Source organism: Equus quagga, chromosome 4, assembly GCF_021613505.1.
Source record: "Equus quagga isolate Etosha38 chromosome 4, UCLA_HA_Equagga_1.0, whole genome shotgun sequence".
Classification (NCBI taxonomy): domain Eukaryota; kingdom Metazoa; phylum Chordata; class Mammalia; order Perissodactyla; family Equidae; genus Equus; species Equus quagga.
In genome coordinates, this window is record NC_060270.1 from 34,877,582 (window position 1) to 35,021,760 (window position 144,179).

A 144,179-nucleotide genomic window follows, 5' to 3' on the forward strand; every position below is an offset into this window, starting at 1 on the left:
AGTTATAATTTACATACCATAAAATTCACCCATTATAAGTGTACAGTTGGATTATTTTTAGAAAATTTATACAGCTTTGCAACCATGACCACAGTTTTAGAACACTGCCGTCACCTGACAAAATTCCCTCACGCCTGTTAGCAGCTTTACAGCCCAAGGGACCCTCTGATTTGCTTTTGGTCTCTAGTGTTTTGCCTTTTCTAGAAATTTCATGCAAATTGGAACACAAAATATTTAGTCTTTCATATCTGACTTCTTTCACTTAGCATAACGTTTGTGAGGATTATCCCTGTTGCTACATATACGAGTAGTTCACACCTTAGTTTTGCTCTTAGATTTCAGTCTATGATCCACTTTTTAATTTATTTTTGTGTATGCTGTGAAGTAAGGGTCTAAGTTTATGTATTTTTGTATGTGTGTATTTTTGCATATGGATATCCAGTTGTGCCACCACCACTTTAAAGGCTGTCTTTCTCCATTGAATTGTCTGGGCATCTTTGTTGGAAATCAATTGACCATAAATGTGTAGGTTTATTTCTAAACTCTGTCTTCTGTTCCATTGATGAACATGTTTCTCCTCGTAGGAAGGGTGAGTAATGATTTGCGAAAATTTTGTTTCAATTATATTTACTAGGTTGCTGTATAAAATGTGTTTATTGTGGCAAGAACATTCTCTTGAAAAATATTTATCTAGGCAGTGCCAGATAATATTCACAATAAGACACAAAAAGAAGGATCCTAAAATAGGCTATCGGGATCCACAAGGATTGTGGAACAGAGTATAGACTCATTCTTCGCAGAAGGGGAAACTGAGGCTCAAGGGGAGGAAGTAACTTATCCAAGATTATGCCCAGATCCAAACCCAGGTGCCCTTCCTGGAAGCCCCCATATTCTTGCTGCACCACCTGTCCCTCCCTGCTCTTTAGCACCTCCTTAAACTTTCTCCACCTCTCGCCGCATTAGCGCTGTCCTGCTGACAGCAGCTGGCAGAGCCCACGAAGACACACAGCTGGGCAGGAGTCCCAGGCGCACAGCCCACTGGTGCTCTTATCTTATCCCAAATCCTCAACCTCCCCTTTAAGACTCACCATAAACAATCTCCCCCAAACACTGCATTGTCCCCCCACCCTACCCCCAGCCGGGTCTGGCCCCAGATGACTGTTCCCTGGCCTCCTGCCCCTCCCTCTTCAGGGACAGTGGAGTTGGCTTCTCTTCAGGGACTCTTCTCAGAATGGAAAACAGAAAGCAGCATCATCAACTTCAAAAGGCTCTTACACAACGGCGGCATCTTACTGAGAATCATGTAAATAACCCGGAACATACGGATTGAATTTCGGTCAACTTACCCAGGAATGTAGTAAGTCAGGGGGTGGATAAAGGCTGCCCCTGGGCCCAGGCACTCAGATCACTCCAAAGAGTCATCTGCCCACCGTAGGGAGCTCTCCTGTCCCTCTCCACTTCCAGGGACTCCTACCCTCAGCAAGGCACAGGTACACTTGACTCCGTCCCTGACAGGCTGCGCTCCGTCATGATGGCAGTGTCCCAGGCAGCTCCCCGTCCCCTTCCTTCAGAAGAAGACGATGCTTTCAACCCAGCAAACGGGGCAGAATGTGTGCTCATTACTTCATTCATTCATCCACTCATTCAACTGGTATTTATTGAACACTGTGTGGGGTATGAGGGGGATAGGAAAATAACAGTCAACAAGACAGCACAGTCCTGCTTTCATGTCTAGTGAGAGAACTCCAAGTTATCTGAGTTTTCGAATAGAAGTAAGGTCCCAGCACTGGCAGTGTTCAAGCAGAAGCTTATAGAGACTCAAGCATCCAGTGGAGAATTGGGTGGCTGACCTCCAGGACCCCTCCCAAGTACAAGGTTCCATGAAGTTCAAAGTTCCTGGAACTGTGTCGCTGCTCCCCTCCTGCCTCCTGCCTGCACAGTGCTCTGGGAAGCTTTGGTTGGAAGGCATGAGCGCTCCCCAGAGAAGCAACAGTGGGTCCAGAAAGAGGGATGCCCATCTTTCCCGCTGAGAAAACCGTTATCATTCTTATTTCTTTCTATTTTCTCTCTTCTCTTTACCCTCAGAAGACAGCTGAGAACTTCCTCTCGAGTGAGGATGAACCTGAAGAATAAAACAAAAACAGCTAAACAAACATAAAAGTTCTAATAAAATATTCCCATTTGGAAAGCTGCAGAAAAGATACATGAGAACTCTCTGTATTATTTCTTATAACTGAATGCAAATCTACAATTACCTCAAAATAAAAAGTTTAATTAAACCCCCTAAAAGTTGTTGATAATTCGATGGTGAATACGTAAATGTTACCTTTAGGGGAAGAGAGTGAGAGATGTAAGGAAAATCTATACTATTTTTCCAACTTTTCTGTAGATCTGTAATTGCTCCAAAATAAAAAGTTTAAAAACAATTTTTAAAAACACAAGAAACTGCTCACTGATAGAGAGGGAGCCAGAGCACTGGATTAGGAATTAGTAGACACTGACTTTCTATGTGACTTTGGGCAAATCCTTTCTCCTCTCTGACCCTCAGTTTCCCCATCTTTAAGATGAAGGCGTTTGACAAGACGATCTTCATCTAGTGTCCTATCCCACCTGTGGCCTGATCTGTGGTCCTATATCTCTATCACTCTCACCTTCTCCTCTTCACCCTTTTCCCAGCCCAACTTCTCAGATTCCCCGTCTGCAATGTAATGACAAACAACATTCACTTCAAAAAATTGTTAAATTAAAAATGAAACAGTGGATGCCAAGCGCCTAGGGCATAGTAGATACTCAGTAAGCAGTAAGCGTGGGGTCGCTGCCCCTTTGCCCCTTTGACCCTTCTTTCCCACAGAGCAGAGCTCCTCTCTTAGTTCCTCCACCCCTCCCCCACCCCACCTCTTCTACTGGGAGCAAGCCGCAGCCTTTAACAAAAACTTGGGAGGTTGTCACTGTGCTAGGCAAGAGGCAAAGTGGAATGCTCACGTCCTCACCTTTCTTTTCCGTTGTTTCACCAGAACAGTGGGTTTCACACTTTGAGTGCATCTGAATTGCCTGGGGAAGCACAGATGGCTGGGCCCCACGCACCGCGTTCTCATTCAGTAGGTCTAGCGCAGACTTCAGAGAATGTGCGACTCCAGCAAGCTCTCGGGTGATAATGCTGCTAACCTGGCTTCTCTGCAAGCCAAGAGGACACCCACACACCCCATGTTCCAGAGGAAAAGCAGACGTTCCAGGGAGCTTGGCCCCAAGGGCTGGAGCCAAGGAGGAGAAGGAGATGCAGGCCTGTGGGGACTGTGACATTTGGGAGGGGGTCTGGGAGATCAGAGCAGGGACCCCTCCCACAGAGGAGTAGAGGGAGGAATTGCCCCAGCTTTTCCTCTTTTTTCTCCCTTCCCACCCAAAATGAAGCACTGCCCCACCCTCCCCACCCCTCAACCGCCATCCATCAACCCCCCCAAAACCCCGCACTCCTCACCCCCACCCCTAGGAAGGCTCCAGGGCCAGATGAGGTTGGGCTCAGGCTGAAGTACTGACTGCGAGGGCAGAGAAAGGGAAGGAAAACAGTGGAGGAAAAGTTCCAAGGCCCAGGACACACAAGCTGGGCGGGAAGTGGAAATTGCATCAATTCCAGACTGGTTTGTTGGGGAAATGTTCCTGGGTGGTTTGGGAGAAGTGCGTAAATAGGAGCTTGCATGTGGGTGTGTCTGTCAACACCATGTGCTCCAGTGGAAAGTGAGGCAGAAGATGAAGAAGAAGAGCTAACTTACTAAGTTTCTTAAGTAAGTGCTCTGCCATGGACTAAGCACTGAACACACTTCATCTTCATGGTGTAGGCATCGTCCCTCTTCACACGTAGGAACCCACACAGGCTAACACCCGATGTCGGACCCTGGACTCTCTGCTGGTCAGTACTGCCTCATGACCTTCCAGATCTGTCACCCCCTACAAGCTGTGTGGCTTTGACCAAATCAGTTTTTCTGAACCCGAGTTTCTCTGCTGGTAAAAAAGTTGATGTTAAGTACTCCCAGAAAGGTTTTGAGTACAAATAAAACAGCGAGGTGAAATGCAGGCTGTGGTGTGCACTCAACCACCCACCTAAAGGTTAACAGCAATGACCATGGCCTCTGACTTTCATGAGGGTAGCCACTTAGAAGTCTTATGTTTGGTTCTGGGCACCACTGGGTTGACATTTTCATACTGTTTTAAATAAAACCATTACTCACTGGTGCAACCAATGTTTTATTATTACTAATTCCAAAACCATTGCACCATGGAGCCAGAGTTTAAAGAGAATTTAATTGTAGACCAAAACATGCCCAGAAGCTATGCCTGTTTTTATAAATAATTCCTGTTCTAAATTCTCACTTGGTGCAAAAAGCTTTTTTGGTGTATTTCATTTTTCAGTGTGTGGTATACAACGTTTTCATTGTATCCGTGTGCAGAATCCTGAAATATTCAGAAAAATAACAACAGCAATAATATTCCTCATTTTTATAGCACCAAATGGTAAGCTGAAGAGCAAATTATGTGAAGAGCAAACAGGCCCAGGCACGGGATGCTCAAGTTCTTAGAGCTGTGTCCATCCATCCAGGTGGTGCGGGTGCAGACGCAGTGCCCTTTGTTGTATACCATGCTACTTGCACAGAACATGTGAAAAAAAGAGTGTGCCACTCTACCCAATATCATCCATCCAGCCCCATCTTCACTCAACCAGCTCTCTTTTCATTAGTGTGTATCAGCCATACACTGGGAAATGCCCCCTTAGAACTAAGACTATGCTTGGAAGGGTCTTGGAGATTGTCTAAGGATTAGCATGAAGTATAAAAGTTCTGCAAAGTCAAGAGCATGGCTTAAGATCACACTGCCAGAAGGGGCTGGGAGCCTCCCCAACCATTCTCAATGCACAGAGCTCTGAAGAAGCGGTCTTTATCCAGTCAGCCCCGGAACTGCTGATGGGAGAGGCTGCTGAGCCAAGATGGACACATTCCTCCCCACCAAACCCTGATTTCTCAGTGTGCAGCTGTTAAGCACTAGAGCGATTTCTGGAACATCAGAAGTCAAAAAACTATACAGTTTTCCTGAGAACCCTAAATCTAAATTTTAATACACATCATTAAATTAGTAATCCATTCATAGAATTATCAACTGTTGGAGCTAAACGGGATCCTAAATAATGTATTTATTTTTCAAATGGGGATATTGAAGTTCAAGGACCAAATGTGACTTGTCCAAAGCCACATACATTTCATTTTGACAACGATAAGAATTAGTAACCACCATTTCAATTTAAGAATTAAACCATACACCAGGCACAGTGCTAAGAGATTTTCATGTAATGTCTCATATAATGCTCACAACAGAGGAGGAATGGAGGGGAGGAGACAAAAGTTCTTCCCCAAGGTCAAATATCCAGAGAGTAACAGTCTGGATTCACAGCCAAGTCTGTCTGACTTCTTGTCTCCAACTCTATGTACTACGGCCTCTTGTGACATTGTGATGTATTATAAGAAATATGTATTTGGTCTTTATCCTTGTTTCTGGTACAGAACTCCTAAAACGCTTGGAATTTCCTAAGCAACCAGAAAGATAAAGATGCTTTTTTGTTATGTTAATGAGGTGACTTTTGGATCCTCCCTAAGATGGGAGCTAGTTGCCAGGGGAACCAACTAGGTGATTAGAGGGTTGGAACTTTCTGTTCCACCTCCTGACTTCCAGGGAGGGAAAAGGGGCTAGAGGTTGAATCAATCACCAGTGGCCAATGATTTAATTAATGGTGCCTATTCAATGAGGCCTCCATAAAAATCCGAAGGATGGGGTTGAGAGAACTTCCCAGTTGGTGAACATGTGAAGATTTGGGGAGAGTGCTGTGCTCAGAGAAAGCATGCAAGCTTGGAGCCCCTTCCCTATACCCTGCTCTATGCATCTCTTCCAACTAGCTGTTCCTGAGTTATATCCCTTTATAATAAACCAGTGATCTAGTAGGTAAAATGTTTCTCTGACGTCTGTGAGCTGTTCTATCAAATTAATCAAACCCAAGGAGGAAGTGGCAGGAACCTCTGATTTATAACCAGTCAGCCATAAGTACAAGTAACAACCTGGAATTGTGATTGGCATCCTGAGTTGGAGGGGGTTGTTGGAACCTCCAATCTATTGCCAGTTGGTCAGAAGCACAGGGGACAACCTGGGCTTGCCATCGGCTTCTGAAGTGGGAGTGTAGGATTGAGCCCTCAGCCTGTAGAAGCTGACTATCTCCAGGTAGATAGTGTCAGATTTGAGTGGAATTGAGTTGCTTGGTGGTGTAGGGGAAAACTCCTCCTCTTTCACACTTTAGAATTGGGTAAGGAACCCAAATTACCTCTCAATCTGCTTTGAGCAGGATCACTGGGAGGCATGGTGGAGGGTAGATTGAAAGTTGCAGGCCTGGAGAAAGGAAAGCCAGTTCAAAGGTGCTCATGAAGTTCCCAATGACACAGTGAGGGCTTGAACTAGAACAGTGGCAGAGGGATGAAGAGATGGAGCTATTTCAGCATTTGCCTGATGCACTGCTGAGACTTGGCATAGATGTTAACATGAAGATAAATGCTACCATCCACAGGGAAGCCCGGATGGCCCACAGTATTTGTTCTATGGAAAGAGATATCAGCTATGAAGAGGTTGGTCAAGGGTGTTCTTGATCTTTCTCTGGGCATCATAGAATGGACTAGAGTATATTTCAGATACAGCTTTGAGCCAGGGCACAGTGGCTCAAAGCACACCAATAAAAGTGGCTCAATTTTTTTAAATGCCTCAAAACAACAAGGATGATAATAACATAAACCCATCAAGGGCAATCTCGTGAACATCGCCAGCTGGGTCCAAGGGGGTCTTTCTGAAATGTCCAGTCCAATGTTATTTCTAATAATATTCATTCCAACAACTTTTTATTGATTAAACACATGTTTGTGTGTGAACTGCTCCTAAATATGAGAAGCACTGTGTAAGACACCTTGGGGAGATATAGCAATGAGGTAGTTATAGATGTATTCTCAAGGAGCTAACAGTAGAGTAGAAAGTATAAGATAATTTAAATGACTATAACACGAGATGGGCCGAGATAGATGACTTAAAGAGGGGACGTAGAACGGCTCTCAAAGTTGAAAGAAGATGCTTCTAGATGGAGAAGCATGAGGGAGGTGGCAGTCAGGGAGCCTTCCTGGAACAGATGACAAGAGAGTGATTTAGAAGGTTTTTAGATGTGTTCACTCCATATCTCCTCAGTTCTCCAGGAAAACCCAAAGGGGTTCAATGGAAAGGTATTATTATTATCATATTATAGAGAGGGGGACTGAGGCTTAGGGAGGCAAACTTATTTTTCAAGATTCATACCACCAGAAAGAGCGATAAAGCCAGGATGAAAACTCAGATCTTCTGTTCCCCATCCCACTACTGGTTTGGCCATGTCTCTTGGGATATGTGGGAAGGGCTCCTTTATATGTCATAAGTCCCTATCCCAACCGTGAGCAGCTGACTTTATAGACCATTTCTCAGGCTCTGGGAATGACTTTGGGCTGGCCTTGGCCAACTTGCTGTGTTGTGGAGCTTTGTTGACTGTATTCTCTGTAAGCATGTCTCTAGGGAGTTGTATGGATTCACAGGGCTCTGGAAGTTTCCTCTTGAGACCGTTGTCCTGGAAAGAGTCTGGAATGACTCTCAAATGACTTGATTTTTTCTCAGTAACACAAACACGAGGCATTTCCCAGAGTATGTATTCACATGTCCTCTGGCTTTTTAGGTAGTGGAATGTTGTGGTTAAGATTAGAGACTCTAGAGTTATGTGAATGTCACTTTGCCACTTACTAGTTGTACTGCATTGGACAACTTACTTAATTTCTCTGGGCCTCAGTCTCCAAATCTGTACAATGCAAATAATAATAATGCTTAGCTCAGATAGTTGTTGGCATATGGTAAGTTCTAGACACATGTGAACAGTCATTTTAATTATGCCTTTTTTATTCTCAAAATAATATAGACTTTTCTGCTTCCAGTGACAATACCTTTTAAAAACAAGGGCAAAATAAAGGTTTTTTCAGCTATACAAAATTTGAAAGAATTCATCACCAGCAGATCCACACTAAAAGAAATATTAAAGAAACTCTTTCAGGCAGAAGGAAGATCATAACGAATGGAAATATGGACCTGCACAAAGGAATGAAGACCACCAGAAATACTAACTACATGGATAAATATATAAGACATTTTCTTACTATTTGAATCTATTTAAAAGATAGCTGTCTTTTTTAAAGAAAATAAAATCAATGTACTGAGATGTTCACAGTATATGTATAAGGAAAATTAATGACAACAATAGCATAGTGACAGGAAAGGGAAAGTGGAAGTATATTATTGCAAGGTTCCTATAGTACACATGAAGCTGTATAATATCACTTGAAGGTAGTCTGTGATAAGTTAAACCCTAAAGCAACCAGTAAAATAACAAAATAAAGAATTATAGCTAATGAGCCAACAAAGGACATATAATTAAATCATGACAAATACACTAATTCTAATCTAAATTAATCTAAAAGAAGAAAAACAAAGAGAATAAAGAACAGATGGGACAAATAGAATACACAAAGAGCTAAATGATAGACTCAAATTCACCATATTAACAATCACAATAAATGTAAATATCCTAAACACAAAATTGAAAGGTAGAGACTATAAGATAAATTTAAAAAAGCAAGACTCAATTATATGCTGGTTTTAAGAAACATATTTTAAATACAAGGATACAAATAGGTTAAAAGTAAAAATAAAAAGATATACCACACTAACACTAATTAAAGGAAAGCTGAATGGCTATATTAATATCAGACAAAGTAGATTTCAGAACAAAGAATATTGCCAGGAATAAAGGTCATAGTTGTAAATAAAATAGTTAATTGATAAACAGGATATAACAATCCTAATTTTATAGACCTAGTAACAGAGTTTCAAAATATGTGAACCAAAAACTAATAGAACTGCAAGGAAAATAGAAAAATTGGCATTTATAGTTAGAGATTTCAGTACTCCTCCCAAAATCGTTGATAGAACAAGCAGACAGATGCCAGCAAGGGTATAGAACACTTAAATAACGTGATCAAGCAACTTGACAGGTAAAGACAACTCCACTCAACTATAGCAGAATGCACATTCCTTTCGAGTGCACATGGAATATTTAGCAAGATAAACTCTATTTCAGGCCTATCACTAATCTCAACAAATTTTAAATGATTCGAGTCATCCAAAGTAGGTTATTTGATCAAAACGGAATTAAATTTGAAATCAATAACAGAAATATTTCTGGAAAATCATCAAATATTTGAAGCTAAATAACACATATCTAAATAACCAGGAGTCAAAAAAGAAACCAAAAAGAAAATGCTAAGTGAATGAAAATGAAAACACAGCATATAGATATCGTGGGATGCTGCTAAAGCTTGCTTCTGGGGAAATTTATAGCACTAAAGATTAAACCAAAATTAAACTCAAAGTAAACAGACTAAAGAAAATACTAAAGATCAGAGGAAAAACTTAATGAAATATAAAACAGAAATAGGATGGAGGAAAGCTAATAAAACCAAGAGCAGTTTCTTTGAGGAGGTAATAAGATTACCGAATTTCTGTGTCGACTGATCAAGACAAAAAGAGAGAAGACACAAATGACCAGATTCAGGCATCAGAGAGATGACATTACCAAAGATTTGGCAAATGTTAAAAGCATAATAAGTTAATATTGTGAACAATGTTATGCCAATAAATTTGACCCCTTAGATAAAATGGACAAATTCTTTGAAAGACACAAACTACCAAAGTTCACTCAAAATGAAGTAGACAACCTGAATAGCCCTACATCTATCAAAGAAATAGAATCTGTAGTGAAAAATCTTCTCACAGAGGAGAAGGGGGAGGGACACTGAGGCCTAGACAACCTCACTAGTAAATTCTACCAACACTCACGGAAGAAATAATATCAATTCTACGCAAACTCTGCCAGAAAGTTGAAGAGAAGGGAACCCTTCTCAACTCACTCTGTGAGGCCAGTGTTCTCCTGATACAAAAACCAGACAAAATGTTACAGGAAAATGTCAGAGCAATCACCCTCATAACCATAGATACAAAGTTCTTTAACAAAATTTTAACAAATGAATTCAACAGTATGCAAAAAAACTAATGTATTACAACCAAGTGGGGTTTATCCCCGGAATGCAAGGTCAACTTTCTGGAGAAGTTAAGAAAATAAATCAATGTAATTTATCACATTAACAAATTAAAAATGAAAATTCATACGACCATCTCAATAAATGTAAAAAAAGCAATTGATAAAGTCCAACAGCCATTCCTGATACAAACTCTCAGCAAACTAGGAATAGAAAGTAACTTCCTCAGCCTGATCAACGGCAGCTACAAAAAAAAAAAAAACAGTTAACGTCTTTCTTTTTGTTTTCTGATTTTTTTATTGATGTCATAATAGTTTAGATCATTGTGAAATTTCAGTTGTATATTATTTCTTGACTGTCACCATGTAAGTGCTCCCCTTCACCCCCTATGCCCAGACCCCAGCTCCCTTCCCCTGGTAACCACTGAATTGTTTGTCCATGTGTTTGTTTATATTCCACATAAGAGTGAAATCATCTGGTGTTTGTCTTTCTCAGTCTGTCTTATTTTGCTTAGCATAATACCCTCCAAATCCATCCATGTCTCTTTTTATGGCTGAGTAGTATTCCATTGTACATATATACCACATCTTTATCCAATCATCAGTTGGTGGGCACTTGGATTGCTTCCATGTCTTGGCTACAGTTAACCTACAGTAAGTCTTTCTTAATGGTGAAAGAATGTATGCTTTCTCCATAAAAGCAATAACAAGGCATTTATGTTCACACTCACCACTTCTATTCAATATTATAATTTTGGTTCTAGCCAGAGCAACAAAGCAAGGAAAAGAAATAAAAAGCATCCAGATTAGAAAAGAAGTAAAACTGTCATCATCCCTTTGATGATGTGATCATTTGTTTAGAAACTCTGATGGCATCCTAAAAACAAGCTACTAGAATTAAAATGTGAATTCAGCAAGGTTGCAGGATAAGAGATCAATGTATAGAATCAAGTGTATTTCTATGTATTAGCAATAAGCAATCAGAAATTATAATAAAAATATCATTTACAATGAAATCAAAATGTATGAAATACTTAGAGATAAATATGACAATAAGTAGACAAAAACCATTCATTGAAAACAACAAATTATTACTGACAGAGAAATTGAAGAGGAACTATATAAATGAAAAGATATAATGTGGTCACGGGACAGAGCGCTTAATATTCTTAAGATGTCAGCTCTCCCCAGATTGACCTATAGATTCAACACAATCCCAAACAGAACGCCAGCAGGTTCTCTGGCCGAAATTGACAAACTCTTTCTAAAACAACTTGAAAAAGAACAGAATTAGAGAGCTAACGCTGCATGGTTTTAAGTCAGTGTTCTTACTCATTCTGCATAATCCTACATCACTGATTTTCTCACTTCACTTTGTGCCATGACTGTATCTCTTGCTGCTGCTTCAGCTGCTGAAACCCTGCTCATCTTTTTAGTACCATCTTGAAGGCCACTATCTACACACACTTTTCATGATCCTCCTACTCCTTCCAATTATATGAATAATGATTATTACTGGTCGAGTCCCCATAAGGGCCAGTTGCTTTGCGTGGTTTGCAGACAATACCAAGGAGTTTTTAATCACCGATCCTGTACACACCCAGATACATGAAAATTTTTATTTGAACACACACTTTTCTCTGGAGGTCAAGAGACTTTGTTAGATCTTCAGAGGTGTTAGAATTTAAAAGACTTTAAGAAAACTATGTCCTTGAAACAATATGTAAGAAAATTCTTATCCTTACTCCCATCTTATGGGGGTAAAAAACAGAACTCAGGCCCAGAGTTGTCATGGCTTACCCAAATAACCGTACCACCTTAATGAAGAGAGTGCTGAGCCTCACGTACTAGGTGCTTAACTATTGGGGTCTACTGGCACGTCTTCAGAAGAGTTACCATTTTTTCTCAGTCAGATATGGGTAAAGACAGAAGACCCATAGCGCTTTGTGCCTCTTCCACATGGTTTTGGGGCTGAAAATATTTTGAGGCCCAACCTTTTAAAACAATTGCCTGAGGAGTAGCCAGCTTTCCTGAGATGTTTTTTGTGAAGATGTATTTTTGATTTTAAAATCCTGCTTTAAAAAAGTCATTGTCATTCCAGTTTGCTGTGTTGTGACAACTGAAGTGTTTAAATTCCGCCCTGTGGTTTGGCCAGAGAATGCTGCCGGCCACAGGCCCATGTGCTCCTCATGGCCCTGAGCTTCAGCCAAGCTGTCCTCTGGGCCGGGTCCAGCCAAGAGGTCTTCTCAGCTCTTTTCCAAAGAGCTTTAGTTTCCTTATGTTTTTCCTGAGCCTGGGAGTGGCAGGAGAATCAAGAGGCCTAGGTATGCGGTTCGCTCCCCAGGTTATCCTCCAGTCTCTCACCAACTCATTTCCATCTCCCACACCCTTCTCAAACATGGATCTTTAAAAACACTATCTAATCATATCAATCTTCATTTAAACATCTTTTCTGTCTCCCTGTTGCCTAAAACTCAGCAGCGTCCTCAACCCTCTCAAGGTTCTGGATCAGCGGTAAATTTTCCACACCTAGCGTAGCAGGCGAGACTCCTTACGCTCTGACCGCCGCTTACCTTTCATCTCTTTTAGCATCTCGGTAAACGGCGCCAACATCACCTTAACTCAGAATTCTGGGAGTTATCTTTGCTTTTTCCTTCTCGCTCATTCTTCACTCTCAATTTATGGTCAGGTTTGTTCAGGCCTTCTTACAAATATATTCTTACAAAATATATTATGCATTTGTTCACTTGGCTCCATGTCCACTGCCACAACTCTGATCCCTCCAAGCATTCTCTCTCCTCATCAGGGCTGCTCTATGACTCTCAAGGGCTCTAGGCACTTCTGCCTTGACGGGTCCCTTCATCCATAAAAAGATTAAATAAAAAATATATTTTAGTGCTGCATTGGCATAAAGGTAAATATAATCTAGGCTGGATTCCTTACTATATATTCACTATTATTTTATTTTTTTCTTCTGCTTTTAAAAGAAATTAAAGTTAAGACATTTTCACGGGCCCCAGGCTCTGTGCCCACCGTGTCTAGCAGATGAATGGGCCCTGGTCCTAACTACTGCAACAGCCTCTAACTGACCTCTCTGCCTCCCCTCCACTAAATCCATTTTCCCCAACACACCTGGAGGAATATCTTTTGTCATTGTAAATTGGATTGTGCCACTCCCTTCTTAAACACCCTGACCAGGCACTAAGGGCTTTGCATTACAGGGGATAGGAATAAAGCCTCTGGATCATGCCCTCCACACAAGTAACTGGCTGTGTTGATTTATCTCCTTCCACACCTTCTTCTATGATATGTCCAAAATTAAAAAATGTCTATGATGTGTACAAAACATGGATTGTTTGGTGAGCCTATTGTTTTTTCATTAAATAAATGGTATCCTAACATATGTATCATTCTTCAACTCGCCCTTTTCACTCAACAGTAAGTCTTGGAAATAAATCCATGTCGATGCTTATATATCTTTCTCATCCCCTCTAACTGGTGCTCCATATTCCATACTATGAATATAGGATATTTAGCCAATACTATACTGAGGCCTATTTTTCAACTTGACAAATAATTCTGTGATGAACATGCTTGCACATGTGAGTGTTTCTCTAAGAAATATTTTGAAGTAAGATTCTTGATTTGTAGGATACATACATTTTTCTTGTACTAATAACCCTAGTTTGCCAAGTGGCTGTGTCCTTTTATATTCCTACACGCATTGTAAGAGTGGGCCCATTTCTCCACGTTTCCACCACACTAACCATGTCCAACATTCTCCAGTAATTCTTTCTGAAAGGGCCTGCAAATGGTAAGCTTTTAGAGTCTGAATATGTTTATATTTCAGCTTCACTTACATGATCCTTCAGCCAGTATTGAATGATAGGTTTACAGGTATTATCCTTTTGGACATTAAGATATTCTCTATTTCCCTCTTGTTTCCAGGTAGCTGGTGAGAAATCTGAATGTTAGTCTTATTTTTATTCTTTCTCTTTGGTAATCTTTAAGGTTTTAACTTTGTCCTTGATATCCTCACTGAAATTTTACCAGAAGAAATCTAGGGGTAATTTTGTGTATCTATCCCACTGTGGCTTCATAAATCTTTTCAGTCTGGGAATTCATGCCTTTTCTCAATTCTGGGAAAACTGACACCAATGTTTCTTCAAAGATTGCTTCTCTTCCCTTCTCTTTATTTAGTTTTTAGTGAAAATTCTGTCAGACACCCATAGCACCTTCTGCATCTATACTCCCTTTATTTTTTTTTGTACTTCTGATTTCTTTACCAGGGAGAATTCCTCAGCTTGATTTTCCAAATCATTAGTTAATTTTTCAGTTGTGGCCATCCAGCTATTCATATCTATGATTGCACTTTATTTTTAATTTTAATAATTATACTTAACCTAGTTACATTTAATAAATGCAAAATTGTTGTTTTATTTTCATTAATTATCCAGTTGCTGCTTTTTTACATTTCAACCTGCTTATGTTTCAAATCTTCCTTCTATTCTTGTTTCATAGACAATATTCCCTCCTTTCGCTGGAGAGAGCTTACTTTAAAATCCTTTTCTTATGGTTCTATTAACTCTATTTCCTTCCATGAAATTCTGCTCATGTTGAGTTTCTTATCCCTTCCCCATAGACAGGCTTTAAAAAAATATTTGCTGATTTTTGTTGGGCAGTCTTTCTGTGGTGGTGGTTCCTACTCCTTCCCAAGTGACTTTGTGCTGCAGCCTTGTCCGTTTCCAGCTTCCCAATGGGACCTTAACGGCTTCCCACATGGTCAGAATGGGTTCCCACCATGGCCTCAGCTCACGGCTGTAGCTTCTCATCTGCTGTACTCCTTTTACAGACCTTCTCATTTTCTCATCCACAGATAATTCCTTTTCCTGATTCTGAGTGCAGTTAGTCATTTATTAATCTCATTTTTATGTCTTTCTTATTATTTCTATAAATTGGGTATAGAAGCGGGGAATTTCCATGTGTTGAAATCCAGGTAGCAGAGCCCATCATTTTAAACCTACCACCTCTTCACTAGCTAACTTGTGCTCATTCTATTCAGCTTAAACCACCATGACTTTGCTGACCACTTTGTATAACTGGGCCCTTCTATTAGTCTCTGGCATAGAACACTATTCTCTTCCTGCATGGTTCTCATCACGATTTGTAATTACAGATTCAGTTGTGTGTTTATCTGTCTTGATGCTTTCTAAAAGTTTAATTCTTTAAACATCTATGCATTTGAAAGTATGTATATGTATCTATGTATTCAGGCCCTTGAATTATTGTAGTGAAACTGTGACACAAGTAGACAATTATTTGTTCTATAATTTGACACATGCAATAATTTAAAGTACGTATAAGGAACAAAGGTAATGTTTACTTCTGTGTTGAGTGATCAGAGAAGATTTCCCAGAGAAACTGACATTTGAACAAGATTTCAAAGGATAAATGAGAAGACATTTTACAGACAAATGAGAAAGAGAAAATATCATTAAAGACCAAGAGAATCAAGTCTATAAGTGCGTACAGGCATGAGAGAGCATGAAAGAATCTGGAATATGCAACTGGTCTTGTACAAATTCTAGACGTTAAAGTGTGTATGTGTTGCGGGGGTGGGGGGGGCCCGGTGGCACAGTGGTTAAGTGCACACGTTGCGCTTTGGCAGCCTGGAGTTCGCTGGTTCCAATCCCGGGTGTGGACATGGCACCGCTCGGCATGCCTTGCTGTGGTAGGTGTCCCACATATAAAGTGGAGGAAGATGGACACCAATGTTAGCTCAGGGCCAATCTTCCTCAGCAAAAAGAGGAGGATTGGCAGCAGATGTTAACTCAGGGCTAATCTTCCTCAAAAAAAAGAAAAGTGTTTGTGCCTAAGTGTGCTGGTGGCAGGGAAGAATATGGAAGTGAAAGAGTAACTGCATTTAAGATTCCAAAAGCTCAGTAGCTTCACACAAGTTTTTTTTTACTCACGCAAAGTCTGCTGCGGGCCCCAGCGACTCTCCAGGACAGCTGTCCTCCACATGTTGGCTGAATACTGCAGGCTACTTCAATCTCTTGGCACCTCAGGTCAACAGGAACCTCCAGGGTTCAGATGCTACTCTAAGATATTTTAACTATATTCTGTAAGCCAAAGAGGGCTATGAAAGTTTTGACAGAGGGAGAGAATTAATGAGACTTGTATTTTTATAAGAGTGGTACTAAAGGCGGAGAAACCAATTAGGAGGTTGTCAAAATAATCCAGTGAGAACTAATGAAGCCCTCCACTAATGTGGGGGCAGTGAGGAATGGTGGATCTGCATGATAATGGGTTTGCAAGATACTTGTATATAGCCAATAAGACTTATTAATTGATGGCATATGAGGGGAAAGGAAAAAAATAAATCAGGGGTGACACTCCAATATCCGGCTTGGGTTTCTGAGTTGACAATGGTTCATGCACATAGTTGGTGCAGGAGAATGAGCAAATTCGGAATGGAAAGATAACGACCTCTGTCCAATGGAACCTTCAGAGGGAGGTGGGAATAGACACTTGATTTGCGGGTGAGGAACTGTGGGAAGATGTTTAGGCTAAATAAATAGATTTGTAAGTGATCACTATGTAACAGTATTTAAAACTATAGTGGTGGAGTGTATGAGAAATATTCAGGAATAATGGTTAAAACCGAGATTCACAGCTTCAGGAGGGCCAGCAGGTCCCAGAAATTATATGCCAAGTTTTAAGAGTATGTGTATATTTAGATTTTTCTTCGGAGAAGGCCCATTCCACTAATGTTTATTAAGGTCCTACTATGTTCAAGTCAAAGGCACTATTCTTGGTAGTGTGAATAGAGCAGTAAACAAAAAATACAAAAATACTTGCCTATTTGGAGATTATGTTATTCAAATGGAGTGGGAAGCAAGCAACAAGTAAATAATTAAAGTAAATAGCATCTTAGCTGGTGGTTAGTGCCATGAAAAAAATGAAACAGGATATGGGGATAGCAAGTGTGGGTGGAACTAGAAGTAGTAAACAGAGTGGTCAGGAAGGACCTCACTGAAAAGGTGACAGCTTTAGAAAGAATTGAAGGAGTTGAGGAAGTGAACTATGTGGCTCTATTGGGGATATTCCAGACAGAGGAAATCTAGCTTTCATTAGATTCTCAGTGATTCATCAGAAAGATGAAGAGCCATTCCTCTGAAGTAAAAAGAAAGCCAAGAAACAGGTAGAGAAAGAATAATCTGCAAAGGAGTGCTGGTGATTGGTTCTGGGATTCAGAAAATGTGTAAAGCCCAGAGGATCTGACAGACTGAAAATGGAATGGTGTCAAAGGACTGGACGTCTTGGTGAGGTTGAAGTCTAGATATAGGAGCAAAAGTCCTAGAAAGAGAAGAGAGGGTGGTCAGAGAATGGGGTGTTACAAGTTTAAGATTTCAGAGGTGGATAGGGCTAAGTAAGTAGTAAATGGCTAAGATGAAGTGTAAGAAGTCATCACTGAAGACGAGAAAATCAAGATACGAGAGCCCAGGCTCACCCAGGACGTCAGGAGGAATTGGCAAACAATGGTGCCACATGCCTAAGTTCTTAATGAAAGGAACAAACAGGCAGAGAAACAAAGATGAATGATAGAAGAGCAGGGGAATTCAGAAGGAGAGTGGAAAATTAATGGTCATGAAATAGCAGTAGGGAGTTAGGGAAGTGAGGACCCCGACTCCTCTGTAATCTGAGTCCTTCTCCCTACACGGTCTGACCCCAGCTCTCCTTTGCCTCTTACAGCCTAATCAGTTCTGTCCTGTGGTTGAATCTGCTGCTCCATGTGAACTTAGCTTCTGGGCAACCCCTAGGAAGAGGAGACCTAATATGAGTGGATTGCAACTATAGTTGGTATAAAATAGATTTAGGTACAAATGTAAGGGAAGGCTGGAGGATATATTGGTTTCCTAGGGCTGTCATAACAAAATACCACAGACTGGGTCACCTACACAGCAGAAATTTATTTTCTCACAGTTCTGAAGTCTAAGATCAAGGTGTTGGCAGGTTTGGTTTCTTTTGAGACCTCTCTCCTTGGCTCGCAGGTGGCTGCCTTCTCGCTGTGTCTTCACATGGTCATCCTTCTGTCTATGCCCTAATCTCCTCTTCTTAGAAGGACACCAGTCATATTGGATTAGCACCCACCCTAATAGCCCCATTTTAACTTAATCACCCTTTTAAAGGCCCTCTCTCCAAATAGAGTCATATTCTGAGACACTGGGGGTCAGGCTTTAACATATGAATTTTGAGGGGACACGATTCAGCCTTTAACAGAAAGTACATGTCTCCAGTACTTAAGAACCCCAGGATTCTTCCTTACACATATCCTCGCCTTCTGTGAGATTACCATGAGGAGAAACAACCAAACAGGAAGCCAGGTACCCTGTGTTACCAGCTAGATTGCTACCTACTTCCGCAGAATTGGGCTTTCCAGTAAAACTGGGTTAGATAACAAGGCTTCCTTTGGTCAGAAGTTTAACTGGTGTGTCTCCACCCCCTGCCAGAGTTTAAATCCTAATCTCCTTCTCCTACCACTCTTTAGCCAGGTGTATGGAGAAAGAAGGTCAAAGAGAGAGCCAGAATGACCTACAGGAGGCTGGTTCTGAGTTGTTTTTCCCCTGAATGAAATAAGGCAGAAAGCAGGGGAAGTCGTTGAGTGTGGCCAGCTGATGCACTTCACTACCCACTAGTAAACTTAGACTCTGGCCTGGAGAAGAGTGAGGAAGAGGGTGGGAATGAGCTTAGGCTAAGAGATGGGAAAAGGGGAGAGTTGTCCTCTCTTATATAGAGACCAAAGTAGGTTCTGGAACCCTCAGGCCTAATGGCAGCTGAGAAAGAATGAAGATTTTGCTCTTTGAGAGAGGTCAAAACACCTCAGCTTACCTCTTTATTTGACAATACTGTGTGGTAGAGAGTCAGGCTGTGTTGGCCAGGCAAGGACCACTTTGAACCTTTAAAAACACAACTTTCTTTTTAAAGCACTCATCTCAGTTAGAGTGGCCTACAACCTAATATAAAAGAGCATGGGTGTAGGGAAATCTGAGTTCATGGTCTCAGCTGCACCACCTAATTTCTATGTGACCTTGGGGCAATGCATTTCCCTCCTCCGGGACTTCATCACCTCATCTCAGTATTATTAAACATATATGTAAAGCGAAGATGGTAATGTATGGCCTTTATTGGTTCTTTTGAGGATGAAATGAGTAAAAAAAGAGAAGCGTTGCTCTCGGGAATACCTTCTTCTGTGTCATCCCAGAATGCACCCTCTTTTTAAAACTACTTTGAGATCTTCTAAAACTTTAATCCAGTGTTAATAGTAGTGTAAGAGTATGTAGTTCCATACACTGAAACAGAGATATCATAAAATGTTTAAGTAGGAATGTGCTTTAAGAAAACGAAACACGTAATCCAACATCATCATTGTGAATCAGAAATCCAAAGCCTAGATGGACAGACAAAGAACTCAAGGCTTCCCACCGGATGGGGCAGAATGTGGCCTCCATCCCCGGCATCTTGACCCACAGCCCAGTCCTCTTCCAGTATGCTGGGCTGCTTTTACTGAGCCCACGCTCTAGACTGATGTTTCCAACATTTAGTCCTTTACCTCTACAATTTTTTCATATACATGAATACCATCTATACTATTATTTATTTTATATTTTTATTTCAATCCTCTCAGGATTTTTTAAACTAAAATCCACATATTTCAAAGTGTGTTACTACCATAAATGTGGAAATAAAGACAATGACTAAAAAAAATTGTGAAATTCTAGTAGATTACACACTATTGCCTCCATAAGACTCTGATCCTGGGACCTGCCTTTCCTTGTTGAAAGGAAGATTCGTTTTAATAGCATAATGGCACTACTTTCAGACTTTCTTCTTAAAATTATCAGAAGTGAGAAAGAAATGAAAAAGGCAGGACTTCCTTGGTATATGAGGTGACTCACGCAACCCCCCTTCCAACCTCTGTCTTCCTTGCTGCCTGCCTCTGCTACGTAAGCTGTAAAAGTAAGAACTGGGCTTCCCAGCCTCCCTTGCACTCAGTGGTGACCGTGTGACACAGCTCTGGTTTGTGATACATAAGAAGTTCCCCAGTGCTACCTTTTCCTCTTTTCCTGCTTAGAATATGGACATAACATCTGGAGTTACAGCAACCTTTTTGTGACCACGAGGTGATAAGGACGAATGTAAAAGCCCATATCCTAAGGCTGACAGAGCAAAAAGAAAAAAAACAATGTTGAGCAGCTGCCCCAGACCTCCCTCCCTCCCTCTCACTTCCTGCTGTGTGAGGAAAACAAATTCTATCTATTTCAGCATTAGTCAAGCTTTGTCTTATTACCTACCAAACAGAATCTTAACTGATCTAGTGTCTGTTAATTCCATGCATGTGGCACCTGAAATCAGCTTGACACCACTGGTGGCACGTGTTCCATGCTTTAGGGGAACCTCACCCAAGAGAGCCTATATTAGTTTAATTGGGGTGCCATAATAAAGTACTGCAGACTGGCTAGCTTAAACAGCAGAAATTTATTTTCTTACAGTTTTGGAGACTGGAAGTTCAAGATCAGGATATTGGCAGGTGTTTCAAAATTCAAGGTCATCGTATTCTTTTAAGGCATCTCTGCTTGGCTTGCAGATGGCTGCTTTCTTGCTGTGTCCTCACATGGTCTTTTCCTCTGTGTTGTCTGTGTCCCAACCTCCTCTTACTATAAAGACACCAGTTATATTGAACTAGGGCCCCTCTAAGAGCCCGTTTTCATTAATCACCTCTTCAAAGACCTTACCACCAAATAATCACATTCTGAGATACTGGGGGTTAGGGCTCCAACATATGAATTCTGGAGGGATATAACTCAGTCCGTTACAGAGCCTAGTAGTTTATGTTTCGAACAGACGTCATTTCCCTTCCCCGAAATCTTAGAGTCACGTGATAGCATGGCTCATGGATGTTCACAGTCCACAGGCAGGATCAGGAGTCTGCAGAGGAGGGGGAAAGAGTCCTGGATTTGAGGACAGGAGGCATGGGCTCTAGAGATCGATTGTCTTGATTGTCCTCTTACTGGCACACTTAGTCTCTCTGAACCTCAGTGTCTTCATCTGTAAGAAGATGTGAATATTAAATGCAATAATGTATATGGAAGTATCTGATAACACTAAGGATATTTCATCAAATCTAAAATGCCATCAATTATCAGATACACCATTCCGTTATATGTACTCAAAATGGCAAAATCGTGCCATTTAAAATTACAGATTCTGGAGCCCCACATCAGATTCACTGATTTTGAATCTCCTGGGATGGAGCTCAGGGATCGGTCTTTTTTAAATTTCCCCTATTTTTCTGATGATCTGATAGGTTCCAAAGCAATGACTTTGAGCATACTGTCAGTCCGTGTGTTGTACAACCCAAAATTGACTTCTAAGGTGCGAGCTTCAGGGCTGTTTATCAGGTTCTTAGATATTCTATAGGAAGCCTGGATTTCGGACTTTGCCAACAAAAATCCATTGCCCAAATAGTTTACATTTTCTAACACATTCATGGAATTCCAGAAAGTCTCGGCTCGGGAGTTGCATATAATAAATACTTGAGTGGAAGATGTAAACCAAGCCTGGTTCCAGTGGTCGGAATGCTGCAGCATTCACTCTCCTAGCAGGAGCCTCTGATCCCTTTCCCTGACTACAACCTGGGGGTGCTGAGCCCACATCTGTCATTCCACACTTCTGTGATTCTAAATGACATACTGTGAGTTCCTGATATGCATATTTTAAGCTTTTTTTTGTCAAATTTTTTAAAAAGCTAGTTGAATCTTCTTAACGATTGTTGTTCTGAATCGCTGTGATTGAAACCTGAGTAATGTAATGCTGTGATCACCACAGATAAAGCAAGAGCCAAGAGGAGAAGGCCACTCTGGACTCCTCGATGCTCTTTACAGGTCATTAGCAATCCACCTGACCACCTCCACTGCAGCGTCATCCCGTGGTCCTCACACCCGCATTGACGTGTGCTTCTTGACCTCAACAGAGTCCAATCCTCTGATTTTACAGTGGAGCAAACTGATGCCCCACTTCCTCTCCCCCCATCCAGCCAAGAAAGCAAGTGACTTGCCCAAGGTCCTGTACAAGTTAGCCGACCATATTGAGCCCACTCCCAGACCAACGTTCCTTCCATTGCTCCTACTCCCCATGATCTATCAATGGTGCCTCAGGGAGTTTTTATCAGAAGGACAGGACAATATCACCAATGCAATCCAACCCCTTGGGAAACTGAGTGAATGCCACTCAGATCATTCACTGAGCCACACAGCTCCTGTTTTCATGCAGATTCCATCTGAGCCTTGGCTAACTCCCAGGGAAGCACATATCAGATCTGCTGTGTATTGGCAGAACTTTGGCTCAGAACATATTTCAAATGCCTCCCATTGAACATTGGCAGCCTTGAAAAAACATGGCCGGGAAATTACCGCGAGAGGCTCTATTGCTCTCTGACACTTTACAAGAAGCTGGTGGCTTTCCCTCTGAAGCTCTTTCCTCCATGCCCAGAACAAAGGACTGCATTTCCCTGTCTGTGCCCTACATTAGGAGAAGGGAGGGAATGTCTTTAGTGGGCAGGGCCCTCTGCACAGCAGTGTGCTTCACGCCAAGCTCTTTCTCTTTTGGTTTTAAAACCCTTGTGTACCCCAAGAGAAATGTACTCCATGTGTTTCTGATTCGTTTACACTTAAATCATCAAAATGTTGTTTGTGAGAGTTATTTGATGTCTGAGGAGCCTTTAAGTCTTCTTCATGGGACTTTTAAAGGTTTTTTTCCTACTCTTCCTGAAACAGAAAGCGACACTTTGCTGAAACACTGCCTGAGTGCAACCGTCTCCTCTCATCTCAAATACCTGCACCCACATTATCGACCGCGGCCTCTTAATAACGCCAGGCTTGGCAAGGCTGACATTCAGAAGTGTTAAAATAGAGAAACTGGAGAGAAAAGGAAGCAAGGAGAATTTCAGCAGGATTCACGCTACAGCTCCCCAGAATACACCAAAGCAAGGTTATCAGAGGGCACAAAGCACGTGTGTTTGCTGCCTCCGTCAGAGCTGGTGGTAGCCCTCTCTCAGGTACACCACTGGACAGCCACAAAAGCATTTTCACAAGAGAAGCTCACCCAAGCCTCACAGCAACTTCCATTTTCCAGATGAGGAAACAGGATCAGAGATGTTAAGTATTGGGCCCAAAGTGCACCGTTGGCTTGGATAGAAAGGAAAGATTACAGTTAAATTCTGACTCTGAGACTAACATTCTTTTCAAACTTCTTCAGATTAAGTTTCTCTGTGAATGTTGTGTGTATTCGAAATGCCATATGAATTATAATATATTAGTGAGAAGCAGTACAGTACAGTGGGTAAGAGTTCAGATTCTTCCCTATCACTTTCTAGCTGTGTGACCTTGGGTAAGTTACTTAACCTCTCTTGGCAGTTTCCTCATCTGTAAAATGGGGATAACGTTACTACCCACCTAATCAAGATGGAAAGATGATTGAAGAGAATTAACACAATACTAGAACAGTGCCTGACACACAATGATCAATATATGTTAACTATTCATGGTATAACAGTAAGGAGTCATAAATATCTGGGTAATCCTGGCAAGTCAGAGAACCTGTCTGAGACTCAGTTTTCTCATTTGCAAAATGCATGCAGGATAATAGCATGACCCTCACAAGTTTGTGGGAATAATTGAGATGGTGTTTGTGCCCAGCACTGTGCCTAGCACAGAAAAGGCTCTCAGTACAATCTATTTTTTACTCCCAGACATCTCTCTCCCTGTTCAGTATTGGTTGTCATTTGTGGAGGGAGTAATTTTCTTTTTATTCAGCTCAGTTTAGATCTGGTGCTGCATTGCTCCACAAACCCTGGGTCTCTACGTGTCTACAGACCTGGGGAGTGGGGCATGCTGGCCGTGACAGTCCCTCTCTGTGCTGGATTAGACCTCAGCACACTCCGAGCTGGTAAATAGCACAAGCACCGCTTTTAAGTGGGGAGGAACAGCTGTCAGCTGCAGGACCTGGTGCTCCCTCCCATCCCGGGCCAGCAGCTCTGTTCACGGGAAACCCGTGGTTGTTTGCTGACAGACTGAGGCTCTGGGGTTTGGATCTCTTTTCTTTCCTAGTGTAGATGTCAGAACCGCCTTCTTAGTTGGTAGTTTCTGTTTAATTGGTGTCCTTTTGCCAGTGTCCTGAAGAAGAGCAGAAAACTATAGCAATCTGGCAACAGAGACTAAAGAGAAACTGGACTTTGTCCCTCTACCCTCCACACACATGCACGCGTGCACACACACACCCGCACGCACACACATAGTGATACAAATACCTATTTGTGCCGCTCAGTTATTTTCTCTCAAGGGCTGGAGCCAGGAGAATAAAGGAGGAAACTGGAGGAGCAGATCTTTTGAGAAAGAAGACAGATTCTGTTCTGTCAGGTTCCTGCGAGTGTGTGTAAGAGCGAGTCAGAGGAGAGAGAGAGAGGAGAGAGGAAGAAGCAGAGGGAGAGAGGGGGAGAAGGGCTCTGTTGCAGGCAGGGGAAGGCGTGACCTGAATGGAGAATGCCAGCCAATTCCAGAGACACACAGGGACCTCAGAACAAAGATAAGGCATCGCTGACACCACACCAGGGACGAGCTCACAGACAAGTCAGGCCAGGGCGACCCAGGCCAGGCAGCCAGGAGCACCCAAGGCAGGAAAATGAGGTGAGTGCCAGGGCAGGAGTGGGCATGGGTGCCCTTTCAGGGACCAGGTGTCAAGCAGCCTGGAGGGTCTGACCTTGTGTCTGGACAGACTCACCTGTGCGTCCTGTGGGTGGTACAGGGGGTTTCTCACCAATCCTTGGGGCTCTGAGAAGGGAGAGGTGGGCTGGGCGCCTTCCCCGGGACACCAGAGACATGCAACCCGAAGTGGGAGACTTTGGGCAAATACTGCCCCACGCTGCGGAAGCTCAGATTTCTCCCTCTGCCAGCATAGGGTGCTGCCGGCTGACAAATGTCACTTTCCTCCTGTTGCCCACAAGGCTGTTTTGTTTTCTTCCTCTGCAAAGAGCATTGGTTTATCTCTTCCAATACTTTGTGAGTCAGATATGTGTTTGTGTGTTTACTTCTTCAGACCGGAAAAGAAACCAGCTTCCGACAGCTCAGCTCTGTGGTTTTTTAAACCTTCAGAAGTTTGCCAGTCAAAACCTCAATTTAGAAAACTATAATCCTGTCCCCATTTTACAGTTCCTTATAAATTTCTGCATTTCTCGCTGAAATCAGAGGCAGCTGGTGGCATGAATCAGGCTATGAATTGCACCAAATGGCTCTTAAAGGGATACCACAAATTTAAAAAAAAAAAAAAAAAAAAGAGCCTTCTGAGTTCTGAAACTCTGACTTTAAATTCTAATTTTTTTTAAGTTCCTCAAATTTCCTATTCCTCAGCCTATACTTGGAGTTACTGCATCCTTCTTACCAGACATTCCTTATAAGTTTTCCTCTGCGAGTCTCAAAACCCAACCACCATAATTATTTTTACTGCTTACAAGTGTTAATGCTGTTAAAAGTCCAAAGAATAAAGAACATTCTGCAGACGCGTTAAATCCCCAAACACCTCTTTTCCCACTAATTTTCCTCTCAATTGGAAAAGCATTTCTATCTGTTTCTCTTTGCAAAGTCACCTAGCAACTTTTCTGGTTCTGGGACCAATGAGGGGTTTCAGACTGTGTTCAGTCTTTGGACTCAGATTACCTGTGGTTCAGAGAGGTAATCGGGTCTTTAAGGTTAACTCAATCATTCTGTTCTTTTTAAATCCATTGTAATTTCAAACCTGCCATATAACTTCATTTTTCTTTCTCCCAAAATAGATGAGATTTAGTCTCATCTACATGGAATGACAATTTGATTGATCTGTCACTATTTCAGTCCCACCCTGCCACCCAGGGCCCCAGCCATTGCTAACTACAGGGCTGGTTAACACTTCTGTGTCTTTGCGTTCACTCATCCTGTAACCCCGAAAGGCTTTCCCTCTTATTTTCCATCTCAAGGACCAGACTGCTCAAGCTGGCTCAAACACCACCTCCTCTGGCCAGCATCCCCAGAGTGAGCATCGCCTCCTTTGTGCTGTCTCTGTCCTTGGGAGCTACATCTCTTCTTGCCTTTGTAATATCTTCTTGTTTAAATGTCTACCCCTGCTTCCAAGACTGAATGTGCCTTAAGGTACAGGGTCTATGTCTTGTTCATCTTTGTATGCTCAGCACCCAGCATAATGTCGGTTTCCTATCAGGCATTCAATAAATATTGGCTGAATTGAATTCAGTTGTTGAATAGCAAAGCAGCCACTGGGAAAGTGCTCCACGAGAAGTCTCCAAGGGGTCTTGCCTCACATGGACACAGCACTTCAGAGTGTGCAAAGCACTTTGATAGGCACTGTCTCATCTGATCTTCAGATTTGGGATGAGGTAAGGATTTATGGAGAAGGGAGGATAAAAGCAGTTAAGCAACTTGCCCAAAGCCACACTGATCATCTCGAAAAGGCCTAGACTCACACTTGGGTCTTTGGGCTCCAAGTCCAGGATTTTCCCTACTATATTCCACCAAACTCTCAACCAAGTGTATCCTTCAATGCTGGCAGCCATCAACCCTAGCTGCACATTAGGATCATCTGCACCGCTTTAAAAAACGCCAACGACAGAACTCGCTCCAGACAATTAAACATAATCTTTTGGGAAGGGGCTTTGGTATTAGTATCTTTTTTTAAATTTCCACATAAAGCCATGGATTTTTGAATCATTTTTCACAGCATTAATTGCTTTGGCCAGATGCCTGGGCATGATATGGGCATGGACCCAGCAGGTTCCTCTGTGAGCTTTTGTAATTCCCTTTGTCTGTTGAAGCTAATTCACCATATGGTACTGGGCATGACATACCACCTCTTGAGGTATCCTTTTCATCCTCTGTCAAATAAGGATGTTGTCAAAGGGATCTATATAGTCCTTTCAACTCTTCTACTCAAAAACAGTCTTGGCTAGTATAGATTGAAGTGGGGAGAGTAAATGAAGGGGATAGAAAGTGCTACTCATTCCACAATCCTTGATATATGCAGGCATTTTCATGCATTCTGATAGCCTGCTCCTACAGTGGAGCCTATGAAATCCCAGCTTTATGTATTACTTTTGACATTTCAAGCAAACGTAGCTAAACTTTAATTAGCTGGAGAATAGATAGCAGGTGTCGGGAATTGTACAGCCTGTGCCTGGTGTACAAGAAGCCAAAAACATTCAGAGAGTGTGATGGGGAATGAAAGCCACCACTTACATTCGTCAGTTTGCAGCCGCTAAAGCAAGCAGGCAAGCATATGTTCGAGCCCATTATGTGCAAGGAGATATTTGTTTCATATGTTTGAAACTGTTTTGAGATGCAAACAAAATAGAACAGAAAGCTTCACAGGCTTTCCTCCCATGTTGACCTGTTGGCTACCACCCGGGGGCCGCTGAGGCTAGACAGGGCTGTCCGCTGCCAACCCTTGACAGAACTAGTGTTAAGGAGGCTCACAGTCTCCTCCATGTGGTCTGAGAAAAGCAGACATGGAGAAAGCTGACCTTTCAGCCTTGCATAATCTGAGCATTGCTATTGCAAGGAAGTCCGGTTTGGGAGCCAAAGCTCATTCCTAACTCCTGCTTTTCGGGAAGCAGCAAGATGAAGCAATCATAACTAATGTTTGCCTAAGGAAGAAGAGTTAACAAAGTACTTTCCAATCAGTCCTTTACTCCTTTAGCGACCCTGTGGGAAGTCATTGTTATCACCACTTAATGGATGAAGAAACTGAGACCTCACATGACTTCCCCAAGATGCGTCAGATAATTAAAGTCAAAGCCTGGACTTGAATATAGCTCTTATAAGCCAAGATCAGTGCTGTCCCCTCCGCAGGAGGAACTGAGCCAGAACTCCCAGCCCTAGTAACATTGGGACATTTCCTCACTTGAAAGTGGGGCTACCCGGGGCCCTGCAAGTTAGAGTTTCTGGAATCAGCTTTCCTACGAATTCACTGGAGAGCTTGGACCTAAGCTTTCCCTTCTCTCTGCCTTGGAGGCCCTCCCTCCACAGGCTGGTTTAAAAAAATATTGACCCTGGCAATTGAATTAAAACATTTTGTTTCTTTAGTTGCATCTCATTGTTGCTATTGTAGGGGCCTTGGAAAAAACATAAACACTTTTATTTTCTTTTTATTAAAAAACTAGTACAAAACCCTTCTAGACAAACTTGAACATTTCATATATTGTACACAAAAATAAAATTAAGAACATTCATGTTCCCAATTCAGAGATAACCACTGCTAATGTCCCAGTGTATATCCTTCTAGGCCTTTTTGCACTTACCTATTTACCATGTATGTAAATATTATGTGAGACAGCTAGATAATCTATATATACAGTTATCTTGTTGTGTTTACAGACTTAAAAATTCATGTGTATGCGGGGCTGGCCCCGTGGCCGAGTGGTTAAGTTCGCGCGCTCCGCTGCAGGCGGCCCAGTGTTTCGTTGGTTCGAATCCTGGGCGCGGACATGGCACTGCTCATCAAACCACGCTGAGGCAGCATCCCACATGCCACAACTAGAAGGACCCACAACGAAGAATATACAACTATGTACTGGGGGGCTTTGGGGAGAAAAAGGAAAAATAAAATCTTTAAAAAAAAAAAAAAAAATTCATGTGTATGCATAGATACACATATATGCATCTGTATACTGGGGAGAGAGCGTTAGGGAGAAACGATTTCCTGATTAGCAAAGATGTAATTATTAATCCAAAAATGCTGGTATAATTTCCCAGCATTGACTTTTTAGGATATTTAAGACACTGTCCCCACTTTCATTCATTCATTCTTTCATCCACCATCTATTATATACCAGCTTATGTACTAGGTCCTTTGCATATGTCATCTCCAATGCTCATGTGAGTCCTATAATTAGAGATTATAATCCCCATTTTACATATAAGGAAACTGGGGCTCAGAGAGACTACTTACCCAAGACTTCACAGCCAGTAAGTAGAAGAATTGGGATTTGAACCCAAATACATCTAACTTCAGGGGCTGTGCCTGGAGTGTGATACGTGCTCTACCGGAAGCATGGACAGGGAGCTGTGGATATGGAGGAGGGAAGGTTACCCCATAGCCTGGGAGGCTCTGAGCTGGATGGTGGAGGATAAAGAAGACAAGCAGGTGAGGAACGAGCAGGGCATGTGCAATGGGGCCAAGGCATGGATGGGCATGGCACGCTCCCAGAACGGCATTACAGAGCGTTGCTGGCACTGAGATGAGGCTGGACAGGCAGATCAGCACTAGATGAAGAAGGGCTCATCAGCTGTCCGGGAGCAGATGCTTTATCCCACAGGCTAGTGGAATAGCATGGTCACATAGGTGTTTCAGCAAACCAACTTTGGTGGAAGATTGCCGAACAGTATTAAAGAGGGGAGAGGGAGATCACTCAGGAGGCAAGAGCAGTAGGCCGGGTAAGAACGTTTAAACTAACTCACTGGAGAGAAGCAGATGGAGCTCCACACCACAGGAAGCAGGATAAATAGGACTTTGGAGAGAAGTTGATGAGCCAGGTTTGGGACGTTTGAGTTCAAGGTCCTTGGGTCTTGCAGGGAGATCAATCTATTAGGTGCCTGGTGTGGTATATATTGACCGTTAGGGTTTTGACTGGCCTTGGACATTCTGCCTCATTGCATTAGCCACTTTGGGCATGCTCTGTAAGTTGTGTTGAGTTTTCCCTGCCCTTTATGCAACTCTTTGAATCTTCCATTATCTCTCATTGCTACACCTGAAAATAAATTGTAGGATTTTGCTCCTTTTATATGAACATTTACCAAGAGGAAAAAACACTTGTTTTGCTCATTTTTCTTAACTCAAAATCTTGCATTCCTTGATTGATTTTGTTAAATCTGTGTAAGGTACTGCAGATCGCATCATTGTGTATGTCTCATCCCAATATTACCGTGTTGCTATTACTGACTTTTTAGAAAACCGAATCAAGAGTTTAGGATTCTTAAAATAAAGCTGAGCTGAAGAAATAATATCAACTTTCACCTAATTATGAAATTTACATTTTCAACAGTCAAATGATATATGTCAGAGTCCCAAATGTGATACTTTCTGGGAAAGTTTAATAGTATTATCAAATCTTCAAAAGAACACCCAACTGGAAGAAACTTTAGAAATCCTCGAGTTACCATCTTCCTGTGTTATAGGCTGGGTAAGCAGGGCCCAGAGGGAAAAAGTCGTTACAGCAAGTCCGCGGCAGAGATACTGAGAACTTGGTCTCCCGGCTGCTGATTTAGTTAAATGGTGAGCACCTGTGTCCGCGAATGTACGTCGATCCATTCCTGTCTTTCAGGCGGCTCCTTCTCTGCCATGCTCTGTGCTGCTTCTTGCTGAAGGCTGAAGCCCACACTGTGGAGCTCAATGATATGTTTGGCCAGATCCAGTCACCCGGCTATCCAGACTCCTATCCGAGTGATTCGGAAGTGACGTGGAATATCACAGTCCCAGAGGGATTTCGGATCAAGCTTTACTTCATGCACTTCAACTTGGAATCCTCCTACCTTTGCGAATATGATTATGTGAAGGTGAGACCCCTCATGTTCCCTGACTGGGCCGGTGTTCTACTGGAGAGTCTGCTGGGGGTTAGAGAAGCCCAGATGAATTAGTTGTTGTGCCTCTCTTCCCAGGGTGGAGGTCCAGTGAGGGAGAGACACACAGTTACAACGTGATCAATGAGGTTGGAGGTGATATGCCAGGTGCAGGCAGAGTGGGTAGACCTAGAGAGGATCATGAGGGAAACTGAGGCTGGCGAGATGTGACTCAACGAAACACAACCTCCTCTTTTTCTTTCTGTTCTCAAAGTCTTTTTAATATTTTCACTAACCTCTGCTCCAAGGTCACCTTTAATTCAACAAATAGAAAAGGGCAGAGACCCTGGAGTAAGCATTAATCAGACTGAAACATGGCCATCATTATGTCCAAAGATGAGGCATTAGAAAGCATTGCCCACTCTCCTAAATAATGATCAAGTGTTAGGGAAGCGTAGGGTACACGTTAGTAGACAGGACGAGGTGAGGTTGGAAGGTTGGATTGGGGTGCGATTCTGAAGGGCATTGAAAGTCACATGCTAAAAAGTTCAGATTTTATGAGCCAAGAGTATGGACAAGAGTAGGGGGTCGGGGGCCAGCCCCATGGTCAAGTGGTTAAGTTTGCGCACTCCACTTTGCGGCCCAGGGTTTCCCTGGTTCAGATCCTGGGTGGGGACGTGGCACCGTTCATCAGGACATGCTGAGGTGGCATCCCACATAGTATAACCAGAAGGACCTACAACTGAAATATACAACTATGTGCTGGGGGGATTTGGGGAGAAGAAGGAACAAAAAAGAAGATTGGCAACAGATGTTAGCTCAGGTGCCAATCTTTAAAAAAAAAAGAGTAGGGTTCACTATCAGAGGTAGATGTAAAAAAGTATTAAAGAAGAGCAGGAAATGATTACAACGTCAAAACAATGTGCCCTAGAATTTAGAGAGAACCCACAAACGATGCCAGGGGTGGGAAGCTGTTCTCTTTTAAAAGTGGGGCTGAAGGGGTTGGTTTTGCATGCTCTGCTTCCGTGGCCAGGGGTTTGTGGGTTTGGATCCCAGGCATGAATCTACACACCATTCATCAAGCAACACTATGGCGGCATCCCATACACAAAAAAATAGGATTGGCACAGATGTTGGCTTAGGGACAATCTTCCTCGAGCAAAAAGAGGAGGGTTGACAACAGATGTTAGCTCAGGGCCAATCTTCCTCACACACACACACAAAACAAACAGTGGGGCTGAGAAAGATTGGAGTACTTCTGAGAGATCATGTTTATTAAGATTGTATCTGACTCACGAAGGTGGAGAGACCTAAGAACCTGCTTTCTAAGCTCTCTCTGGCTTCCTGAAAGAGGTTCTCATCAATCCACTCTAGAGTAGACTTTGTATATTTTTAGTATTAATGTAGCCTCATTTTGCCACAGTCAGTAATTCAACTAGTTAGCCTGTACTAACCATAGTGTTTGATCAACAGCAGAGCAGTGAGTTTACAAGGTGCTTTTACACTTATGATACTCATTCAACCTTTAAAGCCATCCTAAGAGATAGGTACAACTATCCCATTTTGCAGGCAAAGAAACAAGCCTAACAAGGTGAAGAAATTCACCCCAGGTTGTCCAGCTAGTGAGTGGTAGATCAAGGTTCCAAACCCATATCTCATGACGTTCAGTCCCATGCTCTTTCGGCTACATCAGCTGTGCTCCACTGAGCCCCAGGAATACTGCAGGGGCTTACAAGACCACTAGAGGGGGGCAGGGAGGCCTGGTAAGTGGAGCTATGAACCCCTACCCTGCTGAAATTCATTTTAAATGTTGGGTATTGCTTACCATATATGTTGGGTCTGCGTCAAATATTCCATTTACAACAAGTTTTCCATGACTAAAAATTTTCCAAAATTGGTGCTGCATGGCAGGGTTTCTCAATTTCAGGACTATTGACATTTGGGCCCAATAATTCTTTGCTAAGGAAAGCAGTTTTGAGAATTATAGGATTTTTAGGGGCATCCCTGGCTTCTACTCCCTAGATGCCAACAGCACTCCCCCTCCAGTTGTGACAACCCAAAATATCTCCAAAAGTTGCCAATATCCGCAGAGGAGCAAAATCTCCCCATTTGAGAAGCACTGCTCTGTGGGATGCTGCCCCTCTTTGAATGTCCTCCACTAAGGACTATGAGAATTTAAGAATACAAAAGACCTGGTCCCTTACAAAGAGAGATGAGCCTAGAAAAATAGCCATTGTACAAGGTGGAAAAGAATAATGACAATAAAGGACTGAGAGGTAAAGAATGAGAAGAGGTGGAACTGGTTGCTCTAAGAGATGAAGTGGGTTGGTAATATAGATTGACATGCAGTTTCTATAAATTAATTAAAGATGGAGCCCACTTCTCAGAGTCACAAAGATCGAGCAGGGGATATTCACCGAGACCGTAAGTGTTCATCATCCTAAAGTGAAATTTCTGAGAAAGGTCAGTTACGTCTCCCAGGATGTAGCCTAGCCTCTGATAGAGCAAAGCTCCAGGAGGAGATGCATTATGGGTAGGGGGCAGAATCCCCCAGCCCGTTCTCCCAACTAATGCTGGTCATAAAACCATGGCATTCTCAAATATTTGGATTCAAGCATGGACTTAACCAGGAGGAAAATGACCAAAGATTGGCTTAACATGGCAGTAAGTTCCATGGATTTAGACAAGCCTAGATGTGAATGTCCCAACTTCTTTATTCTCTACTTTCAAACATGTCTACCATCTAGAAATTTTGTCAGTGAAAACACTTGCTTTTATTGGTAGCTAAGGCTTCAAAACCACAGAAATTACAGAATTTTTTTCTCTAGTTGTAACCATGGCTTATTTTTATGATTCCCCCCTCCCTCCACCCCAAGAATTGACTCTCAGTTCATAGGTACTGAGCAATCGTTTCTCACAGGTTTTCCTCTTGTTCAGACAGATGCCAACTTTGACCTTGTTAGGACTCCTTTATCAAGATGATAAACACACAATAGAGGATTTAACTCATTCCTTTGCCCCCAAATAAATCGAGTCTCCTGGCAAGACAGATTAAGGAGCTGACATCAGCTGTATTTTGTAGTGGAAAAAAATGACAAGGTACTTTTCGAGGACAACAATAGAATCTGAAGACCTGATGTGACACAGAATTAAAGGCACTGGAATACATTTCTACCCAGAGTTTGGCCTTTCTGGCTGGAGAATATTTTGGAAATTGATTGATGGTTTCAATCCTAGGTGGTGAGGCACCTTCCTGAAAGCTCAAGGAGATGGAACTAGGCCTTCTGGAAGGGCAGCATGGTCCCGGGTTCTTGCCTGGGATTCAGGAAATGGCTGTTCTAGTCCCAGATCTGCCACTAACTCCCAAAGGATCTGGAGTGGATGAGAAAATCTTATAGCACACTCTCTGCTCCAAAATTAGACTTGTGACCTCTGGGCATAGCAAAGAAGCAGTCTTGCGGCAACACTGGGACTGAGCTGCCCACCTGAAGTGCCCCATAGTCCTTGCAACTCTGATTTGGACACATTTTTCCAGTTTCTTTGGAAGAAGGAATTAACATATTGGGCAGGGGGAGCAGGATGTGTTTCTCTGCTTGTGCCCTTGCCCACATGTGCCCAGCAGAGTTCCCCTCCTGGAGTTGAGAGCTCACAGAATGTCAGGCTATGGGGAACCCTGGAGACTCATCTAGTCTCATGTTGTTGTGGTTATTGTTTTTCAAATATTTTCTCCCCAGTGCACATTTTCTTCTAACAAATCTTCTAGTAGGCCTGATACAGAAAACAGAAGTGGGCTGCTCAGGTTGAAGGTGTCTCTGAAGCTCACTCTGCTCACCCGTCCTCCTTGGTCACACCTTGCAGGAATTACAGCTTGAATGTTGCTTAAGTTCCCGTGGGACAAAAGAGGAGATTGAAGCTCAGAATTCAGGGACAAGACTAGTACTGTGGCCTCTGAACTCCCCAACCCAGGATCCTTCCACATATGGTTGACACTCATTCACTTTTTCTAATTGTCTCCCACCCTGCACCTCTAGAATGTGAGCCTTTCTTGGCTATGAATGAGAGGAAAGCTCCTCCCTTTCCATCCGAATACGTGGGCATGCCATGTCACCCCTGGATAAGTCAACGTCATGCTACAAAATCCTGTTTCTTCATCTATTCCATGAGGGGGCGAGATGAGATGATCCCTAAGGTCCTTTAAATTCCAGAGTTCTAATCCTAATCCTCCTTGCCAGAACTTTCCAGATGCCCCCACCAAACCCTCATTGTCCTAGTTAGGGTAATGCACTTCAGGTAATAATATGTTACAATGGCCACTTCTCAAAGTTCCATGGCCACAAGCGCTCCAGTAGGAGCCTATAGTCTGCTGGGGATGCCTTAGTGACATGTCATTTAAAGAGGACTTGTAAACATATCATGCCATCACTCTCCTTTACCAAGCAACTTTATTTCCATTTGATGGGATAATATCCCCTGTTTTGAGGTTTTTTCGCTCTGCAACTGAATTCCCCTGGCAGGCCTAGGAGTGCATTTAAAGGAGCCTCCAGCTCACAGGAATGCTTTCCAGCCCAACCCAAGCCCACAGACCACCTTTCCCACCCTGGCCCATAAGAGTGATGATGAGAGAATGGCTGATGCTGCACGTCAGTAGCTTGAAGAAGAGCAGGACCCCAGGGCTGTGGGCCGCATGCTCTCATTTTATGAAAATTCTTCTCCAGCCTGATTTTCCGCAGTCCTTGGTCTTCAAGGCATGTGCACATCTGTGCGACAGCATTTGCTCCCTTGGAATGTGGCTGCAATATGTGGATTCCTGCAGTGCACAGATGGGGTGTATGAATCACAGCTGGTTAACGCTGCAGGGGAGGTGCAGGGCACAGACGCTGGCCAGGAGTCGGGAGGCCTGGATTCTTGTGGTCATTCTCTACTATCTACGTAACTTTAGGCAAGTGACTACTTCTAGAGGAAACTCTGTTTTCTCTTCTCTCAAATACAGGGTGTTGAAACAAATGGTCTCTAAGGCCCACGTAGACCTAATATTCTATGGATCTAAGACCTCAGAAATCATGGTTCAGCTCCAGGATCCTCATGACCAAGGCCCAGGGAAGGGCAATTCATTGGCCAAGGTCACACTGGGACCAGAATGTATATCTCAGGACTCTCAGTCATTTCTCATTTTAAAAAAATTAAATAACAGTGGAGTCTCATCTTGTGGATGCTTAGGTTTTTAAGTGTAATGTGATATAAGTAAGTATAAAGTTAGGCAAATATTGTCTGTAGTCAAACTTAATCTCTTAAGTATAGCTGAGCACTATCTTTTAGTATGTCCAGAAGAGACTTTTTTTTCAAGAAATGCAACAAATTACAGTTCCTTTGGTTGAACATCAGATGAAGTGGTTGGCTTGTATTTAGAAAGGAGCCCTGGAGCTATAGGTACTGAAGGATGTTCTTAGAAACCAGAGCCACCAAGGAACAGAAGGTTTGTACATCCTACTTTCAAGTTCTCTTCATCACATCTGTTCATTGGAAAAGCAGACAGTCAAAACCTGTGTTCAGTTTTTATTCTCTCTCTCTTTTTTTCACTGAGTGTATACAGCTCAACTGTCATCTGTTAAGCACTCAAATGATGTCACATCACTGTTCTCCTGTTAACCCTATATCCATGATGTAGTCAATGTTTCTTTCATTCTTTCCGCTGTTAGCTCCTTAGCTCACCTCGTCTACGGCAATATCCTTCTAAGTGTCTACTAGCTGTCAGTCTCTGCCTGTCCAGTCCACCCTCTACCTGTGTCCAGAGAGATCTTCCTAAAACATCGCTTTGATTGTTCCACTCTCAAAATGTTTCAGTGGCTCTCCACCACCTACAGAATGAAGTCTAAGAATCCTACTGAAAATCTACCGTAAGCTGGACACTGCACCAAAGACAGGGCCCATGAAGATGAATAAGACAGTACCTGCCCTCGAAGAATTCACAGTTTTGTAGTGTGTCATGAGACGAGTATAGAATTAATAAGTTAAAGGTGGGCAAAGTAGCACAAGGGGTAAGAGGCAGAACATAATTTGGAGAGTGGTCATTTCTGGATATTCAGGAAAGGCTTTAGATGTTTGAGATAAGTCGTGAGGGGTAAATAGGAATTCAACCGTGCAATTCCCTAATTGTCCTCCCTGTGCATCAGTTTCATCATCAGTACAAAAGAAAAGGTGTTCATGTGACACAGTACCTTTCTCACAAGTTGTGGGGGAGTTTAAATGAAACGATGGCTCTAAGTGGACTCAGTATTGCAGAAGGAAATCATGCTCAAGGGTTCGGAGACCAGGTTTTAGAACCAGTCAGGCTTGAGCTCAGGTCCTGCCTCCATCTCCGACTGCAAAATGGGGATAATATGAATGCCTATGTCATCGGCTTGTCGTGAATGCCAAATGAGATAAATGCTTTAACGACATATGTCCAACACATAATGTAATTAGCTCAATAAAACATTGTTATAGTGGTAATGGTGGCAACGGTGTGAGTGATAAAGTACCTGCTGGTATCACCAGACGCTCAGTGAATGTCCATTTTCTCATCTACTCTGACTCCACCACTAACTTGCTCCCTATGACCTGGCTCATGTCACTCAGTCTTTTCAGGCAGTTTATGGAAAAGTCCTTTGAAAGGATGGATCAAATGCAGGAGGTCGTTTATTTCTCCCGTATGTTTACCTTGTAGTGACACAATTTGTGGCAATTTCTAATCTATTGGTTCATTTGATTCTTATGGAATAGGAAGAGCAGAGATTATTATACTTAATTTACATAAAAGGAAGTTGAGGCACAAGGAACTTAAGTGGATTTGCCAAGTCTCTCTAGAAAGCCAGGTCTTAATCCCTGGTCTTCCTACTCCCAAGTCATGATTTTGTCTCTCTGTTTGGCCCTTCTCGGAACAGGTTTTACTCTGAAAGCGACCTTCATATGCCTCCTGCCTATGCATTATTCCTAAGGCGACACTTCCTATCAGAATAATTAAGTAAAATTTAATAAAACGGGAGGAACTTGAGGGTCCCTGTGTTGTCCAGATTTTGTTAAAGAACTTTCTCTTTTATCCTGACTTTGAGAGGAAAAGTATTTTACAAAAGTAATAGGAAATGGAGTCTGAGCTGTGAAGCGTGGGAAAGTGCTCAGTTTCTCTGTTTGGGGTACCCAAGTTCTGTTGGTGAACTCAAGGTCATTCCCCTAGGCTGTCAGACCCGGAGTTTAGGGCCCATGTCTGTGGTTTTTTCCAGCAGTGAGCACAGCCCTGGGGCAAGACAGGAAAAGGCATGTGTCTCCTGGCAGTGAGCAAAAAGGAAAGGGCTCTGGTTAGAAATCAGCCACTGACTCCTGCTGAGATGCCGGGCAAGTCTCCTCTCTGCTCTGGGCCTCAGTTTCGCCATCTGCCCAGTGAGGAAATTGGACTAACAGGCCTCTCCAAGCCCTTCCAGTCTTGATGGTCTACAACTCCGAGTCTGGAGTCTGGGGCTCCCTTCCCCAAGCCTCACGGGGTCAGTCGCTTCCTGCTGTGCAGTTGAGAGATAAGTCGTCCCCCGCCCCTCGTGGCCCTGCTCCAAGCCTGGCTCCTCTGACCCCTGGGCTCCTAAATTCTGTGAGTGCTCTGTGTTTACTCAGAACATGCCCTCGACCTTCGGGCTGTGGCTGACCCCAGCTGTGGCTGCAGCTCTGCCAATTCTCTGGGAGTGGACAGGAGGCCTTGGCCCCTGAAGGAAAAGAGAAACAGATGAACACGTCTCACGAATTTCAATTGTAGTCCCCAGCGGGATCCTTCCACTCCAGAGACACCAGGTCCCAACCACCAATTCTAGCTGATTGAGAAGGATCAGGAGGTGAAAATGAGCTTCAGAAAAGTGTGACAAAAGCTCATTTTATGCAGGAAGTGCAAAATCACGGGCTCTGAGTGATGGAAAACAGAAAGAAGGTGCCAGGGCTGGGGCAGCAAATGTGAGTGAGTGTGAGGTGGGAGTGCCCCCAGGGTGTGGGTGCACCTGGTGTGCAAATCTGTGTGCCATGTGTGCACGGAATGCTCTTGGATGCACCCTGGTGAAAAACAGCTTGAATTTACTTTGGTGTGCTCATAGAGGAAAAACCTAGGGAAGAGGAGTTACTTATTTATTCAACAAATATTCATTAAATGCCTACTATTTACTAGAACTTGGGGTATAGAAGTAATTAAAACAGACAGAATTGCCTGCCAGCCAGGTGTTTACGTTGTGCTGCGGGAAAGAGACAATAAACCCTAAACATAATCCAACAAGTGAATTAGGTAGTGAGTAGCCGATGACAGGTGAAGAAATGAAACAGAGCAAGGTGAAGAGGGTCCGCCAGAGTCGGGGTGGGGTCATGCTGAAATATGTTGGTCAGGGTTGTCCTCATTGAGAGGGCGGCATCTGAGCAAAGCCTTGAAGAAGTTGAGGAAGTTAACCCTGTGACTTTCTGGGGTAAAGCATTCCAACCAGAGGGAACAGCCAGCGCAAAGGCCCCAATGTGGGAAAGTGCCTTGTGTGTTTGAAGAACAGCAAGGATGGCACTGTGGCTAGAGCAGGAGAGACAGGGATGGGAGATGAAGACAGAGAGCTTTGGGTAGGGGACAAGGAAGGAGGGCCAGATTTCCATGGGGAAATAGGATCCCTGCTAAATGCTGACAGGCAATGGCAGACTTTACAGGCTGCCTTCATGCCCATGTTTCATTTGACCTCCTGACTCTTAAGAGGCCAGAATGAATGTCCACCCAGTATGTTTGTGAAGACTGAGGCCTGAACACAGAGGTGTGCTTGTAAATGATTAAGCCCTGGCCCTGAGGGGTAGGTTGCATAGAGGGGGTGTGGGGAGAAGTGTGCAGTAGCACAGCATTCACCACTCGGATATCCCAGACATTATTAATAACCTTGACAGCACAGGTAATAGTAAAATGCTAAAAAAGGAGATGATGAGTTTTTATGTAATTTTTTTATTTGCAATATAATTTATTTGATTGTAAGTTTATAAAACACAATATGGCTGTGTTTAACAACAGGATCACAAAAATCCCTGAAAAGTTGACAGTTGGTTCCTATAAGCTGGTTTGAACCAGCTCCAGCACACTGCTGCCTGGGGAGGTTAAAGTGACACATGACATAAGTGGCAAAGCGGTGACCAGAACTCAGGTCGTTTGGTTCCTATTCGAGTTCTCTCGAAGGATACCCATGGGCAGATTTGAAGATGCATAATGGGCTGGGGCAGGGCAGGGTCGCAGGCAGTGGCAGAGGAACACGCCAACTTGCACATTCCGGGAAACTCTGCCAGGCAACCCTGGCCCATGGTGATGCCCTTCTCTCCACTTGGTACTTACTTAATCACTGCTTTCACCCTGGTCCTGACTGTGACATACCTTGAGCCAGGCTGCCTCTGCTGCAGAAGAATACAACAACACTTTGTTCTTTCCTGTCCTCAGGCTATTTTCGTGTCCTGAACTATTGGGGCTCAGCCTCCCTGTCCCCGAGGGAATTTGCATGTAAATTGGCCTGGCTCTGAAGTCACAGAAGGAGTGGGGTGGGGAGTCTGAGCCATTCACAGGCCAACAAGAGCATAAATCCTTCCTGATCCTCCTTCCCAGCCACCATCCCAGACTCTCCCCGCCCCCCACAGGACTGCTCCCACTGAGACGTGGGCACTGCCAGTTTCCCACCTGCGGGATGCCTGCTTCCCAGGCTCACGGTGACCCCTCCCCAGCCAGCTCTTTCTTCTCCCTGTGCTTCTGCTGCCTGGAGACGATCCCCTCTGCTATCCAGAGCCCTCCCCGTGAATGGGCAATCCTGCCTGTAGCAGTGGGATTCTTGGACTCCAAGGACCTGCCAGCTGTCTCTCAGGCCCCTACATTGTTGATGTGTCTGACATTTGCATGTATACAATACCTTCTTAGCAGGCCACCCAGCGCAATTAGGTTTTTACTCTGATTAACAAGTAAATAAGAACACTGTACTGGAACTATCATATACCTGGCTCCTCACCCTGACTCTGCCATTATCTGGTCATGTGACTTTGAGCCAGTTACTTCTCTGAGCCTCAGTTTCCCCTTCTAAGAAAGGAAAAAGATAGACTGGGTCACCTTTGGTGTCTTTTCCATCTCTGACTGTCTATGGTTCTCTGATTCCAATTACTGAACCAGGCCTGGAAGTCAGGACATCTGGATTTTGTCTCAGGTCTGCTATTCTTATGCTGTGTGGCCTTTGGGACTCATGCCACCTCTCTGGGCCCAGAATCACAATGTCTGCCTGAAGGGCATTCATTACAAGACTGCCATCAGAAGCAAATAGAAGAAGGTGAACATACTCTGTCAACTGGAAAGTTTTACAGTTTCAACTACTATTACTCCTCCACCTCCTCCTCCTCCTGTTGTTACTATTATTATTATTTTATGGCCAAATGACTTGGGCCAAGACTGAAGCATCAACCTTTAGCCTATTTCAAATGAGGCCAACTTGAGTCTTAGACCCACCAGCTGTGCTATTTTTATTTACATAGCTTTCAAGAACTTCTGAAATGTAACACGCGCGCGCGCACACACACACACACACACACACACACACACACACACACGTGTCTCCTATTTTTCGTAGTCCCTGGTTTTTGTCTGGCATCTGGTGCCTTTAATTTGCTCCTTCTCATGATCTTTAACTGTAATTTGAGTAACTGGGTAAAGTAGCAAGGTTGGGCTCTTAAACCCTGGGGCAGTCCCCAGAGGTGACAGACTTGCAGTAAGGGTGACCTCAGGAGCACAGAGCACTCACTTGTGAGTCAGGAGTCCTGGGCCCAGGGCTGTCACTGAATCATTGGCCTAAATTCACACATCTGGAGAAATCCTTTGAAGCACAGGCAAGTAGAGAGATTCCTGGACTTAATGCTATTCTCTTGTGGATGGAAGCTTTCAGAGATCCCGTACATTACTCTGGTTCTCTCTCATAAAATAAGGGTAATAACCTTTCCATGTCACCCACCTCCCAGCACTGTTAGAACGCTTGTAAAATGCAGAACTTGTAAAATGCACAGGGACCTATGATGCCACCTGCCACCTGAGGAGACCAGGCTGCAAGGACTCTCTGGGTTCCCTTCCTGCTCCATCATCCTGAGATCCTGGGTCCTTATAAAAAGGGAAGTCTGTGCTGATGGCTTCAGCGAGATTAGGGAGGAAGGAGTGGAACCTGGAAACAAGAGGGTATCCAGAGTCAGTTTCAGTCTCTTAATTCTTCAAACGTGTGAAATTACCCATGCCTGACCTAGCTGGGAGTCCAGCAAGGCGTCATCTCAGTTGGTTGAACGTCAGTGGTCCTGTTCTTCTCGCTGATTGTCTGAGCGCTGACTGTATTTCGGTCATCTTTGTAGATGTTTTACACATGTTAACTCATGTCATGTTCACAACAGTCCTATGAAATAAGTACTATTATTTTCACTATTTTACAAATGAGAAAAGCTATATACAGAGGGTATTAATTTCCTAGGGCTTCCATCACAAATTACCCTAAGCCAGGCAGTTTATAACAGAAGTTGATTCTCTCACAGTTCTGGAGGCCAGAAGTCTGGAATCAAGGTGTCAGCAGGGCATGGTCCCTCTGGAGGTGATAGGAAAGAATCCTTCTTGCCCCTTCTAGCTTTCTGGTGGTTGTTGGCAATCCTCGGCATTTCCTGGGTGTGGCAGCATATCTCCAATCTCTGACTCTGTCTTCACACTTCCTTCTGTGTGTATCTCTTTGTCCAAGTTTCCCACTTCTTATAAGGATATCATTCATTGGGTTAGGGTGCACCCTAATCCAGTATGATGTCATCTTAACTTAATTACATGAGCAAAGACCTATTTCCATATAAGGTCAAGTAAAGTCTAAGGGTTAGACTTAGACTTGTCTAAGTCTTTTTGGGGAATACAATTCAACCTACAACACAGAGAATTTAAGCACTAATTTTCCCAACATCTAATAATTGGTAAAGCCTCGTGTGCAACTCATATAAAGATGAAGTCCCACATGATTCAGTCTCGGTAAGGGGTTCCACCAAAAAAACAGAAAACAAAAAATTGAAAACAATTGACAGTTCAACTCACTCTCTTGAGAAACCAGAAGGACAGAGATGTTCCTATCACAAACATTCTTAAATGTTCAATTCCTCCCCCACTGATCTCTCGCTCACTCTTCCTTTACCCAAAGTCTTTGTGAACTCCACAAGGCACTCTTCCGCCTCCCTCATCCGTCCTCCACACCCCATACACTGACTCCCTCTTGGAGCTGACAATCGCAAAAACTGTCCCCTGACATGAGACCCTCCCTGCCATGGACTACCATATGTGAATTTCAGTTATTCTGAGTTTCTTGATGGTTTTATCAGAATTTTATTTTTCAACATATTGTTTGTGTGGAATTAAAGATTTTCAGCTCTGTTGGGACCCAAGGGCTAGAGAAAATGAGAGGAGGTGAGAGGGTGATGAGAAGCTCCCATAGCATGACGATAAGGATGGGAAGACTCAGGTGCTTATGAGCGATGAAGGGGCTAGAAACCACCACTGAACTTCCAGCTGCTTTAGTTGCCCCTCCTGTGTGTTCCCTTTGTTTGTTGACTTGAACTAACTCATTTTATGCCATTGGGTAGAAGCTGGAGAGAAGTAACTGTGGGCCTGAGTTTCTTTTTTAAATACTTTTAAAGTATAAAAACAGAGGACAAAAGAAAAATTACCTATAGTTCTGCCAGCCACTGTTAACTATTGGCTCTAACTCCTACCACTTTTATGTTCAATGCAAACTTTCAACATAGTTGTAATTACCCTATACATTCAATTTTCCCTGCTTTTTCACTTAATATAACCTACTAAGAATATTTCTAGATCATTGCAATTTCTCCATTAATGTGATAATTAACAGCTGCTTAACTAGCTTAATGCCATTTTAACTGTTCCCCTAGAATTGGAAATTTACATTCTTTCTAGTTTTTTTATTAGTATGTATAGCTGCTACACACATCGATCTTGGAAGGTAGTGAGTTTCTCATCTCTGTAACTGATTGTGAAAAAGTGGGATGAGTTTTTTTGTTTGTTTGTTTGTTTTGAAGAAGATTAGCCCTGAGCCATCATCTGCTGCCAATCCTCCTCTTTTTTGCTGAGGAAGACTGGCCCTGTGCTAACATCCATGCCCATCTTCTTCCACTTTACATGTGGGACGCCTACCACAACATGGCTTGCCAAGCGGTGCCATGTTTGCACCCAGGATCCAAATCGGCGAACCCCGGGCCGCCAAAGCAGAACGTGCGAACTTAACCGCTGCACCACCAGGCTGGCCCCAAAGGGATGAGTTTTTGATAAGGGTGTGTTACAAAGATGTGAGGTTAGACTAGGTACCTTTAAAGCCCCAAAGGAGCCATGAGATTGCAATTCTCCAAATTTCAGTTCACAAATGTCAGTGTTATTCTTTGTCCAAAATTGTTTCCTTACTCCCCATATCAGTTACCTATTGCTGTGTAACAAAACGCTCTAAAACTTAGTAGCTAAAACAATGTCCATTTGATTTACCCATTATTCTGTGGTCAGGAGTTTTGGCTAGGCTCAACAAGATGGTCCTTATGCTGGACTTACCTGAGGTCATTCACATGGATACAGTCATTTAGAAGCTTCACTGAAGCTGGAAGGTTCAAGATGGCCTCCCTCGCCCATCTGGTAGTTGGGGGTACTGTCAGCTAATTGGTCCAGAGACCTCAACTAGGCCTACTCATCTCTGCTCTGTATCACCTTTGTTTCTCCAGTAGGCCTGACACACCTTCTTTACATCATGGCCTCAGGGCAGTACTCCACCTAGGAAAGAGCTACAAGTCCCATTGAGGCCTGAAGGAGTTACAAGGCCCCTTGGACGTGGCACACCATTTCGTCACATCATGTGCTTTTTGTCAAAGCAAGTCACAAGGCCAATGCATGAGCAGCAAAGCTGCTTTGCAAAAAGGGTCTGTGTACAGGAATGGAAGGGATTATTATACGTATTTTTGCAAACAATATATCACAGCCTATCCTCTGGCCAAAATAATTCATGTGCCTCCCATGTGTAAAATACACTTTTTCTCCATCCCCCCGAAGTGTCATCCCATTAGCACGTCAGGCTTGCAGTCCTGGACCTCATGATTTAAATGGGCTCCAGAGGCAGATGAGACACCCAGGATATAAATCCTTGAGTACAGTTTCTCTTGATCCAGAGACCTCTGAACCCCAAAGAAAAGTTATCTGCCCTCCACAGACCCAATATCTTCCTGTCTCGGTGATACAAGCACAAGACAACCACAATAGAACTCCCATGGATAAATGGGAGGAATAGAGGCATATGACAGTTACTGCTCCATAGCAATTCTGAAATCCATCCAGGCTCATGTTGCCTACTCCAGAGACCAGGAATGCTCCTTGATTAGAGCCCAGTTCTGCTCCCTGGGGGATTCCTCAGTCCCTTGCTCTCTGTAGCTCTTGACTCTGCCCTCTGGCTTCTCAGCTTCACCTTCTAAGACATTCTTCTTTTTCCTCCAAAATGTCCCATGTTTACAGCTGAGTAGTCCTTTCCACCTACTTCCTGTGCATTGAAACTTGGGGCCTAGAGACCTGTTTTCATTTTAAATTGTCTCAGTCATTTCTAGTTCATGCTGGTCAGTACATCTCCCTTGAAATTTTTTGTGTGTATCTCTTATATGTCAGAATGTAGTACACGCCACTGAACAAAAACAAGACCCACAGTTCTTTTCAAAGTAGGCTGTCTCTACTTTGGAAGGCGTGTCAAGGTACTGTGGGACCATACCCTTCAAGTTCTTCATTGCCCTTTTGTCTAGCTGACGGGAGTCCTAGGCACTGCCTGAAATCTTCTACATCCTCACGTAGTGTCTTACAGCCACATCTTTGACTTGATTTTTATCCTGCAGCCATTTTGCTTTTAAAATAATTTGCTAGTGGAGAGACTAGGCATGAAAGATAGTCTTAGTTTCCAACCCAGGTAGTCCTAGGCCCTCTGTATTTCCTCTAATTTCTGCTTGCACACTGAAAATGTACCTCTTCCTGGAGTACCTTGCCATGTACAGCTAGAATCACGTATCTACACTTTCAACATTCTCTCTGGTGATCTCCTTAGCCAGATCCACAAGTTCGTTAAGTACATTTTTCTACCTTCTAAATCGCCATAGACAAGTTGGGCCAATGGTTTTACCACTACGTGACTCAGGTTACCTTTTGTCAAACCTCTTATAGCAGTTTTCTCTCTGCTTTTCTAACCTCTACTTGCTAGACGATCCCAAAAGTGAAACCACGTGTTCTAGTTTTTTGTTACTACAGCATCCTACTTCTGATACCAATAACTGTATTAGTCAGAGTTCAGTCAGGAAAGCATAGCTTCTGTGCGTGTTGTGAGGTAATGGATATTTATGGGCATTAGAACTCATAATTATCGGAGGAGCAGAGGAAGTGAAGCTTGGGGACAGGGAGTTGGAGGACCACAGAAAGCTCACTAATCAGTTCTCCTGAAGTCCTGCAGGAATGGAAATGTTGGCATCTGCAGAGGAATCTGAGAATTCAAAGCCCATCTAAGGAGCCAAAGTGGTGCCATAAGGGGGAGCCCACAGGAAGAGGTCTGTGAGAAGCTGTTGGCTCTGAGCAGCTACCACCTCTGTGGGTCTACCTGCAAGTGTCTGGTGGTAGGTCTGGGCCACTGTTGGCCATCAGAGCTGGTGGTTGAAAAGAAGAGCTGAATGCAGAGCGGAAGAGAGTTAGGACAAGTTAGAACCTACTACGCACATCCACATCTGTCCATCTCTGTAACTGATCACAAAACAACCTTCAGAGCATAAAGACTGTTGACTTCTAAACTCACACAACTCCTTTTTTTGGCCAACTCTACCCTGGAAGTACACAGCAAAGGAGAATCTAGGGAATTGACAATGGGACAACCCCACACACTCCTTGAATGTCTGCCTAAATTAACTCTGAAAGACCCTTCAAGGGCCCAGAGAAGATGTCACAGGGCCTCCAGGATGTAGCTTGGGAGCAGTGACAAGCAAAGCCATGAGGCATTTGGATCTATAGGACAGACAGCCTTTGTTTATTCGCCTAATGCCTTAAAGGAGCATGAGCATTATCAGCCAGGGAATTGGGATGCTGTAGTTGTGGACGTGGAGCAACCACTTACTAGATAATGACCTTGCCCGATTCATTTAAATCAGAGCTACCTTCTCCATCCGTTGGTCCAAGGAGCTGATGGGGAGCTGTCCATGCCTTTGTTGAACTCTGATGAGATGACTTTATGGACATGTGAAGAGCAGCCATAGCTGTCCTCCAACTGAAATTTGGCCAACTTTTCTGCTTCCCTGCCTTAGTTTTGCCTAGGAGGCTTGTGCTGTTTCTACTAAGGTAGAAAATTCGTGGAAGACAGACTTTGGCTTCTCCTCCTTGGAGCTCTCTTCCCAGCTCCCTGTTCTCAATAACACCCCTTCTCTACATCAGGCGGTGGTGGGAAGGGAGGAGCATTGAGACTGTGAATACCCTCAAGCCTCCTCTATTCCTTCTGCCTCCATGATCTCCCTACTCCCCACAACCCTCCACCTACTAATTCTACCTGCCTAAATGTCACTCACTTTTCCATCCCAGCTCAAAAGATATTCTCTTCTCCTAAATGTCTTCTGACTCCCCTCAGCTGGATGCAATTTTTTTTACCTTCTTTAAACCCCTGGGGCTACACATCTTTCATTGCAATAACTATACCCCAACAATACCCAACACATACACATTTCAGTACTTATCTTATTCTCCTAAATTTCACATTCCCAGAGGCAGAGGACTTGCTTATTAAGCTCATGCAACAAATAAATAACTTTTGGCAACTTCCACATTGCACTCCAGACAGGACTTGGTATATAAATATTTGTTGAACTGAGTTGAAAGAAAACAAATTAGGGATATGCATCCACTTGTTGGTGTCCTAAATAACAATAGTCTGAAAGGACATGGCTGCCCATCATAAATAGAAAAATGAAGAGTCTGTGATCCTCAGCCCTATGGTTCTCTATTATTATGAATTTTGTGTCTTCGTTTTCGTTTGATAGGGTATTTCTCTCCATCATGTTAATATGATGGCTCTAGAAATGGGACAATCCACATGGAAGCCAGAGCTCAATCCTGTGCCTGTACTCAGACGCAAATGACTTTTGTAGAATTTTACAATTCATAGCAGGGGCTGAAAATATTAACCAGGGCCAGTGACCCCTCTGTTTAAGTTACCCCTGGAGCTGTCGCTGAGCCACATCCTCCCTGGGAGATAGTCCATGCACCCAAGATAAGGTTTCAAGAGACCCTTGAGCCAGAAAAATTGTCTGGCAAAGTGTCTATGTCTTTTGTCATGTATTCTCTGAGTTGGTGTTTCCTTTCCAGGGTCAGAACAGTTTCCGAAAGCAAAACTGATATCAGGAAATGCTTGTAGTTATCTCTCTACCCTTGGGCAAGTCACTGCCCCTCTCTGGACCTCAGTTTCCTCTAGAAGGAGGGGGATTGAAATAGCCCTTAAAGGTTCCTTCCAGCTCTGACATTCCAGGACTCTATTCTGGGCTCCAGGCTAAATTCCCAGGGTCCCAAGCTACTGGATTCCTCTTCCCTGCTTCCAAAGGTGTGTATGGCTCAGATTTTCCCATGAGTCGTCTGGGGCATGCTTACCTGTCCTCTGGAATAGTGTGACTCTGCGAGTGATGACTGCTTATCTGCCATCATGAAAAGATCCTTAAGCCTGGAGGTCATTTATCACAGAACTCTTCATTAGATCTCTCCCTAATCCAAATTATCTCTAGTTGGCTTCACTTGAAAGTGTCCATGCTATAGGCATTATAGAAGCCAAGAGACCTTGGGGATGTCAAATTACAGGAAGGAGGCTGCTGTGTCTGGAACTGCTAATGCTCAAGGCGTGACTATTCATTGGTAATTGATTTTATATTACACAGTTATAGACCACAAACAAGTTCAAGTCCACCAAGTTCTTCAGCAGGAAGCAATCTGTGTGTTGAAACTCCTGTTCACCATCTTCTAGTTGGTTTATTTGATGTATGGATGTGATGACTAGTTAGAATACCTGTATGTCAGAATTGGAAGAGAATTTAGATGTCAGCTAGTTCAAACCCCTGGTTTACCAGGTGGATAACTGAGATCTAGAGAGAACGTGACCATGTAACAGTTTATAGCAGAGTCAGGAACAGGGCCCAGGACCTCTAAGGTCTATACACCTTACATGACTTCAAAGCAGAAATCACCAACATAGTGCACTCTAGATCATGTAGTTACTCAAAACAGAATCCCTTTCCCAGGCCTTTAGTCTAAATCTGTTCAGTCTCATTTTTATTAAGTTCTAAAAGACCAGCTTAACTGGTTTCTATTTTATAACATATTTCACCTAATAAGCTGATAAAAAGATAGGAAATAAAACACTACATGAAGAAGACACGAGAACAGCAAAGGTATTACAGTCTGGGGATGTTCAATACAGGGCAAGCAACATTGCACAACTCATATCCCCAAGACGGTTGACCTTCATAACAATGTCCCTGGATCACCAATGAAGGGATAGCATGATTCACTAAGAAAGCAGGGATTTCTATGAAGCATTTTAATAACCACTACACCTAAAAAAATATTTTTTAATTCTATTTAGGTAAGATTTCAGCTATCTGGAAAATTCAGTTAACCAAAATAACAAACCAGCTGTGATGTTCAAGGAAGTGACATTTCAGCTGTGTTCAGAGAAGCACATTCTACAGTTATAAGGCTAGAGTGAGCTCGGCTAGTATCTGCAGAAAAGGAGAATAAATAGCAAAGCTGTGATCTCATCTTCTGTTTACAATTCAATTCCCAAAGTTAGTGATTAATTGTCCCTGTGTTTTGTTGGCAGGGAAAATTGTTTTTCTTCAAAACTCCCACTCATTTTAAATAAATAAATCATTAATTTCAAAACAGAAGTGTCAAATGTCAAGATACCTCTGACATTTGAAGCTAATGAACAAAACAATGAATTCATTAGAAGCTACTAGAGATAGGCAGCCTTTGAGAACTTTCCTTTAGTGACTTTGAAAGGCAGAGGAAATCATTCTTGGTAAGAGATTTTTCTCATGCATCTTGGCTAAAACATTAATCTAGAGGTTACCAACACAAATATGAGGTTAAAAGAATCAGGTTAGGTGTAAGATGATGGAATGGTGGGCAGGCCAAGTATTGATAGTCAACCACATATACCAACCAGCTACCATGCTGTGCTTCCCAAATCAAACGCACATAAAATCAGCTTTAGGCAAGCAGTTTAGGATCTCTGCTTGGATCTCAGAATTTACGCAGGGCCTCTGGCTCTTCCAAAGTAGAGAATTCTTTTAGCAAATAGACAATTTTTGCATCTGGGTCTTGACACAAACATCATGTCTGGATGATTTCAGTAGTTTTTGTATTATTAAGACTACCTATAAATATAGTTCTGATTCCATGACTTCCCTGCTCAAAAGTTTTCAATGTCTTCCCTTTACTCATAGACTTAAGAGTCACTTCTTGTTACGGCACTCAAGGTCAACTGTAATCCAGTTTCAAACTGTCCTTCCAAGTACATCTTCTCCTCCAATCCCTACAGAATCCCTGGCTTCTCGTTGTTCTCAGAATGGGTCTTGCACTTTTAGTTCTTGATAATAAATATTTATTGGGTAACTGCTATGTTCTAGGTCCTGTTCCCAACACTGAAGACACATCTGTAAAGATAATAGTCTTGTGCTTCTGTAGCTAACATTCCAGTGGGGACCATTCACCCCTGAGTGTACTCCCAGTGCTATGTTCCCATTAAAGCACATGTCACACTGTGTAATAGCTCTATCTGTGTTTGTTTTCCTCTCTCTGAACACTGCCTCCCCTGCACAATTCTATGTCTTCCTCATTTCTCATCACCCCCTATCCCATGCTTTGTTCAGTGGCGGGTACGCACTGAACGCTCAATGAATGATTTATATTGTATATAAAGGTTCTTTTCTTTGGAACAGTGGTAAGTTTCTGTTACGTATAGAATCCATCCATGAGCTTATCTAACTATTTCTGAATTTTAACATTGAGTTGTTTTCAACAAATAAGCCATTTGGTTATTAACAGGAATGACAAATGTCAAGTTACTTTTGATGGAACTAAACAAAATGAATGAAACAATGATTGGATGGTCACATTGCCTTATCCTGTAATGCATCTTTCTTCAAATCCCAGAATCCCTAATCTCTTTCTTTATATTTCCGAGGTCTACTCATGGGCAGCCCCTTCCTCTTTTCTCCTGGAGACCAGCAGAGAATCTAACTTGCAAAGCTGCTCATCTTGTTCCCTTTCTCTTTAACCTCAAAGGTAGAAACTGAATACCAGGTGCTGGCAACATTCTGTGGCCAGGAGACCACAGACACAGAACAGACCCCTGGCCAAGAAGTGGTCCTCTCCCCTGGCTCCTTCATGTCCATCACTTTCCGGTCAGATTTCTCCAATGAGGAGCGATTCACTGGCTTTGATGCTCACTACATGGCTGTGGGTAAGTTGGAGAACTGGGTGACTCATCCACAGATCTCCCTTTCTCCCCAAAGACTAAAAGTGCCTGGTGCTGTCTTCTTTACAAGGAACACCTGTATACTCACCACATAGATTCTACTGTTAATATCTTTCCTCATTTGTTCTATCACATACTTATCCATCTGTCCTCTATCTATCCATCAATTCATCTTTTCTGATAGATTTCAAAGTAAATTGCAGACATCAGTATACTTCTCCCCAAATACTTCAGCATGCTTACCATTTTGCTAGAGTTCAATATCTATTCACAGGTTTTTTTCTTTTAATATAAAATTTACATACAATGAAACATCAAAATCTTAAGCACATTTGTTGAGTTGAAAAAATTTATATTCATGTGTAACCTGTGACCCCAAGAAGACGTTGAATTTTACCATCAACCCAGAAAGTTCCCTCATGTTCGTTCCCAATCACACTCCACTCTCACCTCCCTTAGAGGCAACAACTGTTCTTATTTTGTTCCACTTAGACTAGTTTTGCCTCTTCTAAAACTTCATATAAATGAATGCGCACAGACTATATCCTGGGGGCGTGAGAATTCTTTTACTCAACATAAAGTTTTTGCGTTTCATTGACGTTGTTGCAGTGCGTCAGTAATTTGCTCCTTCTCCTGGCAGAAGAATTTTCCATTGTATGAATATGCTATGATTGTTTTATCCATTCTCCCTTTGATGGACACCTGAGTTCTATCCATATTTTGGCTCTCACTAACAAAGTTTCTACAAACTTTCTTGTACAAGTCTTTTTGTAAACACATGTTTTCATTTCTATTGCATAAATATCTAGGAGCAGAACTGCTGGATCATAGGGTAGGTGTATGTTTAGTTTTATAAGAAATTGCCATACCTTTTCCAATGCGTTTGGACCATTTTATATCTCTCCAGCAATGTATGAGAGTTCCGGCTGTTCCTTATCCTCACTAACACTTGATGTTATCAATTTTTAAATTTTTAACCATTCTCCTGAGTATGTAGTGGTGCCTCATTATGGTTTTAATTTGCATTTCCCTGGTGACTAGTGATGTTGAGCATCTTGTTATGTGCTTGTTGGACATTCGTGTATCCTTTTTAGGGAAATGTATATTCAAATTTTTAAACCGAATTGAGAACATACATCTTTTTATCTTTATACTTGTAATGTTTAGGACAAGGCTTGACCCACAGTAGGGACTCAGAAAAGAAAGAGGAGCATGGAGTAAAGTTCAAAAGCCCAGACTGTGGAGCCAGACCCCTGGATTTGAATGCTGGCTCCACCATTTACTCTTTGTGTGACTTGGAGTCAGTTTTTTAATGCCTCTAAGTCTCAGTCTCATCGTCTGTAGAATGGGGATAGTAACAATCCTGCTTGCTATTGTTACAACTGTTAGAGGATAGCGGCACCACCAGGAATCAGGTTGCCTGGGTTTGATCCTGGCTGTCTGTGATCTTAGGTAAGTTACCTCACCTCTCTCAGTTTCAATTTCCTCATTTGTAAATGGAGGTAACAGCTAATTCTGGATTTTATGTGAAAATTAAATGAGGGAATGCATGTACCTCCCAACAAAGTGAGTGGCCCATACTAAGTGTTCTGGAAACGTTAGCTGTTGTCTTCTTCATCATGGCTGGGTTGATTGACGGAGAGACTCTACCTGCCCCGCAGATGTGGATGAGTGTACGGAGCGCGAGGACGAGGAGCTGTCCTGTGACCACTACTGCCACAACTACATCGGTGGCTACTACTGCTCCTGCCGCTTTGGCTACATCCTCCACACAGACAACAGGACCTGCAGAGGTGGGGCCCAGGGGTGACTCTATACATCACCCTTCTGTGCCACATTTTCCAGTAAGATTGGGGGAGCCTCAGAGGAAGGACTGATATGTAGCAGGAACAGTTAAAAATGAAGTCAGAGAGCTGTGCCTCAGATACCACATGGATGAAGATGCTAAAATGCCCACTAGTCTGGAAGTCCAGGTGCAGGTTCCCAAAGGTCTGCATTTGAGAAGCCCTGGCCTCTAGGCCATTTTTCTTCCTGGGCAGCAGGAATTTCTAGTCTGTGGTCCCTATCTCCTCTCCTACTGAGGGAATCAGCCTGGCCGGGTTAAGGGAAAACCTGGGTTTCCCAATCCTCTCCCTCTGAGCCATGAACTAGACCTCACATGGCAGTTCTATTTTCTCTTCTCTTCCATGGCCCCTTAAGTTCCTCTGTGATAGGGAGAAAGGAAAGAAGAGAGGAGAAAGAGGCAAAGAGAGAGACAGGAAGAAAATGTCCCATTCCTTCTATCTCTCTCTGTGTTCATCTCTCATCAACGTGCCTACTTTGCTATAGTCTCAGGCTGGGGCAGGGGTGGGGAATTGGAAGGGTTCAGCCACTTTCTGTGAGGACCTCCCCGGATGCTGGGGTAACAGCCACATAAGCAAGTGGTGAACTGTAATAACTGCTGTACAAGGAGTGTGGACACATTCCAGTCAGGCCTGAGTCTGCCTGGAGAGGTGGGCAAACCCCTCCCAGAGATGGTGCCCCTGACAGAGATGAAAGGACAAGAAAGAGGGGGGCATTCCAGCCAGAGGGAACAGCTTCTGCGAACATTCAGAGGCATGATGGAATTCGGAAACTTTGGGGAACTACCAGTAGATAGCATGACTGCAGGGCAAGGATCTGCGTTCTAGAAAGATCACTTGGAGGCTGAGTGAGGGATCTTGGAGGAGGACAAGGCTGGAAACAAGAATTCTTTTCCTTCTTCCTTCAGAAACTTCTACTTGCTTCTGAATAAAATCCCTATATGACCCCTGAGGATAAAGCAGACACACACAGGCATTTTCTTGAAGAGGGTTATATTTCCTATGGCTTTCATTCAATAAGTATTTATTGAGTATCTACTATATGCTGATTTCAGTGGGGGGCTAAGAATGAGCAAGTTTTCTCAATCTTTTTTTCATTTTCATCTCTGCCCCCAGGAGTCTTTTTAAACATTCTATTCTTAATTGTCCCTACCCATGAAATTTTAATTCCACAGATATACTGTATATATGTTCATGTGTCATATGTCTGTCTCTGTATTACATATAAAAAGAGTAACAACTCCCCCCCCCAAAAAAACCAACTTTATCCCCCGTGGGGGTGATATTACCCCCATGAGAGTGAAAATGAAAACAGATGGGGATTCAAGAGACCTCATTCTAAACCCTGTTCTGCAGCCCTAGCTGTGGGATTTCAAGTTAGTCACACCTCCTTTCTGGGCTGCGGTTTTCTTATTTGCAATAAGAGGATAAACAAGAATTTAGAAAGGATTGGCATCCCCAATCGAGGAGGGGTCAGCCCAAGGGGAAAAGTTCAGTGACAAATGAAGGGGCCTTGGGCAGGGCTAAGCCACGGCCAGGGTCCCGGGATACTGGGTCCCTGGTTGCAGCTGCAGTGGGGACAAAGCAGAATCCCTGAGGTCAGGGAACTTACAGTCTAGATGGGGGAAAGAAAACCCACAAACAAATGTATTACATCATGTCAAGTAGTGGTCAGCAGCGTGCAGAGAAACCAAGCAAAACCAGAACCCAAGAGGGAGGGTGTGTGGAAGGTCCTTTGTTAGATGAGGGATCAAGAAAGGCTTTGAGCAGAGACGTAGTGGAGTTCTGGGCTGAGGGGGAGCAGACAAAAGAGGACCAGACATTCCCCAGACACTCCATCTCAAAACCTTTCCAGCCCAGACCCCTCCTGTCCCCGCCAATCCCAGGGAATCTGATGCAAAGGTCACCACACTCACTGCCTTTGAGTCTTGACTCAGCAAATTGCTTGGTGTGTGACCTTGGATAAATCACTTCCCCTCATTGAGCTTCAGTTACCCCATCTGTAAAATGGGGCTAATGATTCCTCCCTTGCTTGCCTGTGGTGACCACTGGGAAAATTGTACAGTAACAGATAAGGAAGGGGTTGCCGTGGCCATGGTTGTGGCGTACCACTTGGCTTGGTGTGTTTCCCGCAGTGGAGTGCAGTGACAACCTCTTTACCCAGAGGACCGGCGTGATCACCAGCCCCGACTTCCCCAACCCCTACCCTAAGAGCTCCGAGTGCTTCTACACCATCCAGCTGGAGGAGGGCTTCATGGTCAGCCTGCAATTCGAGGACGTTTTCGACATTGAGGACCATCCTGAGGTGACCTGCCCCTACGACTACATCAAGGTAAGCCTGCAATGGACACTTGCCCTGGGGATGCTGGGAAATCTTGGCTGAATTGGGAAAATTGGTATTCTTGGCCCTCTACCTTCTCCCAGAATAGAGGGCCAAGCAGCTTGCTTCCCCAAAAGTAATTATTTGGAATAACATCTACCAGCTTAATGAGATCCAGTCTAGGGATCTTACCTGATCCAAAACTAGCCCCTTGGCCACCTGCAAAATCCCTTTTGTCATGGAATGTAACATCATAGTGAAGTAACACCAGGGGTGAAGGTCATAGGGACCATCTCAGAATTCTGCCTACCACACATACTATCCCAGGAGCTGTGCTATGAGCCTGATCCAGGCACTTAACCTCTTGGGGCTTTACTTTTTCCCCTCGCCACAATAAGGGTGACAAGATGAAGCTGTCGCCCAGGATTGTAGGAGTCACTGAATGAGGGTTAAGGAGTGCTGGTCCTCAGAGATGGAAAGAAAAAGAGTTAAAGGCATAAGAAGGACCCAGGACTGGGAGTTGGGAAATCCAGACCAGCTAATAGTGCCTGTTCTTTTCTCTCCATCCTCACTGCCTCTATCCTAGTCCAAACCCTGTTATCTCCTAGTCAACTGCAAAGCTTCCTAGCTGGTTTTCTTGCTTCACCTCTTGCCCTACACAATCTGTTCTCCTATAGCCTCAAGGAGGATCCTTTTTTTTTTTTTTTTTTTTTGCTGAGAAAGATTCGCCCTGAGTTAACATATGTGCCAATCTTCCTTTATTTTGTATGTGGGTCACTGCCACAGCATGGACACTGATGAGTGGTGTAGGTCCATGCCTGGGAATCAAACCCCAGGCTGCCTAAGTGGAGCACACCAAACTTAACGACTAGGCCATGGGGCTGGGAGGAGGGTCTTTTTAAAAGCCAGATTTGATCAAGATGGCCTTTGGAAATAAACATGAATTCCTCAACACGGTGTGGCCCTTGCCAGCCTTTCCAACCTCACGCCATGGCCCTCCCTCTGTTCCAGACACACTGGCCTCCTTCTGTTCTTAACACTTGCCAGGCTCTCTCCCACCTTTGATCTTGATCTTTGCATATGCTCTTTTCTCTGCCTGGAGTATATTCTCTCCTCCCGTTCAAATGACAAGCTCTTATTCATCCTACATGTCTCAAATCCAATGTCATCTCCTCAAAGAGGCCTCCCCTGACGACCTATTTAAAGTTGTTATCTATTATGTTACTGTCTATTATAGAAATGATGAATTATATAGGTTACATAGATTTTACTACATAAATTATAAACATAGAGTGTGTATTTGTACTACATATGTATATCATTCCAATTATTTTTTATAACCCTTACCACAGCCTGTAATTATTTTGTTTGCTATTTATTGTTAGTCTTCCCCGACCGGACTGCAGGTTCTTCGAGAGCAGAACTCTTTCCTATCCTGCACCCCTGCACATCTGCTCTGCCCCTGTCTAAGCCACAGTATGTTCATTCTTGAGCAGAGAATTGTTAGCCTGCCTTGTCCATTTCCAGGGATGTGGTAAATTATAAAGGGGAGAGTGGCGATGAAACTGATGAATGGTAAGACCCACTAAAAGCATCAGTGGATACCATGGGTTCACATAGAGGCTTCCAGAAAACTCTGGGGTGCAATGTAGAGGTCATCCCTGTAACAGCCACCACTGCTCAGTTGTGATCCTCTTTTTTTCTCTATCTTGCCCCTCACAGATTAAAGCTGGGCCGAAAGTTTGGGGGCCCTTCTGTGGAGAGAAAGCCCCAGAACAAATCAATACCCAGAGCCACAGTGTCCAGATCATGTTCCGCAGCGACAACTCTGGCGAGAACCAGGGCTGGAGGCTGTCATACGGAGCGACAGGTGACTCAGCCTCCTCCCTCCTGGATCACCCTCGGTCACTGTGCTCAGCCTAACGGGACAGTGACTGAGGGAGGAGGGGGTGCAGGCCTGGGACTCCCCTGGTGATCTGGTGGGATTCCCAGCTCTGCCACTGAGTAGCTTGGAACCAAGGTACATTCTCTGTCTTGACTAAGTTTCCCATATATAAAATGGGGGCAAGGGCAGCAACGACTATGGGTTTGAACTAGACTAGTAGTATTCAAACCTTGCTGTACTTCAGAATCATGTGGGGAGTTTTTTTTTAATTTTGTTTCCTGAGCGCCACCCCTCCACCCCCTGATTCACTGGACCTAAGAGGACCCTTCCAGCTCCAGCTTTCTCCAAGTCTGGGGCAGGAATCAGTGTGGGCCCTGTAGCTCAGAATGTTTCATTAAGGTGGTTTACGCCCTTGTGCACTCCCTCTCAGACTAGCGAAGCCCATGGGTCTCATTCCCCAGTAGATTCTGGCACAAACCCTGGTAAAGCCATTTGACTCAAGGGGTCTGCAGTAACTCAAGGAAGAAGAGGATGAACATCAGTGACAAGACCGCAGCTGGGTGTGACTAATCCAATTCATAGACTGAAATCCTGGCCCTGCCTGCATTGTCACATTCAGTGCCCAGTTCAGCGGAGAGGAGTCAAGAGGATATGAACAGAGGAGAAAACATGTCAGGGTAGGACCAGGCTGGGAATCCTATCAGATTTAGTCTTTTGAAGAGAAGGCTCAGAGGCATGTGATCCCAGTCTCTCCGCCATTTTGAAGAATGATCTGGAAAGAAAGAGCAATTGGGGTCATTCGGAGTGGCCCAAGAGGGCAAACTATGCCCAAGAAGTAAAAATTACAAGGGTATAAATTTCCGCTGACTAAGGACACACTATTCCTTCAGTCAGAGGAGTCCAGCACAGAAGGAACATGTTTGGGAGGCATTGAACTCCCTGTCACTGTAGGGATGCAAATAGATGTTTGATGTCATTAAGGAAGCTTCAGACAAAGGTTATACCCATTGGCATTTAATATCCTTTCCAATCCTGAGTTTTGATGAAACCCTTTGGCCAACTACCTCATGTTACAAATGAGGAAATAGAGGTCCAGGTTGGAAAGTGACCTGCTCAAGTTTCCAGAGTCTGTCTCCTTCAGGCCCTGGAGGTCCAGGCCCACATAACCCAGTTCTGTGGTTTTTCCACCTCCATCAGGCCCTGCATTCTGGGGTCTGGCCTCTGGCTTCCAGATTTTCCTTATGTTCTCACCAGCTGTCCTTTCATGGTTCCCCACAGGGAATGAGTGCCCAGAGCTCCAGCCTCCCATTCATGGGAAAATCGAGCCCTCACAAGCCAAGTATTCCTTCAAGGACCAGGTGCTCATCAGCTGTGATACAGGCTACAAAGTGCTGAAGGTACCGGGCCCTGCCTGGGGAGGGGGAGCCACCAGGCCAGAGAGATTCTCCAGAGCCTCCCAGGGCAGGTGGGCTTCCAAAGCTTGTCATGGTCCCACCACAGTATTTCCCAGCTTCCCCATAAACCTCCAAAATGACCTAGAAATTCCAGTCTTCTGAAAATCCAACGCATGTTTCCCTGACTCTCACTTCTAGAAGTGGCGTAAGAGTCTTTTATCAGAGAACTGGCTGGTTTGAATTTCAAAAAAATCTAGATCCACTCAGCCCTACAATCAGGACAGCACAACCTTAACAAATTTCCTCAGGCTTATGCGGGGAAACTGGGACAGGAAGTAGAGACTTAAAGGAGGCAGATGGGCATTGCTCACTCTCCCACCCTCTGAAACGGCAGTTCTCCTAGCACTTACCTGGTTAACCTAAAAAACAAAAACCACTTCCCAGGCCCTACCTGAGACCAGGAAAACCAATCACTGCTCCCCACCCAGAGGTTCCTGTTCTGTTGCCCAGGTGAGTCTGATGTGAGCCAAGCTAGAGGACCACTGCTGTCACAGAATGGTTCTCCAACAGGGGTCCCCACTGCAGCATCACCTCACGTGTTAGAAAGACGAAGTCTTGGTCCCCAGGCCAGACCCACTGAATCAGAAACTCTAGGGGCTGTGCCCAGCAGTCTGTGCAAAAGCCCTCAGGGATGCTGATGCTTGCTCACATTTGAGAGCCACTGCTCTGAAAAAGGAGTCAAGCGGACAGGTTCCCCTTCAAAGACAGTTGCCCAAACCACTTCTTGTACACAGTCCTTGCCTCTCTCCAGAGTCTGAATGGGGAATTTGAATTCAGCATCTCTCTTTCCCTTCTCTTCAAGCTTTCCCTTGGAGGCTCATGGTTGGAAAATCTCAGTCGAGGACAGCTGGATTTGGAGCTTGAGCTGGTTTTTCTGGGAAACAGCCACCAAACCACTCTCCTCCTTCTTCTCACACCTTCTTCATGTTTCTTCCTAGGATGACGTAGAGATGGACACATTCCAGATCGAGTGTCTCAAAGATGGGACATGGAGTAACAAGATCCCTACGTGTAAAAGTAAGAAAACAAAATCGGGTGATTGTATGGGTAATGAGCTCCCCAGCACTGGTGGCATCTGAGCAGAGACATACAAGGCTGACAGCTTGGCAGATGAACTCTAAGAGAGATGGGGGCAGGAATTCAACAGACACATTAGGGTTGGACAAAAAGGCTATTCATGCCCCTTTCTGTAATAAGACTTTAGGATTCTCAAAAAAACTTCTTGTGGGTCCCAGTTTGCTTTCTAAATATTAATTTTACCTCTGCCTACAGACAGGTTGCCAAACTTGCTAAAGGAATAGCATGTCTCCATGTCTGAAACTAGCTCGGGCAATTGCTAATTCAGGAAACTATGTTGGCACTGGTGCCCAGAGCTGTGACCTTGCCAGTCTCTATGTGGCCTTCTGCCATATCCACTAAGTCTTCCGGGACAGCTCATGCCTTAGGGCTGTGGAGTCAGCACAATGGACCTGTGTGAAGCAGGGGTCACAGCTCTGCACTGGTTCTTGGAACCCAGAGTTCTTGCCTTAGCTCTGCTCCTAACCCATCCTGTGACTACGGACTAGATTCTTCACCTCAACTGTAAAATAGAGTTGGGACTAGCTTTAATATTCTACAATATGGCCCCATGGTTCTAAAATAACATAATCCATATAAATCACTTAGTGAGCTCTGTAAAAATATAAATTGCCAGCCACCACTGCCTCTCCCCCTACCAGGTGATTTCAATGCAAGACTTGTAAGGACTATGATTTTAGGAAACTTATCTATGGCAACAGTGATGTCTGGAGGCATGGTGACAGAAACAGTTAGAGAAAGAAAGAAGAGAGGGAGGGAAGCAGAGAGGATGTGCTTTGGAATGGAGAGGTGAGAAGTCAAGAATTCGGGTTGGACCTGCCCACCCCCATTTCATGACTTCATGCAAACTTTGGAGTGGTGTCCTCTTCCCTTCTAAATGGCTTGGATCCAGTAATCAGGTAGATCCACTCCCATTGGCCCAAGGGGGACACTCTCAAGGCAGGGCTCCCTTGAGGCAAATCCCAGGCAGAACTTTGGAGCAGAATATGCTTGTTTTTAATTTTTTTAAATCTATATAGATGATGTGGCAGGAGTCAGAGCCCAATGTGGTGAAAGGGAGATGGTTTATGGGTTCAACAGAAAGTTTCCACAAAGATTTACTGGATACCTGTGCAGAGGTCTATAGGGAATTCAGATGGAAAATACAAGGTCCAGCCATGGAGGAACTCACATGATGGTAGACATATCCACCATCTCCTCCAACACACAGCTTATGTGTAGTGCTGTGACTGAGTTCTACCCAAAGCACTTTGCAGGGCAAAGCAAGGGGACGTTCTAAAGGACGAGGTAAAGGAGGATGTGGGGTGTAGATGACAGCGTGTGCCTTGGAGCCAAGAAGTTCTAGATTCAAACCCAGACTCAACCAGTTGAGGGTCCCTAAGCAATTTACTCAGACTCTTTTGGCTTCGGTTTCCCACGTTCTAGATTTTTCTGAGAACTGAGTTAATGTTTGTATCATACCTGTGGAGCACGAGGAAAAGCTCAATGAAAAGCTTATTTCTTCCTCCCACACAACCCCCTCTCTAGGAAGAGGTTTGGTTCCTCTCACTTTGCTTTTAGAAAGTAGGAAAACTTAATAATATTTTTTTTCCCTGATGAAACACACACACTTTTGATTGTAACAGAAATGTTGGTAGAGTACGGCACTATGTATATGATGGTTCTATTTTATGTGACTTATGTTGGTATACAAAAGAATGCCTGTCATTTTGAACTGAAGAAAAGAAATTTTTTTTTTCTCCCTAATATGACCCAATTGTCCCAGCATAGCCTAGATTAGGACTATTCAAATCCCCAGACTCCTGACATCTCTGCTCATTCACTAAGTAGGTATTTATTGAGCATCTCTCCATCCCAAGCATGTGCTGGGTCCTAGAGGAGATGCAAAGACAAAAACGACTGAGAAATTGAGAGTCCTCAGAGATTATGGGATTAGGAACAGACAGGAAGTGTGAGTATGCGGTGAAGAAACTTGCACTGGAGCAGGAAGTGGAAATGATGGGTGGTTGTCCTGGCCCTGCCTCCACCTTGCTGTGGTGACCCCGGATAAGTCCTCCTCCACTCAGAATGCCATCTGTCAAATGAGAGTTGGTACGAGATGACTGCAAAGCTTGCTCCGAGGGCAGAATATTATAATCCTCATGACCCAGGATTTATGACTGTGCAAATTTTCAGAGTGGTACAAATTCCACAATCCCAAACTGTCCTTCACACTGGCTGTACCTAAACTGTGCATTCTTAATCAATTCTGGTGGAATGATTTCTGTATTTCCTGCGTGAACTGTTTCTGCTTTGCTTGCTAATTTTTCTCTTTCTCTTCTTTTTCTCTCTCTCTTCCTCTTTCTGCTTCCTTTCTCTGTACCTCCTGACCCCTCTTTGATCTTCACCATGGTGGCAGAAACCGAAATGGATATGGAGAGCGAACTCGAGTCAGAGCAAGTGACAGAATGAATGACGGGACCCCACACAGTGCAGACATCCGGGAATGGATCACTCCCAAGACCCCCGGGGTCCCAGAGCTCCTCCACCCCTCCCCACCCCACCAACACTCCAATTCCCATTGCAGTGTGGATTAGAATGGATGCTGGGAAGACAGCCCAGCCTCAAGCAGCTGAAACTGCTGTGTGTATGAGAACAATTCTCCATGTCAGGGTTCATGCGTCATTCAAACATTACTCTGGAAAATAATGAAAAGACAATGGGGGATGTTTTTTAGCACCTCTAAGTGGACTGTACTCTTCTCAAAGGAAAAATGACTTTGGTCCCAGAGACACAAGATTTAATATACAATCACATGGCTGACCAGGTCAAATGGGCCCTGGTTTCTAGTCCACGCCACAGCTGAATTTTAATTGGGGCAGAATGCCTGTGACTTTATGACTTTAATATTTTTACCCGTTGCTACTTTCTTAACAACCACGAGTAGGTGAAACTAACAATAACTCATATAGCATGGATTTTAAGGAAATCTAGACATATTCTTTTGCCAGAAAGTTTCTCTTCCACCTACACCTTACACAGGGCTTAAATTCCATCATCAGATGTTTTTTCTTCTGGAGCGTGCAAATTTTGCATTTCTGAAAATTCCTTGATTAAAGTTTTTCAAAACATAGGTATCACACTGGAGAACAGTGGTTGTCAGTTCTGGCACCATGGAACATCACTGGGTCATAAATAATGATAAAGAAAGGGCTTTGGAGTGGCAGCCTGCATTCTGGGAATCTCTGCTTCAGCCTGAACAAAGTCTGGGTAGACATATCAGAGAACTCCTGCATTACAGGGTGACTTCTCAGTCTATTTGGTGATTTAATGGCCTCTCAATGAGGGGAGAACCCCGCAAGCGTAGACAGTGAGAGGTCCAGAGACTGAGGTGCCATCCAAAGGCAGGGGAGCCCCTGAGAGAGGAGATGGGGCAACCAATAAAGACAAGCGTCAGCTGGATCAATATTTTTAAGGCCACAAATTATAATAGATATTGTACTCAGTGTGATAGAGGGAGTCATAATTTAGGCAGAAGATTTGATATGGACCCAAATAATTGCAATACCAGACAACGTAAGATACATGCATCTGAGAGAGATGAATAAAAGTCTCCTTAGGGAGAAATGAGGAAGTAGCCTGATCTGATTAGAAGAGTGAGGAAAGGCTTTCAAGAAGAAGCAGTGTCAGATCGAGGCCTCGAGGGTGAGTCCAGAGCATGGACCACAGGGTTTTCTCCGTGTGAGGAAAGCAGCAGGTGAGACAGCAGCACAGCTAGGGGTCTGTGATGCTGGAGCACCAGTGCACTGGGGGAAGGGATGAAGATGAGGTTGGGATGGGGACATCCCTGGGGCCTGAGTATAGGGTGAGCTGATTGTATGTAGTTCTCTAGGAAGCCCCCAAATTGTGGCAAAGCATGCTCAGGACGGCAGGTCAAGAAAGGTGTGTCTGAAGGAAAGTAAACGGTAACAAGAAGTGACAGTGGAGACAGGGTGTGGGCTGCTACATTGCATCCCGGAGAATGATGAGAAAGAGAGGCCAAGGGAATGGAAAAAGGAAGAGCATTTTGAGTCCAGAGTGTGGAAGTGGCCAGAAGAAGCTTCAGAGAAAAAGATGAGACCCTTCACAGAGCGGAAAAGATAAGACTAGCTGAAGAGGCAGGGTCTGGATATAGCATCTTTGATTGTGCCAGGCAGAGCTTAAAGGCCACTCGAAGGGCAAGTTGTCTCCAGGTTCCAGAGAGATGTGGCTCTCTGCCTGCCATGTACACTTGGGGAGAGGTGCACCCTTTCCCTGCTCACTATACCCAGGCTGAGGTCACCTCTATTTCCACTATTTATCACTCTCCCTGTCTGGTTGTAGGACCAGCTTTATCCATGGGCAAATTTACTTCTCTAGAGTTAAGTGAAAGTAGGTCCTCTATCCAGAAAATCTCTGCCCACCAGTGCTGGCCATGTAACAGGCTCCCAATAGTCTGACCACCTCGCCATGTCTAAGACCAACCCTGGAATTCCTCCACCTCGAACTAGGTAATAAGTCTTAAGGATAGCTTCAGCAAAACGACCTGCTAGAGCAAAGTTAAGATAGACAAGAGTCATACTACCAAGATCCAGGAACACATCAACGGCATTTTCTAAAAGAGGAAGAAAAATCTGCTGTGAGACCCAACAGGAAAATGCACTTAAAATTCTTTGTAGCTTCACTTAATAAACATTATCGCCTCTTGTTATCCTAGTGCTGACCCTCCCATGCTTTCCTTGCAGAGTAGAAGTGTGTCTCTACTTTGGGGTGATCAAAACAGATGGGAATGATTTGACCAGGGAGCTGAAGGCCAGGACAAAACACTAAGCAGTTCTCTTGGCTTTTGCCTCCCTTGTGGATAGGAGTTACCTGCATTTACTCTCATCCTTCACCCCTGTCCTCCACCCTGGAGGACCTGCGAGTCACCTATAGTTTAAGTTAGCTCTGTTCAATCGGAAAGATGCATTTGTAGTCCTAAAGCTAAAAGTCGCATTTCTGAGTAGCATCTCAGGTGTAAAGTGCCATCTCTCTTTATGATGAGATGAGGGAAATTCGGGAAATTCTGCCATAGTTTTGGAACGCTGTCTTCTGAAATTATCAGAACATTGACAGCTAATGTCTGCCATTACCCAGCTAATATTGATTATAGGCCAATTTAGCTAGAAAACAGATCCTTAAGAACTGTCAGTTTGGTTTACTTAAAAGAGCACTGAGTTTAAGGTCAGTTCTAGTTGTCTGACCGTAACTCACTGTGTGACCTTAGACCAGTCAAGTCTCCTCTCTGGGCTCACCTTTAAAGACGGTATTCTAGATTGCCTGCCTTCAGGTTCCTTTTCAACTGTGAAGTTATATGAGTCTTCTATGATTCTTCAATTCCGGCAGAGGCTGTTAGACCTAAGATTAGAATTTCCTTAGAAATGAGCACCATCCCCTAATGGAGGCCCCTGAAGAGACACTGACAAACTGGGTCCTCATCCTCTGACCTGGCTCACAGCAGACTCATGCTGGACTCTATCAGTGCTGGCAACTCCCCTAAGATCTAGCTGGACTGGCAGCTCCTCTAAGACCACCTCTGAGAAGCAGGCATCTTTGGTCTTGTTCTGCAGCCATCCCCAATGTCCCTGCACCAACAATTGGAAACAATGAGCAGATGAAGACTCAAAGTTGGTTCACACCTGACTCTACCCCCTGCCTTCTGTGCCTGCAGAGAGCCAGCAGGGTGGGGCTGTGGACTCATGCAGGAACTGGGTTTCTTTTGGTTTGTTTTTGTTTTCTTTATGCCAAGCTCCAATGTGAACACATTAACTGCTCTTACTCAGCATGTGTTGGGTCTGGAAGAACTGAAAATTCTTTGGTTCACATGAGCCAGAATTTTCTCGCTGAGCCACAGGCTTCATGCTTGGGCAGAGGAGGCTAAGAGGATTGCACAACAGAACTGGAAGTCAAGGAAAGGGCCCTGGCAGGGAAAGACTGTGGTCTGCTTAAATCTCAGCAGTCCTGCTCCTGCCCTGGAATTGACACCAGGCCAGGTGAGTTGACCACACGATAGATGAGAAGGACCCCAAAAGTAGGGCCACTGGTGACTGCTATGGGAATGGTGCCCCATCTCATAGACTATAGCACTGCTCTCTGGAATTGCGCACATCCATGTGAGACAGACCCACCAGATGGCCCCAAGAAGAAGAACAAAGGGTAGTTGAGGGGTCTCATTCTCTTCTCTCTCAGTTGCAGACTGTGGAGCCCCAGCAGAGCTGGAACATGGGCTGGTTACCTTTCCTACCAGGAACAAACTTACCACATACAAATCTGAGATCAGATACTCCTGCCAGCAGCCCTACTACAAGATGCTCCACAATACCACAGGTGAGCTCCCCACGCTAAACCAGCCCACTCCTGCTTCATACCCTCTGAGTCTCAGCGTTAGGCTGGAGGCTGAAACAGCCAGTCCATTGGCCACAGTTTGGGAGGAATTGGGAAGAGAAACTCTTAGAGACATGCCTCGCCTCTCCCTGCCTCAGGCTAACACCCCAAGAGTTAGACTGTATGGTAACCCAACACCCACACATACACCCTCACAGCCTCTGGCAGAGAAGTAACCCTCAGGGAGATGGGAAGGCCAATGGGCTCTGCCTCTGCCACAGACTAGTGCTAAGAAAATTCTCGTAATTTCTCAAAGCATCCAAGTCCTCACTTCAAAAAAGGAGCAGTAAAATAGCTCACGTTGCTATTGTAAGGCTCAAACAAGATGGTGGACACAAGTGTGGGTTACTAAAGGGTTTGTTAGGTGGAGAAGGGAGGGAAGGGACAGTGCTCCACAGAGAACGTGGGAACCTAGGCTGCATGGCTAATGAGGAAATGTGTCTGCTAGGGCCCGGGCAAGGAGGGATAAGCCCCCAGACAGGCAGGGGTCAGGCTGCACAGAGCCTTGGACCACATGCTGAAGAGCCTGTTGTTTATTCTGAGGGGAATGGGGAGCTATTGGTGATTTTGAGCAGAGGAGGGACATGGTCAGATTCTCACTTTAGAAAGCCCTTCAGATTGCAGAGAGGACTAGCTTAGAGAGAACTGCATCAGAAAGGCTGTTTGGAAGACTCGCAAGGATCCACAACAGAGGAATTAAGAGCCCAGCTCTGTTTTCTACGTGCTATAATCAACCACTTTCCCCCTCTGCCCCAACCTTTCCTGACTCTCCCAGGTGTATATACCTGTTCCGCCCAAGGAGTCTGGATGAATGAAGTACTGGGGAGAAGCCGACCCACCTGCCTGCCAGGTACCTCACCCTCCAAGTCCTCTGCCTCATGGTCTCCCATTCAAGGCCCTTGGGGGCCCCAGGTGCTCTTGTTAATGGAATAGGGAGTGGGACCATGATGCTTTATTGTTTTTTAAGAGATCTCTTCAGAGGGTCAAAGGTCAGAGAAGCCCAGCCTCACACCTTCTTTCAGCTTGTTCTATCATGCCAAGAGCCTTCTTGTCTCCTCTGCCTGCAGTTCTGCTCCCTTTCCACCAGGTTTTTCACCCCACACAGTTTGTATATGCACCTGTCATGCATCAGGAAAATCAAGAAAGTGGGCACCTTGTCCTCAATCACTCATTATGCTGTAGAGGAGATGAACAGCATCAGACAAATAACAAACAACTCTAGGAGAGAGTAAGAAGTTCTTCCAAAGAGCGGTGTGTTCAAGTCTTACCGATTGCTGCCGCTCCGTGGCTCACCTACTGACCTCACTTTAAAGTGAAAAAAGAATTTTGTGGTAACAGAGAGTGTCACTGTGCATACAGATTTGGGGGATATTTTGTGGATATTTGCTTTAGCATTAAAAGTATGGATGATTTGCATTGCAACCATAGTACATACATATATTCAAATCGACGACTTAGAAAATTATAGCCCCAAATGCACACTGTAGGGTTAAACAAAGAACCCACAAAAATTAAATTTAATATTCACCATACAGAAATTTACACTTTAAAAAAAAAGCAGGAAGAGCAGTAATTGAAGGATGTAGCCGTTCAAGAAAGCGCTGAGGAGCCGTGCTGATTCTGCCCGTGCGTTTGCTCAAACAGCCGGAGCTTTGCTGTATGTTTAAGTGTTGGGTGGCATTTGTGTTTTGCTGAATTAGAGTGTTGGGTAAACTGAGATAGTGTGTTATTTGAATGGTCCATTTTAGTTACCCTTGATACCTCATTAGGCTCCTAGATGTTAGATGAGATGTTAAAATGGAAAGGCTAAGGAGTCGTCTACCATTATACTTAAGAACTGACGAAAGTGTTGGTGTTTGGGAGTCAGTTTTGGCCGTCATAGGTGCTATGAGATCCCAGAGAAGGAGGAGTCCCTGCACGTGGCTGTCTGGGAGTGGAGGGATGAGGACTGGAGGGATTGGGGAGACTTCACTTAGAGGGGTTTTATGACTAAGAAGGAACTTGTGAGGAGGTGACACAGGGGAAAGGTCAACCTCCCCACTCTGCTGACCTCCATCAACTCATTTAGGCTTAGCCAGAAGCATACCCAAGGGCCACAGTTAGTAAAGCCTCAGAGATGAGGAATGGTGGAGCTGTGGCAAACTGGAGGGGCAAATTCCCATTTGGCTAAAATACTATATGGCCCAAAGAAAACAGCACTGCAGGTGGATTCCATGCTGGGCAGCCATGCTGCAACCTCTGGAGGGAGAAGAGGCATTGAACTGGGAGTCAGAGCCTGGGTCCTAGTCCTGGTGCTATAATTTCCTAATTGTGGTATTTGATAAGTAATCTCACCTCTCTGGGGCTAGGATTCCACACCTCAGAAGTAAGGGAGCAGAACCAGGTGATCCATGACATTCTATGACTCTGAATGATCATCATCCTCTATATTTAAACAAAGCATCTTGGACACAATGAGTCATGAAATTCTTTTAATATTTGGTATTGAGAAGAACAATGGTGTATCATTGGACCAGGACAGAGATTTCTAAATTCTGTCCTCCTAAAACAATGAAATTGAACCCAAGCAAGCAAGAATGGAGAAAGCCATTTCATCTAGCATCATAATATCTACCTTTCCAAGGAAACTGCTAAGCAAATGTTTTTTGCCCCTTATTTTACACATGAGAAAACTAAGGATCAGTGAAGTGTAATGATTTACCCAAGGCTACCCACAGAAAGCTAGGGGCAGAGCTGGAAAGTGAACCCAAGAATTTTGATGTCAACACCAGCAATCCTGAGCCATTCTTGACTCTGATTATGTTTCATGCCATCTCATGAACCCAGAATTCGAGAATATCACATTTTTTTAAGGGCCCTCCCTCAATACCTCTAGTCTTCTAGAGTCCAAGTCTGGCTTCAGCACAGCTGAAGTTCTAGTATTTCCAGAAGGTTCTTTTGTCCCAGGAAAGACTGGATGAAGAATGCTAGCAACCAATCAGAATGGCCCCATTTCAATGAGCCCTCTCAAAGTTTTGTTGCATCATTCAACCTCTTTAAAGGACAAGAGAATATCAAGAAGAAAAACAGACATTAGTGGAAAAAATGAAGCTAAAATCAGAAGAAATGGGCTCCACTTCTGGCTCTGCCACTAATGACTTTGAGTACCTCACTTGCCTTCTCTAACCTCAATTTCTCCATCTGTAAATTAGCTGTTCTCCAAGCTTCCCCAGTTCTGACATTCTGTGACCTGGGGCATGATACTGGCACCTTGGTTGAAGAAAGGCATCCCTCAGTGCTGGCTTTGTTGTGACCATGGACTGAGCAATTGGCATGTCCCTCACCAGAAAAGGGCCTTTCAGCACTAAAGGAGTTGTGCAGGGCCAGTCATCGACTTGCCTTGAGGTGTCATTTGTAGGCTTCTGCATATAGTTGGGAGTCTGGCTATCAACTCTCAAAGGCCAAGCCACAAAGAGTTAGCAAAAGCCAGCTCACATCTGGCCTGGGGTGAATAACAGAGTGTCTCAGGATCATGTAAGAAGCATTTGGCCTCAGGAAGCGGACCATCTGCAAAGCATTCGGTTACTGAAAGCATGACCTCCTCAAGTTGCCAAGAAAACTCAAATGCTCCTCGGTCTTTAAAGGATTGTTGAAAATGTCCAGGGCCAAGGAGTATAGCCTGGCCATTTGCAACTAGGAGGCCCACACTCACAGGGGACTTATCTCCCAGGCCTAAGAAATCCTGATGGGAAGGGCCCATGTGAGCTTGTTCTTAGTCAGTGATGGGCTGGTACTGAAGACCCTCTGCTCATGGGCCAAAGCATTTGGCTGCAGGAGGCTGGTGGTGCATGTGCATGCTCGGGGTACAAGTCGGTGGAATGAAGTTTAAGCAGACCTTTCTTCTTCCCCTGAAGGTACTACAGGGTTTCTGGGTGCAATGATGGGTGGCTCGGAGCAGGGTCCATGCATCATTGCTTGTAGATTATGCCACCTTTCCTTAACCTTGGGTTCCTTGGGCATCCATTCATAGCATGAGTCCTTCAGGCCAGAGAAGAAAAGGTTAGAGGGCCCATGACTGTGATCTTCATATGTAAGGAGGCGTTGTGGGATACAGGATAAGACATTGATCTTAGAATCTAGTTAAGCCCCTGCTACTCAACTTAATAGCCATGTGACCTTAGGCTAATCACTTAACCTGGAGAGTTTTACTCATCTATAAAATGGGGGTGGCCAGGACAAATAAAATAAAAATGAAAGGAATTTGGAATTGAAGTATCCTTGGAAATCATCTTGACCAACTGCCTCATTTAGTAAATCAAAACTTGAAATCCAGAGAGAGAAATTTACTTATCCAGAGTCATATAGGACATAGGAGAGAAAAGCTGAGTCAAAGCTCCAAGCGTCTTGGCTCCCAGTCCATTGTTTGCTGTGACCTGCTAGACAGTCCTTTAGCTTCCTTCCATCTCCCAAAGCCCATGATTTATGGTTTTCAGAAGTTTTCTAAGCTCCCACTGCATGGCCCACTTCTGAGTTATGAGATGCCTTTCTAAGGAAGAAAAGGGAGAGGCGGCCACTGTTAGAGATAGGCATGGCTAAAGAAGATCCAGGCCAAAAGTGATCTTGGCTAGAAACGGTTCAGGATGGTGAAGCCCCATGTATGAAAAGGTCAGTTCCATGATGGCCCTGGCTCCAGAAGTCCAGACTATAGGTGGGCCAGATTAGAAAGACATAGGCCCGAGATGACCCCATGCAGAACTCTCCCAGGGTTGCATGGCCCTGCATGATGTAGGGTAGGGTCCTGTGGTGGCATAATCTACAGTGGATGAGATGTGAATTTCTTTCAGTGGCTCTTTTCACATGGCTGACCTGACCAGTCTCTGTCTCTTGTCCCCGTTCCCTCCTTCTCCTTACAGTGTGTGGTCAGCCCTCCCGCTCCCTGCCAAACCTGGTCAAGCGGATCATTGGGGGTCGGAATGCTGAGCCAGGCCTCTTCCCATGGCAGGCCCTGATCGTGGTGGAGGACACCTCGAGGGTGCCAAATGACAAGTGGTTTGGGAGTGGGGCCCTGCTCTCTGAGTCCTGGATCCTCACAGCAGCCCATGTGCTGCGCTCCCAGCGCAGAGATAACACAGTGACACCGGTCTCCAAGGAGCATGTTACCGTCTACCTGGGGCTGCATGATGTGCGGGACAAATCGGGGGCTGTCAACAGCTCAGCTGCCCGAGTGGTGCTCCACCCAGACTTCAACATCCAGAACTACAACCACGACATAGCTCTGGTGCAACTGCGGGAGCCTGTGCCCCTGGGACCCCACGTCATGCCCGTCTGCCTGCCGAGGCCTGAGCCCGAAGGCCCTGCGCCCTACATGCTGGGCCTGGTAGCCGGCTGGGGCATCTCTAATCCTAACGTGACAGTGGACGAGATCATCAGCAGTGGCACGCGGACCTTGTCAGATGTCCTGCAGTATGTCAAGTTACCCGTGGTGCCACACGCCGAGTGCAAAACCAGCTATGAGTCCCGGTCTGGCAACTATAGTGTCACGGAGAACATGTTCTGTGCTGGCTACTACGAGGGTGGCAAGGACACGTGCCTTGGAGACAGTGGTGGGGCCTTCGTCATCCTTGATGACTTGAGCCAACGCTGGGTGGCTCAAGGCCTGGTGTCCTGGGGGGGGGCCTGAAGAATGTGGCAGTAAGCAGGTCTATGGGGTCTACACAAAGGTCTCCAACTATGTGGACTGGGTGTGGGAACAGATGGGCTCCCCACAAAGTCTAGGGGAGCTCCAAGTGGAGCGGTGAGCTGACTGACTTCTTCAGGGCCTGCCTGCCATGCCCCAGCCCAACTGAGGCTGCACACCACTCTTCCAATGGCACACTCCATGTTACCCACCAGACCAAGTGGAATGGAACATGCTGTTCCCATCCTCCCGAGACAGCCCCCTGGACCCTGAGAGGCAGGAGTGTGGTATAGGGAAAGGTCTCTACACAAGAGACTTGGGTCCATGGGCTTGGGCAAGTTGCTTCCTCTCTCTGGGCCTCACTCTCCCCAGCAGCACAATGAGGGAGCTAGACCTTGGGCCTGCTCAACATTCCTCTCCACCCCAGGGCCTTCTTCACGCCTATTCACTTACCACACCCATTGGTGCCACTGTCGGTGTAACTGAGCTTGGAACTGGTTGTTAGAAAATATTTTCTTACATTGAGCTGAATGCTGAGTCCATGTATCTTCCCAGCACTGCCCTCTCGGCGCAGACAGGTGTAGTCCCTCTTCTAGGAGAACACCACTCAGTTTTGGGGAGACAGGGGTTGTACTCGGGAGGCCCCTCTCTCCTAGTGAAAGGCCTTACGTACTTTTGTCCCTGAGCTTTCCCTCCCAAAAGCTTCTGGCAGTCTAAGCCTTATCGCTTACGTTCCCTGCTAAAGGAATTTCAAAGGACAAAGAGAAAGCTGGGAAGGTTCACAGCGACTGGGGGAAGGAGAAAAGCAGTGGGAGGCTCCCCAACCCTGCTAAATTCCTACTGTCAACTCAAACAGTAATTTGGGCCCATATGTCACTCTTGAATACCAGCTGACAACACAGAGTGTCCACATCTGCCACTCCAGACAAGCATGAAGCAATCTTCCAGCCTTGAAATATGTCATCTTAAAAGGCTACTTGAGCCAAAGCTCTAGGTTGGAGACTCAGCTGGATCCTTGGAAAAAGAGAAGGTGCACACTATGCCCTGCTGTGTTTCTGGGCAGGAGAATGGAAGAAAGGTGGCCTTAGGACGTTAGGAGTGACCTGATCCCACCAGACTGCCCAGTGCGCCCATGGTCTGAGCCCTTCAGAGAATCCACCGTGGATTCTGAACGTCTATCCATGGATGCTCAGAGGGATCCACTCCTCCAGTTTCCAGGAACCAGAGTCAAGACAAGCAGAGACTTGCTAGTGAAAGGCAGTGAGAAGAGATGGAGAAACATGAGTCCTGGATTCTAGCCCCAGCTCTGCCTCTAACTGGCTGTATAACCTTTGACAAATCACTTTCCCTCTCTGGGCCTCAGTTTCCCAATCTGTAAAAGGAAGGCATTAGATCTCCCTCAGGGTCTTTCCAGCTCTAGCACTCAGTGCTTCTGATTGCCAGCAGCCTCTCCCTCACACACACCAGGCTGATCGTCCTCCTTCTTCCCGGATGTCCCTCTCCTACGGATTCTCCATCAGAGAAAAGCAGCCAGAGAAGGCCCTGAGAGGGATTCCAAGAAAACAAGTGGGAAGTGTCTACTTTTCCAAGGCAGTTCATGAAAGCACACTCCTACGTCTACAAATGGTGTATGTAGAGGATGCTGCATTTGTCTATTTTCTATCACAGGCTTCACTGCTCTGTCAGGTGCCTCTGCACTCCGTTTCTCCTGTCAGGGGTCTAACGTGGAAATAAACCCTCTATGGATAACCAACAGCCTTTGTTTTAGAGTTTGGTTATTGTTGATGTTTGGTTTCTTTGACACTTTAAAGAGAAACTAGCCTCTCATTAAGCCAAAATCTCTCCCATTTTAGAAAAACTACAACTTTTGCCACCTGGACATCATCTAAAAAGGGGTGATGAGGAATGGGGTTGATTCCTGACATGTGTCCTCTCAGGGGCTGCACGTTCCTTCATTGAACCACCTGCCTTTTAGGTCCTTGACTTCAAAGAGCTCAAACTAGCATGCAAGGCAGCGTCGTGTGCATGTAGGTCTCAGACAGGCTAAAGGAGTCAAACAACATAAGAGATTGCAGTATTATGGGAACTTAACGGAGGGAGAGATTCATACTCTGAAGGGGATCTGGAGAGCTTTACAGGGAGGTTTCAAAGGATGCACTGGGAGATGGGACAGAAGGGTCCAAGTGGACAGTCAAGCAGGAGGGCATGCATGAGCAGAGTGAGAGCAGTGGGGACTGAGGGAGAACGGAGTCTTGAACACCATGCTGGCACTCTGACCCATAACCAGTGAGTCTCCAATTGGGGTCTATCAGAATCATCTGGGGTGCTTGTTAGCAATGGAGATTCCTGGGTCGCACCCACAGGAAGTTCTGTATCAGCAGGTCTGATGAGGGCAGCAAGGTGTGGAAAGTAGGGTGAAGCTGAGCTAGAAAGAGTGATTAGGAAGCCACTGCAACTCTGGAGAGAGTTGGCAAAACCCTACCAGACCCAGGGCTGTGACAGTGCAGACATGGCGGCAGGGGGAGTTTGCATATTTTGCGTATTTAAGTGCTGTATTGACAGCTCTTGGTATAATGGCGTCTTGTGAAATACTGCAGGTGCAGGAGTATGGGAGAGGCAATGACTTTTTTTGGGGTTTATATCATAATGAAAACATCATGCTTTTTACACTATTGAGAACTAAATTTTGCTTTACACATTATATGTAGCTGGTTTCAAGGATTATCATGTCTTGTGTTCTATTACATGTCAGATTTTTACTTTCCTCTAGATATTTGGACTTTTATGTTGTAACATATTGAGACACTGAGGTGTCATGAGGTTACATGGAAAGCACACTATGACATGGAGTGGAGGAGACACGTTACTCTCTGCTTCTCCCAGTAATATTTTTTACTGGTTTCGTGGCTGATTGAATAGGAGGGTTGAAGAAAAGGGAGGCAAGAAGAATGAGGTCCATGCAGACATGAATAGACATCTGGAATAACAAAGAGGAGAAGGTTAGTGAAGGGTGGAGACCAGGGCTTGGTTTTGCTGTGCTTGCAGAGTTTATGAGCAATCCAGCTGGAGATATAAGGAAGGAATAAGGAAGAAAGGAATATTTCAGAAGAGAGGGCAGATGAGAGACACTGATTTGAAATCCATCAGGGTATAGGTGGGATGATGGCATGGGAGGAGATGGTATTATCTACTGGAAGTTTGCAGAAAAGAAAAGGGGCTGAGCACTGAGCAAGGGTAACACCTGTGTGGAAGACGTGGAGAGGAGAAGAGAAAGCCCAAGAAAGAGACAAAAAAGAGGGATCAGAAACACAAGAAGAGATGTGCTTCAGAAGCCAAGGAGGGAAAATGTCAAGAGGGATGAAGTGGTTAACAGAGCAAGTGCCACAGCCAGTCCAGAGGAATGCCTCCACGCTGAACATCCCTGGGGATAGGGACCAGGCAACTACTGTGAACTCTGAGGGAGGAGCCATGTTTAAAGTCCCTAACCTTCCCTCCATCTCCTCCTCTTCCTCCTCTTCTTCCTCCTTTCTCTTCCCTTCCCTCCCTCTCTCTTTCCCTCTCTTCTCTCCCTCCCCCCATCTCCAGACTTCTCCTGTATTTTTTTCTCTTTCCTGAGGCAGGAAACTACTCTCCATCCTCCCTTCTCTGTGGCTTATAGTAAAAGCTATATGCTCAGTTCTCCAGGTTTTGATTCCTTGAAACCTACCAATCTTTTATCATGATGCCTGACTCTTCAAACGAAAGTCTGTGTTTCCATACTTTGGTTTCCACTTTTCTCTTTCAAAAGTCAAAGCTCTATCTAGCCTCACCTAAAACAATGGACGCTCCAACTTCAATAGTGGGGAGCCACAGGGAAAGAAGAATTCCTAGGGGTGAAGAATACATGAGCTAAAATTTCAAACAGTATCCTCCTATATGTGTAAATATCACTGTGGAAGTTCCAGGTATGGGCCCAGAGCCATTCTGTCTCCGTCAATGGTTGTGGATCTATTAAATATTCAAATGGCTGCTTTATTTCCATGTTCGTGCAAGGCATGGCACCTTCTTCTTCTGAATCCTCCTCCAAAGAAGAGGGAAGGATTTGGAGACTGAGTGTCAACTCCTCGTTCTAGAAACTTGACTGTGGAAGGGAGGAGAGGGAGAGACTGTGGAATGAATGAGAAGCACAGAAAGAATTTTGACTTTAGGAGAAGAAGGCTTGACCATGTTTTGGAGGCATAGACAAAGGAGACATGCAAGAATCAGGAGAGGGAGCAAGAATCCCCAAAGTCAGGTCCCCAAGAGTTTGGAAGTGAGGACATCCAGAGCCTAGAATTAGTTCTGAAGAGAAGAAAGTTTACAGAGGAAGTAGGTTGGAGAGGTGGATGGTTGGGGAAGCTTCCATCCAGCAGGCTTGGAGAATCTGCTGGGAATGAGAACAGGAGGTTAGCCTGGGGCAGTTGGCCAAGGGCATCCAGAATGATGATATTGGAGATGTTGAAGACGCTGCCAAGGTTGCAGGACATTCACTATGATTTTCCCCAGCCCTACTCAGCATCCTGGTAACAGTTACAAAGAAGGCAGAGGGCTTGGGGTATGAGTGCTCTGGGAAGACATGTAGGTAAGAGTTAGTGGTGCTGGCCAGAGTGGGTAAAGCCCAGAGTTGGAAATCAGGAGACTTCAAATTTAGAGTCTTGCCACTAACTCATAGAGTGACTTTTGGCAAGTCAATTCCCTTCTCTAGGCTCCAGTTTCTTTAGCTATAGGGTAAGAAGGATAGACTTGATGGTCTCCAAGATCTGTTTACCTATAAGGTTCTGCATGTCTACGTCTGTGAATCCAAGTCAATGGAAACTGAGTACAGAGCAGGCAGGTACTTGTTGTGGGGGTCTTCAATCCCCCATGGCCCTGAGGAAGGGCTTCTCTGAGGAGGAGAGATCCCTGTGGATGGAGCATGAACATTCTTTATTAGTCAAGACTCTTTCATTTATGTGATGGAAATCCAACATAAACAGCTTAAGGGACAGAGAGAGAGAATTAGAGGCTCACATACCTAAACAGTCCATACCAAAAGGCTTCGGGTAAGCTTAGATCAAATACAAGGATAAAACCTCTCTTGCTTAACTCCTCATCTTCTAGCTCCACTTTTTTCTCTGTTAGTAGCATCATTCTCAGCAGACTTAAGTGATCATTGCCAGATCTGGGCTTATAGCGAGCAGTTTAGCAACCCCAGCAGAGAAAAGTCTTCTCTTTTTCTAATATGTTTAACAAAATTCCCAGGTCAGGCTTTTATTGGCCTGACCAGGGTCACATCCCCATCTCTAAGTAATCGCTGTGACCAGAGGGTGAGAGGCTTTAATTAGTCAGGTCTGGGTCACATTCTCTTCCTGAGAACAACAGGTAAGGTCATTCCAACTCATGACATATGGACTAAGAATTGGGGAAGAGGAGACTCCAGAGCGAAATTGTGGTGCTGTTAATGAAAGTTCCGATGGGTATTGGGAGATCAAAAATAACAAATGTTCCTAACAGAGGGTGATGATCTGGTAGCCCCAGCAAAGGGCAAGATGGAGCCCAGAGCGTGATCTGTGCTTCCCTCCCTTGGCTGCAGTGTGTGGGATCCCCAAGTTCTCCCGGAAGCTGATTGCCAGGATCATCAACGGACGCCCAGCCCAGAGGGGAACCACTCCTTGGATTGCCATGCTGTCACATCCGAATCGGTTGCCCTTCTGTGGGGGCTCCCTTGTAGGTAAGGAGAAGGTAGAAGGCATGGGGGACCCAGAGTTAGGGGGCAGGGTGGAAGCAAAGGCATCTGACCCTCTTGCCAGAGACCCACCAAGATTACCTCACTGGCAATCACTGTCCACACTAGCAGCAGGACCCAGAAGTACAGTGTGGTAGAAAGAGCCCTTAGCTGGAGCCAGGAGACATGTGTTCCTGTTCTACCTGGCTCCTTCAGTCAATAAGCACCTACAGAGTCCTGGTCAGTCTCTGGCACTGGGAAGAACTAAGTTAAGGAGTCAGTCCCTCAAACCTGGATCACGACACAAGGCACTTAACATGCGGCTCAGAGGCAGTGTGTGCCAGGGCTGTGGGACCAGGGAGAACCAGGACACTCACCCTGGAGCAGTCAGGGAAGGGAAGTTATGAAGGTCTTGAATGCCATGCTTAGGAATATAGATTTTATCCTGAAAGCTGCTGCAGGTTTATAAGCATGTTCCGGAAGAAGTCCTCTCCAGGGGCAGAATAGATTGAAAAGAAGGTGAATCAAGAGGCCAGGAATTTGGTGAGGGGACTATTGCAATAGTGAGGAGGGAAGTCATTAGCCTCAGAACAAGGGCAGGGGGCAGGGGATGAAAATGAGGCAGATTCAAAAGCATTGGGACACAGCATTGTCAGAATTTTGTAATGGAGTGCATGCGGGTGGGAGTGGGAGCGAGGACAGGAAAAGAAGGGCTGCCAGCTCTTCCTGCTGCAGTTTGCTCTGGATAATGTAAGGTCCGTTCCATCTCTGACATCATGAGAAAAATGGATAGCATGCCAGAGTCCCCTGCCAATTCCTGGTCTGATCCCGTCACAGAGGAGGAAGGCCTGGAGGGTTTGTCTGTGTCTGGGCAGCTCACGTGCTGCTAGCTTGCCTCTCACTGCATCACCTCCTCCAGGGTGCAGTCAGGTAATGACGGCTCCACATCAGGGATCCCCAAGGCGAGGCACCAGGCCTGGATGAGGGCTTCAGTCCTGACACCCTGGGATATGTGAAATGGCAACCAGGCATTAGCCTTCCTTTGCGAGGAATTGATCTTTATAATCCCGAAAACACAAGGAAGAATGGTCTCACACTGTGGAGCCACCCAAAGGGGCATGGAGAGTGAGTCTGGGTGTTACAGGGGCAGCCCAGTGGGAGAAGGCAGAGGAGAGGACCAAGAAGGAGGGGGAAGGGGCAGAGAGACAGGGCTAGAAGGACAAAGATAGAGAGAACGGAGAGGGAGAACATGCCAGAGACATGGAAAATAAGAGGAGGAAGTGAAAGATTAAGGGAAAAAGAAAAGGAAACAAGTAGACAATAGGAAGAAAGACTGGCGGGGCACAAGAGACCTGACAGAGAGGAGAAATTGAGAAAGCCAGAAAAGCAGGGTGGAACCAGAGAGAAGACAGGGTCAGAAGAGGAGCAGAGAGATGGTGAGGGGGAGAGGCATGGTGAGCGGAAGGGAGGGGAGATATTGCTGATTTTGCTAAAATGTGAGTAGGAGATGTTGTGTGTGCCTACAGTTTTAAGAATTAAATTAATCTTCTTAAGCCTTGAGTTTTTAAGTTCAATAACATCCAACACTTATTTGTGTCTACTGCATGTTTATTCCCTATCACTCATGTACGGAAAGACGTTTGAAGTATACTTCTCTACCCTCAGCCAAGCTACACCTTCTCTCCCACTTCACCCTCCCCACAGGTCTCCTAATCTAGACTCTCTCTCCTCCTCCTGTTATTCAGTTTTGTAGAGCAAGGGAGGTGGGAGAGGGCAGAGGAAGCAGGAGAGGAGCTGAGGGACAGAGGAAGGGGGAAAGCATGGTTTCAATGCCCACACCGAAGCCTGAGCAGACAAACTGACTCAGGGACTCTGACAGTGTTGGCAGAGTAGGGAGGCAAAGCTGCATCTTTGGACTTATCATTGCACACCCCTGGGTTCATCGAAATGGCCCAGAGCCCTGCTTTGAAGCAGGCTCTCTTGCCTCATCCCACTTTATCCACCTGGAAAATTTGGCCAACAGTCCCTATGTGGACAGGGATAAAAATATCTCCAAGGGAAAAATTGTGGCCTATGTGGATCTCTATCCAGAACCCAGTAGCCCGAGCACATAGCTGCTCCCGAGAGGGCCAAGTAGAGCCTGCAACCTGCTCCAGAAAGGTCCCTCTGCCCTGAACTCTGAACTCAGACCTGATGCCCCCACCCTAAAGCCTTGATGACTTTCTTTCTGCTTGGCTCATCCTGGTTATGCCTTTGTGCTCAGCTATTTATAGGTTTCTTTTCCACTCCACCTAAAGTATGAGTCAAACTTCGACCCTATATTAAGCAAAGGGCAGGAACCTGTCCACTGAGGGAAAAAGACAGTTGAAATACAAGAAATGCACTAGGCTGACCACCAGGAGACCCAGGGTCTGGCCCTGGCCATGCCACTAACCTGCTGGGTGACCTTAGACATCCCTGCTTTCCTCCAGGCCTCATGACCCATATCTATAAAAGGAGAGGTTTGGGTCAGATCAGTGGTTCTCAACCCTGGTGGCAGTAGAATCATCTGAGGAACTTTTAAAAGGCATTTGAGCCTGGGCTCCACCCCATGACTTAGACGGTCTGGCTTCAGGCCCAGGCATTGTTTTCTGCTCATTATTTTTTTTAATTCTCAAGGTAATTCTAATGTGCACCCAGAGTTGAGAAGCACCGTGCTAGATCAGTGCTTTTCAGACTTCAATGTGCATGGGAAATACTTGAGGATCTTCCGAAAATCCCCAGATTTTACTGATGAATGCAGATTCTGATTCAGTAGATCTGAGGTGGGGCCCGAGAGTCTGTATTTCTAAGAAGTTCTCAGGTGACGTTGCCGCTGCTGGTCCAGGGGCTGCACCTTGATTAACAAGGCCTGAGGGGCGGCCAGTGAGCACGAGGTTTTTTGTGGACCCATCTTGGGCTGTCTGGAGCTCACCAGCTCCATGGGTTTAAGGCAGCCCTGAAATCCTCTTTAAAATGTTCAGTCTTGGCCTGCGTTGGAATTGGCAGATGAAATCACAGATTTAACTCCTAATCTTCAGATTAGGGTCTCACGAGTGTCTGACTTGGGACTACGAAATGCAATGGAGAGGAGTGCCAATGGAGAAGAACAGTGTAAGGGCCCTCAGCTCGGGACAGTGGGAGGCAGGCTGGGCAGTGCAGGATAGCATGCGTTCACCATTCTGTCCTCAGGTTCCAACTGGGTTGTGACTGCGGCTCACTGCCTCCACCAGTCGCTGGATTCAGAGGAGTCAAGCCTACACGACTCAGACCTGCTCAGCCCTTCTGACTTCCAAATCACCGTGGGTGAGTGAGCTGACTCCTGAAGCTAGGGGTGGCTCTGAGAATGGGGTGTGTCCACTCTCTCACTCACTCATCAGGGCACGGAGCCTAGGGTGCAGAACGAGCCAGGACTGGAGTCTGGGGACCTGAGTCCAAGCCCAAGCCCACGATTTTCAGGTGGTGGGACCATGAGCAAGTGATTGAAGTCTAGGCCTCGGTTTTTATAATGGTAAAATCAAAAGCCCAGTCTAAATAATTTCCAAAGATGCTTCGGGTTTCTATAAACCCATGGTTTCAAGTGGATCATACACAAACAATCCAAGTTTCCTGTCTCCTTTATAAAATCAAGACCACCAGCTGATTCAGTTCAGTTCAACCCACAGTATTTACCTCCTGACACTAGGCCAGGATCTAAGGACACAAGCATAATTAAGACCTAGTTCCTGCCCACAAGGACCTTACAGTCTAATAACAGAATAAAATATGAGCATGGAGACCTCTAATACAAGATAGAAAGCAGCAAGTTCTATAGAGAGGAAGAGATCAAGCGCCATGGGAGTGCGCAGGGGAGAGACTTCTAACTGAAGAATCTAACTCAAGAATCTGAGAGGCTTCATGGAGGGGCCAACACATGACGCAGGCACTGAAGGGTGGTTATATGGTTTGAACATGTGGTAGTCAGCATAGGAATGAGCATTATAAGGCAATGGGATCAGCTTATGAAGAAAGACAGAGGTGGGAACCCATGAGAAGATGGGGGAAGGGCAGATAGGAGGAGTTGGCTGGAAAAAGGTGAGCGAAGGGCAGTGCAGGGGTTAAGAAACATGGGCTGATGGGGCAGGGGGCTGACAGGGAACAAGGTGTGACCTAACCCCCATGCCTCATGTTCCTTGTTCTTGCCTAGGCAAGCACTGGAGGGTCCGGTCAGATGAGAATGAACAGCAACTCAGTGTCAAACACATCTTCCTCCATCCCCAGTATGATCCCAACACATTTGAGAATGACTTGGCTCTAGTGGAGCTGGCAGAGAGCCCAGTGCTGAATGACTTCGTGATGCCCATCTGTCTGCCTGAGGGGCCCTTGCATGAAGGTACCCCTCCCCACCCCTGGTCTCACCTCTGCAGAGCAGCAGGTGCCCCCACAGGGATTTCCTCTTCAGCATTGGTGAGGCTCCGGTGCCAGCTGAGCCCGCTGACGGTATCTGCATGATTCCTCAGCTGCCTCTCCTAAAATGGCTAAGTCAGAGCTGGTTCTGAGGCAGCACAAGTAGCGGCAATGACACAGTAAACAGGCTCGATCAGTACCGTAAGTACCGTATCAGTCAGGGTTCAGATAGGAAGACAGAAAGCAGGCTAGTTCTTATAACAGAGAAAACTTAATACAGGGTGTTGGAGGACGGGAGAAGTAGGAGCGGAACGCTGAGATGATGGAGATAGCACCTGTAGGAAGAAGCCACTGGCCCTTGGGCTGTGGGAACAAAGGCAAGAGGTTGGAGTCACAGAACCTGGAAGCCTGGAAAGGGGCCCTGTGGAGCGGGAACTCAGACTCCTGTGGAAGAGGCCCTGTGCCGATGGTGCCGGGGAAATTAGTTGGAACCAAGCGCCACTGCTGGGTGAGGAGTCTTTGCCAGGGTGATGCCAACAGTAACGGCAAGACTTCCTGGAAGTGCCTGTTATTTTCAGGAAGCCCCCTGGAAAAGCAGAACTGCCATTTCAGAGTCTTATCCACAGTATCACAGAGTAGAGTACAGAAGGGTAAATTTGGAGCTGAGGGACAATAACTTGATCACCAGCAAAGGTTCAAATACCCACGGTGCCATTACCTAGTTGGGTGCCCTTGAGGAAGTTGCCAAACCTCAAGCTCCTTACCTCTACGCTGGGGATAACATGCCATGAGGTGGCTGTGATATTTAAATGAAATAATATACTCAAACATATGCAACGTGGAGTACAGGCCAGCCCATGGCAGCTGGCTTCCTTTTCATCTGTTCTAAATCCAGTGGTGCCATGTCATAGCTAATCTCCTTTAGTTCAAAGATGTTATTAAAAATGGCTGAATGGAATCTGAGAAGTTTCTAGGGGCTGTGAGCCAGAAGGAAAGGCACAGGCATTGTTCTGATTCATCAGATGCCATGTGCCTATTATGTGTCCATTGCTTTGCATCATTGATTTACTTCCCGCTTATAAAGCCTTGAGAGATGGTATTGTAGTCCCATTTTACAGGTGAGAAAACTGAGGCTCAGCCAGATGAAGTGACTTGCCTAAGATACAGCTTGTAAGAAGTAGATCTGGGGCTAAAATCCAGGTTTTCCAACTTAAAGCCCAGTGCTGTTTTCAGTTTCCAGGCTCTTTTTCAAGTGAAGAAATAACTGCTCTATCATGCTCAACCCATTTCCACATCATCCCAAGATCTGTCAACTTCACAGCCTTCCAAAACATTACAGCTGGGTGGGGTTTTAGAGGATAACAAGTTCACCTTCTTCATTTCAAGGATAGGGAAATGAGGCTCAGAAGGGGAGGAGTGAGTACTTACTAAAGGCAGCCTAGCATGTTGTTGACTAGGCTGGACTTTTTGTTTATTCACAGTTATAGATTGAGCACCTACTGTGTTCCAGGACTGCTGTGGGCATGGGGATACAGAGCGAACAAGATAGATGAGATTACTGCTCTCGTGGAGCCTAGATCCGTCCTAGTTGGGAATGGGAGAGAAAACTGAATAATAAGCCAGCTAACGTCTCAGAAAAAATAATGCCCAAACTCTGTGGCAGGTAACCTCCAACCCAGCAGTCTTCCTCCCTACCGTGCTGCCTTTCTCAGAGGGGGCAAATTCAGTCCCTCCTCCACAGGCAAAGGATGACAGGACTGCAAGATGTAACCCTTGGAAAACCCCCTTGACAGCCTTTCTGCCCTTGCTGTGTCTTCTCTCTTCCAGGAGCCGTGGTCATCGTCAGTGGTTGGGGGAAGCAGTTCTTTCAAAGGTTCCCAGAGACTCTGATGGAGGTGAAGTTCAACTTATACCCTACAGAGAGTGACACCTCTGCCCTGCCTTGGACCTTCCTCCTCCCAATCACCCTCAGGGATTTGGAGGCTGGGGCAGGGCGTGGGTGGGAGATGCCAGGAGGTCAGACTCACCTCCAAAGTTAAATGAAACTGAATCCCAAAAAGCTTGACTTGTTGGTTCAACATATCATGGGGCTCTAGACTCTAAACATTGTTCAAGGTTTCCATAACTTAATAAAGGCTCCATTTATGGAAATTCTTCCAGAAAACAGCAGGCATGGACACCCCAAAAGGTGATTCGTCTGTACACTGTGAAGAATCACATACCAGAGTAGTCAAGAACGGGCCAAAGAATGGGCCTTTGGGAGCCACAGTCCTTGCAGTAGTGAACTTGACTGTTGCATTTAGAGGTCACATTCATATTATTTCAGAAAAGAACACTGAACTAGGAGTAAGGAGCCACGGCCCCAAGTCCTGGCTCCTATTAACTTGCTGGGTGATCTTACACAAGTCACCTTGCCTCTCTAGACCACAGGGTAGCATCTCGAACTGCAAAGTCAGGGGCAACACTAGGTGTCCTCCAACAGCTGCGTGCCTCCGACATTACGGAGTTCCATGACTGCCTCAGCTAATTCTAAATCTTTCAACTTATGTTATTTTAACATACTTTAAAATTGGGCGTTTGCAACAACCATTCATCCCTTCATCCATTAACTCCCAGGTGTTTATTTGGTGCTTCCCATGTACCAGACGTTGTACTAGCTACTAGGTATGCTGGGGGGTAAAAGGACAGGCCTGGTCCCTGGCCTCCTTAGGCTTACAGTCAGGTGAGAGAGAGGAAAAAGGGTCACCAATGTGAAGATGTGATGATGAAGAAGTATGGATGCTCCGGAACGTGTAACAGGGGATCTGATCTCCTCTTGGAGTGCAGACGGGCTTCCCAGAGGAGGGGACACTTAAACGATCCTTGAACAATGAGTAGAGGTTAGTCGGGCACTTCACGGTTTGCTGAGGATTTGTGCTCACGACCACCCTGCCCTGACTTCTTCTCCCCACTTATCCAGGAAGGCCATGACCCAACAAGGACCTGAATGGCCTCTGGTCCCCTCTCAGCAAGGGCCAACAGGAGTGTACTTTTGGGGCATGTGACCCATTCAGTTCTCGGTTTGGCTGAATGAGACTCATGCGTTTCCTCATTTTGTTGCTGACATCTGCTCTAATATTTACCCCCAAGCTGAATCAAGGGCAATAATAATTACAATACCTTACTTTTATGTATCAGTTTATCACCTCAGTTCAAAACAATATTTCCTTAGTATCAACTATGTTCCAAGCTATGTAAGGTAGACATGGACAAGATACAGACCCAGTATCTAGAAGCTCAGACTGCAGCGAGGGAGAACGGAAGCAAATGCTTGTTGTGAGGCGAGCAGTGGTAATGCCTACAGTACCTAACAGGCATATGGTGTTAGTATTTACAAAGCATCTGCTCATTCATCTCTTCTTTGTATAATTCCATGTGACTAGTATATCAAATATTGTGACTTCCTTTTTTCATATGAGGAATCAGACGTAGAGGTCCGAAAAGCAGCTATTAAGCCATACACCCCAGGTCCCACAGCCAGTAATAGTAGTGGAGGGGGAAAAGAAGACTAACCATAGATTTTGCATATATTGCCATATTCAAAATAATGCATGTGCTAGGCAGTATTATTATCTGCATTTTACAGATAGGAGAACTGAGGCCCAGAGAAGGCATATGAGTTGCCTGAGGTCACACAGAGAGTTCACGACTGAGACTGTACCAGAACATGGATCTCCTGACTCTCCATTAAGTGTTCCTTTACCTGCTCCATAGGGCAGTTTCTGAAACCAGGTTTAAGGTCCACCCAGGTTCATCCAGGAAGGGGACAGGGAGGAGCCAAGTCTAGGGATGTCAGAACAGCAGGGACTCCTCAGCCAAGGGTGGGGACCAACAATGGCCTTGTGTTCTAGATCGAAATCCCAATTGTTGACCATGACATCTGCCAGAAGGCGTATGCTCCACTGAAGAAGAAAGTAACCAGGGACATGATCTGTGCTGGGGAGAAGGAAGGTAAGTCAAGTGGCTGGCATACAAGGGCAGCACCAGCCAGGCTGTGGTGCAGAGCCCAGCAATGGAAGAGCTGGAGACCTCGGAGTCTGGCAGGCTGAACAGTGGAGGGAGGGAGAGGAGAGGGCAGAGAAGGGGGACAGGCAGGAGAGGAAGGATTCCAGTGGGGAAACTGTGTCAGAGAAAAGAATGTTAAGGAATTTCCATCATTCCCTTCTCCAAGCTCAACTTGTCTCCTATTGAAATGAGAGTTCTGAATGTGCACTTTTAAAATCATTGCGCTCTGAGGAGGCCTGCCCTGGAACTGCTCAGCCCAGGTTTGGGTCAAATGGTCTGCTGCGCCCCCCCGTGCCCAATTCTCTGAACTACAAGTCAGACGTGGGAACAAGGAGGCTTCCTCGGATCGGGGCTAGGGAAGAGGACAATTTAACCCGCATCTCTTTTTCATCCAGGGGGGAAGGATGCCTGTTCAGGTGACTCTGGAGGCCCTATGGTGACCCTGGATATAGAGAAAGGCCAGTGGTACCTGGTGGGCACTGTGTCCTGGGGGGAGGACTGCGGAAAGAAGGACCGCTATGGAGTGTATTCCTACATCTACCACAACAAGGACTGGATCCTGAGGGTCACCGGGATGAGGAATTGAATTCAGTTTCTCAACCCCGGCACCACCTGTCCATGGTCAGTCAGCAGCAGAGGATAATTATCTGATGGAAGATGCCCCTCGCCCTTCAGCCACCCACCTCATTCAGCCCAACCATTACTGGCCCATAAAGGGGGTGTCTCAGCCCCCTTTTCACTCACTTTAAAGAAGCAGAGTAGCTGAGTGATCAGAACACATGGCCAAATCTAGGCTCACTTACTTACTATCACTTACTAGCTTTGCAACACTGGGCAGGTGACTTCACCTCTCTGAACCTCAGTTTCTTTGTCCATATTATGGAAATGGCATACCTTACCTACCTCCTAAAAGTCTGATGAGGAGCCCATTAATTAATATATTCAGAGCACTTAGCACAGTGTGGGCATAAAATAAGTGCTCAATAAATGTGACTTAGCAGAAGGTCAGTGTGTCTACCAAGCAGAAGAAGTTGTCTTACAATTCCCAGCTGGGTCTTAGGGCTGATTAGTGTACACCCTTCCCCCCAGCCTTGACCTTCTCCCTCATCTGCCCCCAAATGCTCTATGCTTTTTGCTACCGTGCACCTTTCTGAACCCAAATCCCTGCCCCCATAAAAAAGTAAAAGAAGGTTCTTAGTCCTATAGCACGTCCCATACAAACACACATATGAACATGAGCTAGACACCAAATTGTGAGAATGCCTGAGAGACTCAGGCCAGGGAGGGAGGTTGGGAATGGCGGATTGGGAAGTTAGACACCAAGTTCTAGAACTAGCTCTGCCCCCAGCTCCCTGTGTGACTCTAGGCACAAGTTCCTTCCTCTCACCCCAAAGTACCCTCCCAGCTCTGACAATCTAAGATCCAATGAAGCCATTTTCTCCTGGTGAGATGAGTTAAAGCCAAAGTAACCAAAATGCCAAAGTGACCTTAGGCTTCAGTAGACCTTTGATGCAGACCAAATACTGCTGCTGCTGCTGCCACACCCACTCCATCCACCACACCCAGGTTCCTAAGGACAAGGCTCAAAGTGCTAGCCAAGGGAACTTTCCTTATTCCCACCTGGAGCATCTGCTCGAGGCCAGGGCCTCCTTCCCTTCCTGAGAACCTCAGCTGCACAAGGTCAGCCTTGGTAGGCTAGACCCAACCTCTGCCCTCCCCTCCCTATGTCCACAGCTGACCCCAAGCAGCCGTTCCCCTGATTCCTTGCCCTGGACACCCAACCCTGCAAGGTCATAAGTGTTTCCCAAGCAGAATGCCTCTCCCTCCAAGAGCCACCTCCTCTCTCAGGAAGCTTCCAAAGACCTCATGCCCCCTGAATTCTGAGATTAAGCCCTTTGAGGGATCAGAAGCCCCAGGTCCCTGTCTTCTATTCTATAAAAACTGGTCTTCATGGGATATTTCAGTTCTCAACTTGCACTGCAGCTGCTGGAGTCATTCGGGGCCTCTTGCTGAAAGAAGATGCTGAGGAATGAGAACTTACGGACATTAAGCCCTTAGTCTGAACACTCAGGAAAAGCAATTCACAGCCTTCTTCTGGTTCTATGAGCAAGTCAGTCTACCTCTCTGTGTCCTGCTGTTTATTCTACAAAGGGAGGATGGCAATGTGTCCCAACTCCAGCAGATATTTGTCAAGCAAGCTGGAGCTCTATTTCAGATACTGAAAAAGCATTGCGATGCAAAGTTTTGGAATTGTCCTAGGGCATTCCAAAACACCATACTTTCCTGTTTCACTGCCTGGGTGCCCCCATGTACCTGGCTGTGCTGACTGCTATGGAGACTACTGAGACGAAGACTGAGATTCATCCCTTCCAGGAGCTCCTAGAGGGAGAAGTGACACATACACAAGTGACTACCCTGTAACAGAATGAACCCCGCCAAGTACTATGTTTTGGAGCAGTGTGGAGGCAGAAGAATGGCCATTCTGGTATGGAGGCATTGAAGGAGGGGACATCAGGAAACTGTCCCACAGGAGACAGTGTTGGAGCTGAACCTTGAGGAGGGTGGGCATTTCCACAGGTGAGACAGAGGGAGGCCTTCCAGGTGGAAGCAGAATAAGAGTAAATGTCCACTTAGGCTTTTCTCAGATTATGTGACCTCTCACAAAAATGTCATGTCCAGTAGACCAGTTTTCTGATTCTGGGATCACAGCTGTACATTTAGAAAAGCATTTCTCGTTAAAGTGAAACAACTATAGGACTCAAAACAGCCTTAGGATTTGTGTACAAATATTGATTTCTGGCTGGAGCAGTTTATCCTGTGTATTTCCCCCACTGCAACTTCATCTTTACCCTGTGGAAATGTCTAGATGTGCCATGAGACTTCAGCTTACCCTTGATCTACAAGCACTTGTTAGATATACCAGCCCCTGCACTGCTGCTAAGGTCCAAGAAGCCCAAATCTCTCACAGTCATAAAAGCAGAGGGTTGGAGTGTCTGTTAGGACCATCTTGTCCAACACCATGACCTCATTCTTGAACGTTTCTAGAGATAGAAAACTCACTACCTCCAAATGCAGCCCATTCCAACTTCAAAATGTGCCGCATCTTAAGTTCTCTCTTCTATGCAACTCAAATCCACCTCCTAGAATATAGTTTGTATATCTAAAGCTGTGATTCCAGACCATGAATGTCATTATTAGCAATAATGATCATGCCTGATTTCATTAGCAACAGAAGCTGTTGTTCTTGTGGGTAACTATGAATTTGTTCCAATAAACATCTGCATTGAGTCAAAGCATCCTGTTTGGCTTGTATGTTTTTCCTGTGCTGATGACTCTGGTGAGTTGTGTTTTAATTTATCAACGTTTTGCTGTATTTGATTAGAGATTATAATGGAAAGATGGTATTACCAATACAAAAGCATGTCTTGGGTGTTTCAGGTTAGTTCTGATTAAATACCTTGTCCTATAGTTCCTGTAAATTATCAAAATATCCCAGGATGCCAATCTTTCAGCATCCAAATTACATTTCTTGATTATCGCTCCCACCCAGAATAGAAGAAAATATTTTGAGGGGATCACTTTCTCAATGTTTGCTTCAGAAAATATGGTACCATGTCTATGAGTGGGCTGTTCTGGATTGGAGTATGTACTTTCCTTCTGCCGTGAGTTAATCTTGTTCCCCGGGGGCAGGAACCAAAGAAATAGCACTACAAAGAAGTCCTTCAAGCAAAGGTAGGCAAGATTCAGGGAAGGGGAATCTAGACCACCCATGTGGCAGAGAATGGCCAATCTGGGTCTAGAATGAGTCTTGAAATCAAGAGATTCAGTTTCTAGTGCAGTATAGGTCAACTTCCTTACCCAGCTAATTTCTCCATCTATAACTGGCAGAAAAATCTTTGCCCTCCCCTGTCTGAGGGTTGTTAAATCAAATGAATTAGCAGATAGGAAAGAACTTTGGAAACTAAAATTAGTTCAAATATAAAAACTTCTATGGGAAATAATGACTAACATTTTCAAGCATTTACTATCTTTTTTTTTCTGAGAAAGATTAGCCCTGAGCTAACTACTGCCAATCCTCCTCTTTTGCTGAGAAGGACTGGCCCTGAGCTAACATCCATGCTCATCTTCCTCTACTTTATATGTGGGACGCCTACCATAGCATGGCATGCCAAGCGGTGCCATGTCCGCACCTGGGATCTGAACTGGTGAACCCTGGGCCGACGAGAAGTGAACGTGTGAACTTAACCACTGCACCACCAGGCCAGCCCCAAGTATTTACTATCTAATTGAGACCGTATTAAGCTCTTACACAATTCTCCAATTTAATCCTCACAATAACCTGTCACAAAAGTACCATTATTATGCCCAATTTACAGGTGAGAAAACTGAAGCACAGTGAGGTTTAAAATGTGGGCCAACCTAGAAATAGCAACACCTCAGTAGCAATGAGCACATCTGCTGTCCAGATTTTGATTTCTAATATTTCCTCCAATAAAAGGAACAAGGGCTCCTCAAAGAAATGGCTGATTCAAGGACTAGGGCAGGAAATGGACAAGGTCAGCCTGGAACATCTTGCACCAGAAAGTAAGGCAGTCACACAATGACAGGGGTATGTCAAAGTGACACAGGGCCAACTAGAAGCACTCCAATGGCCAAAGCTGGGACAATTTGAGCAATAAAGCAAATGAAATAGTATTGTATTATAACCCAAAGTATAAAGTAAACATCCATGAACATAGACTTATATGAATAAATTACTGAATAAATAGATAAATAGAGGAGAATAAATAAATGTCCAATGGAGAAAGTCAAATAATTAATGTTATACTTTGCCCTAAAGGAGAAGGAGCATAACTCCCCACCCCGTAAGTGTGGGCTGTACATAGTGACTTCCTTCCAAATAATGCATATGAAAATGGGGGAGGAAAGAGAAATGTTATAGTGGAGAAACCTGACAAAACACTACCCCAGCTAGGTGATCACAGTTAATATCAACAGCAATAAGTCACATTGATAAGCTGTGATGACAATGGCACTCTACCTCTGGGTTCTTCCTCCTCAAGTCTCATAACCCCAGTCTAATAATGAGAAATATATCAAAAATCCCAATTGAGAGGTGATGTCAGCATCATGGTGGAGTGAGCTCGCCCAGGACTCTCTCCCCTCCGACATACAACAAAAAGCAGCAACCACATTCCAACAAAAAATATCCTAATAGCACAGGAATCCTCAGAGACCCACAGCAGCCAAACAATGGAGGGCAGAGAGGCTGGAGCCCCCTCAGAGGAGCTGGAATGGGGTAAGAGAGAACTTCGCTCCCTCCCCTAGAGACTGGGATCGCTGCCACGGGAGGATCTGAGAGGAAAGGAGTGAGGGAGGGATCCTGCATCAGGGGGATTATCCAGGACTCCCACCACCCTTGCAGCCCAGATGGAAGCCTTCTAATGGGGTGAAAGCTTTCAGGTGGGGTGATCCCATCAAGCCAAGTCACCAGGAAACCAGAGAGTGAGAGCTGATCGGGAAACCAGGTCTGCGCGCAAAAGAAACTGCCCCCCCTCCCCCAACCTGCACTGTGCGCCACCATCGCAGCTGAAGGCAGAGGGTTCAGAATACGTGGCTCTCGACCCCCATCTAGTGGCGACAGCCTGTAACTGCAACTGAATAATAGTACTTGTGCAAAAACCATTCCTCTACCATCCAGCAATTTATAAAAGCTCCAGACCAGAAGGAAAACAATAAAAACACAGAATTATGTCCTGAGGACTTGGAAATAGGTAAACTAAGCAACAATGAATTCAGAATAGCTATCATCAAAAAATTCAATGAGGTAAAGGGAAATATAGAGAAACAAGTCAACAAGTTCTGGAGTTACTTCACAAAAGAGATTGAAACTATAAAGAAGAATCAATCAGAAATACTAGAGATGAAAAATACAATGGATCAGATAACACAGAATACAGATTCCCTGAATGCCCGTGTAGACACCATAGAGGACCAAATTAGCATAATCAAAGCCAGGTTGAATGGCTCCAGACAGAGGAAGAAAGAGAACTAAGACTAAAAAAAACTGAAGAAAATCTCTGACAAATAGCCAACTCAATGAGAAAATGCAACTTAAGAATCATCGGTAGTCCCAAGGGTGTGGAAAAGGAAAATGGAGCAGAAAGTGTGCTCTAAGAAGTAATAGAAGAGAACTTCCCAAATCTAGGGATTGAGAGAGAAATGTGCGTGGAGGAAGCTTTCAGATCTCCTATATTTGTCAACGTAAAAAGACCTACTGCAAGGAATATAGTAGTAAAAATGGCAAAAATGAATGATAAAGAAAGAATACTCAGGGAAGCAAGGCAGAAGAAAATAACCTACAAAGGAACCCCTATCAGACTTTCAGTGGATTTCGCTACAGAAACCTTACAAGCTAGGAGAGAATGGAATGACATATTCAAAACTTTAAAGGATAAAAATATTCAGCCAAGAATACTCTATCCAGCAAAAATATCCTTCAGATATGAGGGAGAAATTAAATCTTTTCCAGACAAACAAAAGCTAAGGGATTTTGTGGCCATGAGATGAGCTCCCCCCACCCCCCCACCCCCCCACCCCCGGCCAACAAGAAATCCGCAAGAAGGCCCTCATACCTGAAAAAAGGAAAAAAGGAAGAAAGGGGTCACAAAACACAGATTAAGTAGACAAATAGAATCAGAATAGGATAGCAAATATTCAACTATAGCATTAGGATAAAGGGAAGGAAATCACCGAAAACAAAGACAATCTTATCACTATAACCACAAACTTACAACACAATTTGGAATAAGAGATGAAAATAATAACTTAGGAGGGGAGGAAGAAAGGGACTGAGTCAATTTAGGCTAACAAAATAAGAGGTCATCAGAAAATTGACTATGTTATGCACGAGATTCTGAATACAAACTTGAGGGTAGCCACTAAACTAAAAAACAGAACAGAGACACAAAAAAGAAAGAAAGAAAAAGCTAAGAAACCCAGCATAAGAAATTGCAGAAGTCAATGGGTAGGCTAAAACACACAGGACGAGAAACAAAGGAAACACAGGAAAACCAGAAAATGAGCAACAGAATGACAGCATTAAGCTCTCATGCATCGATACTCACCCTCAATGTAAACGGGTTGAACTCTCCAATAAAAAGACACAGAGTGGCAAGATGGATTAAAGAACAAGATCCAACAATTTGTTACCTCCAGGAAACACACCTCATCTCCAAGGACAAACACAGGCTCAGAGTGAAGGGGTGGAAGACAATACTCTAAGCTAATGGCAAACAAAAGAAAGCAGGTGTTGCAATACGTATATCAGGCAAAGCAGATTTCATGATAAGGCAGGTAAAGAGAGACATAGAGGGCCAATATACAATGATCAAAGGGACATTTCATCAAGAAGAAATAACACTTATAAATATCTATGCACCCAACACAGGAGCACCAAAGTTCATATAGCAACTATTAACAAACCTAAAAGAAGATATCAAAAATAACACAATAATAGTAGAGGACCTCAACACCCCACTCACATCAGTGCAGAGATCATCCAGACAGATGATCAGAAATCAACAAGGAAACAGTGGAGCTAAACGAAAAGCTAAAACAGTTGGACTTAATAGACATATATAGAACACTTCATCCCAAAACAGCAGAATGCACATTCTTCTCAGGTGCACATGGAACATTCTCAAGGATAGACCACATGTTGGGAAACAAGGCAAGCCTCTATAAATTTAAAAAAATTGAAATAATAACATGCATCTTTTCTGATCATAATGCTATAAAGCTAGAAATTAATCACAAGAAAAAAGCTGAGAAAGGCACGAAGATGTGGAGACTAAACAATATGCTATTGAACAAGCAATGGATCATTGAAGAAATTAAAGAAGAAATCAAAAAAATATCTGGAGACAAATGAAAATGATAACATGCCATACCAACTCATATGGGATACAGCAAAAGCTGTATTAAGAGAGAAATTCCTCGCAATACAGGCACATCTTAACAAACAAGAAAAATCCCAAATAAGCAATCTCAAACTACACCTAACTGAATTAGAGAAAGAAGAATAAACAAAGCCCAAAGTCAGAAGAAGGAGAGAAATAATAAAAGTCAGAGCAGAAATAAATGCTATCGAAACAAAAAAGGCAGTAGAAAGGATCGATGAAACAAAGAGCTGGTTCTTTGAGAAGATAAATAAAATTGACAAACCCCTAGCCAGACTTACAAAGAAAAAAAGAGAGAAAGCTCAAATAAACAGAATCAGAAATGAAAGAGGAGAAATAACAACAGACTCCGCAGAAATACAATGGATTATAAGAGAATACTACGCAAAACTATATGCCGACAAAATGGATAACCTAAAGGAAATGGATAAATCCTCGGACTCCTACAATCTCCCAAAGCTAAGTCAAGCAGAAGCAGACAATTTGAATAGACCAATCACAAGGAAAGAGATTAAAACAGCAATCAAAAGCATCCCAAAGAATAAAACCCCAGGACCAGCCAGCTTTCCTGGGGAACTCTACCAAACTTTCAGAGAGGATTTAATACCTATCCTTTTCAAGCTATTCCAAAAAATTAGAGAGGATGGAAAACTTCCTAACACTTTCTACGAGGCCAACATCACGCAGATACCAAAGCCTGACAAGGACAGCACAAAAAAGGAGAACTATAGGCCAATATCGCTGATGAACATAGATGCAAAAATTCTCAACAAAATTTGGCAACCTGAATTCAGCAATTCATCAAAAGGATCATACATCATGATCAAGTGGGATTCATACCAGGGACACAGGGATGGTTCAACATCCACAAATCAATCAACGTGATACACCACATCAACAAACTGAGGAACAAAAACCATATGATCATCTCAATAGATGCAGAGAAAGCATTCGACAAGATCCAACAGCCATTTATGATAAAAATTCTGAACAAAATGGGGATAGAAGGGAACTACCTCAACATAATAAAGGCCATATATGACACACCTACAGCCAACATCATACTCAATGGGCAAAAACTGAATGCCATCCCCCTGAAAACAGGGATGAGACAAGGATGCCCTCTATCACCACTCTTATTTAACATAGTACTGGAGGTCCTGGCCAGAGCAATTAGGCAAGAAAAAGGAATAAAAGGAATCCAAATAGGGAGGGAAGAAGTGAAACTCTCGCTGTTTGCAGATGACATGATCTTATATATAGAAAACCCCAAAGAATCTATTGGAAAACTTTTAGAAATAATCAACAACTACAGCAAAGTTGCAGGGTATAAAATCGATTTACATAAATCAATAGCATTTCTATACTCTAATAACAAACTAACAGAAAAAGAACTCAAGAACACTATATTATTCACAGTTGCAACTAAAAGAATAAAATACCTTTGGGTGAATTTAACTAAGGAAGTGAAAGACTTACATGATGAAAACTACAAGCCTTTTCTGAAAGAAATGGATGACGACATAAAGAGATGGAAAGACATTCCATGTAGATGGATTGGAAAAATAAACATAGTTAAAATGTCCATTCTACCTAAAGCAATCTACAGATTCAATGCAATCCCAATCAGAATCCCAATGACATTCTTTACAGAATTAGAACAAAGAATCCTAAAATTCATATGGGGCAACAAAAGACCCCGAATTGCTAAAGAAATCCTGAGAAAAAAGAACATAGCTGGAGGCATCACAATCCCTGACTTCAAAACATACTACAAAGCTACAGTAATCAAAACAGCATGGTACTGGTACAAAAACAGGTGCACAGATCAATGGAACAGAATTGAAAGCCCAGAAATAAAACCACACATCTATGGACAGCTAATCTTTGACAAAGGAGCTGAGGGCATACAATGGAGAAAAGAAAGTCTTTTCAACAAATGCTGCTGGGAAAACTGGAAAGCCACATGTAAAAGAATGAAAATTGGCCATTCTTTTTCACCATTCACCAAATAAACTCAAAATGGATCAAAGACCTAAAGGTGAGACCTGAAACCATAAGGCTTCTAGAAGAAAATGTAGGCAGTACACTCTTTGACATCAGTATTAAAAGGATCTTTTCGGACACCATGCCTTCTCAGAGAAGGGAAACAATAGAAAGAATAAACAAATGGGACTTCATCAGACTAAAGAGCTTCTTCAAGGCAAAGGAAAACAGGATTGAAACAAGAAACCAACCCACTAACTGGGAAAAGATATTTGCAAGTCATATATCCAACAAAGAGTTAATCTCCATAACATATAAAGAACTCACACAACTCAACCACAAAACATCAGACAACCCAATCAAAAAATGGGCAGGAGACATGACCAGACATTTCCCCAACGAAGATACATGGATGGCCAATAGGCACATGAAAAGATGTTCATCATCAGGGAAATGCAAATCAAAACTACACTAAGATATTACCTCACACCCATTAGAATGACAAAAATAACCAAAACAAAAAGTAACAAATGTTGGAAAGGTTGTGGAGAAAAAGGAACCCTCATACACTGCTGGTGGGAATGCAAACTGGTGCAGCCACTGTGGAAAACAGTATGGAGATTTCTCAAAAAATTAAAAATAGAAATACCATATGACCCAGCCATCCAACTACTGGGTATTTATCCAAAGAGCTCGAAGTCAGCAATTCCAAAAGTCCTGTGCACCCCAATGTTCATTGCAGCATTATTCACAATAGCCAAGACGTGGAAGCAACCTAAGTGCCCATCAACTGATGATTGGATAAAGCAGATGTGGTATATATATACGATGGAATACTACTCAGCCGTAAAACAACAAAATCGTCCCATTTGCAACAACATGGATGGACCTTGAGGGAATTACGTTAAGTGAAATAAGCCAGATAGAGAAGGACAATTTCTGTATGACTCCACTCATATGAGGAATTGAAACATGTAGACAAAGAGAACAGATTAGTGGCTACCAGGGGAAAGGGGGGGGTGGGGGTGGCCACAAAGGGTGAAGGCGTGCACCTACAACATGACTGACAAACAATAATGTACAACTGAAATTTCACAAGATTGTAAACAATCATTAAATCAATAAAAATTAACTTAAAAAAAGATTTTAAAAAATCCAAATTGAAGGATATTCTACAAAATACTTAACCAATATTCTTCAAAACTGTTAAGGTCATCAAAAACAAGGAAAGTCTAAGAAACGGTCACAGCCAAGAGGTACTTACAATGGGTTGAACTTTATCCCCCAAAAGTATGTGATGAGTCCTAACCCTCAGTACCTCCAAATGTAATCTTATTTGGAAATAGAGGCCTTGCAGATGCAACTAGTTAAGATAAGGTCATATCAGAGTAGAGTGGGCCTTTACTCCAAAATCACTGGTGTCCTTATAAGAAGAGAAGATGAGACACAGACACAGATACATGAAGACAGAACATTATGTGATGACAGAGGCAGAGACTGAACTCCTGCAGCTGTAAGCCAAAGAATACCAAGGATTGCCCGCAACCACCAGACGCCAGGAAAAGGAAAGGAAGGATTCTCCCCGGAAGGATTCTCCCCAAAAGGTTTCAGGGGGAGCATGGCCTGCCCACACTTCCATGTCAGACCTCTAGCCTCCAGAACTGTGAGACAATAAATTTCAGTCATTTTAAGCCACCCAATTCGGGGTGCTTCAGGTCACACAGCTGATGCCAGGCAGAGATGAGGTGGGCACCTTGCTTCTCTAGCCCATGATCCAGAACTTTTCCATGACTCTCAGCGGCAACACCAGTGTCAAGATGTTTCTAGGTTAGTGTTTTCCTGGAAAGAACAGCCCCCCTTTACTTTGCAGTGGTCAACTGAAGAAGGGGAAAGTCTTCCAGGCACGGGGGAGAGCATATCTGAAGGGGCAGTGGGTGTTTGGGGGAAACTGCATGACCTGGTGTCCCTGAAAAGCCAGACAAATTGGGAGAAAAAAAGACCACCACCAGGAAGATCTGAAGTGTCAGCTAGGGATGCTCCATTGGTTTTGGGAATAGGGAAACATTTGAGGTTTGGGCACCAAGGAGAGACGTGATCAGCTTTACCTTTCAAATGAGGCATTAATGCAGAGGGTAAACTGAGGGAGAAGCGGCTTAAGGCAGGGAGACTCTAGATGGCTTCCGAACATCAGGCAAAGGACTCCCTGGTCCTGAAGGAGGGCAGGCCTGTGGAGAGGGGGAGAGGAGTCTGCTTCCTGGAGCTCTGAGAACCTAGGGCTGGGCCTGAAGAAGCCACTTTAAAGAGATTCCCAACCTCTCTTAACACTTCGGTGTGAATTAGTGAAGTAGAGAGGAAACAAGGAAGAGGCAAAAACTCCGAGGCAGTAATGGTTTTCCAGGCCCCTGGTCTTTCTGTGACCTGTGGCATCATTGTTGGTTTCCAGAACGGAAGCCATGGGGTTCTCTGAACTTGAGGGCAAGAGACAAAGATGGTCTTTGCAACCATCTCCTGCATCTGTTACATGTTGGCCTTTTTTTTCAAGATTAGGAAAATGTCTTTCAGATGCAAAAACACTGGCTCAATTCACAGCAATGGGCTTCTGATCACAGGAAAGAGCCAGGACCCTTTCAACACCGAGGCAGATCACAAAGGCTCCAGTCCCCTCTGAGGAGTGGGGTGTCATACAAGACAGTGTATGACAGGGGAGAGGTGTCATGCCTGGAGGGTGCCCAGGGAGAGCATGCTGAATGATGAACAGATCGGTGCGGGTGGGAACGTATCTCCTCCATCAACATCTGCCAGTCCCAGGGGAGGCCTCTGCAAAGTAGCAGGTTATGATCCCCAATCCATACCAACAGGCTAGCACCAACCAAAGCAAGGCCCAGGGATCTGAAGAGCACAGTGTAGATGCTGTCCAGTCCTGAGGTCTCAGAAGATTCTGACCCATTTTGAAAGTGAACACTTTCATCTTCCCTTGAGTTGTTTATCCGGTGACATTATTCCACCTTGCCCATCTCCTGGGACTATCTGGCTTATTTCATCCTTGGCCATTAAATGCTCACATGGTGGCCCAGGCTTGCCAACAGGATCCAAGACAACAGAATCCTTGCTTTAAACAACTCCGACAAAGTCTCCCTTCGGTCTGAGTTTTGCATGTCCAATGCCCAAATCCATGTTGGCAGTCTAGGCCTCCCACTGTCTTTTTATTTGAGAGCATTTTAAAATTATGATATACTTCAAACACACTGAGAAAAACAAAGACAAAAATCCTCAACCAGACTTGATGAAACAACACATCCCATGCAAGGGACATGGGCAGGATTCCAATCCAAGGAGTAAGTTGGTGCCATGAGAGAGAATATGCTTTGAGCCAGTGGAAAGAGTCCTGAACCCTAACTTGGAAGCCCTGGGATCAAGTCCAAGCTCTGTTGCCTAATGGCTCTGAAAGTCCATGCAAGTCATGCCCTCTGTTCCTCAGTTTCCACAGCCACCCTGTTGAATTTCTCCTTCTTCCCAACCTCTCTACATAGAGAGCCCAGGGCTCAGTCCTCGGGCCTCTTTTCTGTCTACCGTTACTCCCTGAATAATCCCATCTAATCTCATGATATTTAACGTCTTCTGAGTGCTGATGACTCCAATTTTATCTCTAGCTGGGACCTCTCCTCTGAACTGCAGGTGTAAGTATTCAACTGCCTCCTTGGCATTCTCACTTTAATGTCTAGCAGAATGCCTAAAATGCACCTCACACTTCACATGTCCAAATCCGACCTTCTGATATTGCCCCCCAATATGTTCCTCACACAGCCTTCCTCATCTCAGAAAGTGGCAACTCTATTCTTCCAGTTGCTCGGGCCAAAAAACTTTGGGCCTCTTTGCCTCCTCTTTCTCTCAGATCCCATATCTGAGTCATCAGCAAATCCTCTCAACTCTCTCTCTCTCTCTCTTTCTCTCTCTCTCTCTATATATAAAATATACAGAAAATTATATGTTTATATATAAATACATATATAAATCCATTATTGCAGTTATATATATAAATAAGTGAAAATGTATATAAAATTATATATAAAATATATCCAATCTCAATCCCAGTTGCTGTCATCCTGGTACAGCCACTGCCCTGGAATAGGCCACTATCACCTCTTTTCTGGATTACAGCAGGAGCCTCCTGGCTAATCTGTCTTCTTTCATTCTTGTCCCCTGTGGTCTATTCTCCACATGGTGGTGGTAAATTGGATTGCATCACCCCACTTCTCAAACTCTCCCAGTGGCTTCTTGTCTCGTTCAGATTAAAAACCAATGTCCTGGCAATGACTGGTAGCATAGCTTCCGGAACCACAGCAACACACAGCCACCACAATATGAGAACTGACAGAGGGTGGTGTGGTTCCCCACCAGGATGAACCTGGGCTGTAATGATGACAGCACTGAATCTTAACCACTGGAACACCAGCGCTGGCTCTTCCCTGCCTATCTAATCTAACATTATAACTCTGTCCCCTGCCCTTCCTAGCTCCCTTGCCTACTTTATTCTTCTCCTTAGTACTAACAATAATACACCACACATCTCACTTGTTTATTGTTTATTGTCTAGTTCCTTTGTTATCCATAAGGTCAGCAATTTAGTCGCTTTGTTCTCCACGATATCCTGAGTGCCTAGAACAATGTCCAGCACATAATATGTACTCAATAAACATTTGTTGAATGAATGAATCTTGAAAATATGGAATATCTCATTATGTCCTCAAAATAGTACTATGACCCTATTAAGATGGGAGTGAAGAACAACTGGGCTTATTTTAAAAGCGAGAGGATAAGACACAGACTGAAATTCCATCACTACCACCCAAGTCCTCATACAAGGCCACCCCTCTCAAGGTGACCACCTTTCAAAATGCGAATACCTTTGGAGAGAGGTCTAGTCAGACTAACGTGTAAAAGATTGCTTCCAGAAGGAACAGAAAGAAAGATATTATAGATGTTCAGATAAGAGGGTCAAACTCCAAACAGACCTAGGCAGACTGAAATCCTGGGGTCACAACTAGGTGACCTGCTGGAGGGGTCAGGATCAGGGCAACACCCCACATGCCTGAGGGCAAAGAGGGCTAAGCAGCACTTGGTGAGCAAGGTCAGCAGTAGCAGGGACCCTGCAGATCTCTGCACCTCTTTGCTTTACAAATGAGGACACTGAGACCTAGGGGAGGGGAAAGACTAAGTCACCCAAGGTCAGCACGCAGATGTCTAGACAATGGGGAAATCAGGGCTGAAACCAGGTTGTCCAGCTCCCAGGCCAGTGAGCATTCTATACCACAACTACCACCCTACCCAACCTCACAAACCCTTCCCAGAATAGCCATACAACAGGCAGCTTTCATTCCCCTGATGCATGTGGCAGTATCCATACAATGCCAAAAATGATTCCAAAGGAAATTCCTTAGTTGGGAGTCCTACAGAGAACCAGAATGGGACTTGGAAAAGAACTAAATTCTTTCTGGGCTATGTCAGCCAATGGGAATGGAGCCCAGAAATCACTGGTGTTTTCTGTTTGGGAGCTTTCTAAAATAGCTATCTTTGGAGAATGAAGAGTGGCTACCATGATGCTGGAAAAATGAAGTCATTGCTTTGAAATAAATATGAAGAGAAGAAAAGAAATGACTTCACATATATTAAAATAAACCAGTTCTAACCCTTGAGCTGGAAAGTTAACCCTTGCCTTCCATTTTTTTTCCTAAAGCATTTACCAACAGAGCTGAAATAACAAAGAGAAAGAGCACTTCAGGACTCAGAGAGGAGGCTGCCAGTTGAAATGGAACTGGGAAACAAGAAGAGGATGAGCATGTGCTCTGTATCAGGCAATGTCACAGGCAGTGTATTATTTATTCCCTACAATAGCCCTCCATTTTTGACAAAGAGGAAAATGAGGCTCAAAGAGATTAAGTAACTTTCCTAAGGCCATACAGCTGGTAAGTAGCAGAGCCAGGACTCAAGTGTTTCTTGACCCCAAATTTCATGATTTTCCCTTACTGCCTATTGGACAATGCTGGTCAATTTCCTTATTTTCTCTAGGCTTCAGTTTCTTACCCATAAAATAAGGGCCCTAGATGGAGATGTCTCATATCTGTCTTACAGCTCTGATGGTTTATGGACTTAATACATTGAGATTGTCCTTAGTTGGCGATCTCCTTGGTTCTCAGGGCTCCTGGCCCCCAGAAAGAGTTCTCCCATTGGGCTGGTCCCCTGTCCTGAAGAGTTTGAGGGAAGTGAGGATTTCAGCCTCTGGAACCACAATTCAGTGCCTGTGAGTCTCTTCCTGGCTTGAACATCAAGACCAGTGCACAGAAGCTCTAGTGGGAGAGAGCTTGGAATCCTGGAATGTCCCTTAGTTTATTTATAATACCTAGGCTACATCTAACAAGTTCATCATGTGGCATGTGGCCATGTTCACAGAGAAAGAACTGTCCCAGAGAAGTTCTTTGCAAGACAAGTTCTGAGCCAGTGAGCAAGGCTAGAACTCTCCATCTGTAGCAAGTATAAGAGATATAAGGGGAGGCCTCCATCGATTGCAAACATCCTCCTACAGAGCAGGAAGAGGCTTAATGTTTTAGAAAAGAGTTCTGGACTAAAATTAGGTGAGGGTTCGACTCCTTGGACTGCTACGACCTGGCAATGGGACCTGGGGTAAGTCACTTCTGCACTGTGGTCACATTCTAGCAGGGAGTATAGCCATAGACAAGTAATTATAACAAAGTTTGATGGTCATCTGGGCAAAGTGGCAGAGCTCAATACTGAAGCTTCTCAGAGCAGGATAAAGCCGTCAGAGCAGGCAGACAGGCTGGAGCAGGAAGGTTTGAGGGAGAGTCAAGTCCCCAGGGCAGGGAGTGCGGAGTGCTCAGGGAAGCTGAGCCCTAGTCCTAGAGAATCCAAGGCAGGTCCACGAGGAAGTTCTCAGGGCTCATCATTATAAGACTGGGTGCAAGGGGAAGTCTGCTCCTCAGTGAGAAGCATTATACCAGGCAGCACAGGTGGATCACCTGTGAGTCTTATTCTAATTCAGATGCTCAGGCCTCAGGCCCAGAAATTCTGACTCTATTGGTCTGGGCTGGAGGCTGGGCACCAATATTTCCTTAATAGCTCCCCAGGAGTTCTAAAGTGCAGCCAGGGTTGAGAACTTCTGCAGTAAAGAGAGATGGCTGAGAGACAGGGCCTGCCCACTGAGTGCCCACTGGATCCCAGCACCCAAATCAGGGCTTGCCAGATAGAAGGTGCTCAAGATATGTGGCCTGGATAAAGGAATAAATACTGCATGAATGAAGTGAAGGAAGTCACCAGCCAGTCGCTAGAAGCAGAGCAAGGGCAGGAGTAAGACTGGTCTTACGCTGAGTCCCCTAGAGGACTGACCAAGTGCTGCCTACACCCCTCCTGACTACAGACAAGACTGGCCCAGACTTTGAAGCTGGAGCTAGATAAAGCCTTATGTGGGGTCCTCAGAAGTGGGTAGAGGGGATGGCGGAGGGTGATCCAACAGCCCATTACAGATCAAGGACTGCTGTGAATCCCAAGCACACACATTAATGACTACTAAGCATGACAGAAGATAGCTCGTCTTTATTAAAGTATCCCATCTTCATATGAGTGGCCCTCCTCCCTCCACCACTAGATGGTGGTGACTTTCTATTACAAGGGGAGTGGTGGGGGAAGGGGGAGAGGCAGTCAACTTACTAACAGAAGTGGGGTGAACGAGGACCCTGAGAAGTGCAGGGTGGCATCCCACTTTCTCCTTTCTGCCTCCCCTGACACCCCACTTCATAGCCCTACTAACAGAAAGTCTTCTCTCCTTCCACTCCAAACCCTATTGCATCCCACTTCAAAGTAATATAAGATTCACCCACATACCCGTGCACTTCACTATGAGCAAAGCACTTCACATCTTTAACGCTCCCTTCTTGCTAATGACCCCCATCCTGGTGGTTCTAGGTGGACAGCTGATCTTTGGTGAGAGGGCCCATGCATGGCCATGTAAGAAAGCCCCCCAGTGAGGGTTGCAGCAAAGGGCCCAGGAGGCCAGGCCCCTGCTCCTGTGTTCTGGCCATCAGAGCCACTGAGAATCAGGCAGACTTGGTCCCTGACCTCTGGTCCCTGAACTCTGAAGACTCTTCATTATAATGGAAAGTCATTATATTTGTTTGCTAGAGATTTTGTGCTTTGCTTCTAACACTCTATCTTCTAACCTCCCCTAAATTCTGGGCCACTTCATATTCAATGGATGGAAAGCCTAGCTCTGTGGGACTCCACCACAACCACCATCTCTGAGCCAGGCAGACCCCAGAATCCACCTTGAGTGGGGGGAAGCTGGGAGTGTGGGGAACAGAAGGGACCCTGGGTGCCCAGCAACAAAGGGACAGCCTAGTGCCCCCACCTCTCTCTCTTCAAGAGGAACCTCTGCTGTGTGCATGGAGGCAGAGCCGTGGATGAGACTCACACACTAGGCAGAGGCTAATTTAAGGCTGCAGCTCCAGGTGTGGGAGATAATGAGGGGTAGGGGTGCAGAGTTAAGAAAGCAAGGATGAGCTCATCACTGTGGAAAGACCTTTGAGATCACCTCATCCTGTAATTTTCAAAATTTTTTAAAGCAGTTGAATTTTTTTCATACAAAACTCTCAAATGGAACTCCATCTAAGACGGAGCTGTTCTGATTAAAGCAAGAGAGGAGGTAGGAGTTGGGGATGGCTGGTTTGACCAGGATAGGAAGCCCACTTACTCAGACTACCTTCCAAATCCAAAAGTTCCTGAGGGACCTATGCAGAACGTTGAGGCCCTGGGTTTCACTTTGAAAAACCAATGGTCTAGCCCAAATCCTTAATTTTATTGATGGAAAAACTAGGTGATTTGTCGAGGGTCCCCACCGAGTCAGTGGCGGCACCAGGGCTAGAATTCAACCCCACTCCCACCCAACCCAGGTCTCTCTTCGCCCCCTCGCACTAGCTGGCTGGCCCCTACAGGCCTTGGGACCTTAGAGTGCCCCCGGGCCCACCAAGGGGAATCCTAGAAGGAACTGCGGAAGGAGAACTGCAGGTAGATGATCAGCAGCAGGACCGTGGCCCAAAACAAGCACCACGGGATAGAGAAGAAGTTGCAGCCTGAACCCTCCTCGGCTTGCGGCTTGGTGGGGCTGGGCGCCCGGGAGAAGGTGTAGGTGGTCGCCTCCTCCTCCAGCAGCTTCTCGCTAGGCTTCCAGTGCACGATGCCCTCCTGGCAGGCCTCGCAGAACTCGCCGCGGTGCCGCCGGTTATCTTGGCGGCTGGCCACGTGGATGCGGTACTGGCCACCACGCTCGCCATAGCACTGCTCACGCAGGCTGGTGATGAGGTTGTCCACCAGGCTCTCGATGTTCTCCTCCAGCATGCTGGACTCGTCCAGCCGCGAGGTGCCGCACTCGTAGCACAGCTGCTTGAAGACGCGCATGCGCACGGAGCCTGCCCGCTGGGCACGGTCCAGGTGCATGTGGAAGAGGATGACCACGTGGGGCGACTGCCAGGTATGCCAGCACCAGGAGCAGTGGAACCTGCGGGAAGGGGGAGCAGTAGGAGGAGAGGATGGAGTGGAGGTGGTGGAAACAGCTCCAGGAAGGGGGTTAGGGGAAGTAAGCAGAGCCTAGAGGTGGAGGTAAAGGCGGTGTGTTTACTGCCCCATGGGTTCATTAGCTATCCCCAGGCTGCCACCCAGCCTGCCCCTTGTGCCCTGTAGGACCAGAGCGGGCACCTCAGGATGCACCTGGCATCCAGCAGAGCTCTGTCCTTACCAGCCCACCTCCTCGGTGCTCTGCAGAGGCCTCGGATCTCTCCATCCCAATACCCGCAGGCCTTGCCCTTGGGACTTTGGTTCTGGGCATCTTTCCTCATCTGTAAAGTGCTCACGGTGCACTAGTGAGTCCTTCCTGCTCAGATTACCTTTGAGTCTGATAGCAGGGAATGGCCTGCACCATATAGGAAACGCTTAAGCCATCCACATATTCTTAGCTGTCAGCACCGACTGAACAGGCTAGACTCAAATCAGGAGAAAATGACACCATCACCACTTCTCACCTCTGGGCCAGTGGCAAGGTTAATGCATCCCAAGGCCCAGAGTGAGCTGACTTGGGCCAGCTGGGGATCACAGGTCACCAGCCAGGTCTGGAGGGGCCATAAGCCCTCCCCACTCAGCCCCACAATCTTTCCAGGTCTTCAGGAAGCTCCTAGGCCCTGCCAACAAATGTCCAGCCCTTTGAGCCCCTCTCATCAGCTAGTTTAGGGGTTTCATGTTTTCATTCTCATCTCTTCTCTTTCACTCACATCCTTTGAGGACTGTTTCCCCTCTCCCAGACTAGACTACAAAACTTGGCTTGGAAAATAGAACTGGAGGGACCTTAGAAATCACTTGATTAACACTTTGTTCTACTCTGAGGCACAGAAAAGATGGTGATCCGTGTACACACAGCTAGTTAGAGGCAGAGCCAGTACCCAGCACATAACAGGTGCTTGATAGATGTTTCTTCAATTGAATTGAATGGACTGAACCAGGGCAGGAAGGAAGGCCTTGCTTCTCACCCCCAGGGTGCACCACCTAGCCTCCCATCTTATGTCCCAAAGGTAAGTCTTTACGTAATAGACCTGTGGACAGGAGTGCTGGAAAGTCATCTCAGATATGATTTTACATACAAATCATCTAGGGACCTTGTTGAAATTCAGATCTGTTGAAATGCCGATTCTGAGTGAGTAGGTCTAGAATGAGGCCCGAGATTCTGCATCTTTAACAAGTTTCAGATGATAGTTATGCTGCTGCTCCGTGAACCGGAAGGCAAGGATCTAGGCTAACCCCTCCTTTTGCAAAAGGGGAAAATGAGGTCCAAGAAGGTAAGTGAATTACTCAAGAGCTGTGGAGCTAAGAGAAGAGGCATTTTCCAGTACACTTCATGTGTACAATACTTTATATTAAGTCAAGCTAAATTAAATAGATTGAAACTCAACTGTCCCAGGACCAGAGCACAGACCTTTTGACCCTCAGTGGACCTGAAACCCTCCTTCTCTTAGTTTTCAACCATTTTTAAGAGATTATTAAAATCTGAAAATAGGTAAAATGTCAGAGTTTAGAACGAATAAATATATTCCATCTCTTTTTCTAGAAGGGGAAACTATGGCTCAGAGAAGGAAAGTTACACCTGTGCTCAGGGGAACAGCTAGAATCAAGTTCAAGTGTCCCAATTCCCAGGGAGGGACCCTTTTTCTGCCTCCCGCTTAGACTGACCCTAAGCACCTGGGTTCTCCAGGTCTCCGTCTACTCTTTGAAGGTGCCCCAGGGGCTGCCTCCAGGGCCTCTACTTACTGAGGTACTCACCTGCCCGAGGCATGCAATTCCAAGTACTGCTTCCAGCCAGGGGCCAGCACATTGTGCTTGAGGTTGGGATCTATGATGAGGTCCCAGCTGTCAGCCGGCTTTGCCTCCTCCATCTTCTCGTAGAAGACTTTCTTCCATTCTTCTGTGGTCACGCTTTTACACATGGTCTCGTCAGTGGCGGGGGTGGGCAGGCTCCACCTGAGTGAGAATACAGAGAGCGAGGGCAGGTGCAGGGCAGGGCAGCGCAGTCTCCACGGTCTAAAAATCCTCATCGACAGGACTGGAATCAAGCAGGACCCAGCTCCCTCCTTTGTCCGCAGTGGAACCTGTTTCCACGGCAACCAGGCAGGGTGCCAAGAGACAGAGCTTGGGGAGGAGAGAGTCTCCTAGGGGGTGTTTCAGGGCCCCGAACTGAGGCTGCAGAGGCAGGGTTTGTCGGTCTCAGTACCCGAGGCAGGATGGGGGGCCTGAAAGAGGCTGAGCTTCAGCCCAAGTCACTCTGGCCTGCAAAGGGCATGTGGAGGCAAGGACCTGGGAGCTGGTTCAGCTTCACCTTCCTGCCCCTGAAGGCATCATCAGCATCTAGCTGCTATGGTAACCATGATGCCTTAGGGAGCCAAAGAGAATTAAGGGATGGGAAGATATAGACCTGTTAATAGATGCAGCAATAATAATAAACTCTCTCTGCACCCCCACACATCTCGTGACCAGCACTTGCCATTTACAAAAATGACTGGAGGTCTCTTTACCCACAATTGTTATTGCCACGGTACAGATCAGGAGCCTGGGACTCACTAAGCTCTTGAGGCCATACCAATTCATTAATTCATTCATTTCAAACATATGCCAGGTTCTATGACAGGTGGTTGTAACTGGGTATGTACCGAGTAACCAGAACACAACGGGATCTGTGCTGTGACAGCCAAGTGTAAGACCAGCCACCTGTGCTCAAAGCTGGGAGCCATTCCATCAGCCTGGCAGGAGCAGAAAAGATGATTTTCAACTTGATTATAGAAGAGGAACACAATATCCATGGGAAAAAACAGCCTTTTCTATAGGTGCCTCTCCTGCTATTTTTTAATAAATCATTTTTCCTTTATAAAAGTCATACAGGTTTATTATAGAAAAATTGTAAAATATAGATAAAATAAGGCAAAAATAAGACTCTTCCTAAGATCCATGCTCAAGATAATCACTGTTAATGTTACGCCATATGTACCCTGCCTGCTGTTCTTCTGTGTGCGTGTGTATATGTGTGTATATGCATTTATGTGTATAAACCTACACGTATTCTACATACCACGCTGTGATCTATTTTTTAAATAACAATATATCATGAATATTTTTCTAGGTCATTAATATCACTCCAACCTGTAGGCTGCCTGTATTCTGGTGTAGGGCTAGGCATAATTTATTTAGCCAGTCCTCTATTTGGGGGCATTAAATTTTTTTTTTTTTTCAGTCTCTCACAATTATACTCTTGCTACCTATTTGTATAAAACCTATTGATGAAGCTCATGGACCTGCATTCCAGGCATCAGAGATGATGCTTCCTTTAGCTGGAAAACACATCTCTTCACTCTACTCTCTACGGAAGCTTGATGTGGCAGAAGAATCTGAGCAGTCTCTTCAAGCAGTGTGACTTGTAGACAGCCTGCAGATCCTGAGTGTAGGGATGAAAACAAGGGCCTAAATCTCCCGTCTGGTACCGGAGACCGTCTTCCAGTTGCTCCTCTGCCTCTGCATGAATGCTTGGTGCCTTGACCTACTTTATTTTAGCCTCAGTTCATTCATCTTGGCAATGGGATGATAAGGAAGGAGTATCTGTAGTGATTAAAAGCAGGGTCTCTGGAATCACTTGCCTGTGTTCTTTTTGAATTGCCTTGTATCTTTCTAAGTAGCTATTTGATGTGTATCATTTTATTCTGGCAAAACATGTATCGATGTTCTTTGTGAACATATCTTTAACTTGCATAGTAACAGTAATCACTGTATAGTACTTACTAGGTATCAGGCATTGTCCTAAGTGCTTTATACATATTAATTTATTTCATCCTAATAACAACCTCTATAGGTAGGTAATAGCAGCAGCAGCTCCATTTTGCAAATATGTAAGCTAAATCAGAGAGGTTAGGTAACTTGCCCAAGATCCAATAGCTAATAATCAGTGCAACTGGGATTTGAACCAAGATGACTGTCTTCAAAGCCACAGCTTTAATCACTGTACTGCCCAGCATGGAATCTAGAACAAGACATTTGCTAAATAAATGTGTCTTTCTCATCACTGGGTATGGTCATTCCAGACTCTGAGAGTTGAGATTCGTGTCCTTGCAGCAAATGGCTCACTAGGCCACACTGAGGCCACAGCCCCTGGGAAGAGGAGTAAAGCGTGTTTGACCCACCAGACTCCCTGTTACTACTGCAGATACCACCTCTGCTGCTGAACTTAATGGAGCAACAGTGTCCACAGACCCCTGATGGCCAGAGTAAATATTTTAGAGCTGAAAGAGAAATTCAGCTTGAAATCTTACCAAAGAAAAGATAGCGCATGAAGCCATTCCTATGAAGCCATAAGCATTTGGTGATAGGCACCCTGGTTCAGTGGAAGGAACACTGAACTGGAAGTCTGGAGACATAAATATATATCCCAGCTCTGCTACTGGTTGACTTTGTGATCTTGGGCAAGTCATTTCTCTTCTCTTGGCCTCAGTTTGTCCACCTGTTTGATGAAAAATTAGATCAGATGGTAACATTAAGGCCCCCTCTGATTGGAACGACATATGGTTTCAAAGACCTTTGTACCTAGAAACCTGAATCCTTGGGGCAGAAGGTAGGATAGAGGCCAGCGGATGGAGGAGGGAAGCTTCTAATGAGGCATTGCAAGTAGTGTCTGGAGTCAGGGTCTGTCTCCTTGGGGCCTGCTACATAGCTGAGGAGCTCTGGGGAGGTGTCACTCCACTAGCTTTGTACTGCACACAGTAAGAAGGACAGAAATTAAATCGGAGCCTTTGAATATTAACACTAGAAAGGATTTTTAAGTTCATCAAACTTTTATCCTTCAAGTCACTATTCTTGCCTCTGAATTAAGGCAGTCAATGCCCAATGAAGTGAACTGACTTAACCAGCCTCAGAGGGATGAGCTAAGCTAAGGGGTGCTAAGGTTGCAGCCATGGGCCAAGGTGAGAATGGAGGCCTAGGACATTCCCAGAAAGTTTGTGAAACTAAGAGAAGCTTATGGAACTTGCCCTGGAGCCAAAGTGTGTTACCCAACCAGGAACGAATTCTCTAGAAGTATTTTGCAGTTGTTACTACAATAAACATTATGATGAAAAACAAGAACACAGAAGGTAAGAATTACCAGCATTGTATATGTGTGTGTGTGTGTGTGTGTGTGTAATCAGCTGATGCAATCCCCATTGGCACAAGTTATGTTTAATTTAGGACCTGAGCTTGCTATGCAGAGACCAATGTAACACATCCTTCTGTATAGCAGAATGTTTTTTCTAATAAAATAGAATTTCTATCAAGACGGATAACCCTATTGAAACTTGTTCTCTGTCAAGTGAACTCCGATGCTATGAAATCCACAATTTAGAGATTGCCAATCTAAACATCTTTAAAGCCAATGGCCTCACCTTGGCCAATTTCTTAAAGTTTGTGATCATGATTTAAATCCATAAAATGGTTTAAAACTAAATCCCTAACTATTATTATCCTGTAAATATCCCTGAGATTTGGAAATGATAAAAAACACTAAAATGCAAGAAAGAAAAAAAAAATAAACCAAATCCCCAACTAGAAAATAGAATAGTGAAAAAAACAGAAAAGAAAACCATGTCTCTAATTTGTTATTTGATTCAATAAGAAATACTTTATAAAGCTTATTATTCTATTATTGCTTATCAAAATGTTACAAAATAAACTCTGTCACTCTTGAAATGATGCATTAATGGAAAGTGATTTTCATCCACAGGCAATTCCATACCCCTAAGGGGCATTTGGGAAAGGGGAGGGGTATTTGGGGGGGATGAGTCAATTACTAGAATTTCTACTGGCACTCAGTGCCCAGGGACCAAGGATCTAAATGTGCCTGACAGTTCCACAACAAAGAATTTTTCTTCCCAGAATGTTCCACCCTTGCTGAACCCAATAGTAAGCACCTCCATAATCTGTTGGTTTATTGGTATAAAGAAAGAGTCCAAGTAGTAGTCTCAGCTTCCAATTTAATGGAACTACTGTTTTGTTCCCTGGTGGAAACACCATTCCTTGGTTCCTCCATTGGGAACCAAGACCTCTAAACCAGCAGAGTCCAAAGTTGTCAGGACAGAAAGCAAAGAATCAAACAAAAAACAAACAAACAAAAGCACTAGTGTACCATTAGGGGTAATTTTGAGAGAGTATTTCCACCTCTTAATTCGTGGGTCTAAGAAAAACAGCACCAAATCTTGGTTGCTAATTCAGAGCATATGCCACATCCTGGAGAACATTACCCCAGCCCGGCAAGGTGCTGTCACCTAGATGGTTCTATAACTGAGTCTTCCAAAGGCCATCCTACTGTTCAATCAGACCAGATGCTTCAGGGGGATATGGTGAGATGAATGAATTCCATGTGCATGAGCCTATTGCCAGGTTTCATTTGCTTTAAAATGAATTCCTTTTCAGAAGCAATGCTATATGAAATATCACCGTAGTAAATAAGGTACTCTCTAAGTCCACTGCTGCACGTCTAAATGCCTGTAGCAGAGAGCAACACTGAACACTTGAGTGGGGCATGATTCCTTGGAGAATCAGCCAACCACCTGGTGGCAGTTTAATTATACTGGACTGTTTCCATCCAGGAAGGGGCAGAGCTTTGTTCTCACTGGAACAGACAATTACTATGCACATAGGTTTGCCTTCCTTCTCCACAATGTTTCTGCCATTTGTGCACTTTCAGACTGCCTTGTTCACTATTCTGATACTCCTCTGCTTAGGCCCTCAGCTTAGCTGCTTAGGCTTTCTCACTGCATGGTGGTTGGTTTCCAAAAAGGAGGATTTCAAGAGGAAACAAATGGAAGCTGCCAGCCCTCTTAATATCGGGGTCAGAAATCCCAGAACATCACCCCCATCATATTCTATTGGTCAAAGCAATCACAGGGCCAGATTTAAGAGGATGGGAAATAAACTCAACCTCTTGATGGGGAAGTGGCATGTGCCTACAGGGAGGGAAGGAATTGATGGTGGCCATCTTTGGAGACCATCTTCCACAATGCCCAATCATTTCTTATCCTGCAAAAAGCTTAGTGCCTTGAGAAAGCTATGTCAAATTCTATGATGTAAGTAGAGGTTGACGTCATTTTGCAAAAAAGTAAACTAAGGATTGGAGAGGCAAAGTAGCAAAGAGTAAACTAAATCCAGTAAGCCCAACCCCAAAACATAACCAGAAAAGTACTCAGCCTGCCACTACCACCCACCCCTGCATGCCAATCATGATGTATAACAATATTTTCCTCTCCTTCCCCTCCTTCCCTCACTACCACCATTGAGCTGTTCTTCCAAGCCGTCACTCAATTTTGTGAGTCGCATGTGCCACTGTTGTGCAGGGCTCTATCAGAGCTACAGCCATGCCTCATCCCCATTTGTCACAGCCCAAATTCTCAATTCCCCCAGTCTTCATGCTCTTGATCTCTTATCCCCACAAAACTCTGTTTTATTTTTGTGCTTATTTTTATTTTCTGCTCATGACCTGACCTTTGGCCAGGAAACATTCCATAGCTTGTAACAGAGGTACTGTGCCATGGTCCGGGAGGTAAAAGAAGGGCATATTTGAGAGAAATTACCAAGTCCTCAAAAACTGTTGTCCTCATTTTCAGGATATTTGATCCAAAATAAAAGACAGCTTCTTTCCCCTTATTCTGAAGAAGGGGCAAGGTCCAGCAACATTACATGTCAGGAAGCAGCAAATTTTTAATTCATTTATGGATTCAAAAAACTGAATTCTCAACCACTATGTATCAGGCTGTGTACTAAGCACATGGATATGAACTGCATGAGTCTCATTCTTTCCATGTCCAATGACGTCAATCAACCAGGTCACCTAGACTAACTTAGAGCCTTTTATAACCTATGACATGAGAACTTAGCCTAACGTATGCTCCTGTTGTTGGTCAGCCACTACCATGGAAATGCATCCTCTTCAAAATTGAATTGTGTCCCGCTCCTAGAGATTAGCATCCCAGGGTGGTTCTAGAAAGATATGCAGCTGTTCAACTCTAACAACTTGGTTTTTCATGGAATGTCTAGAAAAGAATAAGGGTGCAGTCCGTTATCAAAAAATCTTACACTGTGGTTGAATATCATACTCATAGAATTCAGAGGACAGTGCACAACTTTCCTTTACTTTTCTGTCAAGTCACCCATCAGTACAGTGAGAGTCCACCAAGGATGCATGTCCAGAATTTTCCCTTCCCTCTCTGATCTCCTTTCTCTCTTCTCCTCTGCGATCTCTTCTGCTCTTCAGGTTTATCTTCAGGGCCCTGATTCAGTCTTCAGAATGGAGCATCTTCAAGCAAATAAAGCTTCCTTCTACTAATACTGACCACCTACCACTGCATAACTTTGATTCGTTAGCCAAGTTTCTCTCCTTTCATTCTATTATATCAAAGACCCTTTACTCACCAAGGGAAAGATGAGAAGGAAAGTAGGGGATGAAGGAGGAGGAAAATTCCATTGTGCCACACACTGTCCTCTCTCCAAGCATGACCTCTCCAAGAAAAGCAATGAAGAAAAACTCTGGTTCTTTCCTTTGAAAGTGAGGGGCAACTTCTCTGGAGAGCAAATGTGTATTTCATGGCAGTTACAGAATAATCCCAGATCATGGTTGCATTCAATTACTTTGACTGAGCCTCCACCGTGTGACCTGGAAATATAAAAGTGTATAGAACAGAATCAAGGAGCGGAAGGGGTCTGGGAGGTCATCTAGCCCAACCCTGATCAGACGCACCAGTGACTGATTCATCTCATATGAAGCCTACAATAGGCCCAAGATGACCAGCTTTTAATTTAGTGTGAAGGGGACTCTTCACTCAGGGTGAGGAGACTATTCACTGTCAATCTGCAGACACACCCAGCGATCCACGACTATGGTTACTGCTGAAGTCCAATAACCACCCATGCCCGTTGACAGTCAAGTGGTCACCCAGCCTGAACGTGAACCCCACTGCCATGGAGCTCACTCTCTCCAGAGGCCGTGGATCTATCTAACCTCTGGCTGTTAGACAGCCCTTCTTGGCTGTATGCCAACCTCTCCCTCCCTGAAACCTCGGCTCACTGTGCCTTGCAATTCAGGGCACTTAGCAAAGTGCCAGCCCAGCGTAAGCAGTCATTAAATATAACCACTTTTAGATGAGGAAAAAAGTGTTGTTGCTTTTCTGTTAGAAGATTCTATGTAAATAATTTGTAAAAGTCTGTATTGCCAGACTGTCACTGCTTGTTTTATTTTTTAAACATGAAAGCTTTTATTAAGAATATGTAATATTGAGGTGAAATACAAGTTTAGGAGAAAGAGTATTATTTATTCTATTTGCTGACATAATTTTCTGTAATGATAAGAGCAAAAGTCTCTGTTAATCTGTGTATTATGGAATCCTTCAAACACCATATAAAAGTGAAAAAAAAAAAACAATGAAACTCCACATATCCATCACCCAGCTTCAACAACCACCAGCTATCTACTATTCTAAGACATTTTCTTCATCATAATAGCTGAGATTTCCCTCAAAATCATATGGGTAGAGGTATAGATAAAACATGATTAACCATGAGCTGGTCGTTGGTGACTCCAGGTGGTGGGCACATGGGCATTTATTATACTATTCTCTTCACTTTTCTTATGTTGAAACTTTCCATAATAGAAAGTAAATCAATAAACAAACATTCTTTTTCTTTTGCTCATTGTTCTCTCCTAGATTTTTGCTTTCAAAACCGTGAACTCATTGTTCTTATCTCTTGTGGCTGTGGGTTTCTAGTTTAACCCTTTGTGGTCTGAATTTTTCCATACATCTTCCTATCACTGCAATGATAACCTTATAAATACAAAATAGTCTAAACTTGTCCTCTTATGGCTTCACAAATACTCACCAACAAATGTCTATACTTGAAATACATGGTGTACACATACTATCTAGGTAATTAGCAGTTTCATTTATCAAGATGACTAGCTTCTTGGGCCAAAAGAATTTTTTATTAAAGGAACTGGACAATCCTGGTAAGCCATAAAAGTTAAATAGAGTTCCATTCATTTAACATCCATCCATTGAGTAACTCTTAGATGCTAGATGCTGCACAGACTGTGGGGCACCTAGACAAATTATTCTTCACTCAGCTCAGAGTAGTGTTGACGTAAATTTTATAGTATTGATGAAAGGACCACAAGCACCCTCAGCATCTAGAATATTGTTCAGCATGTAGTAGATCCTCAATAAATGTTTGTTGCATGAATAATGTATAAGCACGTTGCTGAATGTCACATTCTAATGCCCAGCCTTCTAACAATAGATTAATTATTGAGAGGTGGCTTTTGTACTCAGCGAGGATTTAGTCTCCCATATTCATCTTTCCAGGGCCTCATCTTTTGACTGGCTTTGGCTTGGAGGTTAATTTGGAAGTTTAAATGTAACTTTTTGGTTGCAATATTTGATATAGGTGAATGAACTTGGAGAGTTATGTGCTACATGCGAACAGGACAAAAGAACAGTGAAAAAACCAGGTGCATCCTTCACAGCCAGCCACTTTAATTGTTAAGTCAACTGCTTTACCAAAAACTGTTCTCACTTCCTCATAGAAGCTAGCACTGATCTTTCAAGAATTTAAGTTAATTTCTTTGCAGATCTGATTCAAGAACAGAGGAGTAAAGGGGTCCTCACTTGTTAGCCACATGGGAGCCCAGAATCTTCAGACTCCAGATTCTCTCCTCCCAGAAGAGTCATTTTCTTCTCCAGGATCAATTCTAGACCCGGATTGACTCCTTGAAGAGTGTGACTTCCACTCTTCAATGAATGAGAGATAAGTTCCAGGGTGAGGGTTCCTTTCCCTGCGTGGGTTGGGTTGGGTGGCAGATGTTCAATGCCAGACATAGCCAGGAAGAGAAGTAGGCAAGTGAGCCCTGAGTCTAGAACTGGCAAAGTACCAGGACTGGAAGGCCGGCCTTCGAGCAGGTGTGAGGTCTGTCTTCCAGCAGGCTGTCTGGGGCACCATCTCTAGAAGCTGCGGTTCCTCTCCATCAGCTTCCAGAAGCCAAGCCCCCGCTCAGGGAGCTCTGACAAGCTCCACCAGAAGGGAGATGACTTTCACACCAGGTAGAAGGCCCAGGGTCTGAAGCCCCTTTTGTGAGTGCCCATGGGGAACATCCAGAAGGCCCAACAGATAAACACTCCAGCCCAGAACTGGCCAAGTCTGCACCAGAGTGAGCTCATGGGTCAGAGTGGCCCAGGCATTGCCCTACATGAGAGCCACCTGTGCCTGACTAGTCCTTTGGCATCCATATCCATTTCAGTTTAGGTGGTGCCTTGACTGTTTTCTTTGGACAGCATTGTTAGACTGAACTGAATTTCAGAGATCTGGGGCCCACACTTCTGGAAGCAACAGGCATCTGGTATAACTAAGTATGCCACGTACCTCTGCATAAATATACAGGTCTGCCTTAGGTGTAAATATGATACTCAGTTAGTACATATCTACATACATAAACTCTCAGAAACTACAGGAGAGAGATGGTGTTAGCAAGAACTATGTGGAAAGAGTGAGAAAGAGAAATTAGAGGTCTGCATTCTGTCACTGACTTGCTGTGTGACCCAGAGAACTTGGTCTTTCCGGTCCTACATTTCTGTGTCTCTAAAATTGGTGGAATTGTACCACATGTCTATATGTTTCCTCTCTACTCTAACCACTTGTGGGCCCACAATTGTATGACACACCTGTAGCTTTGGTAAATGCAGGATTTCCCTCTTCGAAATCCTTCTAGATCCTCAGAAACATATACAAGGAGCTACTTTCTATTTTCCTAATGAAGAGATATTGCTACGCCCATAATTTTTCCTTATTAAATATTTACTGAATAAATAAAGACTAATGGTTATCTAGAAAACGCCTGAAATTTTTAGATGGCCAAAGTTATAAAATAACCACACCCTGATTCAGACAGCTCTAGGTTATAGTTTCATCTGAATTGGTGTGTCTTGCAAGTTTTTTCTGGTTCCAAGTAAACTCAGCAGGGTCTATAAGAGAAGGATGCTTAAGTACGAAAGTCAACCCCTGCTCTCACACTTTAGGGCCACGCACTGGGTTAGCTGCTTAGCATGGCACTCAAATTATCCCATGATCTGATCTTAGTCTAACTTGCCAAGTATAGCTCCCACACCATTACCCTTTTTTTTTTTTGGTGAGGAAGATTAGCCCTGAGCTAACATCTGAGCACATCTTTCTCTATTTTATACATGGGATGCCTGCCACAGCATGGCTTGATGAGCAGTACATAGGTCCACACCCAGGATGTGAACTGGCAAACCCTGGGATATGAAAGTTGAGCCCGCAAACTTAACTGCTATGCCACCAGGCCGGCCCCCACATTACCCTTTTTCAACCTACCTGGTGGATGCCTCTCTTTTCCCAGAACAGGATCTAGAATCCCACTTCTTCCTTTGCCCTTGCTGTCCCTCCCACCTGAAATGCCTTGATCCCATCTTCTTAGAGCACCATTTTACCCAGCCTGGTATACTTATTCCCCTGTACTGGGTCTGGGGCAGGGAGTTCCTATGTTCTGTATAGCAGTCCACATTTTCCACACCACAACAAGAAGAATTGCTAGCATTTACTGAGCACTTACTATGCCAAGCAGGCACCCTGCTAAAGCTTTACATTTTATACTCACATCAACGCTATAGAGTAGGCTCGTGTTTTTCTGCCTTTCTTGGATGACTCAAATAAGCCTTGAAATGGTTCAACCACTTGCCCCAGGTAACTTGGCCAGTGGGTGGTAAAGGAGGGATCTGAACCTGGGCAGTCTGATGGAGGGCCCATCCTCTTTACCACCGTGTCATGTAATGGCAGGATTAATGATCTGTCTTCTTCAAGAAGCTCCTCTGGCTTACTCGTTGATGCTTCAAGCACAGTATCAAAGAAAGTTGGCATTGAATGAATGGGTTAAAATCCTGCATGCACTGGGAAGATCCCCCACTGTTGCCTGTGAGAACATGCTTTCTCTCTTCTAGGTCACTCCAAACCCTTTCTGGTGCCTCTACTACACTCTCCATGTTATTTTGCGTATGAGTGAGTTGTGACAATTCTAATAGTTCACAAGCCCTTTAAGGACAGAAGCTGTGGCTGCCACAACCACACGGGCTCAGTGAACTTTTCTGGGAACACAGGCTGACTTGCAGGAAGAATGGAGGGATCTGCTGGGCCCTAAGAAGTATGACTACACTTCCTGCCCTCATGGACCTCCACTCAGATTGGAAAACTAAGTCACACATTCATAGCCCCGCCTTTAACCTCACAAGAGAAGCAAAGAAACACATCTGCAAATTTGCTCCACACAAGCTGAGTTAACCCCCTCTCCCCCAACTTAGAGACTGTCAAAGACTTGACTATCTCATTCCTGCTCTGAGGGATTAGGCAGTGATGTGTCCGTTGGGTAACAGTATTTGCAGACATTTCATAGATTACTGAGCTAAGTGACTCACCTGGTCTGTGGGACATTCACTCACACACCAGAGTCTGTCACTGTTGCTCCTGGGCAATTCCTACCGATTGTTCATGTCACCCCTGCTGTGCTATGGTGCCACAGGTCAGATACCCCAGTCTTATGAGAGATGAAGACTGGATTCTGGAATCAGCCTGTCTACCAAATCCTGGCTTCACCTCTTCCCGGCTGTGTGACAATTGGTACATTGTAAATGTTGAGCAAATGTTAGTCATTATTATATCATCTCTGAGATGGAATGGGCTTTAAAGATCATCTAGGTCAACTGCCAATCCTAAAGAAAGAATCTGCTCTCTAACTTTGTCTGCATTGCCAGTTTCTGTTTAAGTATCTTCTCCTACAGTCAACTCACTACATCATAACAGGCCTGATTTTGAAAAAGTACTGTCTTTTACTAAACTCTTTCTTTCAATGAGGTGAGCCATCTGTTTTCCTCTTTCATCCGTACAGCGGCCTTAGGTTTGCTTTCTGGACCCACATTGACCAAGCGTTACACCCCCCATACGCACACTTCATGGCTCTCTTCAGATGCTTAAAGGCAGAAGCTATTGTGATATTTGGGGATTTCCCAACCCTCATCTCAAGGCACAAGCCTCAGAAAATGTCTCTGTGACTAAACTTACATTAAATACAGTACGCTAAAGTCATGGCATCTCCAGGGAACTTCTCCTCACCCACAGCTTTCTGCCACCTTTGAGGTATTAATATATGAAATCATGTCCAGGGCAAGGACCCTTGGCTTCCCTTCTATTCCATTCTATCCATTCTATGATTTTCCCCAAGTCTTTAAAGAACATTTACTTTGAGAAATCAGGACTTCTTTATTCACAGTGATCTGGGGCTTGAAGACCTGCACAAACTTTAATGCCTTCAAAAGGGACTCCCTCTGTCTACCTTCTTGCTGCCCTACCCCTCATCTCTACCTATCAAAATCTGACCTTTCTCTCACACACAGTTCAAAACTGCCTTCCCCAGAGAGCCTTCCCAGATCCTCCCCCGAGGATAATATCCCTCCTTCTTGATCTTTTCCTTGTTCCTTTACTATTTTGGTCATTATCTCTTTGTACCTTGTATGAAGGTCAAATCCATGTCTGAGTACCTCTGTCTCACTCATCACTGTGGCTGCAGAATGAAGGAGTGTATTCGATGGATGAAGATAAAACACCCATATTATGTATATCTCCTAGGTAACACTCCAGATGTCCACCCAGATTCCCTCCTCTACAGATGCCCCCATCCCTCAGCTAAGAATCTGATGGCTCCCTGGAAACTGCCCTTCACAGTAACCTCCGCAAGACCGATGACAAGCTGATTCAAGGATTCAAAGTCCTGCCCCTCCTTGCCTGATTTGGGACAACTCCGAAGAACTATCTCAGTTTCAAGGCTCCCCATGGGATCAACTGAGGCTCAGTTGCAACCACATTGAGTGATGATTTCTTCTCTGTCTAATCCTGTCTTCCTCACCTCCCTACAGGTGTAACTTCTGAGAGTTCTCCCCAGTAAACTCTGCATGCGACTCTCCATCTCTGAGCCTGTTTCCAGGAAACTCAATCTAAGGCACTCTTAGACTCTACACAGAGCATCACTACTGCCACACACCTGGTGCATCTTGCCTTTCTTCACAAGCCTGAGCAAGTGAAACTGGAGCCAAGGGAATCTGATGTAAGACTTGAACTCAAACACTGCAAGGGAGTGATTGAAAGAGAGCCGCAGAAAGAGAGATTTCCACTGGAGGCTCAGGGACTGAGAGGACCTGGAACTTCAGACCCCAACACTCCCTCCATGACATGGGGTGGAGAGTGAGGAGAAGATTAAAGATATCCACCATGTTGTCCTCAGCAGGGACCATATAAACTGAAAGGGATGAAGAGAAAATAGGGAAAGTAAGATGCAGAGGGAGAAAGAAAAGGAGGGAGGGCAAGGGGAGGAGAAGAAGGAGAGAAAGAGCATGGAATGGTGAAAGACTGGGAGACACAAGAGAGCCACAGGAAGAAAGAAACAGAGTTGGAGAGAAAGGAAGGAAAGCAGATTACTCTAAAGCGTGCTTTTCATTTCTATAGCAACTTCTTCTAAATGTGTACTTCTTTTATATGTTTAGAGTATTACTATGCTTCTTTGTGGCTTAATTGCTTTTATAGAGTCCATTGGGATTGGGTTTTTATTTTTATTTGGCTTGATTTGGTTTATTTTAGATTTTCCTGTTTGATCAAATTAGAAAGAAGATCCATGGTGGCTCAGTGTTTCCAGCAGATGGTTAGCACGGGTTCCCTCATTCAGATCACACCCTGGAGAGTGGTGATTGTCCTTTAGACACGCACCAGGAGTGACTTACCCAGGCTAAGAAGGAATCCTTCACCTCTTCCGCTGCCCATTCCCATGACTAGGAAGAGGAGATAAGTTTGGATCCCCTTCTGATCATTCATTACACAGAACGACAAGCACAATCCAGAAAGGCATTGAAAAGTAATTTATATTTCTAGGGCCATTTTCTAGAGAGGCGCCAGATGGGGAATTACATTGTATAACACAAAACAAAGTGTCCTTAAATTCTTTTCACCCATCCATTTCCCACTTACCATATATAGCAGTTAGACCTCTAAAATCGTTTTCTTTTTCTTTCTCCCAAACCACACAGAAACCCATCCCTTGTTGGCTGTCCTGAGTACCTCCCCCAACAAAACCTGTTGAATAATTCTCCCCATTCATTATTCCTGTTGGCACAACAAAGGCATGTTGGGGGTGGGGCGGGTAGGGAGGAGCAGAATAGTGCTGTCTCAGGAAACCCAGCTCCTGAGTGCACGCACTGCCCTTGGGCTCTAATTCTCTGCCTGGCTATTTTTATATCTTGTGCCAGGAAGACACGAACACAGACTCTTCCCCTGTTTCCCTCGCATCCAGTGAATTGCTGTGTCCAGTGGATGTGATGACTTAGAGATATGTGATGACTTAGAGATGGGTGATGGCATGGCCTGGAGAGAGGAATTCAGGGAGGGGAGTGTCAAGTCTGCTTTCTGGCCTCATCAAGACTAGCCTTGCTATTCAGTTTCACAGGTCAAAGTGAAAAGTTTGTCATTTTAAGCCCCTCCACATCTCACTTAGTGGTAAATTTTCCTGACACTGGCAAATAGTCCATTGACATCCTTAATTCCCAGTGCTGTACCAATTGTGTCCTTTGGGTGTTTTTGCACATATTGGTGAGACTCAGAGATATGGTCTATCAGGAATGGTTATACTGATGCTTTTTTTTTTTTTTTTTGGTGAGCAAGAGTGGCCCTGAGCTAATATCTGTGCCCATCTTCCTTTATTTTGTATGTGGGACGCCTCCACAGCATGGCTTGATGAGCGGTGTAGGTCCTTGCCTGGGATCCAAACCGCCAAAGCATGGAGCACGCTGAAATTAACCACTATGACGCTGGGCTGACCCCATGCTAATGCTATTTAGACAGTCATATTTTAAAAAGGACAGTTAGTTGGCAGCATGCAGGGTGGATTGAAATGAGGAGAAATAGCAGAGTGGTCATCTGAAGGCCAGGGCCATAGTCACCCCAGGGAGGGAGGACTTGGCAGGAAGCACAGTGGTTAAGAGCACGCACTTTGGAGTCAAACAGACAAGACTGAAATTGAGGCTCCGCTGCTTACTATGAGTGTAACTGAGAAGCTTGTATCCTCTAATGCTTGTTTCCTCATTGGCTGATTTGGGGGCTGGGTGGTGGGTGGAATAATGGTTCCTATTTCACAGGGTACTTGTGAAGATGAATGAGATAAAGATATGGAAATTTTACATTTACTTTTAAAACTTTGAGCTGAAACCAGTGGTGGGCAGAAAAAGGCAGAGTTTTCTTCAGGGTAAATGCCAATATCAGCACAATAATCCAGAGCTAAGCTTTGGGCAGAGAGAAAGCAGAATCAACACAAGTTCCCAGAATAGGTCTGTGACAAGGAGGCGTGCTAAGCCATCCCAGACCTGTAACTTCTTCAGGCTACTGCAAATAGGAGTTTAATCCCCTCTGGAGGAAAGAATCAGGGATTCAAGCCCCAGGTTTTCCACAGGTGGAGCTCAACTAAATAAAGGGTTCAAACCACTACCCTCTGGGAATGGGCTTCCAGTCAGCCCTCAAGGCCATCAGGGACCAGACCCAGAGGCTCCCTTCCCACAAAAGAATCCTGTGCAGGGCAGATGTGGCTGCTCTGATCGTGGGCAACCTGACCTTGGTCTCCCATTAGATGACAGCCACGCTTGCCAAAGTTTTGACGGCCTTGCCTAGTCTGTGTAGCTAATATGTTGGCTGAGCTTAGAGTCGGGTTTTCATTTCTGTTGCTATGTTTTTTCTTCTTTTTTAGAAATTTTACCAGTTATTCAAATAGTTTCTTTCCAGAAGACCTGGATTTAAGCATTAGGATGTAAGTAGATGTTTAGTATGTCTCAGCCTTGCTTTATAGGTCTGCTTATAATTAGAAAGAGACATCCCTACGTTATGTGTTATGTTAGGTATGTGGAGGGGTTGCAGTTAGCACATGGGCTTGTACCTATATTTTAATTCATACATAACTGATTTCACACTGACAGCCAACTTCAATCTCAATCTAGTACTTCTGTACACGCATTAGGTATTCACATTACGAAGACTTGATGTTATAGTCCACACAGATCCATCTCTACATGGCATTATGTTCCAGATGCATAGTGCTAAAGCCAAACAAGTAATTATAGCAGAATTTTATTCACTAGCTTTTCCAAAAGGAGACAAAAGTGACCAAACTCACAAGCTGTAGCAACATCGCTCAGATTCCATGTTTCTTCCCCTCTCCTTCTTGCCCTGTGTCCTCCAGCACCTCTCATTTGCTGCCTCCACCTCTCCACACATTGCCGGCCTCCAGCCTCTGTGATCTCCGTTTTCTCACTCCCATCCCTCTCCCTTTGTCCCTAGGCCATTTCTCTGTGCCATAAAATCCTTCTTGACCCATTCCCACGAAAGTCTACAAACTGGACTGGCAATGGCAAGTGTAGTGAGGGACAGGGAAAGTCTGGAGGAGAGGACAGAGAGGTGGACCTGGTGTTGCAGGGTACACTTTGGTGGGCTGGGGGGAGTGAAATATATGGATAATGCCTGATTAACATTAATTTTCACAACAGAGTCTTAGGCTTATAAATGATAGATACACATGCAATCATAAATTTATTTTATTTAGTGCCTCATAAAACATATTATAATCATGAAAATAAAAATTAATTTATGACCTAACTTTCTTGAAAAAGAGTTTAAAATAGCACAAAATAGAACATGTTCTATATTTGAAAACAGCCAAAAATGTGTAAGAGGATAATATATCCATTTCTCTAGGATTCCCCAGCAATCCTATGTTTAGAAATCTATGCCTAAAATATACCGGCAAAAGTAGAAAATTATTTGTAGTAGGCAAAGATTGAAATCAACTGAAATGCTTATCAGTAGGGTACTAGATGAGTAAAACATGGAATACCTGCCCACTGGAGAACTAGGGAGCTGAGCAAAGGAATGAGCACGGTCTCTATAAACTGTTATAATCTCCAGGATCTACTCAACATAAAAATTTTAAAAAGGAAATAGATGGGCCGGCCCGGTGGCGCAGTGGTTAAGTGCCCACGTTCCGCTTCAGCGGCCGTGGGTTCGCCAGTTCGGATCCTGGGTGCGGACATGGCACCATTTGGCAAACCATGCTGTGGCAGGCGTCCCACATATAAAGCAGAGGAAGACGAGTACGGATATTAGCTCAGGGCCAGTCTTCCTCAGCAAAACCTGGAGGATTGGCAGCAGTTAGTTCAGGGCTAATCTTCCTCAAAAAAAAAAATTTAAAAGGGAAAAAGAGAAAACCAAGTGGCAGAACTGTATATAGAGATTGCTACCTTTGATCTAAGACTGAGAGATAAATATTTGCATATATTAAAAATAAATGGAAGGATCAATTAAAAACCAAAGGAAGTTCTTGCTTATCAGGGAAGGAGAGAACAGAGTGGATCAATCATGAAAAGAAAGACAAACAGACATTATGTGGCTCTTGATATAATGCTATAGGAATTATACTGCACTAACCATGAAATATTCATATCAAAAAATTAAATCTGATTCTGATCAGGCCTCCAGATAGTCTAGAGGAAATATAAGATATGGGAGAATACCTCAAACACCACCACAAGGATGCTACCAGCAAAGCCCAAAATGCGGAAAATTCTGTAAGACACACTTTTTTTTCCCAAATAAATAACTGGCAAAGGAAAAATAAGGGAGGGAGGGACTATGATAAATTAAAAGAGAATTGAGATGTACAATCAAATGTGATGTGTGGACCTTCTTTGGATACTGATTGAATCAAATAGACAGTAAAAAGCCATATTTGAGATAACATGAGAAATTTGATTATAGACTGAGGTAGATAATTCTGAGGAATTATTGACAATTTTGTTAGGTGTGATAATGTCATTGTGGATTTTTAAGAGTTTGTCCAAAATTTTTAGAGATGCGTACTGAAGTATATAAGGGTGAAGTGACATCATATTTAAGACTTGATTCAAAATTCTCCAGCCATGAACAAAAAAATAAAAGGACTCAATGATGCCAATGTGGCAAATCTTGATACCTTTAGTGTGGGGGACGGATATATGGAGGCTTGTTGTACTATTCTCTCTACTTTTAAGTATGTTCAGAAATGTCATACTAACAATTTTACATCAGTAAGAACAAAAGCAGAGGGTAAAAAAGAATAAAACTGTAAATAAGATGGATCCAGAAATGGAGTTTATGCACAACTGAATCCATGTCCTCCTACACATGTGTTACAGGAGCGGCCACAAAACTGGCTCTATGTTTGTAGCCACCAATGTGATAGAGGAAATAAGAAGAGTGAGAAGGTTCTTAGCGTCTACAGGGCAAACACAAACAAGATTGTCAGGTAGAGCACCACCAGCAATGCTGAGTCCTAAGCAAAACCTCTCCTATGGGTCTTCATTAGAGAGCCACCGTGAGGTACTGTGAAAAGCGCCGTCCTCAACAACACGTTGAAAACAAACCCAGGAAGGCTTCCCTGGGGCTGCGACTGACCTCCTGGGCCTGCCCTTCACCATCAGCTCTCTCAGTTCTGGGAGACTATGGCCCTCAGAAATGCCTAGAGCTCAGGCAGGGGAAGCAGTGTAGACATAGCACCCATTCGTTTCCCTCTGCTTTCTCTGAAATCCTCCGGACCAAGCATTGCTCTCTGTTCTTCCCCACTGGGAACTCTTTGCAGAACCAATAGTTGGTCCGTTGTAATACTCTGAATGAATAAATGAGGACCAGATTATTAAGGAGCCTCCTCAAGGGCTCAAATGCTCCATGCTATCTATTTTACAGTGGCTTCCAAACTGGGCTCTGATTGAAATATGCTGAACATGCTCTTTACCCGAAGTAATTTGTCCAGCCATATTTTCTATCTTTAAAAGTAAAATTAAGATTCTGTCTCTACAGAATTCAAATCTAAATGAACAAATTTTCACCAAACTTGGATGCTGTGTTTGGAATAGTCTGATCTAAATTAGATGCTGTGTGGCATATGTAAAAGTTATGAATGTCCTTGAGTGACAGAGAGAAGAAACAGCCATCCTTCAGGGTGGCTGAAACAAAGCATAATGAAAGGCCATGAGGAACACTAATCTGGAGAAGCATGCCGTGCATGCAAAGATTCTGCACAGAAAAAAACCGTGGTTTCCTTCAAAATACAATAGTAATCTAGAAGCAAGTGTCTATTTACTTCTGGGTGATTTGTGATGCCTCTAAGAAACACAGGAAAGGTCAGCCAGATACAAACTCTACACTTCCTGGACGTGACCTCCAAGCCCGCACCATGCCTTTGCTCGTCCTCTGTCCTCCAATTTTTCCTTAGAGGCAGAAACTGGTATCCTGACAGGAAAAGTGACTAACCAAGGTCACAGAGCTACTACAAGGCAGAACTAAGATTCCGATCCTAGATCACCTGACTCTAAGCACAATACTCTTTGCACAAACCCAAGATAGTTCTGGAAAGAGAGGGCTTGGAGGGAAATGAAAGAGAGGAAGGTGAAAAGCGCTATACAAGGCAGAAGAAGAGGCTGAAAAGGGAGTTGAAGGGCATCCAATATTTTTGCCAAGTCCCAAGTTATGAAAAAGCCTCAGCAGCATTCCCTGTGAATCAAGATGAGGGGTGCTTCCTAAGGGAGTAGGAAGTGGGTTAGAGAGAAGGACAACACAAGGCTACTCCATCTCCCTAAGCTGGACCCAACCCTGCCTGCGTTTTCCCATATCGTGTCCTCAGTCCACCTGTCATTGGCATTCTGCTAGGCTGGGCAGGCTGACGCAGTGGAGGGGTTGGAGCTTTGTTATATCTGCCTCCATAGAATCGACCTGGAGCTTTCCTATCCTCTGTAGTAGACTGAGGGCTCTGGAAGGTGGAAAGGGGAGAGAGAGGCCTGAGTAAACTCTATATGCCCTGTCTGCTTTCCAAAGAGTGCACTCAGTCCCTTCCTGATGTCAGCCAGGCTTTCTGAGAACTCCATTCCATTCCCTCTAAACACTGGGAACTCCTTTCATGGTTTCCAGACTTAGCCCCTCTTCTCTTTAGTATCTTGGCTCAGCAGCTTGCAATCTATGTCCTATAGCTAGGGCCTGCTACCCACCAACTGGACTTTCAGCCCCTGCCTCTGCTTCTAGAATCGATCTCTTGTTCTTTTGGAGGCAGGGCAAGGTTGGGGGGTAGATTTATAGAGGCTTCCACATTATGTTTCAAGTAATAGAAATTCCAACTCAATATAGTATAAGCAGTCAAAGGAATCTACTTAAAAGCCAACCTTTTGGGTACCCTCAGCCAGGGATGGCTTGACCAAGTGGCTCAACAAAATCACTGAAATCGGTTTTGCTTTGTTTTGTTTTGTTTTGTTTTTCCTTTCCTCTTTCTCTTCTATCTTTAGTGGCAGGAACTTCAAGTTTGGCTGCCCCAGTAGTCGTAAGATGGCTACCAGCATGAACCAGACTACATGTGTTTCTTTTTTCACATTCAGTGAAAGAGGGTAAGCTTCTTTCCCACAATCTTAGTATAACGGCTCTGGCCATCCCTTTGATTAAGCCAGGTAGGGCAATCATCCACACATGGACCAATCACTGCGGCAAAGGGGCTGAAATTATACCACTGGTTTGGGCCCATTACAGCCCACCCTGGAGCCCTGGGAGGTGAGAGGTGTCAATCCTGCTCAAACAGCGTGGCCGCTACCCAAAGCGGGAAGGCAGGGATGCTAAGGAAGAATCTGATGATATGTACTACAGTTTCCACAGCTGTTTGGGCCACAGTTGAGTCTTTTCTTTTTGTCTCCAACTTTGCTCCATAGCCAACCCCAAAAGGTATCTGTTGGGCCTTTATATGTTCTGGCTGTAGGACCAAAATTTTCCAGGCTGCGGATTCCCCCAGTGGCTGAGGTCTGCTGTTCAGAGGCGCTGCCAGCAGGGGGTCGGTTGTGCCTTACTCTCACCTCATGTTGTGTTCCAGAGTCTCTCCCTCCTTCTGTAGGGAAGCGTTATCTGTATTTTTTTATGCTATCTCTAGTTTTTGTTTGTTTGCTTTCTATTTTTAGTAATGCTATCATTTGATGTCTCCCCTTATATCTTACACTTCTATTATTTATTTACTAATTTCTCTCTTGTAGCTCAATCTCAAATCATAACATAGTGACTAGACTGAACTAAACAGAACTCGGCTTCTTTTTATTTTATTTTTTTAATTGATATCATTGTAGAGTCACATGCAGTTGTAAGAAATAATACAGAGGGATGTCTCTTACTCTTTATCTAGTTTTCCCTGATGGTAACATTTTGTAAAACTACAGCATAATATCACAACCAGGCTGTTGACATTGATGAAATCTACTAGTCTTATTAACATTATCCCAGTTTTACTGGTATTCATTTGTATGTGTGTGTGCATGTATACATGTTGTTCTATGCAAATTTATAATTTTATCATCTGTGTAGGTTCATGTATCCACCACCACAGTCAAGACATTGAATAGTTCCAACAAGGCAAGAATTCCTGGTGTTGCCTTTGCTGTGGATTGAATTGTGTCCCCCCCCCCCCCCTCAAAATTCACATGTTGAATCCCTGATGTCCTATGTGACTGTATTGGAGATAGGGTGTTTAAGAAAGTGACAAAAATTGGGTCAGCTCTGGTGGCCTAGTGGTTAAGTTCAGCGCACTCTGCTTCAGTGGCCTGGGTTTGGTTCCTGGGCATGGACCTACACCACTTGTCTGTCAGTGGCCATGCTGTGGTAGCAGCTCAGATACAAAAAGAGGAAGGTTGGAAACAGATGCTAGCTAAGGGCAAATCTTCCTCAGGAAAAAAAAAGGAAAGTGACTGAGATTAAATGAGGTCATAGAGTAGAGCCTTGATCTGATGGGACAGTGCCCTTATAAGAAGAGATAGCAGAGAGTTTGCTCTCCCCCCACACCCTGCTCGCTCTCTGTCTGTATGCATGCACATAACAAAGACATCATGAGATAGACAGCGAGATAGAGGACACCATAAGCCAGCAAGAGAGGTCTCACCAAAATCTAATCATGTGACACCTTGATCTCAGACTTCCAGCCTCTAGAACTGTGAGAGAGTAAATGTCTGTTGTTTAAGCCCCCCAGTCTGTGGTAATGTACCCTGAGCCAACCAATACCCCCACCACCCTCCACCTCTTCCCCTCATTCCTAAACCCTGGCAATCACTGATCTGTTCTTCATTTCTAAAATTTTGTTATTTCAAAATGTTATATAAATGGAAAATTCAGCTATTGGCTTTTTTTTTTTTTTTTTGGTGAGGAAGATTTGCCCTTAGCTAACATCTGTGCCAATCTTTCTCTATTTTGTATGTGGGATGCCACCTCAGCATGGCTTGATGAGTGGCGTGTAGGACCATACTTGGGATCCAAAGCTGCAAACCAGGCCACTGAAGCAGAGTACGCAAACTTAACCACTAAGCCACCAGGCCAGCCCAGCTTTTTATTTTTTTTTAAACTTAGCACAATTCCCTGGAGATTTGTCGAAGTTGTTGTGTGTGTCAACAGTTCATTCCTTTTTATTGCTAAATAGTACTCCACAGTGTGGCTATTATACCGTGGTTTGTTTAACCATCCACCTATTGAAGGACATCTCGGCTGATTCCAGTTTCCAGCTATTACACATAAAGCTGCTATGAACATTCTGGTACAGGTTTTCATGTGAACATCAATTTTCATTTCTTTGATATAAATGCTCAGGAATGCAATTTCTGATGGTATGACAGTTGAATGTTTAGTTTCTTTAAGAAAATTCTAAACTATTTTCCAGAGTGACTATACAATTTTACATTCCCACCAGCAATATATGAGTGATCCAGTTTCTCTACATCCTTGCCATCATTTGGTATTGTCATTATTTTTTAATTTAGCCATTCCGATAGTTGTGGTATTAGGCCTCATTTTAATGTGATTTACCAAATGTTTAAAGCCTTTACTCCATACCCCAACTAGCTGGACTGTAAGGCCAAAAGACCCTTTCCCTCGTCATTCAAGAGACATTTGTTGAAATCAACCATATTTCAGTGTGGATGCTAAGAGTGGAGTATATGTTTATAGATAAGAGAGTGCCTGTGCTCAGAAAACTCAGAGTCTATTGGGAATGGCTGTTGTTCATATAACCACACGATCATGCAAAGATGAGAGGTGTCGTGAGAGCGGAATAAGTAATGTCTCTGGAAGCACAGAGGAGAATTCCGATTCATATTTCCAATTCTCAGGACAAGTTAAGGTTTTTTCCGAGAAGGAGCATTGGTGCCACCTCTGTGGAGGGGAGAGAAGGACACTCCACATAAAGAAAGAGCAAAGGCAGAGAGGTGGTCCTCACATCCTTCTATGGTGCTGAGTGCAGTGACAAGCATTAAATAGGCGTTCGTAATTGCCTATCCGCCAGAAAAATTATACAACAACTTCAATAGGTTCCTACAGAGGTGGTGATACGCATACAGTCCAAGGACGGGTGTTCTGCGACCATTCTTCTCCTCCAAGGAAAACTGATAAGAGATTAATCAATAAGACAGGAGCAGAGGCTTAAGTTTGTTCAGCAGCATTTGTCAGCTTCCTGACGTGAATTTGGCTCTCTGTGTTGACTTTCAGAAATGACACAGACCCCTAGAAAGTCAGATCTATATGGATTGTTTTGTGTCCATGCACATACACACTGTGAGATATCTGTTTAAATGCACATGTATTTAGAGATATACATGCACATGTAAATATATATATGTATATGCATGAAGTGTAATTTACATGTAAGCATATAGATTTATGTATACATTCATGGTGTTATTTTCTAAAATCCAAACAGAATATTTTCAGTTTCTAGAAAAGTATTCAATATGATCACAACACCAACACACAAGTGGTAAAATCTATAATGAGATGACATCTCTCCAAAGCCAGCCTTGGGCCCTGTCCAGGTAGCCAGAAACATTTGGATGCCCAGTGCTCTGGAGGATTGCTAAAATTAGCTAGAGGAAGAAGAGGCAGACATATCTTAAGGATGGCCAGGAGCTGAATCCAACTTCACTTCTGTTTGAGTCAAGTGACTGTTAAAAAGCTGTCAGTTCCACACTCAAAGGGGCTTCAGAATCCATTTGATCTAAGTTCCAACTGATGTGTAAATTTTTCATGCAGCATTGAATTAGTTCTCTATTGCTGCATGACAAATTATCCTAAAAGTTGTTGACTTAACACAGCAATAAAATTATTATCCCACACGTTCTTGGGGTCAAGAATTAGTGAACAGTTTACTTGAGTCCTTCTGGCTCATGGTCTCAGAGGTGCAGTCAAGATGTTGACCAGGGCTGCAACCATCTGAGGGTTTGACTAGAGTTAGAAGATCCACTTCCAAGATGGCTTATTACATTGTTGACTCTTGGCAGGAGGCCTCAGTTTCTTGTCACATGGACCTCTCCATAAGTCTGCTGAGTATCCTTATGACATGGTGGCTGGCTTCCCCCAGAGGGAGTGATCCAAGTGAGAGTGAGGTGGAAGCCACAGTGTCTTTTATGACATAGTGTTGGAAGTCACGCTGTCATTTGCACACTATCCTATTGGTTATGTAGGTCAGCACTATTCATGTCGGAGGTCAGACAACACAGGGCATGAACACCAGGAGGCAAGGATGATTGGGTGCCATCTTGGAGTCTGGTATATCCACCAAGAGGCCTCCCGCCTCTTCTTGGATGCTTCCAGTAATGGGAGCTCATTCCACAAGACAACCTGCTCTACTTTGAGACAGCACTGACAGAAACTCCTCTCTTGCTTTGATTTGTCAATACTACCCCTATCTTTTTAGTTCTTCTCTGTATGTGGGGGCTCACAAAACAATTCTAATCCCTCTTCTAAGAAAAATAGCCCTTCAGATATTTGAAGACAGTACCCTGTCTCTGAGTCATCCTAAGCTCTACTCTACTCCCACTCCTTAGTTCCTTAATCAATTTTTGGGGAGCTTTAGGACAAGATTAATTGCTTATCTTAAAATATTTCTTTAAAAAGAGGTGAGGGCAATTATCCCCTCCAGAACTCTCCCTCCGCCTACTGTCCCAGTCCTTGTCTCAGAGTCTGCTCCTCTCCTTACCCAGGACATCTGTCCTGTGGGTGGTGCCCAGGTGCCATCTCATCAGCTACCAAAACCAGGCTTAATTTTCAATCAGAAGTTCAATCTTTCTTCAAAAATCCCATCTGAATTGAATACAAATTTTACATGGGAGCAGAATATGAGAAACCCACCAGGGTTTCTCAACAACTTTACAGCACACATTAACCCCAATGATCATTGACCCAAGATACAAAGGTGTAAGCATAGTGAACTCTGTCTTGGGGCAGTCATATGTAAGGGTGATGGAAATATCCCTATTCAAAAAGCCCTGGAAAGCTAGAGGATGGCAGTGATCTTATAACCAGACAAATGAACCAAATGGTATCTGAAAGTCAATACTTACATACTACCTTTGTGACCCTCAGAGGAAGGGGCCCAAAGGTTCATATTCTAGTTAAAGATCCCACTTGGGGCTCACTGTGAATGTTAGTTAAAATAGATTGCAGCTGTACTAGAAATAGAGTTCTCTCTTACAGAGCTGCCTGGATAGACAGCATAGGACTGGTATGGCAAGTTCATGATGTCAAGGACGCAGACTCCTTCCATTTTGCTGCTGAGGTAAGCATGGCCTTGATCTCATAGTCAAAGAGCATTATTCATGCTCTGGGAAGCAGAACTGAAGGAGGAATAAAGAAGAAGCAAAAGGGCGTGCACCAGCTCTCTCATAAAGAAGGTTTCCAGGGGCCAGCCCCGTGGCCGAGTGGTTAACTTTGCATGCTCCACTTCAGCGGCCTGGGGTTTGCAGGTTCAGATCCTGGGCATAGACCTACACACCATGCATCAAGCCACGCTGTGGCAGCATCTCACATAGAAGAACTAGAGTGACTTACAACTAGGATATACAACTATGTACTGGGGCTTCGGGGAGAGAAAAAGAGGAAGATTGGCAAGAGATGTTAGCTCAGGGCCAATCTTCCTTGCCAAAAAAAAACATGCCTTAAAAAGAAGGTTTCCAGAAGACACTATATGAACTTCTACTCACATTCAACTGGCCAGAATTGAGTCACATGACCACACCTACCAAAGAGGCCAGGAAATGTTGTCCTTATTCTGGATGGCCTTGGGCCCAACTAAAACTTTCATTACGATGGAATACAGGGAGACAAGCTGTCAGGGGATAATCAGCAGTCTCTGCCACTGTCCCTGAGTGAGATCCCAGGTCACATTCACTCTGGTCAGATTTTAGATGCAGCTACGCATATATATTTATAGTGTTGGAATCCATAGAGATGTGGCCTGGCATAATCTATATATCAGTTAGCTATGAAACACCATGTGGATGAAAACCTACAAACATTTTATTACATTGGTCAGCTAAGAAATTATTACTTTATTTATTCCAAGAAATATTAAAGCAGTTTTTGGATAATAATTCAACAATGAAACAGGAAAAAAAGGTACATTAAATAGGTGAGAAAATGCAGTCAGAGAAATTAAAAATGAAAAAATAAGATGAACGAAAGCTGCAAAGTTATTACGTTTGTGTTTTAAAGAAGATTGCATGCAAAATCAAAGTCATTGGTCACCTACCTGAGCCAAGTCATCACCCTGGTGACCTGAGCAGATGATGTCACATATCTGGTTAGTACTCTGTCTTCTAGTGATGCGTAATCTAGAGTGGCTTTGTGTTTCCACTAAACTTTTCAGCCATATAGGTGCAAAAGAGAAGATTTTCTTAAAACTTTTCAGTGATTTTCCTCCCAGTAAGCCATGGATGCTTTTTGTTTCAACATTTTCTTTTTTTGCCTACCTGTAGTATCAGCAGATATTAATTTAAAATGCATAGAAGACCTTTGAAATATTAATCAATCTTAAGTAAGCTTAACTTCTTAAGAGCATGGATTACATTTCTTGAAAAATTCTTTAACGTCTTCATTCAAAATCTCTAGATCTCTCCTTCCTGGTCTTAACTCAATCCTTCCCAACCAAGCTTCTATGTCATCACCTGTACTAAGGTCATTCTTACCAAGGTTATCAGTGACTTCCATCTTGGAAAATCCAATGGTCAGTTCTCAACTTTCATGTTACCTGAACTTTCAATCAGCTTGTTTTTTTTTAAAGCAGTTTATTACTTTCCTTTTTTAACTACTTTTAAAAGTTACCTTCTGGATACTAAACTCTTTTGGTTTCCTTCTACCTCAGCTTCTTTTGCTAGCCCAATTTCTCTTCCAGCTGTCTAAATCTTGAGTGCCCCAGAGTTTATTCCTCAGTCTTTTCTTCTACTTTTACTCCTTATGTAAGCTCATTCAGTTCCATTTATCTCATAATTATTCTCACATGTATACATCAAGTCCTAACCTCTCTCCCACATTTATGTTCCATCTATCTGCTGGACATGTCCACTTAGATGTGTAATAGTTATTGCAAAGTTACTGTACCCCAATAGAACTTGAGTTGTGCCTCTCCCCCTGACTAGTCTGACCTCCACCCCTCTACTACCAGCTAAGCCCAAACCCAGGAGTCATCCTGGATTCCTGTTTCCCTCATTCCCCATAGCCGATTCATCAGCATGTCCTGTGGACTCTATCTTCAAAATATGCCCTGAATATGACCGCTTATCACAAGCTCCACCATTTCACCCAGTCCAAAGCCATCCCATTTCTTGCAATAGTGTTCTAATTTCCTACCTTGCTCCCACTTTTGTTTTCCTAAAATCAATTTTCCACCCAGCAGCCAGAGCGATAATTTCAAAATGTAAATTAGATCATACTACTCCCTTGCTCAAGTTCTCCAATGGATTTCCATCACTCTCAGAGTAAAATCCAGTTTCCTTACCATGCCCACATGTCCTCTCTCTCCACTGCATCTCCTCTACTCTCGGCCTCCCTCCTCTGCTCTTCTGTACTGCCCTCCTGCTGTCCTTCAGGCATACCAAGCTCTTTCCCACCTCAACACTTTCACCTTGTAGTTCTTTTTCCCTACACTCTTCCCGGGACCTTCTCTTGACTTGCTCTGTTATTTCATTCACATTTCTGCTTGTTGTCTCCTCTGGGTGGCTTTCCATGGACCAGCCCATTACCTCATTTTTTTTTACCATTAATTTGTCTTCTTTTTAGTGCTTATCACTAACTGGTAGTATATTACAATAGCTATTTGCCTATCTGCTCATTACATTTGTTTACTTTTGTATTCTAGTGCCTACAACAATGCCTGGCACTTACTAAACATCAGGTGAATAAAAAAGTGGAATACTCATTGAAATGAATTTCTCCAGCCTGCTTTCAGAATAGGACTTGGTATTTGAATTAATAATAGTGTAAAATATATCTCTTAAAAAAGCATTCTTTTAGGCACCTGAGCACCTCCAAATTATATCTTGGCAAATCTATTTATGCCAAATTCCTTTCTGTCCCAGCAACTCAAACCTCAGTAGAGTCAGAGCTGAGCTCATGCTGGTAGTAGAAGCCTCTCCCTCGGGAGCTCGTTGCCCCTGAGAGGTGTGGTCGCCTCAGCCCCCATGTGTAATCTGAGCAAGTTGGCCTGGTGAAACTCAGCTGGTTTTTGGAGCCCTTTGTTTGCCTGTGAGGAATAAAAAAGGATACACAGGATGATGCTGTTATAGTTGTTGGTAAGACACAAGGGGGCAGCAAATCCAGCTCTTATTTTTAAAAGCAAAACAGGTATTCTTGATAACTACAATTTGATGTTCAATAGATTGGAAAATTTCAGTATATCCATACAATGAGAATTAGGCAGCAATGAGAATGAATGAACTATGGCTACAAGAGGCAACATGGGTGAATCTTACAAACAAAATGTTTGGTGAAAGAAGCAAGACACAAAAGAACACATATGGTATGATTGCAAGTACATAACATTCAAAATTAGGCAAAGCTAGGGGCTGGCTCCATGGCCGAGTGATTAAATTTGCACACTCTGCTTCGGCGGCCTGGGGTTTAGCCAGTTCAGATCCTGGGCGTGGACACGGCACCTCTCATCAGGCCATGCTGAGGCAGCGTCCCACATAGCACAACCAGCAGGACCACAACTACAATACACAACTACGTTCTAGGGGGCTTTGGGGAGAAAAAGAAGGGGGAAAAAAGATTGGCAACAGATGTTAGCTGAGGTGCCAATTCTAAAAACAAAAAAAAGTAGGCAAAACTGAACTATGTTGTTTAGGAGGCACACGTAGGTGGACAAACTATAAAGAAAAGCAAGGAAATGATAGTCACAAAAGTGAGGTTTGTGAGGATTGAGGGGCTAGTGGTCAGGATGGCACATACTAGAGGCTATGAGTCCTGCCGAATTTCTTTTTCCACCTTTGCAGAAGTTACATAGATGCCAAATTTATAATTACTTGCTAAACTTTACATTAATGGTTTGTAACTTTCTTCGTAAATAAGTTTATACATTACAATGTCTTTTAAGGAAAAGAAAAGAGGTTAAGAAAGTGAGTGAGAACGGAGAAACAGAGACAAGTAGAAAGAAATAGAGATCAAGAAATAAAGTAGCAAAGAGAAGCTTGGAGATAGATAAGAGGAGGAGAGAGATGCTGAGAGAGGGAATAAAAGAAAGTCGGGGAGAGATGGGAAGAAAGAGAAAGAACCAGGAAAGTCTAGAAAGAAATTTTTAAAAGAAGATAACGTGAAAGAGAGTAAATGACAATGGTCAGTAGGAGAGAGGAAAATGAAGAAAAAGAAAAGATAAAAGATGAGGGAGAAACAGAGGGACAGTGAAGGAAGAGGTAAAGAGGGTTGAAGACAGATAAAGTATAAAAGATGAAGACACAGAGTTACCGGGAGGAGATATCAAACAGTAAATCCAGAAAGGATAAGGGAAGTGCATCTGGCCAGGTTAGGCAGGGTGGGCAGTCACCCCTGAGACATCAGGGAGCCTCTCTCTTGAAGTGGGCTGCAGCTAGAATATGGTGATGGCAAAGAAAGATGCTGAGAGACCTTCAGTGTCAGCAAAGATTTCTTCATCTGTGGATCTGTACAAGACAGTCAGGGCTGTGAAAGCCGGGGCTGGGGCCAACACAGGGATGATGATCCTCAACATCCATCAACACGATGGACTCAAGACTTCATGGCTGCCTATCTTATTAGTGACCCTTATGTAAACACTACCAGTACTCTCTCTCTTTGCCCGACTACTTCCCGGTATAGTTTATAACCTCCCCTCCTCCTGCCTCCATACCCTCCTCCCTATCCTTGTACCCTTGGTTACTTGGTAGGAGTTCTTGGCCTCAGAAAACATGCTGGACATACTGCTGATGCCGTGGAGACATCACAGTCTCCAAGTTGGGGAAACAGGTGGCACAGGCACATTCCATCCCATTGCTCAGAGAAGGATGTTCACTCAAAGTTATACCTGAGCAGGTAAATTGGTCGGTTAAATAGGGACATTAGTTACCCTCCTCAGCACCTTATCCCTACACGTGTTCTCAGCAACAAAGGTTTCTATGATTTGGAAAAATTCCAAGTGTCATCAGGAGTCAGAGTCTAACAATTGCCATTTTTACTTCTCATCTAACTCTGCTTCTGCCTCCTGGACAAACTGTGCCTTTCCCACACAGGGAATTTATCTAAAGGCACAACTCTTGGGACCTGAATCCCAACTCTGATTTATTTTGAGAAGCCCTTCTCCTAGAGAAATCTAATAATAATTCTGGCTAAAACTCAAACCTTGGCCTGAGTCACAAAAGGGGAGATTGGCCAAGGAATGAGAGCATAGGCGCTACTAGGAAGACAGCCCGTGTGTTCTCTGGGGCCATCCGGAGCTTCGTGAGGGGATGAGCCAGAGGAGGACGTGCGTCCTTGAGCAGGGAGTGGGGCTTCTGTTGGAATCAGAACTGTGAGAAACTTGACGTTTCTTGGGCCTGGACAATGAGGGGCTGGAGATCCGCCAAGGTGTCCTTGCCAAGATGTGTTTTGAAGTCCACACTCTTAGCACCCCTTCCACCCAGACTTCATAAAAACAAAACAAACAAGTACATAAATATTGCATAATCATCTGCAGCAGCCCCGGACAATAAGGAATAGTGTCATCAAAGGGCCAGAAACTTGAAGACGTGTTTTCAGGGGATGATGTAGATGGGAGGAGATTGAGAAACATTTGGACCCACCAGTCACACGTTAAAAGAGGGCCTGAGAGGAAAGTAAGCGAGTAAGAGCCCTCCCAGAATCTGCAAAAACCACCAAGTGGAGCAGGAGGGCTGGGGATAAGGGCAGGCCCTGGGCAGCTGGGGGATCCAGCAAAGGAAAGATGGGATGGAAAGGAAGTCATGGTAAGCAATGAAGTAATCACTATAAACATAGTTATGAAACAATGTTAGGTTAGAAAATAATTCTTGAGAGATGAGGTACACAATGCAAAAACTTTAATAATCTGTACAACTTATAACGCTAGATGAGCTTTGTTGAGTAACTATGTACAGACACTGCACTGAGCACTTTACGTGCATTATCTTATTTAACCCTGATATAATACTGACACAGTAGATCTCATAATTATATCCATTTAAAGGATGAAGAAACCAAGGTTCCAAGAGAACTTGACCAAAATCACACAGCACGAAAATGTCCCCCAGGCTGGTCTGACTCTGAGACCGTGCTTTTAATAATGGCAGAATGTTTCCTCTCGTGTGATTCCAACAAAAACTAAGGAGTCCACAGGACAGGCAGAGTTGGGTGTTAGGAAATCTTTGTTTTAGAAACTACCCTGACTGGAAGGCACTGTGTGATGTTGTTCCCAGTTTTCCCACATGAAAGTGACAATGTAGTTTGATTAGAGCACAGTTCTTTAAAGTCCCTTCCAGCTCAAACAATTTGTGAAGTTGACCCCCTAGAGACTCTTTCAGGAGTGATATTTCTGGGTTTTATTCTGCTTATTTTTTTAAAGGTTCACACTTGATGGATGATGGTGAGCAACAAGGTGCCATCAGATCCTGACCAGAGATAATTCTTGCTTCAGTATTTTCCATTCTGGGCCATTCAGGGCCAGGATACAAGCACAGTTTGAAAAGTGCCCTCAGAAAGTGTCCCCTTTTGCATCCAACAGTCCCAGATAAGGCTCCATCCTCTCCCGTGGCATTGCTCTGGAATCTCAGTCAAAGGGAAGACTCAGGGATGTGATGCAAGTCAAGGAACAAAGAACCCTCAACAAGTGTCCACGCCAGGACTCGCGCAGTGCTTGGAGTGCTGCAAACCAGCCTGTCACTCACAGGCCAGCCCTAGCGCTGTGTGTTCAAGCTTAGGAAGCAGCTGGAGGCCAGGGGACTTGTGGACAAGGCATAACCTCACCAGGGAGCGGCAAGTGCCTACAGACGCCTCCCTTCAAGTCGTAAGCCCAGAGGACCCTCTGTGCTTCACTTCCACTCCATACTGCATACCTACTTCCTTTCGGAGGTCTGGACTTTTCTATGTACTGAGACATTTTGAATTCAAAGCCTAGAGTCTAGTGACCAGCTTTAATCTCCAAAAGGACTTCACTGCTCCTCTCTCCATTTCCACCTGTCAAAGGAAATCCATCCTTCAGGGCCTAGCTCAAATGCCACCTTTTCCAGAGGCTTTCCTTGATTCTCTCAGTCTCAATTTCTCTCTCTCCTCTGACCCCAAGGGTCACTTCACGGTCTTCTCTCATGGCCCTCATGGACAAATAGAGGGGCAGCATCACATGAGGCCAGCAGCATGCACAGAGCCTATTGGAGAAAGCACTGGATCCAGACTCACACTCAGTGCTAGGTGTGCTACTCATCTGGCCCCAGACCTCGCCACTGTGGCTCACATTAGTAATCATAACACATATTTCCCTGGCTTGTTAATATGAGCCTAACCCAAGAAGCACATATTCCAGGGAGACGCCCACACCCCGCCCCCCTCCCCGGTTGAAATATGAGTAATGTGGGACACATGGAAGGGGACCCACCCAGAGCAGAGCCTCTGCTCAGCTTCAGCTAAGGATGCATCCTGAGTGCAGGATGCTCACTGGCCTCAGGCATAGTCCATTCTCTAGAAGGAGGTACAAGCAAGGGTATGCAGGGATCACTGCAGAGAGTATATGCAGACAGCCTCAAATCTTCTTGTTGCCTTCATAAAGCTACTCCAAAGCATTCTTAGAGGCTGCCCTATCCTTACCAGGACCAGGTAGCCCAAAGTTCTGGAGCCCTGAGGGGGCATGACCAGGAATCTGCCCCCTCACAGAAGTCACCAGTGCCATGACTGCTCACTGGAGTGTCCTGAGCACATGTACAGAAGAAGAGGGGAAGGGTTCAAGGACAAGTGGCTTGCCTGCTCCGTATGGACAACGTGACTTCACAGGGCATGCAGGCCCATTCTGGACGCTCCTCAAGATGACCACTCTCCCTGGGGGCGGGTCCTGACTTCTTTGACCTCTCTCAGCATTGTGAATAAGGTGGCCAAGGTCATGCCCCTGCAAGCTGGAACCTGTCAACACTGACCAGAAGGCACAGCAGGAGGGAAAGCCTCCAGCAGGAAAAAGCCCCAGCTTCACACACCCAAAGCCAGAGAGAGGGAGGGAGCAGACCAGCGCTGCCCTCTCCTCTTGAGCTAGGGTGACTGGGGAGAAACGGGGCCATGAAAGGGGAGAGAATAGGAAAAGAAAATTGAGAGTGGAGAGTGGACAGAGAAAGAGAAAAAGTGTAATAGTGATAAGCGGGCAAAAGGGAGGAAAGAGGGAGGATGCACGGTGGGAGGGAGGGAGGACAAAGAAAAGAGGAAAAAAGGAAGGGATCTTTAGAAAGAGTGAAGGAGAGACTCAAGGGAAGAAGTAGAGGGAGAGAGAGCAATAAAAATATGAGGAAGAGAAGCAACAGAACAGAGTCAAGAGGTAAGAACAACAGGACAAAAACAAGAGAGAGAACAAAAAGAAGAAAAAAGACTGGGCAGGAAAGTTCAAGGAACAGAACAGAAAGGAGAAGAAACTAGGGGAAGCCAAGGTGGAAGAGCAGAAATAGAGAAGGAGCAAAGCAAGAGACAGAGACAGGAGGAAGGGAGGGAAGAGAATCCTCGAGATAAGGGAGAGATAAATTTTCACATATTGAGGTGTAAGTAGCTGCTCTGGTTTAAACCTGATTCAGCCTGAACTAAAGAACCCTGACTTGTTACAGCCTGTCAAACATACATTGTACATCTGCTTTAATCATCTTTTTTTTTAAGATTTTATTTTTTCCTTTTTCTCCCCAAAGCCCCCAGGTACATAGTTGTATATTCTTCGTTGTGGGTCCTTCTAGTTGTGGCATGTGGGATGCTGCCTCAGCGTGGTTTGATGAGCAGTGCCATGTCCGCACCCAGGATTTGAACCAACAAAACACTGGGCCACATGCAGCAGAGCACGCGAACTTAACCACTCGGCCATGGGGCCAGCCCCTGCTTTAATCATTAAGATAAGGATGCATTAAACATTATCTCAAAGTAAAAGAGTGCACTCTTTGAAGATAAGGATGCATACTTCCTTTCCCAGATGTCAGAACAGTAAGGCCAGTATCGGTAAGACAAGTTGAAGACCCTTTCCCAGACATCAGCGTCATGTTGACTTGCTAATCTGCAACTAAATATCTCTTTGAAACTTTGATGACTACGTATCTTGGGCATGTTTGATGTATGTTCTTTGTTCCAAAAAGGTATAAAACTCTACTGAAAATGATGTTTCTCTGGAATACTCTTGTCCCGGGCTAGTCCTCAGCTTGGCTCAAGTAAATCTCACTTTATCTCTCCTATCTGTAGAATGGTTGCTGGTTATTTGTGTCAACAGCAAGATAGAGTGGAAGGAAGAAAGGAGAGAAACAGGAAAGACAGCATCAGAATCCCAGAAAGAACTGAAAGGAGCAAGGGAGAGAAGAGAACACAAAATGGGAGGAGGGAAATGAGAATGGCAAAGCAAAGGGCCAAGGAGAAGGACGGAACAGAGACAAGGAATTTGAGGGAGGAACCAGTATAGATAACAGCGGGGTTGGGTGCTAAGGAGAAGAAGCATGTGGGGGATAACATCAATAGAAAAAAGAGGGGAGCAAAAGAGAAAGAATTGGGTCAGAAACAGGATCCAGGAACTCTGCCCACTAGTCGTCTAAATCTGATCATGTCTGAGTCTCACTTTTCTCAACTGTAAAATGAAATGCTTACTTCAATGATTTTTATGGTAATTAAATACAATAATGGATGTAAAGCATCAGAAATATCATAGTCACTTAATGATTCTCTTTATTTTGTGGATTATATTTCTGATGTCAACAATGAACTAAGTTTCAGGAAAACAAGGATCTTGATTTACTCACCTTTGTATACCCACTACCTGACACACATGCCTTGGTACATAGCATGTATTAGTACCCCCTTATCCACAGTTTCACTTTGCACAGTTTCAGGTACCTGCAATCAATCAAGCTCCAAAAATATTAAATGGAAAATTCCAAAAATAAACAAGTCGTAAGTTTTAAATTGCATGCCATTCTGAGTAGCGTGATGAAATCTTGGGCCATCCTGCTCCATCCCACCCAGGACATGAATCATCCCTTTGTTGGATCCCCAGTCATTGACATCATCTGCTCCTGACATCCAATCATCGACATCCTCATGGCTCCATGATCCTCCTTTTGGCGTATCATCAGAAGGTCAATATGTAGTAGCCTAACACCATATCTTTCACCTCCTTTCATCTCATCACATAGGCATTGCATTATCTCACATCACCACATAAGGGTGAGTATAGTAAAATAACATATTTTGAGGGGCTGGCCCAGTGGCGCAGCAGTTAATTTCACACATTCCACTTCGGCGGCCCGGGATTCGCTGGTCGGATCCCAGGTGCAGACATGGCACTGCTTGGCACACCATGCTGTGGTAGGCGTCCCGCATATAAAGTAGAGGAAGATGAACATAGATGTTAGCCCAGGGCCAGTCTTCCTCAGGAAAAAGAAGAGGATTGGCAGCAGATGTTAGCTCGGGGATAATCTTCCTCAAAAATAAAAAGATATTTTGAGAGAGAGATCACATTTGCATAAATCTTATTACAGTATATTGTTATAATTGTTCCATTTTATTGTTAGTTTTTGTTGTTAATCTCTTAATGTGCCTAATTTATAAATTATCATAGGTATGTATGTATAGTAAAAGACATGGTATATACCAGGTTCAGTACCATCCGCAGTTTCAGGCATCCACTGGGGGTCTCGGAACACATCCCTTGTGGATAAGACAGGACAACTGTACGTGTAATGTGTATTCAAATGAATTGAACACAGACA

At 44.4% G+C, this 144,179-nt stretch overlaps 2 protein-coding genes and 1 long non-coding RNA gene across 6 annotated transcripts; 1 reads left to right on the plus strand and 2 right to left on the minus strand.

Annotated features, from left to right (window-relative positions):
- Nucleotides 1–20,704: 20,704 nt before the first annotated feature.
- LOC124238234 (uncharacterized) lies at nucleotides 20,705–25,243 on the minus strand. Of its 2 annotated transcripts, none has more exons than XR_006888259.1 (2): nucleotides 25,019–25,243; nucleotides 20,705–21,289 (listed from the first exon to the last, which is right to left on the minus strand). It is a non-coding gene; the product is annotated as an uncharacterized LOC124238234 (long non-coding RNA). The 2 variants fall into 2 exon arrangements; XR_006888258.1 differs by lacking the exon at nucleotides 25,019–25,243 and adding an exon at nucleotides 24,549–24,684.
- Nucleotides 24,787–89,541, plus strand: MASP1 (MBL associated serine protease 1). Of its 3 annotated transcripts, none has more exons than XM_046658930.1 (17): nucleotides 24,787–24,924; nucleotides 30,600–30,831; nucleotides 51,230–51,407; nucleotides 53,084–53,215; nucleotides 55,399–55,595; nucleotides 57,306–57,453; nucleotides 58,747–58,865; nucleotides 59,861–59,939; nucleotides 66,225–66,362; nucleotides 67,195–67,269; nucleotides 77,666–77,803; nucleotides 81,008–81,121; nucleotides 82,002–82,187; nucleotides 84,029–84,096; nucleotides 86,092–86,191; nucleotides 86,641–86,866; nucleotides 88,210–89,541. In XM_046658930.1, the coding sequence occupies exons 1-16, from the start codon at nucleotides 24,920–24,922 to the stop codon at nucleotides 86,829–86,831; spliced, it is 2,100 nt and encodes a 699-aa protein (XP_046514886.1). In that variant the 5' UTR covers nucleotides 24,787–24,919; the 3' UTR covers nucleotides 86,832–86,866; nucleotides 88,210–89,541. The 3 variants fall into 3 exon arrangements, with proteins under 3 accessions (XP_046514886.1, XP_046514885.1, XP_046514884.1); XM_046658929.1 differs by having other exon boundaries at nucleotides 88,229–89,541; XM_046658928.1 differs by having other exon boundaries at nucleotides 86,641–89,541.
- A 14,619-nt stretch (nucleotides 89,542–104,160) lies between these two features.
- Nucleotides 104,161–108,245, minus strand: RTP1 (receptor transporter protein 1). Its single transcript, XM_046659537.1, has 2 exons — nucleotides 107,563–108,245; nucleotides 104,161–105,754 (listed from the first exon to the last, which is right to left on the minus strand). The coding sequence occupies exons 1-2, from the start codon at nucleotides 107,832–107,834 to the stop codon at nucleotides 105,235–105,237; spliced, it is 792 nt and encodes a 263-aa protein (XP_046515493.1). The 5' UTR covers nucleotides 107,835–108,245; the 3' UTR covers nucleotides 104,161–105,234.
- Nucleotides 108,246–144,179: the final 35,934 nt, after the last annotated feature.

Bases quoted from the DNA above. Each gene is read 5' to 3' on its own strand.
- MASP1 (XM_046658928.1), top strand. The intron at 67,270-77,665 runs GTACCTCACCCT...CCTTGGCTGCAG, and splicing joins CCGACCCACCTGCCTGCCAG to TGTGTGGGATCCCCAAGTTC. The intron at 81,122-82,001 runs GTGAGTGAGCTG...GTTCTTGCCTAG, and splicing joins TGACTTCCAAATCACCGTGG to GCAAGCACTGGAGGGTCCGG.
- RTP1 (XM_046659537.1), bottom strand. From the start codon at position 107,834: ATGAGGATTTTTAGACCGTGGAGACTGCGCTGCCCTGCCCTGCACCTG. The intron at 105,755-107,562 runs GTGAGTACCTCA...CCCTTCCCGCAG, and splicing joins GAATTGCATGCCTCGGGCAG to GTTCCACTGCTCCTGGTGCT.